The 105,989-nt window shown below is 41.9% G+C and overlaps 3 protein-coding genes across 5 annotated transcripts; all 3 read left to right on the plus strand.

Moving 5' to 3' along the window:
• The first annotated feature begins 3,732 nt into the window (after window positions 1-3,732).
• Window positions 3,733-5,474, plus strand: LOC122078193 (putative UDP-rhamnose:rhamnosyltransferase 1). Its single transcript, XM_042644080.1, has one exon. The coding sequence runs from the start codon at window positions 3,849-3,851 to the stop codon at window positions 5,268-5,270; it is 1,422 nt and encodes a 473-aa protein (XP_042500014.1). The 5' UTR covers window positions 3,733-3,848; the 3' UTR covers window positions 5,271-5,474.
• An 18,998-nt stretch (window positions 5,475-24,472) lies between these two features.
• On the plus strand, window positions 24,473-84,227 carry LOC122079521 (vacuolar cation/proton exchanger 3-like). 3 transcript variants are annotated; one of them, XM_042646053.1, is made up of 12 exons: window positions 24,473-25,377; window positions 27,066-27,097; window positions 27,195-27,452; window positions 27,760-27,827; window positions 27,923-27,951; window positions 35,682-35,878; window positions 35,964-36,176; window positions 50,297-50,431; window positions 79,818-79,934; window positions 80,026-80,079; window positions 80,385-80,501; window positions 83,872-84,227. In XM_042646053.1, the coding sequence occupies exons 3-12, from the start codon at window positions 27,195-27,197 to the stop codon at window positions 84,064-84,066; spliced, it is 1,383 nt and encodes a 460-aa protein (XP_042501987.1). In that variant the 5' UTR covers window positions 24,473-25,377; window positions 27,066-27,097; the 3' UTR covers window positions 84,067-84,227. The 3 variants fall into 3 exon arrangements, with proteins under 3 accessions (XP_042501987.1, XP_042501988.1, XP_042501986.1); XM_042646054.1 differs by lacking the exon at window positions 27,066-27,097 and having other exon boundaries at window positions 35,721-35,878; XM_042646052.1 differs by lacking the exon at window positions 27,066-27,097 and having other exon boundaries at window positions 24,475-25,377.
• Window positions 84,228-99,069: 14,842 nt separating this feature from the next.
• On the plus strand, window positions 99,070-100,954 carry LOC122078739 (peroxisome biogenesis protein 7-like). Its single transcript, XM_042644844.1, has one exon. It carries the CDS (start codon window positions 99,688-99,690, stop codon window positions 100,642-100,644), a length of 957 nt encoding a protein of 318 aa, XP_042500778.1. The 5' UTR covers window positions 99,070-99,687; the 3' UTR covers window positions 100,645-100,954.
• Window positions 100,955-105,989: the final 5,035 nt, after the last annotated feature.

Below are 105,989 nucleotides of genomic sequence, written 5' to 3' on the forward strand. Positions count from 1 at the left end.
GTTTTTTTTTTTTTTTTTTATACCAATGGTAAAGTTAGTATCCAATATCTATTCCACTTTATGTCATTACAATAGTGAGAAAAGGTAGATTCAAAAACAAAAGAACAAGTGTTGGATTTTGACTTATATGACCAGACAATCGTACGAGTGGTTGATCCTTTCTCGTTTTCTTTTTTTTATTAATCTAAGTTTTGATGATTCAACAAAACGGTGAAGCATTAATCGAATTTTGAGGTAAAAGAAAACCCTAATTTTTTCCTTCTATATAAATGATATTTTATTCATTTATTTGTTTAGATTGATATTTCTGTTTTATTTTTGACATAGCAGAATCAGGGTGATGGTGCATTAATTTTGGCAATATGACATCTTTTGACATTCTTTTAATGAAGGTGTTTAGTTTGTTTAAACCCCACTCAGGGTCTACAACCCAAGGTGTCTAAGGTTAGGTGATGAGCAAGGTGATATAATTATTATTGAGGTTTTTGTTTAAGAAAATTTAAGAACAATGACGAGGTAGGTGTCAGTCTTGTGATAGCATCGCCACTTCTCCGTAATAGATAATGCTTATGCTCTTACTGTAAAAAGCCTTTAAATCTAAACCTGTAACCTTCTGAGACACTACTTTGAGGCATTTTCTTGATCTCTGCATCAAGATTAGAAATACATGTTCTCTAATACACTGAGTCATAGTCATCAGTAGAATGGTTCTATAGTACATACAAGTACTTCAACTGTAGTACTCATTGCTCATTTTTTTTCTTAATACAACTGGTTGGATTTTTAATGATTCCATTGATAGATGGTTTCTTGCACTTATTTTCAACAACCTGGAATCTCAACAATTATCTACAGCGACCATGGTTTCAAGTATTGGTATCATATCAGCTATATTGTATTGGAATTTATTGAGACCGATATTGATACTTGACCAATTTAGATCAGTTATCCATATTGTTTTAGGGGTAAAACAGTTAAAAAAAAAAAAAAAAAAGGTACGATCTGATACCCAAATCCATGAGAACAACGACACTTAATTCAGTGCTTAAAGCTGTTTTGATTCTTAAAATGCAAGGGTGGTTCAAGTAATAGATTCAAAGTTTAAGAGTGTTAACGAACCATAGTGCAGGGGATATCCAAATAATTTTCCCAAAAAACAATATAGTTTTGAAACTTTAGGCTTAATTTGGTTATCAAGAAATAAATAAAAAAAAGAGAAGAAAAAATTCAACAAAATTTTAATTTGAGGAGAGAGAGACACGAAAGCCAATCATTGCATCATGATGTCATTTTGTTATTATGTTGTAATTATGTCATTTTGTCATTATGATGCAATGATTGACTTATGTTTATATCTCTCTCTGTCAGCTCAATTTCAATTTTTTTGGATTTTCTTATGTTCTTGTCTATTCATTTCTTGACAATCTAACTAAGCGTTAGTATAAAAATAGGCAGAAGGTTAGGTATATCACAGACTTTCCTAGAACTAGCATCTCAACCAATGGGAAGGTTGGAATAGAAAGGGCATGGAAGACTTTTTCAAGAAAAGGAAGAGAGAGATAAATACAAATCTGGGTATACCACCAGCATACATGCACAACCTTTTCCCATAAGAATATGCATTAAATTCGACATTCTCTCTTTATTATTCACTGCAAGCTTATGCCTGAATTGATTAAATAAATACCACATGTTTTATACTTTCTTATGAGAAAAACTTAAAAAAAAAATTAAATAAAATAAACCACCCTAATATTTCTCCTCGACTAAGAGCATGAAAGCACGCAAACACATTGGTCACAAGTTCATTCATCTTTTTCACATTTGGCTTTTTCGTTTTTCAAAGAAATCTTCAACATTCATCATGACGCGTGACAAAAATAATGGTTTAGATTAGTGTGTGTTAATTCAAGTCATTGGTGAGCAATAAAGGTCAAGGTTATCAAAATCACAGATAGAATTACAGAGAACTTCTGTTTTGTGTTTTTCCCATATCAACGATAGGGTTAGTATATTGCCATATATATGTCAATCACATACAATGAGCTGTATCGGTTACAAGCTATAGAGTTTTAAAACTAAAACTAAAACTCTATGTTACAGGTTGGGTATTTGTCGCTATCGAAAATCCGTATGAGTTGATCCTGCACAAGCACAGACGGCAGAGGCACGCAGCTTTGTCCGGGGTTAGTCTTCCGACGCTCAAGTTAGGGTTGGTCGCACAGTTTTTGTTATAAGAGTAATGGTGTGGGTATTGATGCTTACCTCCCTCCCTCTTCTCGGGCACTCTTATATAGCTTTTAGGGTTTAGGGTTTCCCTTTTCCTTGGAGGAGTCCTCCTCGGGTCCACCTCATTTCCTTTTAGAGTTCTACTCTGATACGCCCTATCCCCTTCGTGGGATATTCTCTCCATGCGGTTAACGTGGTAGAGTTCTTGTAGCCTCTGTCAGGTGGGTGACACGTGTCCGGGTGCGCGATGTGTGTCCTTACCCTACTGGGCAGTCAATTTGGCCGTATCAGTAGTAGATGTGGATAAGGAGGAATCCTTATTTGCATAACCGCTGGAGCTAGAGTACTTGTACGCGGGGACAACTTCTGGGCATGGAATATTCGTAATAATCACCATAAAAGGTTGCGGCATTCCAAAGCTTTAGGTGTATTAATTGTGGAACAAATATGAAATCCATCCATCTTCCCTAGCAGCTAGTGTAGAATTTTTCGGTGCTTTGGTTTCTAATGTGGCAAAAGGTTGACAAGTGCTACTAATAAATTAATGGGAGGAGTTTAGGTATATTATCGATTTTCTTGGAGCCAGTGGTTCAACCAATAAAAAGACTGAAATGAGAGGAGTATAGGGGATTTTTTTCTAAAGAAGGAGAGGATTACATACATCTGCGTATATCGACGGGATACCCAACCTTTTCCCTAAGTTTCAAGATTCATCGAAAGGAATCCTATTTACACTTCTATTTTTTTGATATGGTATAGACATGAAACCAAAATTCTCCTCAAGAGGATAGATGGAGCGATTCAGATGAGATCCAATGTATATCCAACTTTCTATTCACTCCAACAAAATATCGTCTTAATTCATCCTATTTCATCGGATCCAGGATGTGAATGAAAATAAGAACACAATTTCAAAGAGAAAACGGAGGTTGTGCTATGAATGGTTAAATGTTGTTCTAAGTGCTAAAGTCTAAGGTTGTGTTTGGTATATATTCTCAAAATAGATTCTATATATATATCGGTATATAATAATAATAACAACAAACCCAGCCTTATCCTAAATTAATGGGGTTAGTTGGGGTGGGGGGCGGTTTGGGGGTAGAATGAAGGGTAATTAATTATAAGCACTATGGTGTGGAGTCTAGATGATTTAAACTTAGTAAGTCATAGTCAATGGTGAAAGCGAAACAAGCATTATATTTAAAGGGGTGTTGTGTGGATAAAAATCGTCCGCAATTCTAATCTTGTACAATTCTATACAATACCCCCTTGAAAGGGTGACACATGAACAAAGTGGTTTGAACGGCTCAGATTAATCCTATATTGATCCAACTCCAAACCAGTGAGTTGAAGTTGGATCAATGTAGGATTAATCTAAGCTGTTCAAATCACTTTATCCACGTGTCACCATCTGAAGGATCAATTGCAGACGATTTTTATCCGTGTTGTGTAGTCATGGATTAAGTCATTCTTTCTTTTTCTCTCTCTCTTCCATCATGTGTGTATACAAAAGAGTACCATAACGACGAGGAAGGAAATATGAAGAAGATTTCATTTTTTAGAGGCAACCCAAGCTCCCAGGAACTCAAACGAAGACGCTCGATCGACTGATATCGTATATGACAGAGGAGGAAAATATGCATGTGGTAATGCTCCCATGGTCAGCCTTCGGCCACCTTATCCCCTTCCTCCATCTCTCCATAGCAGTAGCCAAGGCCGGAATCCGCGTCTCCTTCGTCTCCACCACTGCCAACCTCCGCAGGCTCCCCCTTCATTTCATTCCTCCTGACTTGCCGGCTCCGCTTAATCTGGTGGAGCTTCACTTACCCACTGTCGATGGCCCACCAGCCGATGCTGAAGCCACCATCGACATCACCATAGATCAAGTCCAATATCTCAAGACAGCCTACGATCTCTTGAAACCACAACTCAAACAGTTCATCTCCCATGACATCCCCAACTGGATCATCCAGGATTTCGTCCCCTACTGGACTTCCGAAATCTCTCAAGAACTCAAAGTCCACATCCCACTTATCATGTTCTCCATCTTACCCTCTACTTTCCTTGGTCCACTAGAGTTCCTCATTGGTGACGCCCAAACCAAATACTGGCCATCTCCTGAATCTCTAACATCTCCGCCGGAGTGGTTCGATTTCCCGTCCACATTTGCCTTCCAGCTATTTGAGGCAGTTCCCTTCCATGCCGGCGCTTTCAATAGAAACGCCTCCGGCACGAGCGACGCCGAGCGTCTGGTGCTCACCGTGACTGCCTGCGAAGCATTTGCAGTCCGGGGCTGCAGGGAGTACGAAGGTCAATATTTAGAATTACTACAGAAGCTTTACCGGAAACCTGTTATTCCTGTCGGTATACTCCCGGCGGCGCCAGCACCGTCGCCAACGGAGAAAAGCTTCCCAGGAGAGTGGTTGACCGTTTTCAAGTGGCTCGACCAACAACCGCCCAAGACGGTTGTGTTTGTTGGGTTTGGAAGCGAGTGCAAGCTGAGTAAGGATCAGGTTCATGAGATAGCCCATGGGCTTGAGCTTTCTGGCCTTCCCTTTATATGGGCCCTGAGGAAGCCCACATGGGCAATCCACAAGGATGACGCCTTGCCGCCGGAATTCATGGCACGCATCGAGGGACAAGGTGTGGTGTGTATGGGCTGGGCTCCCCAAATGGAAATTCTGGCCCATCCTTCGGTGGGCGGGTCATTGATTCACTGTGGATGGGGATCCATAAATGAGAACCTCCAATTTGGTCACACCCTGGTGGCGCTGCCGCTTGCCATCGACCAGGGCTTGAATGCTAGGCTGCTGGTCGAGAAAGGTTTGGCCGTGGAAGTAGAGAGGGGAGAAGACGGGTCGTTTGATCGGAGAGACATCGCCGCGGCACTAAGGAAGGCCATGGTGGATGAAGAAGGGGAGATGTTGAGGGTCCGAGCATGGGAGATGGCGACCATCTTTGGTGATCGGAGGATCCATCAAGCTTACATGGATGGCTTCATCCAATACCTCAAGAAGGGCCAGAAAGACAAAACTGGTTAACCCACTTTTGTCACTTCCTGTGTAAGTATGTAGACGATCGTGTAGTACTGTATTGTGTGTGAATTGTGATTGAAGGGGACCAGCTTGTACTATCAGAATTTAAAATTTAAGAGGAAACTCTATTTTAATATATTATTTGGGTGCTCTCATGTCTCATCTAATAAAGTCATTGAGATAACCTCTCCGATGCTTTTCTCAAAACAGAAGACTACACCTGACATTATATATCTGACATCTCTTTCATGTAGTTCATGTTAAATAAGATATAGAGTAAAGTTTTTGGACACCTCTTGGAGTAACTATGGTCTATTGCTTGACACTCTTAAAGTTTGAAACTATTACCTAAACGTGTTAATCTATTGTTAGTGGTTGAATATAAAAAACCATTTTATAGTTATTCAATTAAAACTTGTGAAGCCAAGAGAACCTGCCTCCAAATAGAATGTTTGTATGTTCATGTGATTTCTATATCTTATTATATGTTTAAATTGTTTTGGAAGGGGGCTGGGTTTTCAGCACTTAGCTAGTCTCCTCTTTTGGTGTCTAAACGCAAGAGAGAGAAACTATGTGGTGGAGATGGACTTGGATACTGATGGTGATGGTGATTCTCATGCTGGCCGCCCTCCTGATAGAGGTAAACAAAGACGGTTAACCGACTTTTTGAGACCAGTGAATACCTTGCAGCCCCCACCACCAACGGTTGCAGAGGATAGATCTGAGCAAGACAATAGCAAGGCAATGGCGGAGGAGATCCTGCCCAGGGATTCAACGGTGAATATGGAGACAGGGAGGGAGGGTAAGAAACAGTCCTATGCTACGATTGCCAGTAGAACTTTGCCAAACATGGAAGACCTGCCGGATTCGATCCATGCAGGACCTCTCACCAAGGTAGTGATCCCACAGGAGGCTTATGAAGAAAAGCTGCAGAGCTTCAACTATGCCTTGATTGGCAGGACAAACTTCCGGTTTGTCTCTATGGACGACGTGAGAAGAGATGCAAAAACGGCTTGGTCTTTGAAAGGTAGAGTTAATCTAGTCCTCCTTGGCAAGGGATTTATCCTCTTCCGCTTTGAACTCGAAGACGACATGGCCTCTATGTGGAAAAGAGGGTCTGTCAAGGTGAGAGGAAATCTCATCCGATTCCAATGATGGCGAACTGAATTCAGCATCCATGAAGAATATATCCAGACCAAACTTGTTTGCTTCCGATACCCTGAGCTACCAATGGAATATTGGCATGAGCGTATTTTATTATCTATGGCAAAGGCATCTGGTCGTCCTATGGCAATCAACAAAAGAACAATGGCTGGGTCTATGGGCAGCTACGCTCGGGTTCTAGTGGAGGTGGAAGTGGGAGGATCCAGAGTGGAGGAAATACAGGTGGAAAGAAAACAACCAGATACAGATACCCTATTCTAGTTTGAACAACGAATTCTGTACGAAGATGTTATTGGGAGGTGCGATGTATGCAAAAAACTAGGTCACTACTCAGCTGAATGCAGAGATAGGAAGGAGAAGGAGGTGAGAGGTGCTGAGAAGAGGGGGGTAAAGGACCATGAATCAATCCATGATGGGGCGGAGGAGGCTGGAAGCAATGCTGCAAATTCTGACGGCCATGACAAAGCTAGAATTCCAAACTTGGTAGGAGATCGATCCTCTCCTATTGTTATAGAACCTTCTATTTTGAGACCCAATCAGCCAAAGGAAACCTCGCCTGTTGTAAATAATGCCTATCAGGACAACTTAGCACTGGATTTGGAGAGTATTCTCCCAATCAATGAGGATCAGAACAGGATCGCCCAGGATCCAGTTATGGTGGATTGGTGAAGGCAGGAATGGATCGGACCCAGATGACTTGGATAGTTACATGTCTGAAAAGGATTCTCATGAATCCAGGGAATCAGAATTTTAGGAAGAGAGAGACACAGATACTCAAGTCCAGGGAGTGATTGAGGTTGAAGGGAGAATTCAAATACAACGTACATTACGCCCTCGCAAGCCTAAAGTGATTATTGCAGGTAAGGGTGTCAATATATAACCGAAACCGTTTACCAGAACCAAAACTGACCAGTTATAACCAAACCGAACCACACCGTAGTAAATTGATCCGGTTTTGGTTTTATAGACCATAATTCTGGTTCGAAACCGAACCGAACCTGAAAACCGATGGTTAACTGGAACCTAGTATTAAAGACTTAAAGTGTTTTGAATTTCAATGGGTCTCTACAAAAAAAGGGGATAAAAAAATAAAAAGTAAAGTACTAACCGAGAAGGGAGCTTCACTTTCACATAATCACACTTCTTGATTTTCTAATTTCTAGGATCATAGTTAATTAGTTATAATATATGTAGTCTTTTACATAGAAAGTATATTGTTGGAAAAATAAATGTATATTGTATTAACTCTTTAGGAAATTTAATATATGTAGGATTCACACTAGTTAGGATGCAAACCATTTTCTAAAACGACATAAATAACCTAATGTAAACCGGTTGTGAACTGAATAACAAAAACCAATTAAAAACTGCTAAAACCAAAACCGAATGAAAACGATTCTGATTTCACCTTATTCCTATCCGGTGCGGTTTTGGTTTCACCTTATCAAAATATAAACCAAACCAGAACCGAACTGAATAACCAAAACCGCACCATTTGACACCCCTAATTGCAGGTAGCCGTGGTGGTAGGGGACATGCTCGAGGTGGAAAAAGTGGTCGAGGCCAAGACTGGGGCGACCAGGAGCACATTATTTCGGGTGTGACCACATCACAGATAGTAGCAGGGAGGGTGGTAGTCCAGCACCAAGAAGTGGCGACAATTGATCAAATCATAAGTCGTGCAGAGAGAGACGACAGACATAAAGAAAAAGTCACTACAGCGATGGGGTAGACATCAGTGTCTGACCGTCATACTGGCCTTAATTAGTGTCTCTATGAAGATCCTCTTTTGGAACATTAGAGGAATGAAAAAGGCGAGCGGTAGACGCGCTCTGAGGGATTTAATCCTAAAGAAGGATCTAGACCTTCTTTGTATATTGGAGCCTATGGTGGATGTGAGTGCCTTTCCATCCCTTTATTTTTATAAATTAGGCTTTTATTGTGATTTTATCCATAACAGCAGAGCAGGAAAGATTTCCAACTTATGGGTTATGTGGTGAAGGAATTTGAATATGCCTGCGATTGTCTCTAAATCAGAGCAGCATATTACAATCTCTTTAATTTGGGATCTCCATCGGATCCAGATCTCTTTTGTTCATGCGAGCAGTTTCAGAGCAGCAAGAAGAACTCTATGGCTTGACTTGGTGGCGGACCTCCCCCAAATGCCCACCCTGTGAACTATTATAGGGGATTTTAATGCTACTCTCCAGTCTCATAAAAAGCGTGGCCCAGGTAACTTTAATCTGGGGTCTACGGTAGAGTTTGGGGCCATGGTTGATGCATGCTTAATGGTTCAGGTGCCGTCGGTTGGTAGAAAATTCACTTGGTCCAATAATTGGCGCAGAGGCAATGTGTGTGTCCTGGATAGAAGTTTTTACAATGAGTGGCTCTCTATTTTTCAGGATTGCTCACAACAAGTCTTATTGTGGGCTGCTTCTGATCACACCCCCTTGATGTTGCTCTCTGCCACCTCTCAATGCCCTCCCAATTGCCCCTTTCGGTTTCACTACTTTTGGATGGAGCACGAGGACTTTGAGAGGGTGGTTGCTGATTCATGGGTAGAATGGGTATCAGGGTATCCTATATCTATCCTTACCAATAAATTGAAGCGTCTCAAAGGGGATCTCAAGAGTTGGGCGAGACACTCCTTCCCTCACTTTGAAAGAGATATGGAAGAAGCAAAACAACATCTGAGCCAGGTGCAGGATTAGATAGAGAATAATGGCATGGACGATCATTTGTTTTCCATGGAAGCGGATGCAAAGACCGCTCTAATGAAGGCTCTAGAAAACCATGAAAAGCTCTGGGCTGAAAAAGCAAGAATTAGGTCGATAAAATTTGGAGATAGAAATTCTAAATTCTTCCATGTATCTACAAGAATGAGAAGAAATAGAAACACTTTCAGATCTCTTAAAAATCAGGATGGTACAGTGATTGAAGGGCAAAGCCAATTGGGGGATTTCATAGTTGATTTTTATGAGCGATTTCATAGAGCAGTGCCTCTGATAAACCACGATGACCTTCTGAATAGTATTCCATTGGTCTTGCAGTGGGAAGATATATTTCGGCTTGACTCTCTTCCAGGTGACTTAGAAATTAAAATGGTGGTTTGGGAGTTAGATCCAGACAACTCTCCAGGCCCTGACGGTTTCTCTGGTGCATTCTTCAAGCGATGTTGGTAGATCATGGAAAGGGAAGTGTGTAATGCAGTAAGATATTTTTTCAGCTTGAGCTACATGCCCAGTGGGGTCAACAATAAATTTATGGTCCTGATTTCCAAAGTGGATGGTGCTGATACCTTAGATAAATTCAGGCCTTTGTGCATGGGAAACTTTTTTTGTAAAATCATTTTGAAGGTGATGGCAAAACGTCTGGAACCTCTTCTTCCCAGGATTATATCTGAGCAACAGGGTGTTTTTCAGAAGGGGAAGCTTATTCATGACAGTATCAGTGTGGAATTAGAGCTTGCCAATCTGATGTTCTCTTCCACTAGAGGAGGAGGCCTTGGATTAAAAATAGACATCAAGAAAGCCTATGATACAATATCCTAGTCCTTCCTTTACCAAGTGCTGCGTCGCTTTGGCTTCTCAGAAAAGTGGATTACATGGCTTCACCAACTTCTAGTATCAACTAGGATATCAATCCTTGTCAATGGAGGTCCGCAGGGATACTTTGGTGTGGAGCGTGGGTTGAGGCAAGGGGACCCCATCTCTCCGATGCTATTTATTATAGTGGAAGAAGTCCTTACCAGAGGACTAACGAGGCTGATCCAGATGAATAATTTGAAGACGATTCATGGCCCTAGAGGCTTCCCTACCCCTGGACATATCCTCTTTGTTGATGACATATTTATCTTCTCCAACGCTTCTTTGAGGTATGTCCGTAATTTAAGGGATTTTCTGTGCAAGTACCAAGAGTTCTTTGGTTAGGCTATTAATTTTGAGAAAAGCAAACTTTTCCTTAGAAAAATTGCTTCGACCCGCAAGCAGACCATTACTGATACCCTTGGCATCCCAATTTGTAACTTCACCACTAGATATCTAGGAGTGGAGATATTCAAAGGGAGAGTGAAAAAAGAAGCCTTACTGCTGATCATGGACAGAGTAAAATGTAGACTTGCAGGATGGAAAGGGAAGCTCCCATCGATGGAAGGAGAGTGGAATTGGTTCGCTCTGTGATCTCTAGTATTCCGAACCACAGCTTTGCAGTGTATTGGTCGCTGTCTTCCCTTCTTGTCACTATGGAGAGGTAGATGAGAAACTTCATCTAGTCAGGAAAGGTAGACACTGCGAAGATGATAATAGTGAAATGGGATACCTTATGCAAACCCAAGGAGGAAGGGGGTATGGGAATACAAAGACTTAGAGACAAAAACAAGGCTTTAATTGGTAAACTGGTCCGGAGAATGAAACATGAAAGGTCTACATCCTGTGCTTTCCTTAGAGCTCGATTTGTTAAGAAGGAGGGTCTCTTCAATAAGGGATGCTGCCCTTCCTCAATTGCTATGGGAGTTAGAAAAATGTGGGACTTTGTGAAGGATAACGAGAGATGGATTATTGGGAATGGTAATCTGGAAAATTTCTGGAAAGATAAATGGTGGGGACCAAAATCAATCCTAGAAGAAATTCAAAACATTGACCTATCTTCCCTTTCTACTTCCTCTAAGGTTGGCGACTTTATCAGAGAAGGAGAATGGGCTCTACCTAAGGTGAACTCAGATCATCTCTGCTCTATAGTTAAAGCGATAAAAGAAATTAAGCTTCCTAACGATCAACTTGATGATGCTTCCGTTTGGCAATTAACCGCCTCAGGGCTGTTCTCAACTGCTTCTGCTTGGGAGGATATTAGAAGTAAATCCCCAATGGTTTATTGGTCATCTGTGGTGTGGTGTAAAGGGATGCCGCCTAGGTACTCTACCTTAAGCTAGCATCTGGTTCATAGCAAACTTCCCACGGATGAGAAAATCAGAAAAAAAGGAATTCAATTGGCCTCAAGATGCACTCTCTGTGGCCAGGTGGAAGAGGCCACTGAACATATTTTCCTTCATTGCCCATATTCAATGGAAATTTGAGGAAGGTTCCTAAACTACTTCAATGTGCTCTGGCCAGCGCCTCAGACAATTGAAGAGATGATTAAATGGTGGAAAAGAAAGATGACATTCATTAATATTAAGAAACCATGGCTGATGGGGTTCCTTATCATTGTGGCGCACATCTGGTGGGAAAGAAATAGCCGTTGATTTGATGATAAAAGTCAGAGTGCTACATATGTATATGAATACATACGTCAAGAAATCAGTCTCTGTGTAGGGAAGTCCAAGGGAGAAGTGAAAACGAAAAATGATGTTATGTGTTGCAGGAAACTTGGAATTGTGGTTGAGAATGCTAGCGCCACAATCCCTCTAGAAGTGCACTGGTGCAAGCCTCTGATGAACTGGATTAAAGTCAATATAGAAGGAGCGCTCTGGGAAACCCAAGAAGAGCAGAGGCAGGAGGTGTCCTCCGAGATAGTGAAAGCCATTTTTACAATTCTTTTAGCACTTTCTTGGGCATAAAGAAGATCTATGAGGTAGAGTTTGAGGCTGTCATGGAAGGTATTCTGATGGCAATGCAATCCAATGTTAAAGGATTGTGGATGGAGTCTGACTCTGCAGCGGTGGTTATGGCGATCCAGACCAACCATATCCCATGGTTTATTCATCAAAAGTGGATTTTTGCACTCCCATTCTTAGAGACTATTCTGTGGAAGATTTCACACTGCTTCTGAGAGGCTAACACTATAGCTGACTATCTTGCTAAGAAGGCTTCTAAGTTGGGTATCTCTGAGACTGCGGTGTCCTTCCCGAGTCATATTAATATTGACCTGTAGAATGACGTGATGGAAAGGCATCGATTTAGATTTTTCTAGGGCACTGCTTACTTTCTTTGCTGATGGCCATGCTGAAGGTGGAGGCTGTGAGTTGCCCTAGTGGGATCTGCTTTGTCCTTATTTTTCTTTTATGATGTATTTTGCTTCCTTTTAATAAAATTATCCTTTTAGCAAAAAAAAAAACTTGTGAAGTTAAAATGACCGACTTACCCTTTAAAGGTATTAATCTTAAAAAAAAAAAACCAAATTGATTCAAATAGGACCATTGGAGAAGAAGCTTGGTAGTGCCCTATATCCATTGAAGGTGAAGGTGAAGGTGAAGGTGAAGAAGAATAATGAATTTTCGAAAAGTCTCATCGTTGCAATGGAGGGTTGATTTCTCTTGTGGGTTGAACCAAAATCGGTTCAAACAGTTGATTTCTCTTGTGAAGGAGGGTTGCAGGTTAGAATTACGGTTAGTGGTGGGCGGTGGTAGTTCTTACGGTGGGGGAGGGTTTTGGTTAGGGGCTTGGATATGGGCGAGGAGTTTCAGTGAGGGTTTGTAGAAGGGTTGGGGGTGTTTTATGGCTAGCCATAGGATGTTAGATCACAACCTAGGTGCTTCCTTCATTCTTCTCAGACGTATACAAATTGCAACAATAGAGAGAGAGAGAGTAGGATTGTTCAATCTGGATGCTTGCTTCGTTCTTCTCATGCATTTATAGGATGCACTGGATAAGAAATTAGAAGAACTATCCCTAGAGTTGAGGATCAAAAATCTTCTCAAGACAATGTATATATGGCAGTTCGGGGCCCTAAGTTACATGGCCAAGTACGTGGTGTAGGTCTAGGCTTGAAGCTGAATAGTATTGGCCTTATACCAAAAATATTGAGGCAAGGAAGCAATAAGACTATGTGCAAGCTAGATTTGCAAAGTTGGAGGGACAGGTTAGCAGTTTGACAGCAAAATTTGAAGAAATTGATGACTTGAAAGCCCAAGTAGCACTTCTAACATAAGAGCTTTTAGGTCGACGTAGCTCACAAAGTTCAATTCATTTATTTAAGTTGGAAAAATATTGCATTTTGTTGGTTTGTTTATTTAATTAAGTAGTACTATTGATGTTGCTCTTCTCTTCCTTTGAGCAGCTAACAACTAGGACATTGCAGAGGCTGACCTATATTTAGGCAATCTATTTGTGCAGGTAAATATTATGTACTTTGGATTCCTAGTTGAAATGGGTAAAAATTATTAACTTGCAACATATGAAAATCGATTCATGACAAATTTGATCTGGTGGGTGAAATATGTTTTGGTTGCATTCTCTTATTTCTTCTGGATCTCTTTTTCTCCAGGGTTGACCTTTTGTATTTTGTTTCTAGTTCTAATGAAATTTCGATGGGAGTGTATTTTCATCTCTCTCTCTCTCTCTCTTATACAATGTTTGTAATATCCCGCTTCTTAAACCCGGTCTGATTTCGCGGTTGAACCGGTTTAACCATGCAGGAACCGAGCCAGAGGATGTTAGAGCGGGTTCCTTATGGGTTATGATGGCACGGGTGACCTTAAACACCGGCTGGCCTGACAAGTCCGAGCCAGTGCCAGAAGAGATGGGAGTGCCCAAACCGTGTACGTGCACCTACCATAAGGCTATGTACGGATAAAACATGTATTATATCTATATTTTAAGATATATACGTTGGCTACAATGTATGCCTGGGGTGGGGTTGGAGCCGAGGTCCGAGCCCGGTCAAAATCCCAAGTTTTGACTCTCGGGTGGGTATGACAGGTGGGTACCCCACCCACCTGAGTGACCCATCCATCACTATTCACTTAAGTAGGAATAGTATATAAAGCTTTATGACTTCTTTTCTTCCATTTATTACCCCCGTACGTTTGGTGAGAAAAGTAAAGAGAAAGAGAAAAAGGAAAGGGAAGAAGAAAGGAAGAGGAAGAAAGGGAGGATTTCAGTGGCGCCGAAGCTCGATCTTGCCATTCCGGTGCCGGGAGAGTAATCTTCAACTCGAGATCTACAGTTGGAGGTAAGAAAAGTTGGATTTATGAACATTCACCATAACCACGCTTTAAACCCTTGATTCGAGTATGGTTTCTCAAGATCTTGTAAACACCCTTTGAAATGATGAATCTAAGGTTTAATAGATGATTTATGTGTTGATCTTGAAGGATTTGAAGAGATATTGACAAGGTAGAAGGAGCATTGTGAGTTGGAAGTGATTTGGAGGGTTTGAAGTCATTCTTGACCNAAAGGGAAGAAGAAAGGAAGAGGAAGAAAGGGAGGATCTCAGTGGCGCCGAAGCTCGATCTTGCCATTCCGGTGCCGGGAGAGTAATCTTCAACTCGAGATCTACAGTTGGAGGTAAGAAAAGTTGGGTTTTTATGAACATTCACCATACCCACGCTTTAAACCCTTGATTCGAGTATGGTTTCTTAAGATCTTGTAGACACCCTTTGAAATGATGAATCTAAGGTTTAATAGATGATTTATGTGTTGATCTTGAAGGATTTGAAGAGATATTGACAAGGTAGAAGGAGCATTGTGAGTTGGAAGTGATTTGGAGGGTTTGAAGTCATTCTTGAGCAAAGAAGGTAAGATGGTTCCCCTCACTTGAATCTAACTTAAATCTAAGCTAGAACCATCCTATAGGACTTTAAAGGTGTGAAGAATGGGTTGAGAAAAGCCCTATTTGGGTCCCCAAGGAATGGAGGAAGTTGAGAAGAAACTGGGGTTTTTTCGCCAAAATCGGCGGGTAGGACCGGTGGGTAGACAACCCACTTGAGACACCCACCTGAGAGGACCAGGGGGTTCCTGGCCAAACCGGCGGGTAGGACCGGCGGGTCCTACCGGCGGGTATACCCGCCGGTCCCAAACCGGCGGGTAGGACCGGTGGGTAGACAACCCACCTGAGACACCCACCTGAGTGGCCAGAATGTGATTCTTAGGTCCGATCGAGCCCAAATCGGACGTGGGACCTTCTTTCGACGTTCTAAACACGATTTTGACGTCGGATTTCATTAATTTTGATTCTAAAATGGTGAAGTACTAACCCCGCTCAATTTTGTTAGGTTCACCAAAGCCTTCCCGATTCGCTCCGGATCTCACCCGTACCGAGCGGGACTCCTTGTACGCTACAGGTAAGTGGAGAGAGGACGTTTGGCCTTGTTTCAAGGCATTTGTTTGGCATTCATATAACTATATCTAATCTAGCCATGTCATCATGAATATGCTACATAGATTAGTCATTTCACTCATTGATGCGCATATATGCTATGTTTACTTTTCAAATGCAAATTAAATGAGATGTTATATGTTGAATGTGGACATCATGTTGCATAACGCATTGATAGACTAGATGCCGTGGTCGGCTTGGAAACGAATGCATTGGTGGCCCGTGGTATGGGACACGGAGGCACTATGCAGTCGTACTACATATAGGAGCATGCGGTATTAGGATTTTCACCATCCCGTGCTACGACCCTTCCCAACAGGGGTTCAGGTGTTGGGTTGCCATTTGGGGGGAAGCAGGGGTCGCGGTTGTCGGACACTGTGGCGGTTAGGCATTACGCCCGGTGAGTCATGTAGGACAGCCGGCAACCCCGGTGGTATTTCAAGAGGGCCAATCGTACTGCTTTTAAATTGCTGGAGTCAGCACTGTCATTTAATTTATTTACATTTCTGTTGAGAGCCGGTGGACGGCATTGTCTTTATTTTTCCGAGTACTCACGGTGGGCCTTCTCCAACAGCCCTATGGGCGTATCGCGGGAGGGAGTTCGCGGCTCGTACCCGGAGTATACGCGCACTGTGGTTGTAGTAGCACTAAAACCAAAGACTTAGTAATGTTGATTAGGTGTATGTGATTAAAATGACTTGCATGGCATGTAGTGCATATGATGTGTTGTGATGTGTGGACTGTTGTGTGTGGTCCACCTCTCTACTTACTGAGCTAGTGAGCTCATTCCACGTGTACACCCCTTTTTAGATGATTTTGCAGGTCATGCATCTGAGGAGCATGGGGTGGGTCCTACAGTCGAGTTTCCTGAGGAGGACTGGTGGGCCCCTGAGGAGTTTGAGCACGGCGTAGACTGCCCGTGTGAGGGCTGTGCTGCGGGACAGCGGTTCTGAGGCCGAGCTGAGCTCCAGCCTTGATACCGAGCCGAGCTGTGTAATCTGATGATTTTGATGATTTTGATGATTTACTGTATATACTTGATGCTTGGACTTTATTCTTTTTGTGTATATATCGCGCCTTCGGGCCCAAATGTATATAATTATGGTATCATCATTTGGGTATCAAGTATATGGGAATTATTTACAGGTAAAACTTAGTCTTCCGCTGATCTGATAAATTGATGTTAGTGTATGTATGCTGTGGTGGAATACAGTATCTGATGATCCTGGCAGGTTTGGGTTAACCGGTGTTAACTCGGTCACCGCTCCGGTTCAGGGTGAACGGGGTGTGACAACAGGACAACCTTTGAATTTCTTGTTAGAATTCCTTACTTAACCTTATTTCTTCTCCTTTATGCCCGACCGCAGCTCCTTTTTTTTTATCTATTGCTGGTGCAACTTTATGCAATATCATCTCTACTGTAAAAATTTTTGAAATTAAACCAAAGGGATCCAGGTTCACTTGGTCCAACAAACAAAAGCCACCCAAGCTCATTAAATAATGTTTAGACAAATGTTTTGCCTCTCCATGTTGGATTAATCTTTACCCTAATGTGTCAGCTGCCAAATTGCCTTCGATTGGGTCTGATCATAAACCTATCACAATTCGATTGAAAGGAAACCGTTATACATTTCAAAAACTGTTCCATTACCAAGATGCTTGGTCGCACCACCCAAATTTCCTATCTTTCTGTTCTCGTAATTGGGATTTTATTAACTATTACAACTTAATAACAAAATTGTTAAATTTTAGCAGACTTTTATCAAAGTGGAACATGTTAATGTTTGGGTACATTGATCAGCTTAAGAAAAATTATTTTTAATTTTTTTTTGCTTTGGAATCCAACTTTTTGGGTTCAAACCAGTTATCCCAGATGGAAGATATATCTCAAAATTTAAAATGGATTTTTTATGCTGAAGAAAAATTTTGGTTCAAAAAATCTTGGCATCTTCATGTCTAAGATGGAGATAGGAACACCTGTTTTTACTATGCTATCTCCAAGCAACATATTAGGAAAAGGAGAATTGAATTCTTATGGAACATTAATAATGAGGCGATAGAGGGAACCTAGGGAATTGCCAGTGAGTTTACATTCTTTATGAGGAGCATTTATAATACTTCAAATCCACTAGATCCATCCTTTGTGGAATGTCTTTTTCCAAAGGTCCTCTTGGATACTAATTTACTAACAACCAACTTAATTCCAATGGACGCGGAAATGAGGAACGTTATTTTCTTTATTGGGCCCTATAAAGCTCAAGGAGCCGATGGGTTTCAAGCATGTTTTTATCAAAAATTTTGGAAGCTGATCGGGAATGATGTGAGGCATTTTGTCAAAGATTTCTTCACCAATTATACTCTTCCATTTGGGGTAAATCATATGTTAGTTTGCCTTATCCCCAAGAAAAAAGATGTATGCAAAGTTGAAGAATTCCGAACAATTAGCCTGTGCAATGTGTCCTATAAAATCATTGCTAAAATTATGGCCAACAGACTCTGAAACCATCTTCCAAATTTTATATCCCCATTCTAAGCTACCTTTATTCCAGGGCATCAAGATTCTGATAACATTATCATTGCCTGTGAGATCTTCCACTTCTTAAAAACAAAAAAGGTAAATTGGAGTATGTTTCTATCGAACTTGACACATCTAAGGCTTATGACATGCTGGAATGGGGTGTTATAAGGTTAGGGTGTAAACGGATCGAATTCGAACCGAATAGGACACTATCCGAATTCGAATTCGTTTATCAGTCCACAATCCGAATTCGAACCATTTATCTAACCTGATATGTAGAATAGTATGAAATCCGAATTCATTTTTTGAAAGATAATCAAGGGCATATATAATTTTGACCTTGCAATAGGGTTTTGGTTACATGGAATTAAGAAAACGGTCATTAATTGCTTACAAGTTACTCTTCATCTCATAGTTTCATCAAATCCCCAAGTTGCGGGATTTAGTTAACCATGGTGATGAAGAAAGATGAAAAATAACTAGAAAATACACAAGACATGATATTAAAATAAATATAAAATTAAAAAGAGAATAAAAAGAAATACTTTACTGAATATGTATTACATAAAATCCAAGCTTAAGAACTTCCAAACTTCAACTTCAATCTTTATTTACAACTCAAGAAAAAAGAAAAAACTCTCTAAAAGGTTGTAATTCTCAAGTTGTGAATTAGGTTCCTATATAAAGACTAAGGAGAGAGTGTTGGAAATGATGTAGGAGAGGGAGAGATACTTGCAAGAGAAGAAAGAGAGAGAGTTAGAAACCGAGTAGGAAAGAGAAAGATACTTGCAAGAGAAGAAGGAGGGAAAGAAATAAGGAAACCATGAAGAAATATGAATGAGAAAAAGAGAATTGCGTATGGGGGAGAGGAGACGTATTTTGAATTTTTTTTTTTTTAATTCTAAATTCAACTTAAATTCTAACTTAGCCAAAAATGATTTTTCAAAAATTAAAGATGTATCATTTTAAATCACGAATGCAAAAAGCCCAATATCCAATATATTCTAGAAAACTCCTCATCTTTCAAAATTACCATCATGCCCTTACAATTCTCTTCTCAAACTTGCACAAGTCCTCACCTGTCCTATTCTTCTTTGTTGCTCAATCTCTTGGTTAAACTTATAAATTGAGGTGAAATTCCTCATTTTTCCTTTATTGCTTCAATGAAACTTCTTCTCATCTTGCCCTTGATCTCATGTGAGTCGATTCATGCGTAAATCGATGTCTAGATTGCATCGAATCCTCCTATTTAACATCTTTTATGAACATGATCCTGTAACCTGCAAATGTGAGAAAATCACATCCTGTAGTCAATTTTATCATTGATCTATAATCAAAATGCTCAATTAAAATGATAATGTATGTATAAAATACAACCTAATCACTAGGTCACACAAGAAGTCACACAGGTAGCAAATGTAGAGTAGGAGCGTTCCCCTTCACAAAAGTAGCTATGCATTTATGGAGGATAAATGCTAAGCGCATTGATGGTTGCTAATGGTGGAAACAGTTTGCAAAAAAATATGAAAATATAGTTCTCACTCAACAATAATGGATTTGGCGACCAAACGCATTTGATAGTCCATCGGAGGCCTATAAAAGGCACACCCCAATCTCAGCTAATCTCTGAAATTAGCTTCGAAGCAAAGAGATGGCGATGATGGGACCAGGTTATAGAAGAGGATATGATGTGGTGCCTCCATCTCCCGCACCTTTGCATAACATAGATGGACCTCATGCCCAATAACACGGTAATAGTCGCAAAAGATGGAAAGCTTTGTGTACACAAACTTAACTAAAAGGGGAAATAAGTCTCAATTTAGCCTCACTCTAGTCCTTAGGGGACCGAGGGGTAATGAAGCCCTAACATCAAATGATTTACTTAGATTCTTAAACGAGGCCGATAGACGAACTGAGGGAAATATTTTGATCCTCCTTGTGATTTATTTTGCAACCGCTCTGGTGCATAGGAGCATTGATGGACCAAAAAGGTGGATCCAGATTTCCATCCGCCAAAAGTGGATCGACTGGGTAGTAGTTCATGATCCCATGGCACATGATCCCATGGCAATAAGGCAATTATGCAATTTTTAACAAGCCATGGACAACAAACCATGGACTGATGTCCAAAGCTAATAGTATCTCCTCAGAGGATTAAAGTTGAATAAAAAAGAGATCCTTTCCCACTTGATGCACTAGAACCTTTGCTGTAATCCCCAAGCTGCAACAAAAGATTTGAAATTGACACTAAGCCGAGATTTTCTTCGTGGTGAGGAGTTTGCCAACTAGGACATATTCCAATTTCAGGACATGCCAAGGAGGACAATCGTCTATAAGATCTAGATATGTATCCCCAGTAGAAGAAGAAAGATCAATACCACATTCGTCCAAATCATCCAAATCATGAAGCAAATCTGCCATCACCAACCAATACTTAAGGATGTCAAATCGGAATCAAAACCGAAAACCAAATCTAGATCCAGACCGAATACCTTGAACCAAATCTAACCCATTATAATACGGTTAAATCCTCGATCTGAAATAAGTATTTATAATTTGGTTATGTCCGGATCTGGATTTATGCCAAGAACTGGCGGTTCTAACCGAAATCGGACCAGATAACTTAATGTCCACTTTTCCTCTTTAACTAAAAACTTGACGTTACTTATATGGAAACCCGATAAATTCAATCACCTAAATGATAAATCATCTTATAGAGTTTCAATTATAGTCTAACTGTAAAACCCTCTTTTTTTTTTTTAGTTTTTGTTGCATTGGGACTGATGAATCGTGAGTTAAACAATCTACTTAATTATAACTCATCAAGTTTGAAGTATTATGTTCTTCCTCTTCTTTGCATATTGTGTTTTAAAGTAGTGAAATTAACGATATTAGAAGTTCAATAAATGATCGATAGCTCATGATTTATTTATTTTTTTCATTCTTTTGTTGGGGAAGACCAATAACATTGTGAATAAACATTTATATTTTGTCTTCTGAATAACAACTACTTAACAAAATCGAATTTGAAACTAGATATTGTAACCAAATAAGAACCGAATACAAAATGCAAATAGGAACCAAAATCGGACCAGAACTGGATAGGTCAGGTACGAGTACCAATTGTTAGAACCAAGACGAGACTTGGTTCGGTTCTGGATCACACTAACACTCCGTGGAACCGAAACCAGAACCGAACCGAATACCTGGTTCTAGACTGATTGACACCCTTACCAGTACTTACACTCATAGCTAGATCAACATAACCAAAACAACCATATCAACTGAAAACAAACAAATCAGATAAAAAAACCTACCGTTTGCAAGAAGCGAACCAAAACAAACCCTAACAACTTTAACACACCTTACCATTGAATTCCAAGATTAAGACCTAAAACAAAGATTCAAAGATCAAAATCTACACTAACAAGACCAAACAAATAAACCCTAACAATAAGTGTACAAAAATCAAGAAACCCCAAAACACACCCCATATTCGACACTCTAATCCACAAAACACCCAAAGTGTAGAGAAAAACCATTAGACCACAATCCTACCTTACCTCTTATAACAGCCATCAACATCCATAGAAGCGCAGGAACAAGAAACCCTAATCCAACCCTAGCCAGGGAAGCCTCACACACTATTAGGAAATCATAGAAGCGCTTTCAACTAGCCAAGAACTAACACAAAGAAATAGAAAAAATAGAAGAAAACACAAACCATAAGAGAAAAAGCAAAATCAAAACCCTAATCACTTCAAAACCGTCGGAGAAAATTGAGAATTGTAAAGAATACCACAAGATCTTGAGAGATCAAGCTGCCCCTCATGGGAGGGAAACCTCGCTTATGAGTATTCCAAGCCTCAATCGGGAATGAAGACTAACAAAGAACAAGGAGAGGAACCCTAACTTTTGGGAGTTGCAACTCACGAGAGCCCTTATCAGCTTTGTGGTAATTTTTTTATACTTTGCCTCGATACCACTTTCCCCCCATGTGCTTTTAGAAATACCACTCCCCACCCCTGTAGTTTAAAGATTCTATTAATTGCCCCATTAATGACTGATAGTGTTAAAATGTCATGAAAAGAGACATTATGACCCTTATTATAACTTCAGCCTAAACCACAAATTAAGCTTCAAATGTGGGATGAAAAACCAAAAAGGATCCATAGGACTCAGTGGATATGATGGTGAAAACGAGATGATGGAGAAGGTTTCTTGGTCAGAGTCATGAACGGTTGCAGTGGTGCTTGCAAGGCTTCAACTGAGAATCTTGGGGAGTAAGAGAAGTAAGGTTTGTATTTTGGAGCTCTGGTCCTTTGTCCTCTTTCGTCTTCTTTCCAAAGTAAAACTCAAGAAAAACCACTTACAAGTTATGATCATCAATGGCTGATTTGGGCATGGAGAAAGTGATTCAGATGCTTCTCAACAACAAGCCTTCCATCCACTAACCGAACTCCACCACCTCATCCTGCCTCGTTGAGAGATTAAAGATCTCAAAATTCTGGCAACTGAATGCACAAGTTCAAGAGCCCAACTGACTTTATGATATCCTTTATTTCCAAGGGCCTCCTAGCCAGAAGCAGGAAGACAATGTCACACTTACCACCAACTGAAAATCCACCCAAGCTTTAGAATCTCTGTTTTCAAGATGCTGGCCACTCTCAAATCTAAGTATTGGCATTGTCGATTAGCAGAATTAGATGGCTTCGTGGTCTCCATGAATTGTCTAGATTTGTTTTTTTTTTTTTTTTGATAATTATTTTGCCAGCCCATGAAATTTTGTAGATGTTATAGTTCAAGAAGCATGTATTCCGAGTAATGTAGTTGAGAAGCTTGTCTTTTCTTTTCTTCTACACTAGCATTCATATAGGCGTATTCCTTGTAATTTTGAATCAAGAAGAAGCAAATTAAGGGTTTAGGCTCTTCATAACCCTAAAATGCAGAATGCCTTTGCCAAGCCTAACTTCAGTAGGTCAAAAAGCATGTAAGTTCAATGATTTTGAAGACAAAAAAGGGAAATTTTTTTGCAGTGTGAAGCGGGATGGAAGGTTGCATTATCGGTAGGGGTTTCAATCAAATCCAACAAATCTAAAAAGGGGGACGGTTGGGTTGGAGATGGGAAGGGGTGGCAAGTTGCAGAGGGGGTGGGTGCTTGGAGAAGAAGAAGAAGAAAGAGGAAAGTGGAAAAAATTTGTTGAAACCTTTTTAAGAAGGGGAGTGGTGCTTCCTTAATCTTCTGCTTCTCTCCAACCTCTCCTTTGCCAAGACCAATTAATCCACCAAAATCAGCCTCGATTCAAAATCAAAACCTAAATAACAATCGATCTAATAGAGCTTTTATCATTTGTAATGCAATCGATCTAATATGGCTTCGGTTAGGTTTAGGTTGGAAGAACTTTAATTGAACTCTGGTCTACAACACAAAGTAAGGGTTTCAAAATATCCGAACATAAAGATGATGAACTCAGGTCCTGTAGTGCTCTTAAGAGGTTAATCTTGTTATTCCCCATTATATAAGGGTAACTTGGGTATTATAAAGCATAGAGTAAAGATGATGTCATCACTTTGTTGGTGTATGATGTCTTGTATTCCGTCGCAATTTAATCCAGGGAGTACTGGTGCAGCACCTAGACAGGCAGGATGACGGTCCCGCTAGCCGATTAACGGGCCGTGGGGGGTTGCAAGGGGGGCAGGAGGCCCCCCTGCATAGCAAGGGGTGTAGGGGGGCGCAGCCCCGCTTGAATTTTTTATTTGAGGGCAATTGTAGTTTAATCCGGATTAGGGTTTTTTCGCTATATATTTGTAGCGAGGGTTTCTTTCTCTGTAATGCAAGCAATACTGAGAGGTGTGAGGACGAGCGCTGTAACCATATTCTCCATTGATAATGAAGCAGGATCTCATCTCACCAGGGACGTAGGCAACCTTGCCGAACCTCATAAAATCCGTGTGCATTGTTTGTTTTGTTTTTCTATTATCTTCTGCATTGTTTTAGGGTTGCGTTTCTACACACTTAACAGTTCTTTCTAACAAAAGGAGTATGATTAATAGAATCTTAAAACTATAGGGATGGGGATAGTATTTCTAAAAGTACACGAGGAAAAGTGATATTAAGCAAAGTACAGGGGAAGGGAATGTAAATTCTTCATTCTTTTTTCATTATAATAGTAGTAGTTTAGTAGTCTTTTTTCCTCTTCTTCAAAATCGCTATCAATGCATGTAAAGGGGAGTTTAGTGCTATTCTAGGACCTCCCTTTGTATTTTTTTTTTCCAGCTTCTTTCGCTTTGAAGCAGCTTGGCTATCTCCTCATTCACAATTCATGGATGTCTTTTGTGCTAGTTGGCGCCCACACTTGGACTTTGTCCTTTATGCAGTAAAGACGCTATGCGATTTTAGGTGAGAAATAGGAATTACTCCATCTGAGACATCGACTCTGTTCACCCGATCTCATCCTTTCAAAAGGATCATTCCACCATCTATTGAGTTACGGAATAGTGTGCCCCTTGTTGGCCCTTTGTGGGTCCTATTTAGGCCCTTTATGAATCTCTTTTCATGAAGGCCGAATCTCTTGCCTACACCAATATGGATCTTTGAGTTAATGCAGACTGCAAAACTCATCAATTTTGAACCGTTCAACTCAACGTTTTTCACTGCCGTCAATGTCATGATCCATTCGATTTGGTCGGACGAGGGCAGCAACTGAAGACAGAGGGGAGTGCCAGACTGATTAGTGAATGGGTAATTAGTAGCAGATCTTTCAATAGGGAAGGGAGGAACTCTACCAAAAAAAAAAGAAGAAAAAAAGGGCAGTGAGGAAGAAATCAGAAAAGAAAGGCGGCAGCCGCGGCACCGTTGCTTCGAGGTTTACCCAAAAAAAAAAAAAAAGACCGTTGCTTCGAGGAAGCTTCGTAGCAATTTCCTATCAGACATCTCCGGTTTAATATTAAAAATAAAAAAACAATGACACCTCCGCTCTTGACGATACGGGAAATGACTCCGTTGCCTATTATTAATTTGACTTCTATCGATTTTGGTCCCCTTTGCCATTAGTGGGAACTGCGAAGAGGCCAATCATAAACACGAGACAAACATAACTCCTCTGTTTTTTTCCCTTTTCTGTTTGTCTATTTTGAATTTTATATAATTTCTAAAATTTCGGACGGATAATTTCCTGCCTTCCTTCGTCTGCCAGTGCAATGAATTCCGTCTGACCTTCACCCGTCTTCGACTTACCAGTCAAATTCATAGATTTTGTGCCGCTGGTGATTCTTCGTTTCTATCATTCCCATTGATTCTGGCGTATTATCTTTGGAGAGTGGAGGAAGTCCGGAATTTGAAGCCTCTCTATCGCCAGTTCTCTCAGCTGCGGTAGTGCGACAATTTCTTTTCTCCAGGTAACAACATGTTTCCTTCCTGTGTCATCTACCAACTTGTAAAGTTGCGCCGCATGGAGGGATACTTGGCTTGGATCTTCTTTTCTTTTTTGAAAATTTCCCCTTTCAGTTTTTCCCCCGAGTGGTTGTGGTTAATGTATTTGTATTTATACTAATTAGAGCCAGATCTGCTTCGGCATTTTACTTATCAGACCTGGTTATCGCTATTGCTTCTTAGTAAATTCTGATATTTTACTCGTTTTCCTTCTCTTTATCCTTGATCTGACTTTCCCCTTGACTTCGCATCTATTCTGTTAAATTCGTTCAGTTTTTCGTCCCCTCTCCCCCAATGAAAGAAGAAGGTTATTCCCTTTTTTTTTGCCCTTTCCACCAAGTGCTTTATCGGTTACTAGTGGATGAAAATCTTGTGTTTGGTTATTTGGACGGATGAAATTTGAATTGGATCTACTTGGGTAATTATGTGGATAATTGGAATACGTTTCTACAGTCATCGTTCTCTTAAAGAAGGTTTTATATTTTCCCCTCTTGTAGTTTGATCTCTTTTTATCTGGACCTTGTTGTTTAACTTATGCAGAAGCCATTTTCTCGCTCTTTGGTTGTCCATGCATCCATTAATGAAGTGTTCAATTTAGCTGCCTTTACCTACTGAAATTCGTGAATTTTGTGATTCTCTTCGCATTCTGCATTAAATTACATTTCACAACCATGCTTTCAACAACCACAACCGTAACCTTATCCCAATTAAATGGGGTCGGCTACATAGGTCCGATAGGGTCTAAAAAGTAATAGAAATAATAAAAAAGAAGTAGAAGAAGGTAAAAGAAGTCAAAGCAGTATATAAAGATAGCATCGCAGGAACATCCCTTACAAGGGGTCGGCTATGCGGGTCCTTGTCCTCTACATAACTCTATTTGCGGCCATACTACAATGGAGCCCTACCATTTGCATATCCTTCCTTACCACCTCATCAATAATAGTCATTTTGGGTCTACCTCTACCTCTTCTGGAACCATCTATATGAATTTGGTCGCTCTTCCTTACTGGGGCATCCATGGGTCACCATTGAACATGACCATACCACCTCAACCATGCTTTCAAGTTGGTTTTATTTGCCCTCGCTTCGTTCACTCCCACCCTTCCACTATGTTTGTTAGAGGAATGCCTCTTGGGTTTCAGTTTAGTAATTAAAATTGAAAATCTCTCTCTCTCTCTCTACACTATATATATATATATGACTTTTAATGATTTTCTAGTATGCGGAATACTTTTGTGTGTAGTCATCCTCTGCCGTTTAGGTCAAATAACACCCCATTAGTGTTTCAACCCGTTTACTGTAGTTGATAACCTCACACATATACAGTCAGCCGTGTCCACCTCAAATTTGAAAATGGAATTAGAGAGTTATTAATTATTTAGTCATCCTAGAAAGAACTTGTCTGCACATTGAGTTGCAGCTGAACCTGCACCTGCAAATTTATCTTTTTTCCTTTGAGATATTTATGACAGGAAGAATGCATATTAATACAATTCAGGTAACAGAAAAAAAGATAAAACGCATTTATTACATTGAATGAACAACTATTCACATCAATGTATTTTTCAGTCACATTTCTGTTTTACTGGCACCTCCCTCCTTTTTTGCATGCACAACAACATGGTGCCAATCTTTCCTGAACCGAACTGCGCAGATCTTGAACACAAGTCCTAGCTGGTTGCAGAGGTTTTGTTGTGTAATTTTGATTTGTGTCTTCCAATTTTACCTCTCATTTTTCTGCAATGGTGCATTGGCTGATAGATTAAATGGTGTTGTCTTGCAGATGGGATCCATAGAGGAGAAGACAGGCCTTGAACCTGAAGAGGAGATCCCATTTTGTTCATCACAATCCTCGAGAAAGATGCATGCCTTTGAAACATCTCATGGTTTACCAGATGTCTCTCACACTTGGAGTCCTAAGCGTATACATTATAAAGCTGCATTCAAGAGCATTAATGCCGTCTTGATCAAAGCCAAGATTAATATGTTGTTACCTTTTGGTCCCCTTGCAATTTTGCTTCACTATCTTACTGGAAAGCATGTGAGCTATACTCATCCCTACTGTTTATTTCTGCTCAAACTCTCAAACTACAAAAAACTGGATAAAGAAAACAGAAGTGGGAAACTATATTCGTTAACATCCATTGGGGGGGGGGGTTATATTCATTGATAGCCCTAATATGCTTAGGGGGAAATTCAGAATATTGACCTATGGCAATTTGTATGATTGTGTCAGAAGTGAAGTCTTCAGTTCTCATTTTGTTTAAAATATCACTTGGATATAGTTTCATTGGTGTATATAGCTCTTACTGCTGGTCCAGTCCTTACTAGTTAGTGTTTTATCTCAGGGATGGGTCTTCCTCTTCACCTTAGTGGGCATCACACCTTTAGCAGAGCGTTTGGGTTATGCAACAGAGTATGTGATGACTTTTGAGACTAAACTCTGGCATTTTATGTGTTTCTTGCTCATCTCTAAATTTTTTTCTTGCATTCGATGTTCGTATTCTGCAGGCAGCTTGCATTCTACACAGGACCTACAGGTAATTTTATTATTTATGACTCCACGATTGCTAAGTTATTTACCAGTGCTTCCATTCTTGTTCAGACTTCAATGTCTGTAACACTATTTGATGCAGAAATCTGGGTGGAGTAGTCCTGATTCAGCCATTTAGGAAATGGGATTGCAGGTCACAATGGTCAAAAGTGGAAATATTATATGGACTTTGAAGAATTTGATGTTTAAGCGAGGAATCAGATATGAGAGGTGAAGACTGTTGGGGAGTTCAAATAAGAAACTGTTGGAATATGTACTAGGGTGCCCCAGGGGCATTCTTGGGCTTTCCTTCTCTAACCGACTCTAATTAATAAGAGTCGGCTAGAGGGTTGGCAAACTTGTAATTTTTCTTCCTTTGTTTTGTGCACCTCTATTATAAATAAAGGTTTAAATGTCATCTCTGGTCAATCAAGCATTCCACCCTAGTTTTGCTGTTAACATGGTATCAGAGCCAAAAATTCTGATCTAGGTTTTTAGCCTCCTCATCTCTTCCCTTTCTATATCGCAAGCCTCCATTAAACCCATCCTCCACCTTCGTCTCTCCTTTTGTCTCCTAAATCCCTTGCAGGGCAGCACTAATGAGGTGATTCTTATGAATTTAGTTGCTGCCCTCCATCTTACCTCCATGGTATAAATCCTAAAACCCTGCAAGATAATAATTGGAGTACTTTCCTTGCCTTGCGGTTTTTGTTTCTTTCCTTCTTGGGGTTTGATTCTTCTTATTATTAAGATCAAATCTCCTCTTGGAGATCATGTACTGCACTTAGAAGAAGTATCCATCATTGCTTGTAGGATTGATGACCCAACCCATTTGCAATTTTCAGAAATTAGGGTTTTCTCACTCCATCGATTTTGGGGTACCCCCTTTTAGATCCAGTAATTTTTTGAGGAGCCTCTACTCACCTTAAAGAGGAGTTCGACCCTACCTGCGGCCGCATTTGCCAAGGTTTTGTGTGTGATATCTCCTTTGTCTCCAATTTTTGAAAACCCTAATTTTTGGATGTCATCAGTCACTTGTTAGAAGTAGATAATTTTGGAGGAATGATTCAATACTGCTATAGGGCATCTCGATCCAAGTTTGAGCACTTTTGACGGCTAGTTTTGAAGATTTTGGATTTCTCCCTACTATAGTCGATTTCTCCTTTTATCGTCATGTCTGATGTGACTATTATAACTTCAGGACCTGATGGGCAAGGTCGCAATGAGTACATACTCTTTGATGCTAGCTTTGTGAAAATGGAGGGAACTAATTACCTCATTTGGTCCGAATCTACCTACCTAACTATTGTTGGCCAAGGGCTTACTGGACACATCATTGGCACGTTTGCAAAATCCTTTGAAGAGGGTTCCCCTCAGGATCGATGGATCACCAATGACTCTCTGATAATGTCCTTTTTGTTCAAATCTATGCATCAGTCTATTACTAGATTTTTGTTGTTGGATACTATTGCTCAGATCTGGTCCATTGCCAAGGAAAACTATGGACAAGTAGGGAATTATGCTCATGTATATGATCTTTGTAAGGGAGTTCATACCATTACTCTGAAGGAACTCTCTATCTCTAAATATTATGCTGAACTTTGAAGTCTATGCTATGAGCTTGATCACTTTACAGACTATCAACCTACCAATGCTTTTGACATTGCTGCCTATCGCAAGCATGTGGAGAAAATCTGGGTGTATGATTTCTTGGCTGTTTGAATGTTGATCATGATCATATTCGTGTACAGGTCCTTAGCAGATCTCTCTACTCTAGAACAATATTTTGCTTTGGTTTATACGGAGGAGTGCTGTCGTACTATTATGCTCCATCCTCCCACTACTGAAGAATCAGCCCTACAGACTGGTTCTACTACTACTTCAGATGGGGCAGCTTGTATTGGTGATACCACCAAGGAAATTGTTAAGTATGAACATTGCAACAAACCATACCATACCACACCAAGGCCACATGTTGGAAACTCCATGGTAAATCGGCTGATTTTGAGGCAAAGCATGCTTGTGGTTGATACAAAACCAAAGCCAATAGGCTGAGTGTTGACACGCTATTTGCAACTACTATAGGCCTCTCCCAGGAGGAACTCCAGGCTTTCAGGAATATGCTAAAGTTCTCTACTTCATCAGCTCTTGCCAATTTAGCCACTCCAGGTTTTTTGTTTGGTGGTCACTATGCATCGGTAGTCTCCAGTCTCTGAATCATTGACTTTGATGCCATTGATCATATGACATGGTTCTTCTAGCTTGTTTCATTATTCTCCCACTTTAGGCAGAGATAAAGCTCGGGTAGTAGATGAATCCCTATCCACTTTCTCTAGAAAGGGTTCTATTCAGTGTTCTTCCTCTATTACTTTATCTTTAGTTTTACATATTCCTAATTTTACTACTAACGTACTATCCATTAATATCGTTATTAGGGATTTAAACTGCAAATTAACTTTTTTCCCTTTCCACTGCCTTTTTTAGGATCTGGTAATGGGGAAGATGATTGGATATGGTAAGGTGCAGGGTGGTTTCCACTTGCTTGATGGTGGTTGTCATTCCATAATTGCAGTCCCTTCTACACTTCATCAGCTTCACGCTGGTTCATTTAATCTACAACAATGGCGTTGTTGTTTAGGACACCCTCCACTTGGGACTTTTTTTTATTTCCATAGTTAGTTAAGCAATGTACTAGGGATGAATTTTTTTGTGAAGCTTGTACTCTGGCCAAACTGACTCGTTCCAGGTATTTTCCTTTAAATAAAAGAACTTCAATTTTCAATTTGGTTCATTTTGATGTGTGGGGTCCGTCTCGCCGAACATCTATTTCTAGTTAATGATGGTTTGTGACTTTCATTGATTGCCGCTCTAAAACTACTTGGGTGTACATGATGCAGCAGAAAAGTGAGGAATGCCGTTGTTTTCAACGGTTCCATAAGATGATTCAGACATAGTTCAATGCCACTTCGAAGATTCTCCATAGTGACAATGGCATAGATTATATGGAGGGTCAATCCCAACAGTTCCTTGCGAACCATGGGATACTTCTTCAGACAAGCTGTGTTAGTACCCAATTCAAAATGGGGTAGCTGAACGCAAGAACAAGCATTTACTGTATTTTGCTCGAGCCATGATGTTTTCTAGACAAGTTCCATCTCAGTACTAGAGTGATGCTACCCTCACTACTGCTTACTTGATCAATCACATGCACACTCATGTTCTAGATTCTTGGACTCCTATTGATGTTCTTTAAAGGGCTTCATCCTTTATGGTTCCTTTGTGGATTTTTGGGTGTGCATGTTATCTCGGGACCATCACTCTCCAGGGAAATTGGAACCTTGCAACATCAAATATATATTTCTGGGTTACTTTCCTACACAAAAGGATACAAATGTTACCATCCTCCTACTAGGCGTGCTATGGTAACCATGGATGTTGTGTTTTATGAATCTGTTGGCTATTACTTCTCGCCACCTCTTCAGGAGGAGTCTGGTATTGATAGTGAAGCTGTGACTTTGACTTTATTTGCTTCACCAATGTATCCACCAGTGTATCCATCATCCTTTGAAAGGATTTCTGTTCAGAAAGAGAGTGTGACAGAGACTACTATTCCAAATTTGGGAGAGATGACTCCAATTCAGAGATCCATTGGTGAATTTCAGAGGCAGATAGATGATCCAACCCTTAGGTCTATCATAGGGGCTACACTAAAAATAAAAAACTTTAGACGACCACCACCACTACAACACCTTTGCACATCCCATTGCCGGCCTTGGATCTAGAGCCTATTGAGCCTAACACTTCATCAAGTATAATTTCTTCTTATGACAAACCTATTGCTCTTAAGAAAGACACTAGGATTTGTACTCAATATGCCATATCCCCTGCTGTTTCTTATGATTTACTTTCTCCCTCCTATCATGATTTTGTGTCTTCTCTTTCTTCTATTTGTAATCCCCAGAATTGGTAGGAAGCTTTTGCAGATGAAAATCGGAAGGCAGTGATTGTGGAAGAAATGGATGCTCTGAAAAAGAATGCTACATGGGAACTTGTGGTTCTTCTTCTCGGGTAGAGACCAATTGGTTGTAAGTGGGTGTTTGTGGTTAAACAAAAAATAGATGGCTAGTGGACAGGTACAAAGCAAGGATTGTGGCTAATGGATTCACTTAGACATATGGGATTGACTACAAGGAGACGTTTGCTCCAGTTGCCAAACTGACCTCTGTGAGAGTATTGCTCTCATGTGCTGTAAATCTGGGATGAGATCTCTAACAACTTGATGTGAAGAATGTTTCCTCTATGGAGAGCTCGATGAGGAAGTTTATATGGATATTCTACCAAGATTCTCTAGTGATGGAACTCAAGGCAAGGTCTGCAGGTTGAAGCGTATTCTCTATTGGTTAAAATAGTCACCTATAGCGTGGTTTGGGAGATTTCACAAGGCAATGACTTCTATGGGGTATAAACAGAGCAATGTTGACCACACATTATTCAGAAGAAGGTCTGGTGAAAAGATCACTATGCTCATTGTCTATGTGGATGACATCGCGGTGATAGAAAATGATAGTGCTGAGATTGGTCGCGTCGGCTTTCTTGGCTATGAGTTTGAAATAAAGGATCTTGGAAAACTAAGGTATTTTCTTGGGATTGAAGTTGCTTGGTTTTCGAAAGGCATTTTTCTCTCCTAGAGGAAGTACATCCTCGATCTGTTGTCTGAGATTAGTTTATTGGATTGTCATCCTTCTGATACTCCTATGAAAGCTTAGTACCCTGCTAAAGGAAAATGAGGGTGAACCTGTTGACAAAGAGCATTAGCAACGGCTGGTAGGAAAACTGATCTATCTCTCCCGTACACGGCCTGATATTGTTGTAGCCGTGAGTTTGATGAGTTAGTTTGATATTGCGGTGGCTGTGAGTTTGGTGAGTTAGTTTATGTATGACCCTTATTCCTCTCATATGGAAGCAGTTTTCCGTATCTTGTGATACTTGAAGTTAGCTCCAAGAAAAGGAATCCTTTTATCCCCTCGTGATCACCTCAAAGGTGAGGCCTATAGGCCTATATAGATGCTGATTGGGCTGGATCCCCAGACAAAAAATCCATTTTAGGGTATTGTACTTTCGTGGGTGGAAACCTTGTCACTTGGCATAGTAAGAAGCAGAATGTGGTGGCTAAATCCAGTGCTAAAGTAGAGTTGCGTGCCATGGCACAAGGGATTTGTGAGTTTTTGTGGTTGTGCACCTCATTGGAAGATGTTGGTGTTCCTGTTCATCTCCGCATGATGCTCTACTGTGATAACAAGGCTGCTATCAGTGTTGCCCATAACCCAGTACAACATGATCGTACCAAGCACGTGGAGATTGACACAAACTTCATCAAAGAGAAGTTAGATGTAAGATTAATATGTGCTCCTTCAGTTAAGTCTAGTGATTAGTTAGCTGATGTGTTCACATAAGGATTAGGAGAAAAATTGTTTCATCTTTATTTAGTCAAGTTGGGTACGTGTGACATCCATGCTCCTACTTGAGGGGAAGCGTTGGAATATGTACTAGGGTGTCGTAGGGGCATTCCTGGGCTTTCCCCCTCTAACTGACTCTAATTTATGAGAGTGGCTAGAGGGGTTGGCAAACTTGAAATTTTGCTTCCTTTGTTTTGTGCACTTCTATTATAAATAAAGGCTCGACTGATCTCTCTGGTCATTCAAGCATTCTACCCTAGTTTTGCTGGTAACAAAAACTGATATGGGATTTTAAAATATGTAGTCAGAATTTAACTTATAACTAAACAAAAAATACAAGAAAAATAATGAGTTAAACAGGGCCAGAATGAAGAACAAAAAGGAGAAATTGGTGACATCAGAAATTACTGATTTGTGATTCCTATAACGCAGGTGATTGTACCTGATATTCAGACTAACTAATCTAAGAAAAATCTCAAATTTCTCTGACCTCCAGAGTGGTGCGATAGGACTGTTATGGAGAATTCGAGGAAACAGTACTCCAATATTCTGAACAGAACAGTGGGAAAATATTCTGAGAAACTTAGGTATTAAATTTCTAGACAATAATATATGTTTTTTAGCAGAAATAAGAGAAGTCAACTAAACAAAAACCAGTCCAGAAACAGGGCACCGCCCAGGAATGGTAAGATTTTTAGAACTGATCTGAAAATAGAAGTAGAACATGAAGAAGAGTAGATTAGCAGAAAGGAATGAGTGAAAATCAGGGGAGAGAAAGAGAGAGAACCTGTGGAACACAATCCAAGGAGCCTCTTTCTGAAATCAATGCAACATCCAGAACCACCTGTTTGAAAACTGAATTTTCCAAAGAAGGAGCCCTGTTTGCTTGATTGCACAATAGGAGGGCCCAGATCGGCAGAGTCTGCTTCACTCACATTCTTAGTAAGCATGCCCTGAGAAGAAGGAATACATGAGCTACAATCAAAATGCATTATCTCAAGGTTTGGGGAAGCGAACAGCGTTAGATGGGCCAGAGCAATGAACCTATTTTAAGTGGCACATTTTGTGTACCATTGAAGCCCATATATGTTTTATGGAAAAGGATTGATTTGACTTCCCTATTTAGCTACTCTAGGTTGAGGGAAGTTCCTTGTGGGGAGGCCTATATATGTTTTATGAACAAGGATTGATTTGACCCATTATGCTACTCTTGGTTGGGGGTAGGTCCTGGTGAGGAAGTTATAGATACCTTTCCATACTTCGTATCTGGAGACTTCACTTAATTTCCTCTGTAGTCTGGGAATCTCCATTCACTGGTTCCCCTAATATCCTCCCATTACCACATCATGGGGGTTTACAGGAGATTCTAGAGGTTCGCTTGGAAAGGCTGCTATGGTCAACCAAAATCCTCTATTCAATATTCCCGAAAACCATAAAATTGATGTGTACAATATTACTAATTTATAGACTGGTAAGGTAGATACTTGAGCCTAAAATTGGATTCCAAGACAATAAGTAGCAGTTAACACTAATAAGGGCTCTCAGCTCTCTTAACTCTAAACTTGACTTCCAAGACAAGAAATTATAAGTTAACCCTAATAGGGACTCTTCTCTAAGACCCCCAATTATGGGCTTATATTATTGGTCCAGTACATTGAGAAACCTGGAAACAAAAGGTACAACCTACTTTATAACTAACCCAAAGCTGATTTCTGGCTCAACTACCCATATTGATTCTTGAACAGGCCTAGAGCAGACCCAGCCTTAGATTTTGGTTGGAATTCTTCCTAGTCTTGGGCTTCCAAAGCCTAGCAAGTTTGTCCTTTCACTGGATAGCTATACTAATGAAATTATAATATATTTGTAGATAACATATGTTGGTACATCAATACAAAATAATCTGTCAGGCCTCTTATTGGATATGTTATCATTGCCCCACAGTGATGTCAAGTACTTTTATTCTTCCTTTTTTTCTTGGGGGGGGGGGGGGAAGGGACAAGGGGTTCCATGGTGGGGTTGAGGTTATCAGTTCCAAATGCACAAGTGGTTTTACTGCTCCTGATAAGCCTGTGTATTAGATTATTTGGTGTTTCTGTCTCTAAGAAAGTTCAACAGTCATGTGGGTCAGTTTTATCATTTTTTAAAATGTCAGGACTTATGTTTTTTTATGAATTGGGGCATTTATCGTGCTGCGAAACTGAGCTAGCTTACAACATGATGCTTGTTTTCCAATGTACATTTTGTTCATGATAATAATACAATTAACCATTGGGATTTGCAGTTGGAGGTCTTTTAAATGCTACTTTTGGCAATGCAACAGAAATGATAATTTCCATCTATGCTTTGAAGAATGGCATGATAAGAGTTGTTCAGCAGTCACTACTGGGCTCCATATTGTCAAATATGCTATTAGTTCTTGGGTGTGCCTTCTTCACTGGTGGGATTGTTCATTACAAGGAAGTGCAAGTCTTCAATAAGGTAGAAGATTAACCACCATCCAATGGGAACAGATCTGTTAATTTTGTAGTGGTAGTAAAACTAAAGTGGATTGTCTTGACAACAGGCAGCTGCCGTGGTGAACTCTGGATTACTGTTGATGGCTGTCATGGGTATAATGTTCCCTGCTGTACTTCACTTCACACACACAGAGGTTCACTTTGGAAAGTCAGAATTATCTCTTTCAAGATTTAGCAGTTGTATTATGTTGGTAGCGTATGCAAGCTACCTCTTTTTTCAGCTGAAGAGTCAACAGAATCTCTATAGTCCCATTGATGGAGTGAGTTCTCTGTATTATCATACGTTTTCCCTCTCCAGAAGATCTGCTGCCTGTCACTGTTATCTCTCAAGTAGGACCTTAAGTTGATGTTTGACATTACTACTCACTTCCATCTCCTGGGAAATGTTTCACATCTTATTTATGCATCTATTTCAATTTAGGCCTTATCAAATGGTTTGTTTCTGAAATCAACTCTCTAGGTGGCTCAAATATTTTGGGCCATCAAGATGCAGTCATGTGATATGGTTTGGTCCAATCTACACTTGATGTTGAATTAAGTTTTGATTGTTTTAGATTATATAATTAATGAGGAAATGTTTCCAGAACAGACCAGTTCTGATAAGCTTATTAGAACAGTTTTTGCCACATGGAAGATTGGATAAACCAAGAGAAACAAAGAGTAAGAGAGAGAGAAAGATAAAGAAAAGAGGAGAAATAGAGGCTACCAAACTGTTTGTGTGGGAGGCAGCCTGCTATTGTAAATTTTACCATCACAGGCTGCTCCTTACCTATTTATAGATACCTCTCTCTCTCTCTATATATATATATAGATATAGATATAGATATATAAGTCCAAATAAGAGAGTTAAGTTAGGGGACAGAAATACCCTTAACAACTTATTACAATAAGTAGAGATAAAAATAAAACAAATAGGGCAGAACACTAAGCCCGATAGGACAGAATTGCCCCTAGAGCTTTAACAACCTGTCTATCCAACTGTTACAATAGCCAAACCATCCTGCCACATGGCTCAAAATGGTTGGCAGTTCTGATAAGCTTGTAGTTGTTAGAATGGGCCATGAAAGAGAATTTTCTTAATGATAGAAAACGAAAATTTTTACACAAAATGGACCCCCCTATCTAAATGATTTGGCTTGAATTGTTGGATACATGAAATGCAGCCTGGTGTTCTACGCATTTGGCAGCATACGTATATCATTAGATATTGATCTTAGTTTTTTTTTTTTTGTTTTTTTTTGTTGTTGCTTTTGTAGTGGTTCCTAGATGTGTATTGACATTTATCCCATCTTTTCTTCAACTTTCATGCAAGATTCTACTGTTTCCATGGGCTTCCATAATTTTAATGGGATTTCCATTGACTGAATGGAGCTCCATGCAATGGTCTTAAACGTCTGTTGGGTCGTCAACCCAGAAAGATGGCTGAGAAGCAGGTCAGCGGTTCAACCATCCAGGTTGGAGTTGGATGAATCAACCTGTGATGCAATAAAAAATACAAAAATACTGATAATATAAGCATTTGTTTTGGAAAATTCAGAAAAAATAGGAAAAAAAAATCATGTAGCATAACCTGTAAAAAAAATAAAATTGCATGGCAGCAGTTTAAGTAGGGAAGTATAAATCTAAAAATCAAAGATCTAAATTCTGGCATACGGATCACTTGGTAGAGCATAAATGAAGAACCAAGCATATCGAAGTTTAGCACTGTAAATGATCCAAAGCCAAAAATAGTGAAAGTGAAACTATGAATAAAAAAGAAAAAGTAACATGGTGCCTAGCCATCCCTCTGTAACTCAAAACTCAAAATATATCATGGATTTCAGGGACTGAATTTGAGCAGCTTGAGCCAATCTTCTTTATTTGTAAGTATGTCCCATTGGCCCTTCTCTTGATATCTAGTTCTTCATCCATAGTTGGCACGGCGCCAAGGAGTTGGAGGACTATCTAAGCGCTTAGGCAAGAAGGTGCCTGCGGCGAGCAAGACGACCAAGTGTTATTATTTATTTTTCGTATTTTCTAATATTATTTAGTAAGCTACATATACTTTGTATTATAAAAAATCAACATTAACTCATTAAGCCACATCAAGTCATTATAAATCAACATTTAGCCACATCAAATCATAAAAAATCAACAACAAGTCAAATTAAGTCATAAAAATATTTAGAGAAATGCTCTTGTTCTATATTAAGTTTGACTCTTTTTTTTTACATGAGACTTTTTGTATTAGGTATAACATAAAACTAGCTTTCCAACAAGTCTAAGATTATTTAAATCTGAGTTGTAATGACAAAGTTATGTTCTGGTCAAACTTATTTTAAAGTGCGTGAATGTTGTTAAAATCACCTGAATGAAAATAATTTTATGGATATCAAAACAAAAGATTATTTTACCGGACTTTTGGTTTTTAGTAATGTTTTAACTTGATAAGATTTATAAAATTTTCATAATTGAGAAAAATCCCAACATTTAAAAGTTGAAAATCACCCCTATAGTCAAAATCCAGTTTTTGTTATTGGACTGGGGGGGTTGACTTTTTATCTTTTTGAAATTTGATTTTTAAACTTTTTTTATTGGATGCAAATAGGGGGTATTGTCTTATTTATGAATAATATCTTAAGTAAATAAATGATATTTATGAATAATAAAAAGCATTTACTTAAAATAAGGGTCAAAACACAAGGCGACATGCAATGCAATAAGGCGACTGAGCCTAGGCCCTACGCAAACCGCCTGGACGCCAAGTTGTCGCCTTGGCGACGCCTTGACAACTATGACTTCATTTGCTCGAAAAGAAGAGAATGGCTTTAACGGAAGTTAATATTGCAGAGAAGTTGAGAAGAGAAGCCAGGAAGTGAAAGGATTTGAAGAAAAAGTACCTGCTCATGGTTATTAGTGAAGTAGCTGCCCACAGCCAATCGATTATCGATGTGGAAGATGCCTTGTGGAATTCCTGAATCTGTTTCTCCTTCTCCCTCTCTTGTTATGGGTTTAGGGTTAGAGCAATGGGAGAGAAATAGAGACGAGACATGCTTCTATCCTAGTTTGGGAGTTGGGGCTCTGAATCTCAAAGTTTTAATATTTAATAAGTTATTTGAATATAAAGAAAAAAAAAAAAGCTAAATATACTCAACCTGAAAAATACCGGTATGAACATTGACTTGGCCGATTTAACAATTGTCTTGATGAGTGGTGGTCAACCACCAGGATCAATCTTGGTCTTTGAACACTGGTTTGACTATGTATTTTCATCTGAAGTTTATATCTTTACTAAACATCACTTCATCTAGAGATTGCTTGTACTGCTAAAACCAGCAGGACAAAATGAACATTTTAAATTTCTTGTCTAAAACAAGTATGAGAGACCTTTGTATGGATTTCACATATGTAGACTCGTAGTTGCAAGGCAATTAGGCAACCCAAGGCTTTTTTTTTTTTTTGGGGGGGGGGGGGGAGCCTAGGAGACAATGCATCCACGGTGTGCAATATGTGTAATATAGCAATGATAATTTTATATAATTATGCTTATGTGCAACACAAAGGCCATATCAATGCAATATAATATAATTATGCTAGTAATGACCTAATATGAGAAAATAAACATATAAAAAACAAACCATAGGATATAATGTAAGCATATTCATAAATAAACAAAGCAATAGACATAATCAATGTAAACTCGTGAAGTGTCAAATAATTGATATAATATGTAACATATCAGAAACTTAAACCAGCAATCACAATCAAAAGGAAAGAGAGAATTGAATAAGAAGAGACTGCCAAAGAGAACAACAGTTGATGGGTTTGGCAGTCTCCTTCCATCTTATGTATAGATAAATGACCAATTGTAAGAGCAAGGACTAGAAGCTTCCTCAGTCCTTGCAGTAGAAGAAGTTTCCTTAGTCCCTGTGGTAGAAGAAGTCAACTAGGAAAGATGGAAGTCTAACTAGGGAAGGGAAATAAATAAAATAAAACATAAGGACTACCATTAAGACTTACCTAACTACAAATAAACATTGTACCATAGGGGTTGACAATAATGCCACCATTGTACAAACCTTAACTTTGCCTCTCAAGCTGAAGCATATAAGTCACCTATTCCTAGCTTCGAACAATTTTTTCCAGATAACAGGACCAAATAAAGTGAAAATCAACTTCAATGTGTTTGGTCCTTTCATCGGGTTGCTGACAATGTAGATAGCAGCCTGATTATCGCATAACATCTTTATAGATTTAGTAATTGGAAAGCCCAACACTCGAAGTAGTGATTTTAACATCAACTCGGTTGCAGTATGAGTTATAGCCTATACTCAGCCTTAACATTGGATCTAGCCATAGTTGTTTGCTTCTTGTTTCTCCACGTGAAAACATTGCCGCCAATAAATATGCAATAACCTGTGGTAGTTTTATCACCATCAGCACCAGCCCTGTTTGCTTTAGAAAACCCTACCAAATCAATATTCTGATGGGGCCTGTAAATGAGTCCCTTTCCTGGGCCCCCCCTTCAGACATCTTAAGATATGACATGCTGCTTCGGAGTGAACCTTCTTAGGTGATTGCATAAACTGGCTGATGACACCAACACTAAAAGATATGCTAGGTCTTGTAATAGTTAGATAAATAAGTTTCCATACTAATCTCCTATACAGATGCTTGTCAGCAAAATCTTCGTCATCACTTTTCCCAAACTTCTGTTGTGGATTCATAGGAGTATCAGCTAGTTTTGAAGCATGTATATCAATCTTCGACATGTTGTTTAACACATTACCATTGTCAATGACTAATCCCTTTTTTACTTCGTAGTACTTCAATACCAATAAAATACCTAAGGGCACCCAAGTCTTTCATTTGAAAATGCTGATGTAGATAAGATTTCACCTATGCAATCCAAGATGCATGATCCCAGATATGATATGTCATTGATAGCGTCGAACAAATACAGAGTGATCAAAATAACATTTTGAAAATCTGTACCAAGTAATCGAATTGAATTTGGCCTGGGTCTAAGAAGGGTTAAGGATAACATTTCGGTGGGTATCCTCGAGCTCATTTGGAAGACTGCGTCCAAGCACAATAGCATCTGGCTCTCTTGGGTCTACTCCACTCTCCTCAAGAATGATTCTATTTGGACTGCCACTCTCACCCTTGATGCCTCTTGGATCTGGAGGAAAATCCCCGGTCTCAGATCAACTGCCCTTACCGCTATCTCCTCCATTGGGAATGGATCCTCCACATCCCTCTAGCTGGATCATTGACACCCCTTGGGTGTGCTCTTCTCTATTGTCAGTCCTCACACAGTTTACTCCTCGGGGATCCCCAGATCTTCCACGGTTGTCTCCATCATCTTAGATGGGATCTAGTCCCCTCCTCCTCCCCCCATTGCGGACATTTGGGTTGCCCTCCCCCTCCTTTCCCTCATCCTTCGGGATAGAGAGGATAAGATCTCTTGGACCCCTTCGTCTTCTGGCCTTTTCTCCTCTACCTCTGTGTGGAATCTCATCCGTCCTTCTGCCCCCTTGTGCCTTGGCGCAACATTATCTGATTCAAAGGTCATATCCCTCGCCACAACTTTATTGCTTGGCGTGCCATCTCCAACTGCCTCCTAACCTAATCCGTCCTCATCCGCTGCCACATTCCTGTTTCCCCATCTTGCTGCCTTTGCTGGAATGGCACCGAAGACATTAACTACCTCTTTTTCTCCTGCCCCTTCTCCTCTTCCATTTGGAAGAGTGTCCTCAGCCATTGTTGGCCTTCTAGAAGAATTATCCTCCCCTTCAGTAGAGAATGGATATGGGTTGAGATTACCTTTTCTGGTTCCACCATTTATGACACTGTTGGCAAGCTTGCTTTTTGTGCCACCATCAACCACTTTTGGCTAGAGTGTAATCTACGTAGATGGACGTCCAACTCTTGCTCCTATGACAATATTTGGACTGCCATTTGTTTTGACGTTACCTCCAAGCTTGCTTCTCTCAAGCATAGATCGATTAGGAACTCCCCAAGGAATATGTTTATTGTTGTTGCTTGAGGTCTTCCCCCTTCGATCTTATCTTCTCCCCACCCCCATGATGATTTGTATCCACCTTAGTCCTCCCCCTTCTTTTTGGTTCTCCTTTAGGGATGGTTGCTAATTGTCAACTTGCTCTTGCTTTGATCCCCCCTTTTGGTTCCCCCTTTTGGACTAGGCCTTGCGCTTCTCCCGCCCCTCTTTTTCCCTTGTATATTCTTTACCCTGTTTTAATGTATTTATTATTCATAAAAAAATAAAATTATTAGACCGAAAAACTTTACTCGAAGCATGTAAATGTATTTTTATTTCATTATATATATATTTTTTTAAATAGAAGGAAATTGTGAACGATCCATCTATAAATACACCCACCTCAACCGAGAATAATCTTCTACAAAAGCAAATAAAATAAGAAAAGCTAACCTATTTTTGATACGACATGGACCCCAAATATCAAAATGTACTAAAGAAAATTGTTGTGATTTAGGGAATAATGACTTGTGTCTCATAGACACCAGTCCATCTTATTTATAATAGTTGTAATTTGAGTATAAGTACAATAATGCTCCTATAGACAATTCTACCCTAGTACCACCCCCTCAAGTTGGTGCATGAATATCACATATGCCCAACTTGCACAAAATAAGGTGAAAACCCTTTTTTTTCACTAGAAGATTATCTTATTGAAAAAAATAGAAAGAAGAATACATCAAAATAAAAGACAAAGCTGAGACCACTAGGGCAACTAGCCAACTCCACCTTCGGCATGGCCATAACTAGAGAAAGCAAGTAGCACCCTAGTGGAATCTAAATCCATGCTTGTCCAACGCATCACTCTCCAGCTCATCGAGAATATAATTTGGAAAGTTCACCATTGTCTCTAAAACTCCAGTCTTCGTAGCCTTCTTCTCAAGGTAGTCTGCAATGGGGTTTGCTTCGCGGAAGCAGTGAAATATCTTCCAAGGTATTGACTCCAAAAAACGTAGAACAAATAACTATTTTTGGAGAATAAACCAAGGAATATGAATCATTGTGGATTGAGTAATGTGAAAACCCTTACTACGAAGACCTTTGTTTAGAGCATTTGCGGACTGATCTCCACTGCACAAAAGGAATGCGTATCAGCCCCTGCTCCAGCTTCTTCTTAATAAAGTGTCGGTCAATCTCTACCTACTTTGTGCGGTCATGCTGAATTGGATTATGAGTAATGCTAATAGCTGATTTTCTATCACAGCACAACATCATAGGCACGTGAGTAGGCACACCCAGATCATAAAGAAGACCCTGAAGCCAGAGTAGCTCACAAATACTATGCGCCATGGCTTGAAACTCAGCCTTTGCACTAGATCTATCCACCACTGCCTGCTTCTTGCTATGCTAAGTGACAAGATTGCCACTAATAAAGGTTATAGCCTAACGTGGACCGTTGGTCATTTGGTGAACCAGGTTAGTCTCCATCATTAAATGCCTCGACACACACATGATTATGAGGAGAGAACATAATGCCTTTCCTTGGAGTTGACTTTAAGTAACAAAGCATGCTTCTACCAAAGAAAAAAAAAGTGACAAAGACTGCGGAACATTGCCTCCATATGAGAAGAATAGGGATTATGCATGTACTGGCTAGCCAAACTAACAACGTAGGCTATGTCAAGTCTAGTATGGGACAAATAGATTAGTCGCCCGACTAGTCTTTGGTATAGACCTTTATCAACATGTTCACCATCGTTACTTTTGAGATGAGCATTGTCCTCAAGAGGAGTATCAACAGGCTTGCAACCTAATAACTTAATCTCAGAAAAAAGATCTAGAGTATACTTCCGTTGAGAGAGAAATATACTTATACTTGAACAAGCCACTTCAATGCCTAGGAAGTACTGCAACTTGCCCAGATCTCTAATCTTAGACTCCTTACCCAAGTAAGCCTTCAAGTTAGCTATTTCCGTAGGATCACTTCCAGTGACAACAATGTTGTCAACAAATATAATGAGTATAGTAACATAATCGCCAACTCACTTGATAAACAAAGTATGATCAATATTACTTTTCTTATATCCCATTGAGGCATTGACACCATAGCCCTATGAAACCGGCCAAACCATGCTCTGAGGGTGTAATGCCCTGGCCCTATTAACCTTGCACAATATTATCCTCTTTGGCCCATGAGCCTCGAGGCTTTAAAACGCGTTGTGCCATGTTAAGGAGGCTAGAGGTTATTAACTAGTCCAATAATCTTTCCCTAAACAATGTGGGATTAAAGTTTGCACACTCTCACTGATCTCCCAAACCCCCTGGTATTTGCCATATTCTTGGTGGGAACACCTCACTGATCTCCCAGGCGGGTTTGGTACTTGTCGTATTCTTGGGTGTCACAATCTTTCCCCCTTTCGGCACAACGTTCCCTCTATGGCCCCACACACTGTCGGGGTTTGCTCTGATGCCATTTGTAACGCTCGGTCCCATTAACCTTGCATAGTATTGCCCTCTTTGGCCTATGGGTTTCAAGGCTTTAAAACGCATTGTCCCATGTTAAGGAGGCTAAAGGTTATTAACTAGTTGAGTAATCTCTCCCTAAGCGATGTGGGACAAAAGTTTGCACACCCTCATCGGTCTCCCAAACACCCTGGTACTTGTCGTAGGAGTCACTTGTAACGCCCCGGTCCCATTAATCTTGCATAATATTTTCCTATTTGTCCCGTGGGCCTCAAGGCTTTAAAACGTGTTGTGCCATGTTAAGGAGGCTAGAGGTTATTAACTAGCCCAGTAATCTCTCCCTAGGCGATGTGAGACTAAAGTTTTCACTCTCACTGATCTCTTAAACCCCTGGTACTTGCCGTATTCTTGGTGGGGACACCTCACCAATCTCTTAGGCGGGTCTGGTATTTACCGTATTCTTGGGTGTCACAATCTTCCCCCCTTTTGGCACAATGTCCCTGCTGTGGCCTCCACACACTGTCGGGGTCTACTTTGATACCATTTGTCATGCCCTGGCCCCATTAACCTTACACAATATCTCTTTGGCCCATGGGCCTCAAGACTTTAAAGAGCATTGTGCCATATTAAGGAGACTAGATGTTATTAACTAGCTCAGTAATCTCTCCCTAGGCGATGTGGGACTAAAGTTTGCACACCCTCACCAATTTCCCAAACACTCTTGTACTTGTCGTATTCTTGGTGGGGACACCTTGTCAATCTCCCAGGCGGGTCTGGTACTTACTGTATCTTGGGTGTCACAGGGGGATTGCTTCAGCCCATACAATGCACGCTTTAGTTTGTATACTTTCCCTTGAATTTTTTTGCCTAAAAAACCTGGAGGAGTGTCCATATATACTTCCTCCTCAAGCTCACCATGGAGGAAGGCTTTTTTTACATCAATTTGTTGCAACACTCATCTTAAGTTACCGGCACAAGAAGTAAGGACTCGAATGGTAATCATTTAGGTAACATGGGCAAGAGTCTCCTGATAATCGATGCTACAGATCTGATTAAATTCTCAGGCAACCAAATTGGCCTTGTACCTGTCCATATTTCCATCAACCTTCTGTTTGATTGTAAACACCCATTTACACCCCACATGCTTCTTATGTTGTGGAAGAGATACTAAATCCTACGTGTCATTCTTCCCAAATGCCCTCATTTCCTTGTTTATAGCATCTTTCCATTGTGGATCTACAAAAGCCTCCTGCCAATTCTGACGAATAGAAACATAGGACAAAGAAGATAATAAGCCACAATAGGAGGGCGATAAAGAATTATATGACACTAGCAGGGAAGAGATTACCTGAGAGTATTGGACTCTAGATCAGAGGTAGGTGATTGGCTAGGCACAATGGTAGTGGTAGTGGTAGTGGTATTGGTGGTGGTTCCAATTTGTTGTTGCTGTCGCTGAGAGTACAACTGCACTCGTTTGGATTTCGGCTCCCCTAGAATAGAAGTCTCAACTAAAGTATTTTTCCTCCCCTTGTCAACCAAACTCACCTCCTTCTCTTTCAGGAATGCTGGACACGATCAATAGAAACAACCAAAGGCACATCTTCTCATAGAGTAGACTCCTGTAAGGAGGTGGTGACCTTGGATGATAGGCCTCTGTCTCATGAAATACAACATCCATCATGACCAACAGATTGACGAGGAGGAGGGTGATAACACTTGTACCCTTTTTTGTGTGGCAGAGTACCCAATAAAAATACACGTAAGACCCCGAAGATCTAGCTTCCATGATAGTGGTGATTATGAGCAAAACGTACACAGCCAAATACTTTGGGAGGAACCACAAAAGGGTAGGATCTTGTACGTACCTCAATAGGACAGTGGGACTCCAAGATCCTAGATGGCATCCTGTTGATAAAATATGCAGCAGTAAGAACCCCTCTTCCAGTATTGGGCTGGTACATGCATCTCAAATATTAGAGACTTGGCAACCTCTTAACAAATGTCTATTCTTGTGTTTGGCCACTCCATTCTGTGCTGGAATATCAGCACAGCTGGTTTGATGGACAATCCCATGATCAACAACATAGGACTGAAAAACACCATCCACATACTCCTTACTATTGTCAGTGCGCAATATCTTGATCCGACCATCATACTGATTCTGAACCAAGCGGTTGAAACAGCTGAAAACAGTGAAAAGCCTTACTTTTATGGCGCAATAAATATATCCAAGTAAGCCAAGTATGTTAGTCAATGAATGTAACAAACCACTGATATCCAGACTCAAACACAATGGGCCGAGCCACACACATCAGAATCTATCAAGTGAAAAGGAACTGAACTTTTAGTATCTAAATTGGAATTAACACTTCCAAGTTTTCTTGGCAAAAACATAGCATCACAAAAAAACTGATTCGGATTGCACCGTTTAAATAAATCTGGAAAAACTCTATCAAAAGCCCCCAATGGGGGTGTCCCAAACGCCAATGCCACTGATATAACTTCGACAAAGCAAAAGACGAGTCTGTGTGATGAGCTTGAGTAGAAGCAACTGCAGAGGAAGCACCATCAAGCAAGTGGTGGCCACCACATACTTCATCACCACCAATTGTTGTCCCTATCACCAGGCCCTGAAAATTACAATGGGAAGGAAAGAAGGTTACTTTACAGTTTAGGTCCCTAGTGATACTACTAATAGATAAAAGGTTAGTAGCAAAGTTGGTAACATACAACATAGAAGACAAGGATAATACAAGAGAACACTGGATAGAACCCTTCCCTGAAACAAAGGGGAGGGAACCATCAGAAACCCAGACTTTATCCTTACCTGAAGACAGAGTATGCGTAGAAAAATGGGCAGGTGATCCAGTCATTTGATCTGTTGCACCCGAGTTAAGGATCCAGGGAATGGATGCAACATAAGCAAAATGACCACCGAAAGAAATACCTAAGTTGGAAGAATGGGAACAGAAGCAATTGGCATAGAGGCGACAGTAACAACAGAAGATAAGGGTTGTAACTTGGTCATCATACAACGTAGGAGGGATAGCTCATCCTATGAGAGAGAAACACCAATGGGGGCAGCAGCATCAATAGTATCAAAAGTATTAGAGTGATTGGCCTGGGACTGATTTGAATGACCACGACCACGACCACGACCACGACCACGACCTGGACCTGAGAATTGGCAGGCCTCCCATTAAGTTTCTAGCAAAATTCTCTAGTGTGCTGCTCCTTACCACAATAATCACACTTCACAGGTTCCTCGTCAGTGGAAGATCGATCAACAGACCATGTTAGGCTGAGATCTGGTACCTTGACCAGAATATAAGACTGACCACTCCTGCATGACATGCTGTAGCATGGCAGTACGATGGCTATCTTCTGACTGCACCTTAGAGTAGGTCTATTCTATTGATGGGTAGGGGTCACAATTAAGGGCATGTGCCTATGTTTGATCAAACTCCACATTCAGACCAGCCAGGTCCAGGAAATTATACATTTGGAGCTTTTCTTCATGCTTCTTGAAAGCAGTTGCATCATTAGAACAAATAGCTTGAAAGTCATCATAAAAATCCAGCTCCTGCCACATACCTCGCGACTCAAAATAATATTGGGAGTGAACTTTTTCTTCTTTGTCTCATGATTCTTCTTCCTTAACTCATAGACCTGTGCATCGTTCCCTACCTGGGAATAAGTGTCCTTAGTCGCTTTCCAGATCTTGGCAGTTGTATCCATCAAAAGATAACCCCGAGCGGTGAGCAATATTAGGGTTCATTGAATTCAATTGGAAGGACATAACCAGGGAGTTGTCAGAGCTCCATTTTCTTTGAACGGAACCCACAGCTGTAGGCCTTTCAATTTCACATGTGAGATACCTGGAATAACCACGAGAATCGATTGACAAAAAGAAAGATTTAGACCACATCAAGTAATTGCTCCCATCCAACTTGATGGAGCTAACAGGGAACAAAGGATAGTCACCATGAGCACCACGACTCACTCCGTCCAAAATAGTTGATGCAGTAGTATCATCTGAAATTGCCATGACTACTGATCTAACAAAGAATCTACGAACCAATCAAGAAATTTCCAGATCTGAAGAACTTCTGTTCATCTGTTCAAGGCATAGGATCAAACCAAACAATGAAGACCCCTGGTGGGAAGAAACTCACCATCAAGGGAAGGTACTGTAGGCCCACAAGAAGAAGAAAGAGAGGCGAGAGAGGCGAGAGAGAAATGAGAGAGAGCGAGAGAGAGCCCTAGGGTTGTCGCATTTTGTAGAAACCCTAGTTTCAGAAACCTTGAGTTGGATCTCTACTATGATACCATGTTGCGATTTGGGGAATTATGATTTTTGTCTCACAGACACCAGTCCATCTTATTTATAATAGTTGTAGTATGAGTACAAGTACAATAATGCCCTTATAGACAATTCTACCCTTATACCCACATTACAATAAAAATAAAGTAGGAGTTTTAGATACTACAAGCAGGAAAGGATGATTGATGATGCTTCCTGAGTTCACATGTTTCACTCTTTAGGTGAGACACATTCCTGCAACTTGGAACCATATGCTGAAACTTAGATAAGGATAGTGTTAGAGTTCATGCCATGAGGGTACTTTAAGTAACTGAGGTATTATGTTGTAATATGTTGTAATGTATTTTTCTTTTTTTAATCTTTTTCCTTCCTTGGTTATCTTATATTAGCATGGGGGGTAAGGATGTAATTTCTCTTGTTCGTTAAATGACTCAATATAGGGGAGAGAAGAAAATACTGTCCCATAATATTCTACTGCCGTCTTTCTCTTCTTCTCCTCCAACCTTCTACTCTCAATCTCTTGCTCTTTTGTTATGTTGCAACCTTTAGATTCTAGCTTGGTATCAGAGCCCACGGGTTTGGTTTGAGAGTCGCACTACATGTTCTCCGCTTCGTTGGAACCCTAGGTTGCCGAGGGCTTCTAAAGGTAGAAGCATGGGGTGGTCAGACCCATGAGTTTTTGAACCATGCCAGGGAGTGCAAATGCGGTTTCTGATGATTTGTTTTAGGATGGGGTGGTTAGACCCCAAATTTGTTTTGGGGAATATTCTTTTTTTTTTTTGATAGTTATGGGGACTCTATTCCTTTGTGACTTGTAGTGAGAGCCCAAATTCAGGTCCTCTAGGAGGGCCATCGTTATTGTTTTTGTATTTCTATCATTCTATGTTCTCTTTATCTCTGTGTACACTTATGTTCTTCCTTTTCTTCAATAAAGCTTGTTATTTTTCCTATAAAACTAGTTAGGTTTTGTTGTTTGCAGTAATGATTTGCAGTGGGCCTCTTAACAGAATGTTTCTGAACTGCACAATGTTTTGTAATCAAATCAACAGTAGAGCAATTAAACCCTTTGAATGCAAGTTCTTTGTAGTAGATCCCAAACTTCTAGTGGAGAAATGGGCTCTTCTGTGATCTACAAATGCTAGAAAGTGTTCCTGGTGTATAACTTTCAGTTGCAAAGTTTTATTTGACAAATTTTGCAGTGTTTTTTCTTTGGGTGAGGAATAAACAGGGTTTGACTGATTTAGACCACCCACCTGCACTTTCATATATTTATGTTGTTGTAGGTTCTGTTTCTTGGATGATCCTTGCTTCAGACAGCTCAGAAGACACTTGTTTCACTCAGCTTAGATTTTGTATTTTTACAAATGTGGTCTAAGTGGCTAGGATTTTGCTGCTTATTAGACTCTAGTTTTCTTTCAGCATCCTTGTCCACTATTCTTGTCTATTAATATCTTGCCAAATAAGCACTTTTCCGTCATGGTTTATCAAACTCTCCCCCGGGTTCAGTTTTAGGCCTATTATTCTTTGTTCTTGCTTTGGCTTTTGTAGGATAACATTTGCATGGGATATGAATATCATTCTTCTAATTACTATCCACAACATAATTTTTACAGGAAATAAACCATATTGAAGAAGAGTCTGATGAAGAGGAAGTTCCTGAGATAACTCAATGGGAGGCAATTGCATGGCTTGCTGTTTTGACAGGATGGGTTTCCATCCTCTCTGGATATCTTGTTGATGCCATTCAGGTATATCTATATATGTGTTTTTTATTTTATAGATAGATGCCATATAGATAGTTATTTTTTTTGAATAGTGCATTAGTTTACTTAGACTCATGTATGAACTAGGACTCCTACTCATGTAAGAACTAGGAACTAGAACTTCTACTCATGTAAGAACTAGGACTTCTATTTTGCTATAAATAAAGAAGGGACTGTGCCCTCTAAGGCACAAGTCCATATTTCCCTATTTCTACATGGCGTCAGAGCAGGACTGATCACCAGACCTGAAACCCAGACCCCAGCCCATTCTAGTCTTCTTCCTCCTCCTATCACGGTTAGCCTTACCGCTGCTGAAACCAAACCCACACCATTCATCGCTGCAAACCCTTGCTGCGACCCATTTCATCTCTGAAACTCATCGCCTTCCCTGCCATCCCTTCAACCCTTACCTGTATCAGAACCCTTTGCACCAACCAGAACCAAACCATTGACAGAACTAAATCATAACTCCGGCAACCTCTCGCCTGCAGCCATAACTTGGGCAACCTCTTGCCTGAACCAAACCATCATCTGAACCAAATCAAAACTCCGGCAACCTCTCGTGACGAGCACTCATCGCGTCCCCAGAACCCATCGCCTGCAACCACTTGCGGCCAGAACCCATAACTTGCGACAAGAACCTTGCTTGCTTGCATCTTCCTCTGCAACCTCTTACGACTCCAAAACCATCGCCTTCACCAACACTTGCGACTCCAGAACCATCGCCTCTACCAACACGACCTAACTTCTCTGAACCACGACCTAAACTTCTCCAACTTAAACTTCTCTAACCCATTCTAATTCTAAACCAACCCCACTCCTGAACCAACTCGACCCAAACCAAGCCTAAACCAATTAAACCCAAGCCAACCTAACCTAGACCCTAAACCAACTAAAACTCAACTAAACGAACTTGACCCAACCCTAAACCAAGCTTAACGCATGCGCTAGTTTGTTCCAAAAAAAAAAAAAAAAAAAAAAAAAGGGACAATTTTGCCTCTCTTCGGCTCTCTCCCTTAGTGGTGAGTGTTCTCCCACTGGGGGGCTTTTTTCATGGCATTGCTTATGCTTGATTAGCTCCGGATTGGTCATCATCTCTTGTGATTGCTTGTTGAACCTGCACCCATGGCGTCTGAAGATTCTGGGATATCAGTTACTCAGGAACTAGGGGGTCATTCCTCTGGTCATGATACCCTCTTCCCTACTAGCACCATTAAGTTGGATGGGAGCAACTATCTGATTTGGTCTCGATCTTACTACATGTCGATTGCAGGTCGTGGTTATACTGGATTTCTCACAAGTGATTCGGTACGCCCTAATACTGCAGGTCTTGCTTAGGACAAATGGGACGCTGCCAACTGGATGGCAATGTCTTATCTTATTAATTCTATGTCTTCTTCTATTGCTCAGACATATCTGTTACTGGATTCTACTACTAAGATTTGGAAAGCCGCTAAGGCCACTTATTCTCACATGGGCAAGCGTGCCCAGTGTTTTGAATTGGGGAAGAAGGTTCATCGGGCTTCTCAGAAAGAGCTTTTTGTGGTTCAATATTACTTTGATTTGCAGGGTATGTGGAATGAGATTGATTATTATGAGACTAATCAACCTGCTTGTGAGGCGGATGTTGTTGGGTTTAAGAAACGTGAGGAGGAGCTCCGCGTTTATGATTTCCTGGTAGGTCTCAATGTGGAATATGATTAGATTAAGGCTAATGTACGTAATCGTGATCCATCACCCGCCCTTGAGGAAGCCTATTCAATCATTCATGCTGAGGAACAACGTCGACCTGAGATGTTACAACCTGTTTCTCAGGATCGATCCGCTGTTGTTTCTTTTACTGGTACAGGTTCCCAACCTATTATTTCATCCTCTTCCAACAAACCGGTTGTTAAATGTAACTTTTGTGGCAAGGAGCGTCACACAAGGGAGACTTGTTGGAAGCTTCATGGATGTCCTACTAATTCTCGTGGGCGTAATCAGGGTTGTGGAAAGAACGCTCAGGCAAATCAGTTCGAGACTACAGTTGATTCTGATAGCTCCACTACTACATGTGCGTCCTTCTCTATTGACGAAATGGCTATGATTCGTCATATGTTAACTCAGATGGGATCCTCTACTGCTGCTTCCTCTTCTTTGCCAATAATCACTGCCTCTCACTCAACTCACTCAGGTACTATAGTTTGTGGTCATAGTGCATATGTAGCCTCCCAATCCTGGATAATTGACTCAAGGGGCTACTGATCACATGACCAGTGTACATGCCTTTTTTTCTACCTATTGTCCCTCTTCAAGTAATACCAAAGTTTGTATTGCGGATGGTTCCCTTTCACCTATTGCTGGGTTGGGTTCTATTCAGTGTTCTCCTTCCTTATCACTGTCCTGTGTTACATGCATAGTTGTCATGGCGTCGCCTAGGCGGCGATTTGGGTCCTGGCGGAAAAAGAAGTTTATGGCAGTGCTACGATTTACGTGACTCACAAATGGTGGTCACCATTGGCTGATAGGCGTCGCCATGGACGCCAGGTCACGCCTGATTCACTAGGCGATCGATTTTTTGTAAAATGGAGGGTGATTTTGATAAGGCTAGGTTGATTTTGTATGATTTGTTGTTGTTTAATGTTGGTTTTATATGTTATAAGGTATATATTGTAGGCTTGTAGCATGCTAAATAACTTTAGAAAATAGGGAAAATAAAAAAGTAGCATACTAAATAACTTTAATAAATAGGGAAAATAAAAAATGACACATGGGTGATTTGACCGCCATGACAATGCCATAACAGGCGATTCATCGCCAAATCGATTAGTCACTTCTCCACCGCCTTGGATCGATTTGACGCCATGACAACTATGGTTACATGTTCCTAAGTTTTCTTCTAATTTGTTGTCTATTGGTAGTATTGCTAAGGATTTGAACAGTAAAGTCACTTTCTTCCCTACTCACTGTGTGTTTCAGGACTTGGTGATGGGGGCAACAATTGGCAATGGTAGAATGAGTGGTGGTCTCTATTACCTAGACACTGGTCCCTCTCGGGCTTTACACACTTCATCTGATTTGGCACTCTCTGAACTTTTGGGATGGCATCGACGTCTAGGTCATCCCCCATAGGGCACTTTATCTAGATTATTTCCAGCATTAGTTAAACGCTGTACTATGGACCAGTTTATTTGTGATGCGTGTTTTGTAAAAACAAACTCGGAATGTTTATCCTCTTTCTGATAATAGAAGTACTGTTCCTTTTGCTTTGATTCATTCAGATGTTTGGGGACCTGCCCGTTATGTCTCTGTTTCTGGCTATCGATGGTTTGTTACTTTTATTGATTGCTATACTCGTTTTACTTGGATTTGTTTATTGCATCATAAGTGATAAGAGTGAGGTTTTTCAGTGCTTTCAGGAATTTCATTGCATGGTTAGGACCCAGTTTGATGCTAAAATCAAGATAATGCGAACTGACAATGGGAAAAAATATATGGATGGTTCCTTTCAGTCTTAGTTGATCATGGGATGATTCATCAGACTAGTTGTGTAGATACTTCGGCACAGAATGGCGTGGCTGAACACAAGAATCGTCATCTCCTTGAGGGTGCTCGCTCCTTGATGTTTGAGATGCAAGTCCCTGCTCCCTATTAGAGTGAGGCCGTTCACACTATTGCCTATCTCATCAATAGGATGCCTTCTCGGGTACTTGGCTTTAAGAATCCCATTGAGTTATCTGGGTCTCGAACCTTTGTTGTTCCTCCCAAGGTCTTTGGTTATGTTTGCTTTGTTTGTAATCATTAGGTTCCAAGCAAGCTTGATCATTATAGACTCCGGTATATTTTTGTGGGTTATTCTCCCACTCAGAAAGAATACAGGTGCTATCATCCACCTTCTCAATGGCTCTTTGTTTCCATAGTTGTGTTATTTCGTGAGACTGAGGCCTACTTCCCACCTCTTTAGGGGGAGTCCTTTATTGGTGAAGAGGTGATTCAGATTCCTAATTTTGAGTGTCCTTTACACCTTACTATAGATGAGGCGCTACTCGAAGGGATACTGGAATAAAGACTACTAGTTCAGAGGTTCCCATTTTTCCAGAGGTTACTATTCAGGGGGAGCCATCAATTCAGGAATAGGAGACTCCCATTGGTCCAGAGCTTACTGTTTAGGGGGAGCCATTAATTCAGTAGCAGGAGGCTCCCATTCAGGTAGGGCCACAGATTCAGCAGAAAACGCAGGATGTTCCAGTGATAGAGGTATCCTCTCGGAAAGAAAGGAGAACTGAAACTATCACTCATACTACCACTGCTACTCCATTGCTTCCTGATCTTGAGTCCTCTCTTCCAGGTATAACCTTTCCCCTCACTTTTGATCAGTCTTTTGATGTTCCTATTGCTCGTAGAAAGGGCAATCAAACTCGTACTCAACATCCTATTTCTAACGTGGTGTCATATAATGTTCTCTCCCCATCATATCTTGCATTTGTGTCCTCCTTGTCCTCTATTTCTATTCCTAAAACCTGGTAGGAGACAAATATAGAACCTAAGTGGAAGGAGGCGATGAATGATGAGATGAGAGCTTTTTACAAGAATAACTCATGGGATTTGGTGGTTCTTCCCTTGCAAAAGTGACCAGTTGGCTGCAAATGGGTGTTCACGGTCAAACATAATGCTGATGGGACTGTGGACTGATACAAGGCAAGACTAGTGGCAAAGGGCTTTGCGCAGACTTATGGGATTGACTACCAGGAGACCTTTGCACCTGTAGCAAAAATTAATACAGTCTGAGTTATCATCTCCTGTTCAGTGAACTGAGGGTGAGAGCTACAACAATTGGGTGTCAAAAACTCCTTTCTTCATGGAGAGCTGACTAAAGAAGTGTATATGGACATTGAAACACAAGGAAAGGTGTGTAAACTAAAGAGAGCTCTGTATGGATTGAAGCAATCTCCTAGGGCATGGTTTGGGCATTTTCACAAGGCTATGATAGTTGTTGGCTTTACACAAAGTAATGCTAATCATACACTATTTATTAAAAAGGTGGGTGATCGAATTATTGTGTTGATAGTATATGTGGATGATATTGTTGTTACTGGAAATGATGCAGATGAAATCTCTAAGCTCAAGGCCTATTTTGGTAAGGAGTTTGAGATCAAGGAACTTGGAAAGCTGAAATACTTTCTTGGCATTGAGGTGGCACATTCAACCAAGGGTATTGTTCTCTCCCAGAGAAAATATACCTTGGACCTCCTCTCAGAGACTGGTATGTTAGGGTGTAAACCCTTGGATACTCCTATTGAGGCTAACTCTCATCTCAGAAGTAAAGAAGGTGAACCTGTTGATAAGGGCTGGTACCAAAGACTGGTTGGAAGACTCATATATCTGTCTCATACAAGACCAGACATAACTCATGCTGTAAGTTTGGTGAGTCAGAACATGCATGATCCTTATTCATGACATATGGATGCTGTGAATTGGATTCTTAGGTACTTGAAGACAGTGCGAGGAAATGGCATTTTATTCTCTCTTACAAATCACTTGAGGATTGAGGCATACATTGATGCTGATTGGGCAGGCTCTCCAGAGGATCGTCGCTCTACTACTAGCTACTGTACATTTGTTGGTGGTAACTTGGTTACGTGGTGTAGTAAGAACCAGTCAGTTGTGCCTAGATCAGGTGCAGAAGCTGAGTTCTGAGCTATGGCACATGGGATTTGCGAGCTACTTTGGTTGTAGGGTCTCCTTCATGACCTGTGTGTGTCCATCCAGGTGTCGATGTTACTATATTGTGATAATATGTCAGCCATCAGTATTGCACACAACCCTGTTCAGCACGATAGTACCAAGCATGTTGAGATCGATAGGCATTTCATCAAGGAGAAGTTAGAGCAAGGACTGATCTGTATTCCTTTTGTGCGAAGTGAGGATCAGCTAGAAGATATTCTCACAAAGGGACTTAGTAGTACATCTTTCCATTTTATTTTGTCCAAGTTGGGTATGCGTGATAACCATGCACCAACTTGAGGGGGAGTGTTGAGTAGTGTGTTAGTTTACTTAGACTCATGTATAAACTAGGACTCTTACTCATGTAAGAACTAGGAACTAGAACTTCTACTCATATAAGAACTTGGACTTCAATTTTGCTAGAAATAAGGAAGGGATTGTGCCCTCTGAGGCGCAAGTCTATATTTCCCTATTTCTACAACTTTTCTGTCTCATCTTTGGCTTGTCAAATTTCATTCTATCAGAGCTTTTTTTTTTTTGGTGAATAAATAATTTATTACTAAAAGAGAAGAAAAAAGAATACAACTGCAACCCAAGGAGGGAGAAAGAAACAAAAACAAAGCATTAGTCCTCAGGGAACAGGAGAGGGAGTCCATAGAGAAGAGGGGGGAAGCATGGTTCAAGATCTCGGCGATATCTTCTTTTTTGAACAGACGAGATGGATGTATAGGCGAACTGAAAAATGGGCATTATCTTGACTGAGATTTCGAGATCTCGCCAAATCTTGCCTCTCTCTCTCTCTACTTTTTTGAAGAAATAACATCAAGGACCAAGGATTTTGATGCTTTTGCATGACTATCTTCATTCCTACACTCATTGAAGCTTAAAGAATAGAGAATATTACCTCTTCATCCACATTTGGAGTTACTTTTCTTATATATAATGTCTTTTAAATTCTTATGATTATGTTGTGTCATGTGTTGATTGTGGAATGTGGACTGTGGAATAAAACATATTAGCTTAAGGTCCGAAGAGTCAGAGACTACTTACATAGGGTACGAAGTCAAAGTGCAATGTTGGGTTTGATTTAAAAAAAAACTGATGTTTGCATTCTGTTTAGAAGGCCTAAAATAGGTAAATACCAAATTTCAGGGACTACAAATGCCATATAGCCACCGAGACCAACCATCGAGTCGACCGGAAAAAAATACATGATCTCGGCGAGATCTTTCTTTTTTGGGTTAGCGAGATGGGGGGTGAGAGCGAGATCTTAAAACTTGGGGGGAAGGCCTCAAGACATTACAAAATGGTTGATCCTAGGAGAGGCAAAAGATGGAGAAGATGCACCAGAAATCTTGACTTTAACATAAAAGGAAATGGAGTCCCAACTCAGGGGAAGGCCCCAGGACATTACAAAATGGCTGTTCCTAGGATAGGCAAAAGAAGGAGAAGATGCACCAGAAATCTTGAATTTAACATAAAAGGAAATGGAGTAAAAAATCTTATGAATATGGCGAGAATTGGAGGTCCATTTCTTGAGGTTGCGTTCCATCTAGATTTGGTTGATGGTAGCATAGATAGCGAGTTTGCTCACAATATCACATATAGATGACCAGGTAAAGTCATATCAAACCAGATCCATTCCCTCTGGAAAGGGAGAATCTTCCTACTACTGGGCCAACATTTTTCTAGAACCCATTTTCAAATAGTGATGGAGATAGGACAAGCAAAAAAGAGTTAATCAATGTCTTCTAGCTTGATTCCACAAAGGTAGCACAAAAAGGAGACAACTATCTGACGGTGGAGGAGGAAAGACTATGTCAGAAGACAGTTGGGGAGGGCTCGCCAAGTTAATAAGAGGGATGTGGTGCTTGAACCATACAAGCTTGTGCCAAAGAGAGAAAGAGTACCCCTGGTTCTATCTAACGAAATCCCACGCTATTTTGGAGTTGAAATGACTAGAAGAGATGGGGGACCAGAGAATGGAGTCCCCTCTTCTCTACAGAGGACCGGCAATGGATGGTAGGGAATTTCCACACAACATTGAGCTGGGAGAAAAGTGTGACCAGAGGGTCCAAGAACAAAGAGTCATGATGTCTGCAACCAATGAGTGCTTAGAGAACCCTGAACTGTAAATAGCTCTACTGCTGACAACATGACGAAGAATTCCCATAGGATGCCAGTGATCAAGCCAAAGGGAGGTAGAGGGGCCATCGACAATCTGAGAAGTGATAGCCTGAATCGCAGTTGTTCGGATCTTACGCCAAACACAAGAAGCATTTGATGAGGCAGTAGTGGTCCAAATGGACGAGACCCAAGTACACCCAATCTACCCTGATGCTTTTCTTTTTTGTAACCAGCTTCCAAATCAGTTTGATGATGCCAGCAGTGGCAGCATCTCTGATACGCCTTAGCCCAAGTCCACCCTCCACTTTTGGGAGACAGACCGCAGCCCAACTCAATGGCTGAAGAAATTTAGAGCCAGTGCCTTTCCAAAGAAATGCTGCCATAGGTATTCTAAGCTTGTGATAATGGAAAGAGGAATTCCATAAATATCGGAGTGGTGGATATATAAAGCTTGAAGAACCGATTTCATAAGTTCCAATTGGCCCACAAAGGAAAGAAGCTTGCCTTTCCATAGTTGGAGCTGCTTCCTAATGTTGATGGGCAGACAGTCTAGCCAGAACCAAGGTAGCCCCAAATATTTAACTAGAAGATGACCTAGAGAGAATCCAGTCGTGTCAAGTAGAGAAGCTTGATCAGCTATAGGAACCCCTGCCAAGAATATAGGAGATTTACCCGTATTAATACAAAGCCCGGACATGGCTTCAAAGTACTGCCTCAAAAAGCTTTCCTCTTAAGCAAGCAGGGAGGAGACACTAGTGGAGGTAGCTTTTTCATCATCTGCCAAAGAGGAGTTGAGAGGGCATTCCAAACCTTGAGAGCACTCCTCACATTCTAGAGCTTCATGGCAAAGGAATTAAGGGTGGTAGAGAAAGTTTGAACAAGCCTCCTTACCAATGTAAAGGTAAGTCAGAATGGGAGGACTACTTGTTAAAATATTTAAAGGGCTTGGAGCCAAAAGATGCATAGGGTTGACTTGACAAGGAAACGGAGCAATGGTCAGAAATACCTGGAGGGTCAAAGGAGGAGTGGGAAGAGGGGAAGGAGGTAAGCCAAGCTTAATTAACCAACACTCTGTCGAACTTGCAGGCAATATGGGCATCCGCATTTTTTTTATTATTCCAAGAGAACTTAAGACCGGACCATCTGAGTATCATTCAGGTAAAATCTTTAATACAATCATTAAAAGCATAAATAGAGACCACGACTAGGGAGTCACCTACTTGATTTTCATGACTGAAATGAATTACTTTGAAGTCACCACCCAAACCCCAAGGGAAAGAACCAATCTGGTTGGCAATGCAACCAAGGTCGTTCCAAAGGACCTCTCTTTCAGGAAGCACAGTTAGAGGCATAGATGGCAGAAAATGGAAGCAGGAATGGTCTGAAATGCAGAAATAGAGAGGTGAAGGTATTGGGAAGAAGAGGACAGAAAAGCGACCTTTACTTTGGAAGGATCCCAAAGGAACCAGATACAACTATTAGAGTGGTAATAGTTAGTGAGGAGGAACCAACCAGGGTCAATAAGGGAAGAAATAAGAGGGATATTACATTCTTTGACATGAGTTTCAATCAGGCAACAGAAAGAAGGATGGACTTTCTTGAAGAGAGAGCAGATAGCTGCATGCTTGGAAGGGGAATTGAGACCCCTAAGGTTCCAAATCAGTCCTCGAGATCCTAGGACAGATTGGAAGAGGGCAACAAAGACCCCTTAGAGGAGGGGCAGGGTTCAACAGTGCTAGAATGAGACTTTTGCCGACGCTGGTAAGGAGTGAGTAGCAGGAGATGGGGAGCGCTTCTAATGACGAGTAGCAGGAGAGGGGTGGCTTCTCTTGACGAGGACGATGCTTGGGCATAACATTTTGATGAGAAGCACGGCCCATAAAAGTTGTAGGCGGAGAAGAATTCAACAAAGCATTGTTGGGCAGAGAAGATAAGTTCAAAACTCTTAGGTTAGGGGCCAGATCTGAAAGAGATGATTAAAGTGCTACACTATTTGTGTCCTTGCATACTTTTATGGTCTATCTTTATTTCGCAATTGTAATGTATTATTGTTATGCTTTCAGCAGTTTTGTGGGTCTGTAATGATGTTAAGTCCATAATGGACTTATAGGTATGTTAAGTTTGGCCTTAGTCTATAAATATAACCCTTATGTAATGTTTGAAGGCAGATTGTTCGATAACAAGGGGCTCTGGAAAGGATTTAATGAAAAGTATAATAATAATACACCCACAATAATACACGGACTTCAAAACATTACAATTCCGCAATAATGACAAACCATAAAAGTATGCAAGGACACAAATAGTGTAGCACATTAATCAGTGTCTGGAGTGCTGTCGCTGTCCAACTGGCTATCTTGGAGAAATTTAAAATTTCTTGGTAGATTCTGCCAATGGAAGTGGTGGCAAGGGTAAATCCTTGGGCTTTGAGGTCTCGGACGGCATTAGTACCAAGGGGCTCTGGAAAGGAGTTAATGAAAAGTTGTTTCATATTAACATCATCCATGCCACCAAGGGAAAAGAACTTGTCAAGCATCCGAGTATAATGACGGTCAAGATCTTTTTGTTTAAAAGAGCAACTGATGTAGGGAGTTCCTAGGTGACTAGGTTTCCTACAAGATTAACTAACTAGGTAGGGTTAACTCAAGGGACTTGGGTAGATAGGACAAAAAGAAACTCAGCAGACAAGATTAAGCATGCAAAATAGAATGAGACTAATAAACAAAGTAGCAAAAAGCAATAATAATCTAGGTGGAAAAACACATAAAATCTTAATTAAGCTTCAAGTGGGGACATGGGGAAGGGAACAAACGTCATACGAATGTTAAGTTCAGCACAAATCAATCCAGACACCAAATAAGATATGCAAACAATCAATGTCCTCTAGCAGCCAACTAAAATAGAAAATCAACAAGGGTTTTAGGGATATAACAGTGACGAAACGTCTTAAAACAATGGGTAAAAATAGTCACAAACAAAAGGGCAAAGGCTGGTTTCAATGTTAATGGGCTGCAACGTATAACAGGGATAAATGGAGGTGGGAGGGTTTTAGTTTAATTATTTACCTTGTTGCTGTCCTGGTCTGAGGAGAAAAGAAAAAGTCGAAGTCCTCCAAAATAAAGAGTTACAGTCCAACCTACTTGATGAAGAACAACAGTCCCGATTGTTGGAGAAGTTCCAGCAGCAACCCAGTTGGGGTTTTCTCAATGGAGATAATCTCTAATGATGGTGAACAATTTCTGTAATAGGGCAGCAGCAACAGGAAAGACAGAAAACAGAAAAGAGAGGGATGAAGGATGAGAAAGGGAGAAGGAGAATGAGAGAGAGCCGTGAGAGAGAGGAGGCGAGAAACAGAGGGAGACCGAGAGTGAGAGATGAGAAGAGGGAGAGGGCGGCGAGAGAGAATTCGTAGGGGGGGATTGGGGGGCTGTTTTTCCTTCAATAATCTTCATTCATTCATCTTTTTGAACCGTGGCCAATGGCCTTACATAAATAAGAGACTAATTACTAAAAAGAAAAGAATATTCTAGCAATGCTATTTCATAAACAAAGAAACTTTCTAAAAAGAAATCAATAGGATATTTACTTAGTTTCCTAATTGACTTAAAGACTCAAATAAACAAAATCCTAGGAAATAAAACTACTAACATATTAGATTTGGTGGGGGCCACACAATCTTGGCAAAGAAAGGAAGGAGAGGACTCGATCCAGCGCTGGGAAGGCTGGATCGAGCCTTCCTTTTCTTTTCTTTTTCTTCTTTCTTCTTCTTCCTTCGGCTATACGTCTTGATGTCCCCATCAACTCTCCCCGGCTTAGAAGAATTCACCTCCGGTGAATTAAATCTCATGTAATACTCAAGTAGGTCTAGGTTGAGTTATTGGACTTCTTGCATTGTGATCCAGGTGTTGTCAATTTCCGGACGTCCACACCACTTGACTAAGAACTCTCTAGAACCTCCAGTGTGTGTGGACACAATCCTCTCATCAAGGATTTCCTCAACTTCTTCAGTTCTTCTCGTGACCTTAGGCACAGGTGGTAATGAGGTGGGGGGAAGTGGTTGGCTTGGCTCAGAAGTCTTATCAATGTTGAAGGGGAAGTCTTCAAGGTCATCAGGATAGAAAGGGGTAAAGGTAGAGGTACCATGGTATGGGACTAGGTCTTCAACATTGAAAATATTACTGATCTCCATGCTAGTTGGCAGATTAAGAACATACGCATTGGTGCCTATCCTCTTGAGTACCTTGAACGGATCTGTGCTACGAGCATGTAGCTTGCTCACTTTTCCCCTAACAAAACGTTGTGGCTTGATTCTTACCATCACCATATCGCCCTTTTGAAACTCTTGTAGCCTTCTGTGCACATCTGCCTTCGATTTGTATTGCTCATTGCTCAGTGCTATCTGTCTTCTTATACCTGCATACAAATCATGTATATGCTGAGTAAAAGATTCGGATGACGGGGAGGTCCTGGAACTAGACACGACTGGGATAAGGTCTATGGGTGCCCGGGGCTGGTATCTTGAACAGATCTCAAAGGGGGACAGACCAGTGGTACGGTTCTTAGAACTATTATATGCAAACTCAACCTGGCGAAGGACTCGATCCCAACTGGTAAGGTGTTCTCCTATGAGGCAACGCAATAAATTCCCTAAGCTCCTATTGACAACCTCGGTCTGGCCATCGGTCTGAGGGTGGAAAGCGGAGGAGAAACGAAGCTTCGTGCCCATCATCCGCCATAGGGTCTTCCAAAAATGACTAGTGAACTTAACATCCCTTTCGGACACTATGGTGAGGGGTAACCCATGATACTTGACAACCTCATTAAAGAAAAGTTTGGCTACTATAGATGCATCGGAGGTCTTAGAGCATGGGATGAAATGGGCCATCTTCGAGAAGCGGTCCACAACCACATAAACAGAATCATGGCCTCTCGAAGTTCTTGGTAGACCAAGCACGAAGTCCATGCTAAGGTCCTGCCATGGGGAATGGGGAATGGGGAACGGGTAGGGGAGTGTACAAAACCGTGTTTTGCTTTTGTTGTTTGGCGGTCTAGCATGTCCTACACTGACTCACAACTCCAACAACATCCCTCTTCAGTCCTGGCCAAAAGAATCGGTCCTCAACGAGGGTGATGGTCTTATCGCAACCGAAGTGGCCAACGACTCCCCCAGCATGCAATTCCCAGATCAGGAAATCTCGGAGTGAAGTCCTGGGAATGCACAACTTGCTTCCTTTAAAAAGAAAGCCCTCCCTAAGTAGGTAGTCCGAGCGGTTGACTGGGTTGCCTTCATTCAAGGAAGTGAACGGCTCACTAAAATCAGGACAGGTGGGGTATTGGTCCTTGACTCGCTCGAACCCTACAACCTCTACACTCATTGCCTGGAGTAGCACACTGGTCTGACTCCTAGCATTGGTGTGAATGAGGAACATGTTCACCCGGCTCCGTGTATCTGCAACAGTATTCTCGACACCAGGTCTGTGGTTGAGTACAAAAGTGTATTCTTGGAGAAACTCAACCCACTTGGCATGCTTCTGGTTAAGTCTCTTTTGGGCATTTAGGTATCTCAGAGCTTAGTGGTCAGAGAATAGCACGAATTCTAGCGGTAAAAGGTAATGTCGCCAATAGCGTAGTGATTGGACAACCGCATAGAATTCCTTGTCGTATGTGGAATATCGTTGCCTAGCTTCATTAAGCTACTCACTAAAATAGGCAATAGGGTGGCCCTCTTGTCCTAGGACACCACCTATCCCAATACCAGATGCATCACAATTCACTTCGAAGACCTTAGATAAATCTGGGAGGCGCAGGACTAGAGCTTCAGTCATAAGCTTTTTAATCTCATTAAAGGCCTTTGTAGCACTCTTAGTCCATTGAAACTCTTTTTTCATGCAATCGGTGATAAGAGACATAATGGAACTAAACCGGTAGATGAATCTTCTGTAGAAAGTGGCTAAGCCATGAAAGCTTCGTACCTCATGAATGTTAGTTGGCTCAGGCCACCCTACAATCGCTTTCACTTTCTCAGGGTCAGCAAATACTCCCTGAGCTGACACAACAAATCCCAGGAAGATGACTTGATCACTCATGAAAGTGCACTTCTTGAGGTTGACATAGAGTTTCTCTTGTAAGAGCACATGAAAAACCTTCTGTAAGTGATCCAAGTGGGAAGACGGGGTCTTACTATAGATGAGGATGTCATCAAAATAAACAACAAGGAACTTGCCAATGAATGGTTGAAACACTTGATTCATTATCCTCATGAAGGTGCTAGGTGCATTTGACAAGCCAAAAGGCATGACTAACCCCTCAAAGAGGCCATCTTTCGTCTTGAAGGCTGTCTTCCACTCATCTCCCGGCCTGACCCTAATCTGGTGGTACCCGCTCTTGAGATCAATCTTCAAAAAGATCAAAGAGTTGGCCATCATATCCAATATGTTATTAAGCCTAGGGATAGGGAACCTATACTTGATGGTGATCTTATTAATGGCCCTACTATCAACACACATACGCCAGGTGCCATTTTTCTTTGGCGTGAGCAAAGCAGGTACAACACACGGGCTAAGGCTTTCCCTAATGAATCCCTTTTGCAATAGTTCATCCACTTGCCGTTTGAGTTCGGCGTGTTCTTTTGAATTCATTCGGTAATGGGGTAAGTTCGGGAGAGAGGATCCTGGAACTAAGTCAATAGCGTGCTGGATGTCACGCATAAGCGGTAACTCATCAAGTAGTTCCTTAGGGAATAACCTCTCGAATTTCCTCAACAAGGGTTGCACTTCTCTAGGAGCCTCAGTGAATAAGCGTGACCTATCGGTATTACTCTGTACGGCAACTAGAGCATAAATCACCCCTGACTCGTGACACTCTCCTTCAAATTGTTGTTGATTTAAAATGTTGAGTGTTTTGGTGGGGGTGTGTTTGGATGTACTTCCCTTGTGTTCTGGAACCCTAACTTCCCTAGAGGCACTGGGGGTCAGTCTGATCTTCTTCCCTTTGAACTCAAAGACATAGGTGTTAGACTTCCCGTAATTGGTGACATACCGGTCATATAACCAGGGTCTACCTAGAATGATGTGGGCAACATCCGTCTCTAGGACATCACACCACACTCGATCCTCATATCCTGCAATAAACAAAATCCTAGGAAATAAAACTACTAACATATCAGATTTGGTGGGGGCCACACAATCTTGGCAAAGAAAGGAAGGAGAGGACTCGATCCAGCACTGGGAAGGCTGGATCGAGCCTTCCTTTTTTTTTTTTCTTCTTTCTTCTTCTTCCTCCTAATCCTCCAGCCACAAAGAAGGTTGGGTCTTCTTCTTCCTTCGGCTGTACGTCTTGATGTCCCCATCAGCAACATTTCATTTTTAGAAAATCTTCTCAATCCTTGGTCTTTTTATTTTGAAGATTTCCAAGAAATTCATTATAAAGGGAAAGGATAAATGGATCTACTTCCATTTGTGCCCATTGAAGTCGCCGGTATTCTCCAAGTGCCATATACCATTCTCGAAGAGTGCTAGTAGTGTGGACAAGGAATTTGGCTATGGCCACTTGAGAGTTGGAGCCTTCTTGTATCTTCTCAGTTGTGAGCCATGCATGAAATTCTTGAAACTGCAAAGGGCATTTGGAGCAGGGAATGTTATCCAATGTAAAGAAGTGTTTGGGCTCTTAGTTGGAGAACGGTTGGAAGACAAGTGGAGGAGCAGGCTGAGGAGGTGGTGCCGTTTGGACATCTTCCTCATCTGTGTGTTAGGTTCATTTTCAGCATGAGGGCCATGGAATTCTTGGGTAGAAAAGACTAGAATGATGTAAAAGTCATTCGAGTCTGAAGAAAAGGAATCTTCCTGAGTTTGGTTTGCAAAAAAGGCCAGGGGGGGTCCTTTGGAGACTGGATAGTGAGGGCATGGAGAAAGTAAGGACCGGGTTTTGTGGTGGCGCAATTATGCCACATGCAAGAGGCCAAGGCGGCTGTGGTGAAGCAGTAGTGGCTGGTTGTGGTACTGCTTGGGTACTAGGGGGCCTGAGCTTGGAAAACCTGGGGCAGCAGGTCTCTTTTGAGACAACTGTCTTTGCTGTTGTGTCAGGGCTTTGAGTATATCTGTTGGAAATGTATGGCTAGGGATTTCTTGTGGGTAGAATGGAGCACCTGGGTAAGGAGGGGCTTGGGCAGGTGTCGGCCGTGAAGGACTTGTAAATTCTTGGAAGAGATCAAAAGCTGCTGTGGGAGAAAATTCAGAAGTTGGAGGTTTGTAGGCAGGTGGTGCCTGAGACATTTTTGGATCATAGATGGGAGGTGTCCAGGATGGCTGAGCTGGACGAGGGATAGATTGTTCCAGTGATTTGAGCTCTGCTTCTAATAACTTTTTCTCTTTCTCCTTTGAAGCGATATCCTTAGCCGACGTTACAATGGTCAAAAGTTCGGTATGGAGTTGTTCAATCTTGGTCTTAAGATACCGCATATCTGCTTGAAACTGAAGGAGCTGTAAGGAGGTATTTTCTTGGTAAGAGACCAGTTTTTGTAGATATTGGTTTTGAACCAAAGCATTTTCTGCTTGCCAGTTGAGGGATGTTTCAATAGCTGAATTTTCCTGTCGACATCCATCGTGGTTGATGGTATGCGGAGGTGTAACCTTCCAAGTATGACAACGGTGCTTGTCATCCAGATATGATTATATACTTGGAAAAGATGCATTGATGGAGGAGGAACTACCAGGGAGTCTATCAGGGGTTTGGCCATGGGTCTGATACATAAAGCATGGGATTGTTTATGAGGCAGCTGATGTCAGGCCCTGCTGAGGAGGTACTGGCAGATCATCGTGCCAGGGTGCTTGGGATGGCCGGCAGGTTCGTAGGAGCATCAGGAAACAAAGCTGGTCGAGATGTGGGACAGCAGTTGAGAGAATATTTTTTGCTGGTGCCATATTCCACAATAAATTCGTATTTGTCGGGATCATCACCAAGAGGACCGACGTTTGGGCAACCATTTTGGTATCGGGCCCAGAGAGGGTCTCTAGCTCGTCGAGACTACTTCTGTTGGCGGGGTCGATCATCAACGTCAGAATCTGATGTTTGGCAGTCAGGACAATCACAAATATCAAAATATTTGTGTCCAGTGGGGGAACTGAACTCATAACTTGGTGAACCTTCAGCTGAAAAAGCCTAAATTGGAACCTTGTGCAGTTGTGCCTAATCTGGAATGTGCAGAGGGAGAACTGCAAAATATTCTGCAGGCTTGGGGAAGGAAATCTGCACTCGTCCATCCGTTGGCATTGGTATTGGGGATTTGACGATAAAACAAGTTGTACTGGTGCTGGCTCGCTGTGGATTTGCTCATATGCATTGATCGATGATTCAGGAAGAAGGGAGATCAAGTCAGATTGAGGGATCTGCCGAGGGACATGGTGACTATAGCATATTGTGCTGAGTCTACCTTAATAAAAAGGGCGTCCTTGGTGTGGCCAGTATCCAGATAAAAGGAATGATTTTGGAGTCTGAAGCACATATGATAGTGCAAGGTTGCGGCCAAAGAAGACGCTGCCTGAGGAGCACCGGTGAACTGTGTGAGGAACTGCAAAGCTGTGGGCAATAAAGGATCTGCCAGGGGAATGTTATAATTGGGGAATAATGTGAAAAAATACTGTTCCGGCATTTAAAGTGGTCTGAATGTTGCTGATGACAGCATGCTCCTAACGTTTGAATATTGTATCAGCAGATCTGTGTGGGAGGCAACATGAAGTCCTTTCCTATCATGAAAAGTAAGAGAGCGCCTGATAGCATCGAAATGAAGATGGGTGTAGCCCTGAGCAACCCACTGTTGGATAAGTTTCGGCGAAATTTCAATGTCAAAATATTGTTCTTTGCCAGAAGCATTAATATGAAACTGAGAAAACTTGGAAGATTGCACATATTCCTTGAGAGCGGGGTTATTTTTAGGAGATTGTATAGATCGGATAGTGCGTGCTGGAGAAGACGATGCTTTGGGGAAGACTGTATAGGGGTTCAACAAAGGGAAGTTTGTCAGATGGATTTGTTCATCTGGGACATAGTTGATTTCATATAAGTAATCTATTTTCGTAGCAGAACTGGCGTTTAAAGTGATCAGAGGGGGTGCATTGGTAGAGCTTGTGGATGGTTGAGGCAGCATATTCATAATGAAAGAAGGTTCTGCTACTTCCTGATCATAAGGACAGACAAGATCAAGGTTGGTCTTTCAACTTCACATGGTTAAATCACATGGCTTCTCAACCTCAGATCATCCTGAGCGAAACAAGGCGATTCCATAATCTAGGCTTCAAGAGCTCAAGGGACCTTTTTCTGAAGAAGAAAAACAATGAGTGTATCCATGAGCAGGAGAAGGACCAAGCCCGGACCTCAGCTGAAATAGATCTTACACTGTAGAAGAGGAAGAGCAGAAGAAAGGAGTTTAGAACACCATGGCTCTAATACCGACAGAAATACTGAACTTGTTATCGAACAATCTGCCTTCAAACATTACATAAGGGCTATATTTATAGACTGAGCTTGGACTTAACAACCCCGGTGGAGGAGGAGATGTTGAAGTGTGATTCTTAGAGAAGGGGTGGGTTTGAGAGACGTGCGAAGGCCCATTGAGAATGAGCTGGTGGGGCTCGGTTGGATTGGGGTTCAAAAGGGAGCTGGACCAAGAGGGCCAATCATTTGAGGAAGAACAAAGGTTCTCCAGAAGTGGGGCCTACAGCTCATCAAGGGGGATAAGGGTTTTGACCTGGGTGGGTTTCACTTTCCACAGAGATAAGGGATTTGTTATGCAGAACTTCATTTTCCACTGGAGGGTGCAAGGAACTAGGTGAAATATGTGGCGTGCCTAGAGACAAGGAAGTTGATCGACTAGCAGAGGGAAAACGACTGTCAACCATCGGGTCTTCGTCTCCAGAGAAGCAATCAAAGTGATAATAACCACTTGAGGAGTTGACATGCGAATTGCTTCTGGTAGGGGATAAGGCAACATCGGGAAGCTTGTCATCAGTTTGCATTACGGGGAACCTGTTTTGCCCCGAGGCTAAACCACTTCTTGGACCAGAAATAGGGAGGAGAGATCTATGGAAGGACCAGCAACCAGAAAGCCAGCACGCTGCCTGTTCTGCCGGAGATTCTTAGCTCTCCCCCAACTTGCAAAGCAAAACCTTTCCTGGCGGGCGGAGTCTTCAGACATAAGCGACATGTTTCATTGCTGGCGAGTCTTGGTGGTACGAGTAGGACGCAAGGATTAAAGTATCGGTATCGGTCGCCGTATCGGTCGCCCAAAATTAAGATACATATCGGAGGGTATCGTATCAGAGATTCGCTAAGATACACTAAAGATACACACATAAATGGATAGAAAACATTTTTTTAAACACTTTTGCATAAAGAATTTGTTAAAAAAAGCTATTGATAACATGTATTATGCATAAACACTAAATTGAGGATATCGCACTAAGAATTCAAGGTTTGTAGTTGTCCCATAAATGTAAAATCCTTGTTCCCAACATTGATTTCCACTTTAGTTAGAGAGAAATATGACTGGTAGCAACTTTGGAACAAAAACCCCTCAAAAAATCATGTTTTCTGAAAAATTACCCATCCTAGCCATTATATGATCGTAGCGCACTGTATCGGTACATACCGATACTCACCGATACGTACCGATCGATACATACCAATAAGTACTGATACCGATAGTCAAAAAATCATGTTTTCTGAAAAATTACCCATCCTAGCCATTATATGATCGTAGCGCACTGTATCGGTACATACCGATACTCACCGATACGTACCGATCGCATACCGAAACGTACATTTCACCTCGATTTTATATTTTCCATAGAGTCGTATTGGTGCATATCGTATTGTATCGATGTGTATCGGTGGTGTATTGATGCATATCGGTATGTATCATGGGATATATATCGATACAAAAGGATTTTAAAAATTCAATGTATCGTATCGGTCGGCTAAATTTAAGATATGCATCGGAGGGTATTGTATCGGTATCGGAGATACTTTAAACCATGAGTAGTAGGGGCACCTTGGTTCTCAGAGGGAAGCTGCTTTGGAGGGCAGTTTGAAGTGTCTTGACCAAACAACTTACAGGTTAGGCACTGGAGAGGCCTCCATTCATACCCAAAGGATTGTTGGAAAGAGAATCTTTACCATCCTGAACTGAAATGGGCGATGGCAATGGGTCACAAGCAGATACTTCAATCAAGTTACAGGCGTAAGCCAACCTGTCCTCACTTTTAGTTTTGGCATCAGAGTAAAGAGGTGTACCCATGACAGAATCTAAGGAGCTCAATTCATCAGCACACCAAAAATGCAAGGGGAGCCCAGGGAAAGAAACCCACAGAGGTATAAAGGTGAAATCAACTCTATTAGGGAGGAGATGATGATGCCAATGCCGAAGGAAAATAGGTTTCCTTCCCACTAACCAAGGGCCTCCTTCCAAGATACAGATCCTATCTTGGTCATTAGATAATTTAAAGATGAAGAAACCATGGTCCATCAAATAAATCTCCACAGTACCAGTTAGCCAAAACCCTGGGGACCAGTCCCCATGGGAAGGGGAGGTCAGAGGGGGAGTGGTCTCCCGCTTTTTCTTTTTTGGTTCTATCAGAGCATTATTGCTGTGTCTTTCTACTCATGTAATCTTATTGAGATATATGCAAAAAATTTTCTTTTGTAGAATGGGTATGGGGGAGGCTTGAGGATCCTAAGAAACAAATTACAGGGCTCCCCATGTTGCAGAACATGGTCAGCAGGAGTCATTTGTATAGACTCGTAAAGGGGCATGCTTGGGTTCATCTAGAAGCCCGCTCAGTTGAGGGCCTTGAGGCTATGACTCGCCTCTTTAAAGTTTTATGTTGTTTGTCATTAGTATTATTTTAATGGTATTTCGGTAGTTTGCCTTTCAGACATATTTGTAATAATTTATAAATATAAGAGTAATTTTGTAATTATTGGTTTGGGTAGTTGCTTGAAGTCTCTAGGCCTTGAAAGGATAAGAAAGTTACTTGTGGTACAAGTAGCTAGTTACTTATAGCACAGGTAACTAGGTAATTGAAAGGATAAGATTAGTTATTTATGGTCTAAGTAGCTTGTTACTTATAGCACAGGTAACCAGTTGCATAAGAAATAACTAGCTAGTCACTTATAGTAAAGTAATTAGCTGCTTAAGTAACTAACTTGTGGATAAGCCTTTATGGGAGGAAGTTTATGTCTATATAAAGGCCTTGTAAGTCATTTTGCAAGGATAGTTTCTTGGATTGAGAAAGTTTATTTGCTCTTGATGGACGTATGTTCCAAGAAACCTTGATGTTCAACCAGGGACCATTTTCTTAACCCTCCTTGCCATGTTGCTGGATTCTTCATCCTTTACTTCAAATCTTCCTGTGTTTCTTTCCTCCCATATACTCAAAACATATAGAAAGGACACATTTTCTGTACAAAAGCTGAAATAGGTCAGGTCAGACGATTGGGTATCAAATTTGGTTCAATTCTGGCCCATGATTTGGGTCACATTGCCCATTGGTTCTCTCCAATGAAGAAATCAAGACAGCTTTAAAATAGAGATTGACCAGATATAATTGAGGGAGATCATTGCTGATTTAAGGGAGGATTTTTTTTTTCCAGATTTTGTGGAGACATACTTGGAGAGCAATTGACAGCGTACATGGGTCCCATGGCCAGCTCACATGGTAGATAAGGCAGGATATTATTTTCTTCCTTGCGGTGGAAGATTGCAGATTACTAGTAGATCTCTGTGGGCCTATTACAGTTGGGGTGGATAACCTTTCAGGAGATAAGGTCAGCTGGATAAGATCAGTGTGATGATTGATACAAGGAATTGAGTTGGGTTAGATCAGGTTAGTCCTTAATTTTAGGGAGTTTTATGCTATTGCGTGGAGGGCTGTTAGATAGATATTTGTTTCTAATTAGGATTTTTTTAGTTATATAATTAGAGACAATAAATTAGTTTATCAAGAAAATTCTAGATGAGGTCCCCTGGTGTATGCACTTTGCCGATGACATCGTTTTAGTTGAAACAAAAGCAGGGATTAACGCTAAGTTGGAGCTATGGAGATCAACCTTGAAACAAGAGGTTTTAAGATTAGTAGATCGAAGATGGAGTATGTGATGTATAACTTCAGTCATTCTATAATGGATAATGAAATGGTGAAAACTAAGGAGAGAGATTCCGCAAAGTGACTGAAATAACCTAGAGGGGAGTGAATAATTTATACTAGTGGAAATTTAATTTTTTCAAACTAATATCCCAAAGTGTGATTGCAAATTAAAAATAATGTGGAATAAGTAAAAATAGAGACAATCACACAACACGAAATTTATAGTGGTTCGAATCAATCCAAGTCTAGTCCATTTCCTACAAGAATCCTCTTGTAAGGTATTCCACTAGTTCTCCCTTTTAGTATAGTAGGTAGGGAAGAAAACCTTTACAATCTTTTATGGATAAGAACATCCTTACAAATCCCTTTTATAGGCAAAGAGGCGCCTTTACAATCTCCTTTGTAGGTAGAGGCACCTTACTCTTTTTAGGATAAGAGAAAAGTGGAATAAAAGGAATACTTCTGGTGTGGTGCAAATGATGATAATGAAAAATGAATGATGCACCTTTTTATAAAGTCTTCTCTGTAGCTTTGACTTGCATAGAAGAATGTAGAAGACTGTTGAGACTTGAGGTCTTCTGAAATGTGGAAGACCAAACTGCTCAAGTGGGATAGAATGACTTTTTGACTTTTGTATGCTCACACTAAAGCTCTCAATGTTCAGACTGAATTGATAATTAATTATGAGAATCTTAGGTATTTATAGGTGAGATTAGGATAGCATTTTAGGCAGTAAATCAGACTCTAACGGTCATATTCTGGGTCCACTGGTTAACTGCCATCGGTAGCCGGTCGACCAAAAAGAGCCGTTGGAGATAGAAAACTAGCCGTTAGAAGTGATCCAGATAGGTGCCGGTAGGCCGGGACTTTCATCCGGTCAACCGGCTATGGCCTCGGATAGGTCTGGTCGACCGCCTACGGTTTTGTTCTGTTTTTGACAGTCTACTGTCATACTGACCAGTAGTCAGTATTTCAGCCATAACTCTTCGGTCTGACATCCGATTATCCCGATTCAAGTTGTGTTGGAATCGTGACTCGATTTCCTACAACTTTTATGCAGGGTTCTTTTCTTGATACTGACTCTAAGGTCTCCCAAAATACCCTTGAGTCAGGGTGTAGTGATTTTCACAAAAAGTCACATAGAACATGTTTTTCTAATTATGTTCTACACCACCTATGGACTTCATGCTAGGTCAAGGAATGTCCTATAGTCATTCTAGTATGATGATATGCGATGTATGAAGTGCGTGCACAATTACATATAGATTGTACAATATAAAGAGTACTAGACTATCCTAGGATCTTCTTGACTTGAATCTTGAAGTCTTCATTGTAGCATGATCCTTGAGATCTTCATTACTACTTGATGATTCCTCTTTTGCCTTTCATCTTCCACAGTCTTCATCTTGTCTTGAAGCTTCCACTCTTGATCTTCTTGTCTTGACTTTGATTCTTTAAGCATACATAGCTTGAGCTAACTTTTTGTACTAACCACCACTTAACATACATGGTTAAAGCTATGGTTTGTTTGTTATTACCAAAACGTTTAAAAGAGTTTGGGCATATTCCCAACAGTGACTAATTTAGATATTAGGGGTCAACCATAAATAAAGAAGGTGACTTAGAGGATGATGTTTCATAGAGAATTAAAGTGGTGCATCTGGAGTGTTATGTGACATGTGTATCCCTTTAAAGCTTAAGGGAATATGCTATAGGACTATTATGCGATTGGCTATTATGTATAGGGCGGAATGTTGGGAAGTTAAGCATATATTATGTATAGGGCGGAATGTTGGGAAGTTAAGAACTATCATATACAGAAGCTATGTGTAGTAGAGATGAGGATGTTAAGATGGATGTGCGGCAAAACTAAGATGGATAAAGTAAGGGATGAGCATGTTAGAGTTGATTTGGGAGTTGCCCCAATCAAGGACAAGCTCCATGAAAGTCGTTTGAAGTGGTATGACCATGTTCAACGGGGGCCTGGGGACACTCTTATTGGCTTGGGGACGCCCCAATAAGGAGTGATCTGTTTCCGACTAGGGGCAGTCCTAAAATGACTATAGGAGAAGTTGTGAGGAATGACATGCATAGTCTCGGTCTTGTCCCAAGTATGACCTCAGATGGAGCCTATTGGAGGGCAAGGATCTATGTAGCCGACCCCGTTTAGCTGAGATTCTCTTGACATGATGGGCTGTGCCTCTTTCCTCTTACTCTCATATTTCCACTCACTTTTCCTTTGTCATCTCTCATCCTTTTATCTCTTTCATCCCCCTCATTTTTTTTTTCTTTTTGGACATCTTTTTTTTTTTCTTTCCCCTGATTTTGTTTTGTATAGATCCATGTAGCCGACCCCATTAAGTTGGGATGAGACTGAATGGTGTTGTTGTTAGGAATTAGTTTCCAATTAATATTTGGAATTCTGTTTGTTTCTAGAAATTGTTTAGGATGTAATCAATTGATTTATAAATAAGAGGAAAGGTTGAAACAATCCAATATGAGAAAAATAAATACTGCTTCGTGCTTGCTCTGTGAGATGGTATGGTGTGATGCCATTGGTGGAAGACCAAACAAACGGTGAGAGGCCGTGGGTGAGAGTCCTTGGACTGAAATAGTCCCCTATCCCCTTCTTTATATCTTGAAATTGTTGGGGGCCTCTATAGGGTCATTACATTATATAGGCATAAAACTTGCCTCCCAAGAAAAAACAAAAATAGAAACATAACAGAAAAGGAAACTAATAAAGTGTCTCTAAAAGAGATCTTCCTTGTACAAGAAGAATCAAACTAAAAGGAATCAAAGAATTTTGGTGACATAAAACTGGAAACTAAGTTCACTGGTCCTTGTTTCAATAGTTGAAGGAGAACTTCATTTTGTAGTGTTTCTAGTACCTTGTGTGCTTCATTTGGAAGGAGACTGTTAGAAGTATTGCGTGAGATAGAGGAGTCATGGCTAGCTGTCCAGCGCAAGCCACGACTCCCCTTAGTAGTGTACTAGTCTAACTATAATTAGTTAGTAGATTAGAATTAGGAGTTAGATTTGTTTCATATTTTATTGCTTTCTATTCCTACTAGGAGTATGTGATAGCTAGTCTATATAATGAATTGAGCAGGGCAGCCCAATCTCATTGATTGGGGCTCCCATTACCCAAATCATTTCTCTCTCTCTCTCTCTCTCGCGCGCGCGCGCTTTTTTCTTCTTTGTTGTTTACAGAGACTATATTTGAAGTCATTAAGGATGTGGCCAATTATTTGCACAAACCATTGATGTGTATTATTGTTGCAAATCATTGTTCCAGTGCTGAAATATTTGGTCCAAATAGAGGGAAGAACTCTATTAACTTCATTGCCATTATAGCCCATTGAATTGGACTTTTATTTTATTTTATTGTGTAATGGTTCAAATATAATGATCATTTTGAAATAATTTGGTGGAAGGGGTTAAGCTTGAGATTCAATTTTAGAATTTGCAAAAGCTGTATGATCTCGTAACAACAAATGTGACCTTTAGAAATTGATCAAGTAAAAGCCAAGTGGACCTTTATCTCATGAGGTGGATTGAAGCTCAAATTACTTTTGAGTACCTGGAAGAACGGTTTTTATACATCATCTGTGCAATAGTATGGAGAGGAAGGTGGAACGTCTGGTTCAACATCGTGTTAGGAAGATCGAGTGTCGACGACCAAATTACTCTTTTTTTTTGGCTAACGACGGGTATCCAGGCCTTTGGCCTGACTAGACACCCCTTTGTGAGTGGCCCCAAGGAGGTAAGAAGAGTTGAACTCAGAACCACATGCTTCCTGAGGCAAAGGTCCCTTGCCAACTTGGCTACCCCCTTGGGGTTTACGACCAAATTACTTCACCACTGCTGAAATTGAGAAATTCTTGCATGACTTGCCACCACACCGGTTTGTAATTTGGTATCACCTCACAGTTAATGTATCTTTATCCGGTTGCTTGGAGCTCATGAGATCTGTGCTCCAATCCTGCTACATCTATTGGTCTGGTGTCTTTGGGTTGCCCAATCCACCATCAAGACGACGAAAACCCTTATGTGCAACTTCCTTTGGAAAAGGACTGATGCTTCTAGATTTCTTTACCCCATCCGTTGGTCTTTTGTCTGTCTCCACAAGCGTGAAGATTGTCTAGGTCTTTGTTGGATTGTACATTTGCTTGAATGTGTAATAAAAATCTAGTTCCTATCACAGACTACACAACTCAGAATAATACTTAGATAGATTTAGGTCCTTTTGATTGATTTCATTAATCTTCTTTCACAGTTCATAAACCCATGCATCATTGCCAACCTGAGAGTATGTGTCTTGAGCCGCCTTCCGAATATTGGCTGTAAAATCCAAGAGAAGATAACCTTGAGCAACCTGGGTTGCATAGAGTTGATAAGAAAAGCTATCACCAAGGAGTTATCAAAACTTCACTTCCTCTGTGAAGCATCAGCAGTAGTAGGCTTCACAGTTTCGCCGGTATGGTAACCCACATAATCAAGTGAATCAATGGAGAGATAACAGGAATGAGACCACATCAAATGATTGCTCCCACCCAAACAAACAGAGCTAATAGGGAATGCGGGGAAGTCATTATGAGTCCCACGACTCATCCGTTCAATTCCAGTTGATGCAGTACAGTTTTCTAAGATAGTTATGAGTCAGAAAATATCACTCAGGTTGATGCAGGAAACTTAGAACATACCATATGTAGAAGAGACAGTAACTGTGATTGATGCCATGATCAGAATCATAAACTGAAATAGGGATGAAGCCTTGAAGGAGTCAATGATCACCAATGAACCCTAGCAAGAATCGATGGAGGGTTTAAAAACCCTGACAAAAAATCGACTCGGGCTGAAAACCCTGAGAAAAAATTGGTAAAAGGTCTAAGAGGTCTCTCAGATAATCCTGTAGTTAAGATCTAAGAGACCAAAGAAGAGGGAGAAGACCCTCAGTGGCCTAGGAATGGCTCACTGAGAGCAGCTGTGAGGTGAGAGAGAGGCGGAAGCTGGAAAAAAAACGAGAGAGCTTGCGGCTAGGGCTGGGATCCCAATGTGGATCTCTGCTATGATACCATGTTCATATAATGCCCCTATGGACAGATTTACCCTGACACCCATATTACAACATAGTTAAATCCTATCAGCTATGGAAAGTATTCTGATGAATCCCCACTAAATCAAGTACATCTCAATGCATGGGATTTCTTCAGTCAAACCAATTGAAGGAGGAAAACATTAATATAGAATACTAGATCTCCAAGGAATATAGTAGTCAAGGCAACTAAGCAGCCCAAGGCATTGGAGGGGCACCTAGGCGCCTATGTGACTCCAACATATAATAAAAAAACAAAGGATGAAATATAAGCATATCCGTAAAAAAACAAAGCAATAAACATTAATCAACGTGAACTCCTGAAGTGTCAAACAAGGCCTTATGTCGCCTCGGCCCTAAGAAGGAGCCTACATGCCTAGGTGGCACCTTGACAACTATGCTGAGAAAAACCTCTAATTTAAATTCTTAGAGAACCTTTACACCTGCTTTCCACTTTCAAATATCTTTGGTTGTAGTCTTGTCATTAATTCGAGGAGTGTTGGTTGTGTCATCAATGCCATCAGCTGCCAATATTTTGAATTGGTCACCAAGCATTTAGTGTCTTAGGCTTTATATTTTTTTGAAAATTGCCACATTCAAGAGGTAACAACATGATGCTTGTTGGAATTTTGACAACACAAGAACTAGAAGATCAGCACATGTGATACAAAAGGAAGAAGAAGAGAAGGGGAAAAGAAGAAGTTGATGGAGAGATGAACCCTAGAGCTCACGGTTAGCATTCTGGACAATCTAACTGTGAGCCTAGAGCCAAGTATATACCACTTAATAAACTGTTAGAAATTACAAAGGACACTTAAGTATAATCACCCATAAACTCAGAAATAAGAAATTAATTACATAAAACCCCCTGCCATGTTTTTTTTTGGGGTGAATAAGAATTTCATTATGAAGAAGGAGAAAGAAGAATATACAGGGGCCCCAAGGCCAAAAGCAAGCAACAAGCCAAACAAAACAGCACAAGCAGCAAGGACCCTCTAGCAATGAAGCCTGTTCCTTGGGGAACCCTTACATGGGAGTGGGGAAGCATGGCATGTTTAGAGCTGACATGAAAGAAGATGGCCTTCCAAACCTTATCAAAGGATCGGGAGTTGGGAGTCCATCTTCAAAGATTGCATTCCATCCCCTTGCTACTTAGCTGTATCATTAAATAGGAATCAATGAATTGGTGGGTCCACTACATGGGTCATCTCTTTTGATTGGTCTTTTGTTTTTCCTTTTTCAGGCTTGGTAACTTGAGGTGGTTTTGTGGTGGTACTCGTGTATCTGTGGGAGGATTCTTGTTATAACGTTTCATGTTTGAGGATTGGGTGCAGCCTTTGGATGTTTGCTGTGTTTTTGTTCTGCCTCAATTGTCTTCTGGGATCCCTCTTTTCTAGTCCTGGATCTTGCTCTCCTTCTGCTGCCAATAATAAGGAAAAAAAGGCAGTGTGCTTGTTGCAACATATTTTTCTTTTTAACATTCCACTTTGATGTGTGTGTGATCCTCTAGAGAAAACAGCAATCAATTTCTGTTGAGCACTTTCAGTATGGTATTTGACATGGTGTTATCCAACAGGCTCATATGTTTTACCACCTACCAAGTTTAGGCCTACATAGCAAAAGGAAAGCCCCTTTTGTGGACCTTTTCATTTATAAGATTAAGAAAGAATGGAAAATCAAGAGTTTCTATTAACCTGATAGTAGTTCCAGTGGAATACAAGTTATGGAGTTGATGTGGTGAAGGAACTATGTGGTCAAATCGGATTGCCCCCATCCAAAAGTATTATAGAAGCAGAGATGCGCTCATTCCTGTAGCTTGGTGCGAATTGCAGCACAGGGACTCCATGCCTATACACATTTATATGACAAGATAAGAGACTCAACTGGGACGGAAAGACAAAAGCATGTACATGTTTATTTGCCAAAGATGACTTTTCTATTATTTTAGTATTAGTTAGTGATCCCAGCTCGGTGAGTCCTTTCTTCCATGATGAACTGTTGACTAGTCCTACATTTTGTCTCTGGACCGAGGAGAAAGGGGACTGGAATTGCTGAATGGGCCTGTATGTCTCCGCTTAATATTGATAAAAAATTAACAATCACCATGTTGTATATAGCATGTATCAAAAATATGAAATATCTTGATAAAATTTACAATTATGATGTTATATATAGCATGTATCCAAAATGTGAAACTGCTCCTGAATGTCTTTGTTATTAAGCTCCGTCGCTTTCTTTTCGGAGGTAATGGGCTTCAGCTTCATGGAGACAATTAACATTTTGATCTTATTACATTCTTTTTCAGGGAGCTTCTGATTCCTTGAATATGCCAGTGGCTTTTATTAGTGTAATCCTGCTTCCTATCGTAGGAAATGCTGCTGAGCATGCTAGTGCAATCATGTTTGCCATGAAAAACAAACTTGTGAGTCACTTAAATTGTGCAGTCATCCTATTTTTCCCAATTCTATTTTATGCCTTACTCGTCTTCCTTTTTTGGGTGTGGGGTTATCCAGGACATCACTCTTGGAGTTGCAATTGGGTCATCTACACAAATATCTATGTTTGTGGTAAGACCTTGAAAGCCTTTATTGACAAGAGTATGCTGATCTTAATGTCATCCACCAAAAGCTTGAACTGAAAAAATTTAGATGGTCAAACTTTTTTATTTTTTATTTTTAATTTATTTTTTATGTTGTATTTGAATTAATTGTACAGATGGCCTTGTATAGGTATATGGTAGAGGAGTTCCTTTTGAGAATTAACAGCTGTAGTTCTTTCTTTACGAGTAGTTGTTCTAAATTCTGTTAGACGAGAAAAGTTTATGCTGCGTGGGTGATATTATTGGCTTATGTTTCTTATTTTATCAATGCAGATTCCTTTCTGTGTGGTTGTTGGTTGGCTTATGGGCCAACCAATGGACTTGAATTTTCAGCTCTTTGAGACTGCTACACTCTTTATTACAGTTCTAGTAGTGGCATTTATGCTGCAGGTATGTTCTCCAACTTTTAAATCAAACACAACTATGCTGTGGCCTATTTCAGTTATATCTGAAATGCGACTTCCTTATAAGATGCGATTAGGGCTTTAGCGGTATTTCTGGACCCCAGGTGGGTGATGCATGTTTTACCCAAATATTAAAGGTATGTGGAGAAAGCTTTCTCCTTTATTTGCTGGTATGGGGCTGTCTACAAACACTGTTCAATGATACGAGTGTGGTTCCCCTATTAAGAGTACCCAACCTCACCAGAACTGATCTAGAGTAATGAAATACTTTGAGGGTCTGGTTCACCCAAGAATAGTTGCAGACCTGTTTGGGAGGCATTAATAACCTTTTCCAATATGATTGTAAAATTTTCAGTTATTTGCCTGTTTCTGGCACCAGCAGTGATGGAAACCATTCCTTCGCTATGGTTTATATCATGGTTTAAAGTATCGGAATGTATACCGTATCGGTATCGGCCCTAACCAATACGATACATGGAATTTTTAAAATCCTTTTGTATTGATATGTATTTTACGCATGGTTTAAAGTATCTCCGATACCGATACGATACCTTCCTTTACGTATCTTAAATTTAGCCGACCGATACGATACACACCGATACGATACATGGAATTCTTAAAAGCCTTTCGTATCGATATATATCATACGATACATACCAATATGTATCAATACACTACCGATACACATCAATACGATATGATATGCACCGATACGACTCTATGGAAAATATAAAATTGAGGTGAAATGTAGGTTTCGGTATGAATCAATGAGTATCAGTACGTATCGGTGAGTATCGGTATGTACCGATACAGTGCACTACGATCATATAATGGCCAAGATGGGTAATTTTTCATAAAAAAACACGATTTTTTGAGGGGTTTTTGTTCTAAAGTTGCAGCCAGCCATATTTATCTCTAACTAAAGTGGAAATCAAGGTTGGGAACAAGGATTTTACATTTATGGGACAACTACAAACCCTAAATTCTTAGTACGATATCCTCAATTTAGTGTTTATGCATAATACATGTTATTAATAGCTTTTTTTAACAAATTCTTGATGCAAAAGTGTTTAAAAAAATATTTCCTATCCATTTATGTGTATATCTTTAGCGTATCTTAGTGTATCTCTGATACGTATCTTAATTTTGGCCGACCGATACGGTGATCAATATCGATACTTTAGTTCTTGAATTCCTACGTACATACCGATACACACTAGTATGTATCGTATCGGTGCGTATACAGTACGATACATACCAATACGGTGCGCTACGGTCATTTAATGGTCAAAGTGGGTTTTTTAAGAAAAAAAACACGATTTTTTGAGGGGTTTTTGTTCCAAAGGTGTTGTCAGCCATTTTTTGTCTCTAACTAAAGCAGAAATCAAGGTTAGAAACAAGGATTTTATATTTATGGGACAACTACAAACCTTAGATTCATAGTGCGATACTCTCAATTTAGTGTTTATGCATAATACATGTATATAGTTTTTTTTTTTTTTAACTTTTTTTTATGCAAAAGTGTATAAAAAAATGTTTCCTATCCATTTATGTGCGTATCATTAGAGTATCTTAGCGTATCTCTGATACAATACGATACCTCCGATACATATCTTAATTTTGGCCGACCGATACGGTGACCGATACCGATACTTTAATCATTGGACTTTATATTTGCCAATGCAGTTTGGTTGGTTTTCAAAACTAAGTAGACAGGGCACATGAAAGCAAGACTCCTCCCTGGTAGAAACAAACAAAGCAGAAAGAGATCAAGGTTTCTCCCACACGTCGAAACATAATTTGTTTCTCTTTGCCATTTATTTTTGGGGTGAATAAAAATTCATTACCAAAATAGGGGAAAGAGATACAAGGGGCCCCAAAAAGGGAGAGGAAGAGAAACAAATAAGAGATAAAGTACATACAAACTAAGCCCATTCCTCTAAGAGAGGAGGAAGAGGGCTGTAGAAGGGAGAGGGACATACTTAGGACCATAGTTGGCAGGGCACCAAGGTGGTTGCCTAAGTGCTTAGGTGACAAGTACTAAGGCAATCAAGTGTTATTTTTTATTTCTCTCTTTTCTAACATTATTTAGTATGCTACAGATACCTTATATCATAAAAAATCAACATTAAGCAACATCAAGTCATAAAAAATCAACATTAAGCCACATCAAATCGTAAAATATCAACATTAAGTCATAAAAAATCAACATGTAGAGAAATGCTCTTGTTCTATAATATGTTTAACTGGTCAAATGATTTTATATTTACATGAGACTTTTTGTATTAGGTATCATTATAACACAAAACCAGCTTTCCAACAAGTCTAAGATTACTTAAATCTGAGTTGTAATAACAAAGTTATATTCTGGTCAAACTTATTTTAAAGTGCGTGAATGCTGTTAAAATCGCCAAAATAGAAATAATTTTATGGACATCTAAACGAAAGATTATTTTACTGGACTTTTGGTCTTTAACAATGTTTTACCATTATAAAATTTTTAGAATTGAAAGAAACCCCAACTTTTGAAAGTTGAAAATTGCCCTTATGACCAAAAATCTAGTGTTTGTTCTTGGACAAGGGGGTTGACTTTTTATCCTTTTGGAATTTGATTTTTAAACTATTTTTATTGGATTCAAATATGAGGTATTTGCTTATTAATGAATAATATTCTAAGTAAATGAAATAACAAATATGCCCAGGACACAACAATGTGCTTGTTCCTTCGAGAATCAACACAACTAGAGGAGGCCATGGAAAACTTGCTCTTGATATCAAAGGAGAAGTCTCAAATTTGCTGAAAGGATCTGGAGTTAGAGGACCTTTCTCTGAGATTGCACTTACAATTGCACTTGGAGATTTATCGGCAAAGTAGGTAAGGAACTAGGTGTAGAGGAACCATTTGTCTTTTACTAGGGGCTGATTCCCTCAAAACAGACATTTAATCTCACCTTAGGGCCGCTGGATGATCAGGCATTCTCATTTTTTAGAACCCACTTTTTGCATACAGCTACTTTCTAATTTAACTTTAACAAATTAGGAACCTTTTCTACAGTCGGTATCTTTTAAGACCCACGACTTAAGAACCCAAATAGCAGAGCAAATTTAATTTCCTTTTTCTGCAAATATTTTACTCTTATCCTATTAAGTACATGTGATTATCACCTCATTTAAGTTTCATAAATGAATGTAACTCTTGGACTCAACTTTCAGCAGATTGCTTCTAATTTGGTAGACCTTCAATAGGGAACTGCTACTGTCCAAACAGATTATTCCCTGAAAAAAATATTTGTGGTTTGTAACTCCTTTTTATACATCACACATTTGATTCATTACAGTTGCTTACAATGATGCAGGAAGGGACTTCAAACTATTTCAAAGGTCTGATGCTTATTTTTTGCTACCTTATAGTCGCGGCCAGTTTTTTTGTGCATGTAGACCCTTCAAACGGTAAGTTTGCAGACCCACCCAACAAAAAAAAAAAGAAAAGAAAGAAAGTTCACGGGAATTTTTATTATAAGTTGCCACTTTATTATCACTGGCTAAGCTGAGTCTTGAATGTGCTGCATTGTATTGCATTTTTCCGAACTTGTTAACTAGTTTCTGAATTGACTAAAAATATTCAAGGTGAGGTTCGATGGTGCATGCTTTTGCGGATGATATTGTTTTATTGGATGACACAAAAATAGGTCTCAATGCTAAACTGGAGTGATGGAGATCTGCCCTAGAATAAAGAGGCTTTAAGATAAGTAGAACAAAGACAGAGTATGTGAGGTGTAACTATTGCCACACTTCAATGGAAGTGACATATTGATTAACTATGTGTAGCGGAAATGAGAATGTTAAAGATAGATGTGTGGGAAAACTAGGAGGAATAAGGTAAGGAATAAACGTATTCGAGTGAATTTGGGAGTTGTCCCAATTTATGATAAACTTCGAGAAAGTCGTTTGACATGGTATGGCCATGTTCAACGGTGGCCATTGGATGCATCAGTAAGAAGTGTCGTGATCCAGATAGAAGGATCCAAAAGAGCTAGAGGCAGGCCAAAATGACCATAGGAGAGGTAGTGAGGAAAGACATGCACAAATTAGGCCTTATGGCCACCAAGTCGACCGGGAAAAAATACAAGATCTTATTTCTCTTTTTTGGTTTAGCGAAACTAGGGGCAAGATGGAGATCTTAAACCTTGCTACCAGCCTTACGGAATTACCAAAGATTAGGACAGGATCACAGTGATCTAGAGCCAAGTAGAGACAGGTCAGAATCGGATTGGATCAAGAAATTAACATCAAACACTTGGAAGGGACTGAATGATAGGTCGAACAGTGCTTAGAATCTGCAGAATGTATGCTCCAGAATTAAAGATGGCCCTATAGATGGCTCGGCAGAAATTAGTAAGAGGGGTGAATTGAGTTATTAAAAGAAAATTCTTGCAACTTGAATACTCAACTTCCCCAAACACAAAATTTCCTGGAGAGATGTAAAAATGAGAGTGTGCAAATGAGGATTGTAAGAAGAGAAGGAGAGACAATTGACACACAAACTTTTATAGTGGTTTGGCAACTTGGCTCTTCCACTTGCAAGATCACACTCGGCTTTTCACGAACTCAAACTCTTACAATGCTTTTCGCGGGCTCAACGCCAACCCAAGTGTTTTGAAGGCAACACTCAAAACTAGTGGTTTTACTATGCTCACCACTTACAGGTTACAACCCAACTTCTCTCAAGATGTGAAGTAGAAAATCAAAGGGCTCATTAGCCAAGATACACAAGTGAAAGCGCAATACAAAAACCTCTAGTAGGTAGGTAAAAAAAAATAAAAGAGCACAATGAATGATTCTCAAAAGATGAGCACTAAGAAGACTTAAAGATGTTCAATTGATAGCACTACGTGTCTTTCGAAAAGGCCGCAGCCTTGTTTTTAAATAACACTTCAAAGTGGCCCAAAACTGCTTGCCAAATCAGTCTCTAATGGGAAAATAGCTGCCTAACAATCTCCCCCTTTTTGGTGATGACAAATTGCAGTTGAAAAGGTTTTGGAACTCCCCACAATTGATGCCATAAGTAGACAATATCTTTTAATGACAAGATTTAAGTATGACCGAATGGAAATGTAAGACAATGAGCAAGGGTGAAATGTATAAAAAATTAGTGAATATTCCCCCTAACAAATGTGCAAACAATTGATACCTTCACACAAGCATTATTCACCTTGTTTCTCCAAAATAAATATACCATATAACTCCCCCCTTATGTTTCTTCTGTTATAATTTGCCCCATTTGTCATCGACAAAAGGGGTAACCATAGGAGTATAGAGTATACAGAATAAATAACCTGCAGAAATGCAAAAATGAACTCAAATAATAAATTACAGTATTGAGCAATAGAGTCCATACATAGTCATTCCTTTCGTAAAATCATCATTGATGTACAAGGATTGGATCAAGCCAACTAGAAGAAGAAACAAACACAAAAACGATACTAAAGGTAGCAATAATGACACAACATACAAATTACAGAAACGTGACAAGGAGCTAATAAGTAGCAACACTTACACTAAGACAAACACATAAACAATATAACAGGGATCTCAAACACATATAGTTCTAGGGCTTATATTGTCATTGCAGCACAGAACTATCCAAACCAAAAACAAGGAGCACCCACAAAGCTTCATAACACAAAAACAGAGATTAATTCCAAGTTCAACTTTTTACATTTAAACATAGACACAGTACACAGGTTCAGACAATCATTGATACACATATGTGACGGATATGTCTATGAGGATTTCCATGGATCAAGGAGTAGAATGTGGTGGTGGAGGGAAATGCATTATGGAAATTTTCATGAATGACGTCCATCTGTTTCATAATCTGCAGGTTCTGTCCTTCAGTGACACCTAATCAACTCTGAGTAGAGGCCTTGAACATGTCTTTTTGTGATCTGTAGTCTGCAGCAAACATGGAGAACTCAGTATGCAAGTTTTCCACACTAGTGTTCAAAGTATTGTTAGCAAAAAGGGGAATGGAAAAAGAACGGAAACGGATTGTACGGGTTTTAAACGGTGAAAATGTTCGAATGATACGGTCAAATAAACGGTCAAAAATATAGAGAATGGTAAAATACGGAAAATAGACGGTACGGGTTTTAAACATGTAGATTTCAAACGTATGGGATTAAAAAAACGGTAGTATACTCATAAATTAAGGAATTATTACTTAAATATCAGCGTCTAATGTTCAAAACAATTACAATATCCAACGTTAATGCATATACATCCCATGTCTCATTATAAGTTCTAAGACATCATTGAATATTATCCAACACCAATTCTAAATTCATATACCACACATGTCCAAAGTCTTATTGAGCAATGTGACTAGGCTATGATGTTGTTCATTGTTGTCAACATAGTCAACTCACTCTCGAAGTGATGTACCTTCAGTTAGAGTTAGAGTTGGGAGGCAAATACATCAGTTTATAGTTCAATTTCAGGGTCCGTGCATTGAATTTGAGTTGAAGGTAATATCATGAGAAATATAGTACATTGAGTTAGCTTCTAGTTGGTGAAAGAATCAGGTCGCTCAGAGTTCAGGAGAGAGAGATATGGTCAATTAAGTAGACATTATGTTCTAAAAATCAAGTCTCACAAAAACGCCATAAAAACGGGAACGTGTTTAGAACAGGAATGCTTGAAGTTTGCTGTTTTTTGCCATATCTTTGGGAAACGTGTTTTAATCCATTTTAAACGCATTTTTGCTAACAGAGAATCAGACCATCCAGGTTGTGAGCACTCCCATTGACATAGGACTGGAATTCCTCTCTTATGAGAGGACTGCTGGAGTGCAAGGAGGAGGCAATGGTAGTAGGTACTTTGTTTGAGATTTAAAAGTAACCGCAAACGTACGGATCAGTGTAGCTATGGGTCGAATACAAGAAGAGCAGCCACTTTATTTTTGGCTTTTAGTAATGCAAAAGTGTACGGAATAATGATGGTGATCTACTTCTAACTACCACCCTAAAACACATGCATCTAAAAATGTCCTAACCAACACATTTAGGGAAATTGGAATTGAAATTAAAATTAAAAGAACGTCCTAACCATTCATCATCTAGGAATTTAAATACTTACACCACACAGATAAAAAGTAAATAACTGAAACTAAAAGTGCTGAAATAGAAAGCAATAAAGTAAAAGTTATGAAAAAAATAATAAAAGTGCAACTAAAAGGGAAGAAAGCTAGCGAGAGGCACACAAGTAGGTTTCTCTACTTAGCCCGAGGGATGTAGCGTAAATAATGCAAGCTTCCTTACTTGACCAGAGAGTAACTCTTACAATGGCTTTTCTACTAAGCTTGAAAGTAAAAGCAATAAAATGATGGTTCTATGGCTAGGAGGGGCAAAGCCAACGCATCGTCTAGCCAAAAACCTTGGGGGAAAGGAAAAGCAATAAAGTAAAACAGAAATTAAAAACCTAAGTTAAGAATGATGGGTAGTAAGAAGAGGAAATGAGAGGGGGGATGAGATGACTTATGAAGAAGCCTACCTACCTGATATAGCCAAAATAACCCCTCGGTGGGGGCCATGACACGTGTCGCCTCTGAGACACGTGTCCACCGCCAGACGAAGGGTCCAAGAGACCACTCACACTCGAGCACGCGCAATCACCGAGGCACGCCCGCAGAATCATGCGGGATCACGTCGTCTGCATGAGGGGAATATTCCCCCCAGAAGGTTGGACGTATTCGAGTAGGACTCTAAGAAGGCCGAAGGGGGAAAAACCCTAAGGCCAAAGAGCTATATAAGAAGGCACGGAAGAAAGGGGAAGGTAAGCTCTAACACCCTCACCATTACTCCCTTATTGAACTGTGCGGCCGACCCTGACTTGAGCGTCGGAGGACTAACCCCGGACAAAGTTCCGGGCCTCCGTCGTCTGTGTTTGTGTAGGTTGGACTAGCGGGGTTTTTGGCAGCAACAGATTGGCGCCGTCTGTGGGAACGACGGTAATGGTGGGGAGAACCTACAACCGAAGAAGGACGAGAGCGACGTCCAACATAGACATGGGGGAAGAACCTTCAGGGGAGCTTCCTCCCTCGGCGGAGACCGGACGAGAAAGGGGTCATGATGACCGGGAAGTGTCCGTCAGATACCAGCGGTCGGCCGGATATTCAGTACGGGAAGGCAGCGACCATCAGCCTCCCGCGGCTCAGGAGTACGTGACGAAGCAGCAGTTCGAAGACCTCCAGAACAAATATAACCGGATGGCCGAGACTATGAGGGAGGTTTCCAAAGCTGTCTCCCACAAGACCGGCGGAGCGCTCCCAGATACCCACGTCCAGTTTGAGAGGGTTCGAGAAGAAGACCGAAGCAGTACGGGATCAACGAGGGCCGGCCGTGATCCTCGAAGCCGAGCAAGAGAGAGTCCCGCGCCCCGAAGTAGGACGCGACGCGCCGCAAGAGACCCGCATGGGGATCAGCACCAAGGGGACAAACAGAGGTCCGAGGACTCGGGATTAAAGAGGATGATCTTAGACCTGAAAGACGAGATCAGAAAGGTGGCAGAAAACCAGACAGGGAACCGCGAGCCCGACCTTACCAATGATACGGCCTTAGCTGACGAGGTCATGAGGGACCCGCTCCCAGTCGGTTTCCGCCTGCCCAAGTACGACACCTATGACGGGTCGGGGGACCCCGTCGATCACTTGGAAGGCTTTAAGGTCGCCATGCAATTCCATCGCGTCTCAGAAAATATTATGTGTCGGGCCCTCCCATTGACGTTCAGGGGAGCGGCGAGGCTGTGGTATAACCGACTACCGACGAAGTCGATTCACAGCTTCAGCGACCTAAGTTACTTCTTCGTGAAGGGGTTCTCTAGTAGCCAGCCCCTCCAGAAGACTACGTTGAACCTAACCAACGTCAAACAGCAAGAAGGGGAATCGCTGCGGAATTACATGAAGCGATTCCAACAAGAAAAGATCACGATCAGGGGCCTAGACCCGAAGGAGGAGTTCACGGCCCTGCTGGGTGGCGTCAAGGACAAGGAATTGAAGAGGTCCCTGGCGAAGCATACGCCTAGAGATCTGACCGAGCTGAGGGCGCGATGCGATAAGTATATCCAGATGGAGGAAACCCTCCAGGCAGATGAAGAAGTCGAAAGGAAGGCGGCGAGGAAGAGGCCCTTGAGGGTTGATGATAAACCCACCGACGAAGAAAAAAGACGAAAGTCCGAGCGCAGTCGGGCCCCCAGTCCGCCGAGGAAGTTTGAGAGCTATGCACCTCTGAACCGAAGACGAACAGAGGTGTTAATGCAGATAAAAGATTCTCCAGATGCCAGGGCCATGAAGTGGCCAGGAAAGATGGGGCGACATCCCGAAAGACGCAATGTGGATAGATACTGCCACTTCCACAGAGACCACGGCCATGACACCGAGGACTGTTGGCATCTCAAGGGGGAGATAGAAGGAATGATCAGAAGGGGATACTTAGGCAGATTTGTAGACCGGGAGAAAGAGCTGGCTCCAGAAGGCAATGGCCGGAGAGATAACCGTCGGAGAGACGGTGGAGGTCGGTATGAAAGAGGGGGGCTCGCCCGCAGAAGAAATCAAGAACAGCGGAGGAACCAGACACCAGAGGAAGATGGACGCCGACCTCGAGAGGAGAACAAGAGCCCAACAAGAGTTATAGCAACCATCTGTGGAGGCCCGGCCGCAGGAGAGAGTTCGGTCTCTGCCAGGAAGGCGAAGGCCTACGCGAGGAGCGTACATGTGGCAGAATGGTCGAACAAGAAGGCAAAGACGGGGACGGTCATCTCCTTTTCAGACGATGATCTGGAAGGGGTACAGACCCCGCATGACGATGCCTTGGTCATCGCCATGACTATAGGAGATTGCAAAGTAAAGAGGATCTTGGTGGATAACGGCAGCTCAGCTGATATCCTGTTCCTCGAAGCTTTCCGGAAGATGGGGCTCGACGAAGGAAAGTTAAAAAAGGTCGAACACCCGCTGCAAGGATTCTCTGGCACCCCGGTGAAGGTGGAAGGGTCGATAGAGCTGCCGGTTCGAGCTGGCACCGGAGATCGCCAGGCGACGGTGATGATCAACTTCCTGGTAGTGAGCATTACATCAGCGTATAATGCCATACTAGGAAGAGTCGGGTTGAATCTGTTAAAGGCCATCGTCTCCACCCCCCATCTCAAAATGAAGTTCCCAACCAAGAATGGCGTCGGGGAGTGTCGGGGTGATCAGGAGACGTCCCGAAGATGTTACGCCACTACTCTCTGGGGAAAAGAAAAGGCGGGTGAGACGCTCCCAATAGAGGATTTACGTGATGATGCCAGTTATCAACGGGGAGAGCCGGCCGAAGACTTGGTGCAAGTTGAAGCTGAGGAAGGAGATGACACTCGGCAATTTCAGATTGGGGCTACCATGCCAAGGCCGCAACAAGAAAGGCTCATCTCATTCCTACGGAGCAACATTGACGTATTCGCCTGGTCGGCGTCGGACATGCCCGGGATTGACCGAGAGGTAATAGAACATCACCTGAACGTCAGCCCAATGAAGAAGCCGGTGCAGCAGAGGAAGAGAACGTTCGCCCCAGAAAGGCAGAAGAAGATAGATGAGGAAGTAGAAAAGTTACTGAAGGCCCGGTTCATCCGTGAGATTCATTACCCGGAGTGGATATCGAACGTGGTGATGGTCCCGAAGGCAAACGGGAAGTGGAGGATCTGCATCGACTTCACCGACCTGAATAAGGCCTGCCCCAAAGATGCATACCCCCTACCGAAGATAGACCTGCTCATCGACGCCACGGCGGGATACGAGGCACTGAGTTTCATGGATGCATATTCGGGGTACAACCAAATCAAAATGGCCGAGGCTGACGTCCCGAAAACCTCCTTCATAACTGAAGGAGGGTTGTACTGCTATGAGGTCATGCCTTTCGGACTAAAGAATGCGGGGGCCACCTATCAGAGGTTGGTGAACAAAGTTTTTAAAGGGCTGATTGGCAAGACCATGGAAGTGTACGTGGATGACATGCTCGTGAAAAGCCTGAAGGCGGAAAGACATATCCAAGACTTGGAAGAGGCGTTCCAAGTGCTACGACGGTACGGCATGAAGCTGAACCCGGCAAAATGTGCCTTCGGAGTAGCCTCGGGGAAGTTTCTTGGCTTCATCGTTTCAGAAAGAGGAATCGAAGCCAACCCAGTCAAGATACAAGCCATTCGGGACATGAGGTCACCCCAGAATGTAAAGCAAGTCCAGGAGCTGACGGGTCGGGTAGCTGCCCTCGGAAGATTTATGTCTCGGTCTGCTGATAGATGCCTTCCTTTCTTCAAGGCGCTGAAAGGGGCTAAAAGGTTCGAGTGGACGGAGGAGTGCGAAAAATCTTTCGAGCAATTGAAGGAGTACTTGGCCGCACCCCCACTGCTGACAAAGCCGAACACCGGAGATATTCTACAGCTGTACCTTGCTGTATCGACGGTTGCTGTAAGCGCCGTATTGACGAAAGAGGAAGGAAAGCAACAACGGCCAATATACTATGTCAGCCGAACCCTCTTAGATGCCGAGACAAGATATCGAAAGGCGGAAAAAGTGGCGTACGCCCTCGTGACGGCGGCAAGAAAGCTGAGGCCATATTTTCAGTCACATACAATATGCGTACTCACCGACCAGCCTCTGAAGAAAATACTGCAACGGCCAGATATGTCCGGTCGTCTAGTAAATTGGGCCATAGAGTTGGGAGAGTTCGACATCCAGTACAAGCCGAGAACCGCAATTAAAGCACAGGCCCTCGCAGACTTCATAGCGGAGACGACGATTCCCGATGACCCGCAGGAATCCGCCGAGGGACGAGCAGATGAGGCTTGGACACTGTATGTGGATGGGGCTTCCAACAGTGATGGAAGTGGCGCTGGAATTGTGCTGGTAAGCCCCGAGGGCTTCAAAGTAGAGTGCGCCCTGCGGTTCGACTTCGACGCCTCCAACAACGAAGCGGAGTACGAAGCAATAATAGCCGGAATTAATCTGGCTCGGGCTTTGATGGTGAAGGAACTAGTAGTGAATAGCGACTCCCAACTCGTGGTGCGACAAGTGAATGGCGAATATGAGGCCAAAGAGCAGAGGATGGCCGAATACTTGAACACGGTGCGAGAAAGGTCAGCGGTTTTCAAGGAATTTGAGGTAAAGCAGGTGTCTCGAGAAGAGAATGCTAGCGCAGACGCACTGTCGCAGCTGGCCACTTCCGACTTCGCGGAACTTGGGCGAGCGGTGTATTTCGAAGTACTACCACAGCCAAGCATCGAGAAACCCCACGAGGTGTTACCCGTAGGTGAAAACGGCCGAAGCTGGATGGACGCCATAATGGAATACCTCAAGGAGGGGAAGCTCCCAGAGAACAAGGACGAAGCAAGAAAAGTAAGAATGAGGTCGGCACGCTTTTTCCTGAAGGATGACACGCTGTACAAGATAGGGTTTACCTCACCGTACCTCAAGTGCCTGGATTCGTCCGACGGCGAGTACGCGCTCCGGGAAGTGCATGAAGGGATATGTGGCCAACACCTTGGAGCCCGGGCCCTGGCTCACAAAGTACTAAGGCAGGGCCTGTACTGGCCGACAATGAGGAAGGACGCGGAAGCACTGGTCAGAAAGTGCGTCAAGTGCCAGATGTTCGCCCCCGTGCCTAGGCTACATTCTACCGAGCTGTCGTCCTTATCTAGCCCAGTACCGTTCGCCATGTGGGGGATGGACATCTTAGGTCCGTTCCCCTTGGCCACGAGACAAAGGAAGTTTGTGGTGGTAGCAGTCGACTATTTCACGAAGTGGGCGGAAGCCGAAGCCCTAGCAACGATAACAGAAAAGAACATAAGGGACTTCTTCCAGAGAGCGGTGGTATACAGATTCGGAATCCCCCAGGTCGTGGTTACGGATAATGGCACTCAGTTCGCCAATCCAACTTTCGACGCGTTCTGTGAAGCCCTCGGCATCAATCACCGGAAAACCTCCGTCGGATATCCCTCGACCAATGGACAAACAGAAGTAACCAACCGTACTTTACTCCAAGGGATAAAAAAGAGGCTAGATGATGCCAAAGGACTATGGGCAGACGAGTTGTACCACATTCTCTGGGCCTACCGCACCACTGAGAGGTTAGCTACCGGAGAAACACCCTTCATGTTAACATACGGCACTGAAGCTGTACTCCCAGTGGAGATAGGGGCTATTACCCATCGGATTCGGTATTACAACGAATACGAAAATGACGAAGGACTCCGGGCAAATTTGGACCTCTTGGCAGAAACCAGAGAAGCTTCACAGGAAAGGATGGCCGCCTACCAACGGAGGATCGCCAGGCACTACAACACCAAAGTCCGGAAGAACGAGTTTAGGCAGGGCGACCTTGTCCTCAGAAGGGCGGAAGTGTCGGACCCAAGGCATCAAGGGAAGCTAGACCCAAGCTGGGAAGGCCCCTACAGAGTCTCGAGGGTAATACGACCAGGGTCCTACCACCTAGAGACTACGGGGGGAGTAAGGGTACCCCGATCGTGGAACTCAGATAATCTAAGAAAATTCCACCAGTAGTAAAGTGGCTCTGTTAGTTTTTTTCCGTCTGTAGTTCTTTGCAATTATTGCTCTTCTGAACCTTTTAAATTGTAATTCATCTTGAAATCCGCAAGATTTAATTCATGAATAATACGAGAGCTGGTTTACGGCAACTGAGGATCCTCCAGGCTGATTACCTCTAACCTTGAGGAACGGATGACTGAAGGTCCACACCTTGGAGGCTCAATCACCCCTTCGGCTCGGAGTTCGGCCATAGCCGAACAGACCTGACCGAAGGGGTACCATCTAACAGACCCTTCGGCTGGAGCCGAGGGTATCTTCGGTGATTCGGTGATCCTGATTGTTGGGCCCTCGACCTTCGGTGAACCCCTCGACCTTCGGTGAACCCTTCGGCTCGAGCCGAGAAGGAAAACACTTGGTAAAATATTGCTAGTAACAACAGGGTCGGCCTTCGTCTGACTTATTGACAGGTCGACCCTCGGTGAAGACCTAGCATCCAATAGACCTTCGGCTGGAGCCGAGGGTACACAACTGGTTGGTGGTTGCCATCGAATGGACCACCTTCGGCCAAGGCCCAGATTCATGCGATTGACAAACCCTTCGGCTGGAGCCGAGAGGGAAAACACTTGTAAAATATTGCTAGTGATTACAGGGTCGGCCTTCGTCTGACTTGCTAACAGGTCGACCCTCGGCCAAGTCTCGGGGCCATGCGCCTATTGACAACTAGGGTTTCGGCCCTTTGCAATTATTTATGAATCAAAGATCATCAAATGAACAAATGAAGAAAGATGATTGCATTCATAAAGGCCCGAAGGCAAGGATTACACAAGGCCCGAAGGCTAGTTACATATGAAGCCCGAAGGCAAAAGACTACAAAAGGCCCGAAGGCTAGTAAAAGTACTACACTAAGGCCCGAAGGCTAGCTACATGACGAGGGGGGAGCCTGCGCTGAGAGCCGGGGCGACCTTAAGGAGCGTCCGTCGGGTTCGCGGCCTCGTCTTCGGCGGGGAGTGCCTCCTGGTCCGAACCTCCACGACCAGGGGTTGGAGGGACTTCCCGATGCGGCTGAATCTCTCCTTCCTCGCTGCCGCCTCCACCGTCGGCGTCGGCAACCTCGATGGCCGATGGCACCGCCTCCACATCGTCGTCCTCGAAGATGAGGCCGCTGTCTGCAAAGGAAACCCCAGGGTAGTGCCCGAGGACCCAATCTCGGACCTCGGTAGCACCCATGGTGTACCCTGGGGCGATGGCGTTCGTGATCTCCTCCTTGAAGGCCTCGGAGGACCGATACTTCTCGACCCCTCGAGCTTCGGCTTCCAGAAGGCGGGCCCTCACCTGCGACTTCAACTCCGAGAGCTTCCGTTCGCACTCTCGGCGCTCGAGGGCCAGGTCGCACTCCAGGTGCTCCACCTTCTCGAGGAGGGTGGAGCGTTCGTTGTCTAGGGAGACCTTCTCCCTCTCGCTGGCCTCGAGCTCCCGACTCATGGCCTCGGCTCGGAGGATCAGCTGACCCATCTGGTTCTGAGCCTGCACAGAGCACCGAAGGTCAGAATAAAAATAAATATATACATAGTGCAAGCAAAAAAGAGGCAGGGAGACCGAAGGAGAAGAAGGCCGAAGCTTACCCCCGCCATGTAGATGCACGCCGAGGTGATCAGTGCCGACGTCCCTTGCCTCTGGGCTTCGGTGGCGTCTCGGGGAAGACTCCCCTTCGTCACCAACTCTCTGGCAACCCGTCCGACGGTCAGAGAGTCGTCTTCCTTCACCGACCATTGTGGGATGAACCCCACCTCGGCCCTCGACGACGGGACCTTCGGGCCTCGGGAGGCAGGGGCGGACGAAGGGTCTTGAGCCAGACCGTCCCTGGGAGCAGCGAGGGCTTGGACAGCCTCGGCAATCGACCCCTCCACCCTGGGCCTCTTCCTCGGGGTCTCAGAAGACGGACCCGCCTTTTCCTTCCTCTTGGACTTCGGCGGCTGAGGGGCGTCACGGGCCTTGGCTTCCTTGATCTTTGCTTGTCTTGCGGCAGCGGCGGCCTTAGCCTCGGCTCTGGTAACTTGCACTGCAAGAAGAAACAAGAGGTATCAGTACGAAAGACCGACACTCGAAGGAAGAAGACGGAGTCTAGCCTAACTCACCCGGGCTAAGCCCGAACTTGAAGAGGATGGCGTCGGACTTGAGGCAGTCGGCCTCGACTGGAGAACAGCCCTCCTGCCGCCTCGCCATCGCCAACGACTCCGCATCTGCCCTGAATAGGGCAGGGGCGGAGTTCACATCCCGAAGGTCCGGGATGTCCCAGACCGTGCCGAAGGGCACCCCCTCGGTCGACTTCACAAAGAAGTACTTATCCTTCCACCCATGGATGGAACTCGGGTAACCCTTCAGGAGCTGAAGGTCCTTTCGGGGGCAAAAGTAGTACCAGCCCGTAAGTCCCTTACAGGCCTGAAGAAGGAAACAGTTTATGAAGAGTCGAAGGGAGAGAGGCCTCTTGTGCCGAACGAAGAAGATGACGAAGCTTAATGCTTGTCGCCACCCGTTCGGCGTTAGCTGGGTCGGGCTTACCCCATAGTGCCGAAACACTTTGGTGAAGAAGGGGTGGAGGGGCAGCCGAAGGCCTGCCTTGAAGGCCTCCTTGTACAGGCACAGCTCCTCGGGGTTCCGATAGCTGGCTCGGTCCGAGGGTTTGGGCAGACGGAGCTCGAAAGCTTCTGAAATGCCGAAGGAGGCCCTTAGCTCCTCCAGTTCTGGTTCGTCCATCGTAGAGACGATCTTAAGGGCCTCAACTTCTAGGGGCTCCTGTGTCTGGGCTCGGGCGTCGAGCACCCTCTCCCTGAACTCCTCACCGTGGGAGCCACCCTTGGACCCCGACGGTGTGGCCGCTGACGATGAGTCGCGGGAGGAGGGAGAGTCGGTGGAATCCGAGGACATCCCTCGGACTTCCCCAGGACTCCTATACCTACGTCTTGGTCTTGACCTCTCGGGGGACGATGGGCTGTAGCCCGACGAGGAAGACATCACTTACTTGTTGCTAAGCTAAGGAAGAAGTGGACGAGGCTAGAAAGGGGTCCGAGGCCGAAGGTGAGCTCTCCGAAGGAAAAAAAGAAAGGTTGCCCCACAAATGGCCCCCCACATTATATAGATGGAAGAATGGCGGTACGACTTCCGAGCATTAATGGCACCGCCACGTCAGGGTACGAAGCCTCGAGGTTTGCGCCCGAATGGACCAAGCAGGCCCAGCAAACGATCTCACCTTCGGTTGGGAGTTCGGCCAAAGCCGAACGGACCTGACCGAGGGTCCCCCCTTCGGTTGGGAGCTCGGCCAAAGCCGAACGGACCTGACCGAGGGTCCCCCCTTCGGTTGGGAGCTCGGCCAAAGCCGAACGGACCTGACCGAGGGTCCCTGCTTCGGTTGGGAGTTCAGCCAAAGCCGAACGGACCTGACCGAGGGTCCCCCCTTCGGTTGGGAGTTCGGCCAAAGCCGAACGAGACCTGACCGAGGGTCCCCCCTTCGGTTGGGAGTTCGGCCAAAGCCGAACGGACCTGACCGAGGGTCCCCCCTTCGGTTGGGAGTTCGGCCAAAGCCGAACGGACCTGACCGAGGGTCCCCCTTTCGGTTGGGAGCTCGGCCAAAGCCGAACGGACCTGACCAAGGGTCCCTCCTTCGGTTGGGAGTTCGGCCAAAGCCGAACGGACCTGACCGAGGGTCCCCCCTTCGGTTGGGAGTTCGGCCAAAGCCGAACGGACCTGACCGAGGGTCCCTCCTTCGGTTGGGAGTTCGGCCAAAGCCGAACGGGCCTGACCGAGGGTCCCCCCTTCGGTTGGGAGTTCGGCCAAAGCCGAACAGGCCTGACCGAGGGTCCCTCCTTCGGTTGGGAGTTCGGCCAAAGCCGAACGGATCTGACCGAGGGTCCCCCCTTCGGTTAAAGCCGAACGAACTTGACCAAGGACCCCGCCCTCGGTAGGGGGCTCGGCAAAGCCGAACAGTACTGACCGAAGGTTCCACCTTCGACAGGGGGCTCAGTAAGGCCGATCCGAAGCGACCAAAGGTCCTTCTCTTGATCGACCCCAAAGCCCTGGTCACTGGTAATGGCAGGACCGAGGGAACAAGTCAACCTCAGAAGATAGTTACTCCCACAGGAAGAAGCTCCTAGTGGAAGTAAGGGGGCTCCTAATATAGCCAAAATAACCTTTCGGCGGGGGGGTAATGACACGTGTCATTGCTAGGACACGTGTCCCCCACCAGACGAAGGGCCCAAGGAACCACTCACACTCGAGCACGCTCAATCACCGAGGCACGCCCGCAGAATCACGCGGGATCACGTCGTCTGCATGAGGGGAATATTCCCCCAGAAGGTTGGACGTATTCTAGTAGGACTCTAAGAGGGAAGAAGGGGAAAAAACCCTAGGGCCGAAGAGCTATATAAGAAGGCACGGAAGAAAGGGGAAGGTAAGCTTTGATACCCTCACCATTACTCTATTATTGAACTGTGCGGCCGACCCTGACTTGAGCGTCGGAGGACTAACCCCGGACCAAGTTCCGGGCCTCTGTCGCCTGTGTTTGTGTAGGTTGGACTAGCGGGGTTTTTGGCAGCAACAGATCCTTGGAATGGAATTGATCTTTGATTTTAATTCAGATTTAGTTGGAAATGATCAGAAATTAGCTGGAATCGATCTTAACCCTAGAAATCCGCTAAAAGTCGGTGGAATCAACTAGAATTATAATCAAAGATATTTACCGATTCCGATCTGTAATCAATAGAATCAGATATCTCAAACTATGGTTCTACACACATTCTCGGAAGCCGTAAATTTCCAGGTGGCAATTGTCACATTGATTCTTATCCGCTCATCCCTGAGGAGAGTCAGAGCCATGTATGAATTATTCTTGCTTCTACCAAAAATATCGAGCCAAACCGACCCGTTGACACCTTACATCCAACGGCTATGAAGGTCTTGGCATGTGGAATTCAAATCCTCTTCTAAGTACTGGGATCACGAGAGTGCTTCCGACAATTAGGAGGACCTTGAAATATATGCCAGAGCAAGAGCCAGAGCCAGACCATAGATGAAGATCCGACTCTTCTCCAATGCATTGTGCATACAGCGGCTCGTAAGATCCGAACACACACTCCAATATGTTGGATGCTGCATTAGATGTCAAGAATGTTGGGGAGGATCTTTTAACATTTGGAGAGGTTTTGAATCCTAGAGTGCTTCCGGCCGTCGGATGTAAGTCATCGGACAGATCCTTCTTCTTTTTCTCTTAAAACAAGAGTCGGTATTCCCAAGATCAGAAGCAAATCTATTGTCCAATAACGTACCTGGTCTTTCCCCCAAAACTGAAAAAAAAAAAACCTAGTCTTGCCATTGTTTACCATTTACCAAGTAAGCGATGTCCGCTGGAGCACGGCCCAGTTTTCTGGTGGGTGTTTATTATTAGTAATCTGCGCATCCCAAATTTCCAAAGTGAGATAAAACGGTGGCGACCACCCAAATAGGCGGAGGTAGCAGCCCGCAACCGTGTGAGCGGTAACCCAATTTAACCCAACAGCCAAGAAAGCAAGCAAATCAAGAAGAGAAGAGAAGAGAAGAGAAGAGAAGAGAAGCTATGCCAGTCTTCAAGACCCCATTCAACGGCTACGCTGTAAAGTTCAGCCCCTTCTATGAGAATCGCCTCGCAGTGGCCACCGCACAGAACTTCGGCATCCTGGGTAACGGCCGCGTCCACGTTCTAGACCTCCCTCCGACCCCCGGAGCCCCCATCACCGAGCTCTGCTCCTTCGACACCGCCGACGGAGTCTACGACTGTACCTGGTCCGAGGATAATGACAACCTCCTCGTAACCGCTATTGCCGATGGCTCCGTCAAGCTCTGGGACCTCGCCTTGCCACCCACTTCCAATCCAATTCGTTCCCTCCAGGAACACACCCGCGAGGTTCACTCCGTCGATTGGAACCCAGTTCGTAGAGATTCCTTCTTGAGCTCTTCCTGGGACGACACCGTCAAGCTCTGGACCGTCGATCGACCCGTCAGCGTCCGTACCTTCAAAGAACACGCCTATTGCGTTTATTCTTCTGTTTGGAACCCTCGCCATGCCGACGTCTTCGCATCCGCTTCCGGCGACTGTACCGTTCGTATCTGGGATGTTCGCGAGCCGACTTCCACCATGATCATACCTGCTCATGAATTGGAGATTCTTTCTTGCGATTGGAACAAGTACGATGATTGCCTTATTGCCACTTCTTCAGTTGATAAGTCGATTAAGGTTTGGGATGTGAGGAATTTCCGGATTCCAATTACGGTGCTCAATGGGCACACTTATGCTGTGAGAAGGGTAAAATTCTCACCTCACAGGGATAGTATGATTGCGTCTTGCTCGTATGATATGACAGTTTGTTTCTGGGATTATCGGGTGGAGGATGCCCTTATTGGGAGATACGATCATCATACGGAGTTTGCGGTTGGAGTAGATATGAGTGTGCTTGTGGAAGGCCTTTTTGCGAGTACTGGGTGGGACGAGTTTGTTTATGTTTGGCAGCATGGGAATGACCCCAGAGCACCTTGAAAAGAGTTCAAAAGAGTTTTTTTTTTTTTGGGGGGGTTGGGGAGGGGTTGGTGGTGTTCGTGCTAGATTGAGAAGCAGATGCAGCTTCAGCAGCACCATTCATCATTGGAAATTGGAAGCGGAAGAGAATGGAGGGGTTCTTATCTCTTTGGGTATGTTGTAATTTTATCTGCTCTTTGCAGAGTAATTAGGCTTTCTTTTTGGTCCCTTGATAATACTGATGAATAAGTGACTGAATGAATGATTTACAAACAGAATGCTTCCCGAGTGCACCCAACTGAAATAAAATGCATTTAGTCCTGATTTGATATTCATAAATTTGGCATTCTGTCAACACTATTTTGAGCGATCTCGTTTTGTTCTGTTTTCATCATGATTCTATATCCATTTTGCCAGCTTATTCCCTGTTGTCTGATCAGGGAATGAATTCTTGGTCAAAACAACTTATCTTTGTTGTAGTTGTGCCCCTTTTATAATGCATTTGTCCATTATGAGGAACATGGTTTGCTATCTGTAGTTTGCGTTTGAAATGGAGAAGGCCTTATCATTGTGTTGGCTATCCAATGGGACAAAACTACAATGTGATTGTATGTGAAGATTACATACTTTTGTAAACTGTCGATGTTTTACAATTTTATAGTGTCACCTCTTACTTTGCCTGTGGTCTGCAAATGCGTCCTGATGTTGCCAACTTTATCCGTTTCTCTTTTGTTACAACATTCTATACAATCGCTACAACTAAACTATTTGACTGATATATAAGATTTAGCCATGAGTAATGTTAAGTTTGTCTCGAATTCTTGACCCGTTTTGAAGATTGACCCGCATGGTGAAACATCTTCTTCTGCTTGGGTGTAATCTCTCTCTTCTGTATAGTGAAACATCTTCTTCTTCGCCCGAAGGCATAGCACACCACACCGGTGTGTGAACCTCGTTAAATCTCTGTGTTGTGCAGATCTATTGTCTGTTTATTTTCATATTTTTCTTGGTGTTTGCTCTAACAAGTGATTTTGTAGTTCTTTTGCAACAGTTTGCACTTCCTTCTTAGGGTGTAGTGCCCTGACTACTTTCGACGTAAACCATGATGGGGTGGTTTGTCATCCTAGGTAGGGGCAGTTTTTGTGAAAATTTGATCAGTTCCTTCAACTGCTATGCTATTCCTCCAACTATTAACTTCCAAAAGAAGAACAATATTCTATCATTGTTCTTACTTCAAGTCAACAACTGTCAATTGGCCTCTATGGTTAATATCATCTGCTCAAATATATAAATGGGAAAGGCAGAAACCCAATTCCATAACAGATTAAAGCACATATCGGTAACAACAGTGACTTTCCGTAGAAAGTCTAATCTTGAGAGTTGCTAATTAGAACAGGATGTAGGGGCTCAAAGTTTAAATCAAAATGTGCAGGTCTAAACAAGAGGCCTTTTGGGTCAGGTTATGGGCCACGAACGTATGAGGCATGCAAATCACTAGTAGAAAGCCATTCTTCTTAACCAGTATATTTATGCATTTTTTTTTTTTATAAAAAATGAAAATAAATTAAATCAGCTTAAAATAAGTTCAGTACAGCATCAGCATCAAAGGTACCTCTAATCCTATAAACTCTTGCCATTTTTGCTAGAGCATTATTGGCAGGAAAAACAGATTGTTGAAGGATTCAAAATAGGTTTAGAAATGTTTAAGATAAAGTAAGATAGGTATCAGTTGCCGTGGCCAGTCCATCTTGTTCGCTGCTCATCTGATCTGCCATGCTTCCTGAATATGTGACTTAGTCTTACATCATTGTGCACAATGCACAGGATGCTATATAAGTATATGTATTCCACACTAGCATAGTTGTCAAGGTGACTAGGCGACCCGAGACATTCTCTAGGCGTGAATTAATGACTGTATGTAATATAGCAATGATAATTTTATATAATTATGTTTATATGTAACATATAAACTATATCAATGCAATGTGATATAATTATGCTAATAATGATTTAATATGAAAACCCAACATCATAGTTGTCAAGGCATCAAGGGAAGACCGCTTTGTTAGTGTTGTCTTTATTTTTTATTTTTTCCTTCGCCACCACTCCCCTTGTCATCGTGATACCTATGATCAACATATAACAAAAAAAGCATAGGATATAATGTAACATATTCATCAAAAAACAAAGCAATAAACATAAATCAATGTAAACTCGTGTAGTGTCAAAAAGGCATGCTGTCGCCTTGGACCCGAGAAAGAGCTTGGATGCTTAGGTGGCACCTAGGTGACGCCTTGACAACTATGCACACCAGGATTTTCTACAGAAAGAAATCTCACATCCCCTTTACACTTAAAGCTCACTCATAAATACTCTCACAGAACCATTTTCCATTTACATAATCTCCCCACCTATCCTAAATGCTACTAGCTTTCATATCACCAAAATCTAATATTTTTGACAACCATGATAGTACCAGCCTCTTGATCGTCCCTGCTACCGTAAGTTATGCCTCCTTCCATTCAAATATTCTGGTATTTCTCTCCATCCAAATGCTCCAGCAAACTCCTAAAGGGGTCGTCCTCCGTAGAATTTTTTCCCTCCCCTCCAAACAGCCTCCATCCAGTTCCACCATTTATGAGATTAGTGAATCTGAGAAAGTCCATGCGATCACCTTTCATCGATGAAATATCTACCCATAGAACCAATTCAAATCTACTTGTCAAAATTAGATGTACCACATCAAATTCAGTGCAAAGGCACCCTCTTCTTAAAACCAATTACCAAAAAATATAAAAATGATATGTGGAATCATGAACTCAGTAATAAAAAGGGGAATTAGGAGATCCACATAAAATCATTCTATTAATGGATAGATTTATACGCGCATAAGTAACAAAAACATATCAGGGAATAGCCTCCGCGAATTGGGGGTAAGGCTGTGTACATTATGACCCTCCCCAGACCCCGCTGTGGCGGGAGCCTCATGCACTAGGTATGCCCTTTTAAGCAACAAAAACGAACAGAAGAGGATCAATTCTCATAAAGATATAACTAAATTGGGAAAGCATGTTCCTGACTGGGTCTCTAGAATTTTAGGGGAATGCATTGGTGAATGAATGGTGTGCAAAGAAGCTTAAAGAAATGTTCATTTGGAAATACATCCCAAAAAGACCTAAATCTTGCAGAGGAATAAAATATTTCTATCTGAAATTGCAACCTTGTCTACCCCACAACAAGATCACAAGTATCAGAAAGGATAAATAACTCTGTATGGCAGAAGAAGAAAGAAAAAAAAAAAATTGATACTTGGACAGAGAAGGTCTGCCCCCGTGGTTTTGGTCATTCTCTTCTGAGTAGAGCTTGTAGGCAGTCCTTAATTCTAGAGCAGCTTGTAGTGATCTGACTTGGAATTCCTGGAACTCATCCTTGAGCCTTAATTTATAGCCAAATGGGTAGGTCTCTTTGATAGAGAATAGCCCACTTGTTCTCTTGCCTTATAGGGTTCTTTCGGTGCATGCTCTTAATCAAGAATGCCCACTTAATTGGATCCACCAATAACTATCTTACCAAAATGAAATTTCCTAATTGAAGAAGAAAGAAAAAAAAAATTGATACTTGGACAGAGGTCTGCCCCCGTGGTTTTGGTCATTCTCTTCTCAGTAGAGCGTGTAGGCAGTCCTTAATTCTAGAGCAGCTTGTAGTGATCTGACTTGGAATTCCTGGAACTCATCCTTGAGCCTTAATTTATAGCCAAATGGGTAGGCCTCTTTGATAGAGAATAGCCCACTTGTTCTCTTGCCTTATGGGATTCTTTCGGTGCATGCTCTTAATCAAGAATGCCCACTTAATTGGATCCACCAATAACTATCTTACCAAAATGAAATTTCCTAATTGAAGACATGCAATAAGAATTAGGAAAAATTGGATCAAAGAGTGAGAAATGCTCTTTCTATCCTCAAGACACAAGGATACAAATATCTCTATTGTGAATTGATGTGGTAACCTAGGATCGACCAGCTGGTTGGGTTAGGATCTTGGGAATTCGGGAACTGTGTGATGTAGATAGGGCTGTCAAAAGGACTCAAACTGACCAAACCATGATTCAGTTTTGTCCCAAGTCTGGACTTGGTTTAGTCCCGTCGAGCCAGCCTTGTTGGCCCCAATTTTGCACCTATGCGACTCCTGCATCCATTGAACCAGCATAGCAGCCCCTTGAAGAGTGCATATTTTACTTCCCTAAGTGGTCTTCTAGAAGAGCCCAAGTAGCCATCAATTCAACCTGTCCAGCAGTTTCTATAACAGGTATGAACAGTAACACGTGAACAGTATTTTCTCAGCAAGTTTTGGTCTTCAAAAGGATCTTCTAGAAGCTATACAACTGTCCCTTATTCAGTTGTAAGAGAATATCTCCACCATCCATTGATTTGGTCCAGCTAGCATAATATTTAGTTTCTATTTTTGTGTCCAAGTTAGTTTCCTTTTTGGTTAAGCAATTAGTTTCCTATTTGTATTTAGATTAGCTTCCTTTTATGTTCAATTGTTAGTTTCTAATTTTGTCAAGCTTGGTTGGGAAGTTAGACACAAATTAGAAAGTCTTATTTCAGTCCATTAGTTTCATTTTTTTGTTATTTCTTTGTGTCCAAATTTTGTAAGGCTATTTAAAGTCCATTGATCATAATGAAAAAAGAGATTGAAGTTTATGAAAATTGAGTGTTTGCTCATGGCTGAGATAGCTATTACGGTATTACCTTGAGGGGTGAGATGTCCATCCACTAATTCTTCTTCCCCCTTCTCAACCCCATCATCGAATTCTCTTTATTTTATTATTTACATTTTATTTGTTTGTTGTGAGAAAGTGTTTGAGTGATCAAAGCAAGCTTGTTGAAGCCTAGAAGCACCATCGAAAGACCACTTTGAAGGCCTATAGCTGTTCTGCAGAACTTTCATAAAGTTTCCTAATTCGTGTCGACAGCATAAATCTCAATTCGGCCATCGGAATGTCTCATCTTTTGAGGGTTTGTTGACCCATATAGGACCTTCATCTACTCCAAGTTTCAGCTCCATCTGAGCCATGGGTTGTAAGTACTTGAATTTCTCTCTATTCAGCTAGATTTTGAGATCCTGCCCCTACTTGTTCAAAACCCAGTTTCTAGAGTACTTCTTTATTGGAAAACTAATTTTAAGAAAATTAAAACAATATGAAGTCAACTGGTTGATCCAGTTACAAGTAAAATCTCTGTTTTTTCCATCCAATAAAAAAAGCTATGTTTTATTTGTTTTAAAAAATATAATCAAGTGGATCAGCAACCGTTTGGAAGTTTTGAGCCCTTTTGCGTCATATTCATTTCGAAAATTTGGTTTGA

This window comes from Macadamia integrifolia, chromosome 5, assembly GCF_013358625.1.
Source record: "Macadamia integrifolia cultivar HAES 741 chromosome 5, SCU_Mint_v3, whole genome shotgun sequence".
Lineage (NCBI taxonomy): Eukaryota > Viridiplantae > Streptophyta > Magnoliopsida > Proteales > Proteaceae > Macadamia > Macadamia integrifolia.

Coding starts and splice junctions, on each gene's coding strand:
- LOC122078193 (XM_042644080.1), top strand. CDS start 3,849: ATGACAGAGGAGGAAAATATGCATGTGGTAATGCTCCCATGGTCAGCC.
- LOC122079521 (XM_042646053.1), top strand. CDS start 27,195: ATGGGATCCATAGAGGAGAAGACAGGCCTTGAACCTGAAGAGGAGATC. Junction 27,828..27,922: donor CGTTTGGGTTATGCAACAGA/GTATGTGATGAC, acceptor CGTATTCTGCAG/GCAGCTTGCATTCTACACAG. Junction 50,432..79,817: donor ATCTTGTTGATGCCATTCAG/GTATATCTATAT, acceptor ATTCTTTTTCAG/GGAGCTTCTGATTCCTTGAA.
- LOC122078739 (XM_042644844.1), top strand. CDS start 99,688: ATGCCAGTCTTCAAGACCCCATTCAACGGCTACGCTGTAAAGTTCAGC.